The 116914-nt window shown below is 51.0% G+C and overlaps 7 protein-coding genes and 1 long non-coding RNA gene across 19 annotated transcripts; 4 read left to right on the plus strand and 4 right to left on the minus strand.

Annotated features, from left to right (window-relative positions):
- The first annotated feature begins 12263 nt into the window (after positions 1 to 12263).
- LOC135983344 (uncharacterized) lies at positions 12264 to 14292 on the plus strand. Its single transcript, XR_010600931.1, has 3 exons — positions 12264 to 12720; positions 13635 to 13735; positions 14096 to 14292. It is a non-coding gene; the product is annotated as an uncharacterized LOC135983344 (long non-coding RNA).
- Positions 14293 to 14411: 119 nt separating this feature from the next.
- On the plus strand, positions 14412 to 21397 carry LOC122172927 (uncharacterized). Of its 2 annotated transcripts, XM_065594443.1 has the most exons (8): positions 14412 to 14589; positions 15001 to 15106; positions 15314 to 15409; positions 16089 to 16224; positions 16478 to 16572; positions 16720 to 18389; positions 19318 to 19499; positions 20172 to 21397. In XM_065594443.1, exons 2-6 carry the CDS (start codon positions 15005 to 15007, stop codon positions 17008 to 17010), a joined length of 720 nt encoding a protein of 239 aa, XP_065450515.1. In that variant the 5' UTR covers positions 14412 to 14589; positions 15001 to 15004; the 3' UTR covers positions 17011 to 18389; positions 19318 to 19499; positions 20172 to 21397. The 2 variants fall into 2 exon arrangements, with proteins under 2 accessions (XP_065450515.1, XP_065450514.1); XM_065594442.1 differs by having other exon boundaries at positions 16720 to 19499.
- Positions 21398 to 30361: 8964 nt separating this feature from the next.
- Positions 30362 to 41299, minus strand: LOC101946290 (zinc finger protein 397-like). 2 transcript variants are annotated; one of them, XM_024113226.3, is made up of 5 exons: positions 38430 to 41299; positions 37835 to 37956; positions 36575 to 37215; positions 36003 to 36210; positions 30362 to 33608 (listed from the first exon to the last, which is right to left on the minus strand). In XM_024113226.3, the coding sequence occupies exons 3-5, from the start codon at positions 37121 to 37123 to the stop codon at positions 32995 to 32997; spliced, it is 1371 nt and encodes a 456-aa protein (XP_023968994.2). In that variant the 5' UTR covers positions 37124 to 37215; positions 37835 to 37956; positions 38430 to 41299; the 3' UTR covers positions 30362 to 32994. The 2 variants fall into 2 exon arrangements, with proteins under 2 accessions (XP_023968994.2, XP_042702168.2); XM_042846234.2 differs by having other exon boundaries at positions 36575 to 37244.
- Positions 41300 to 43009: 1710 nt separating this feature from the next.
- LOC101945717 (slit homolog 1 protein-like) lies at positions 43010 to 49670 on the minus strand. The gene is given in 4 exon segments (XM_024113223.3): positions 43010 to 45153; positions 45156 to 47913; positions 48655 to 48777; positions 49304 to 49670. Coding segments are annotated over 3 exon segments (3684 nt in total). The 5' UTR covers positions 48667 to 48777; positions 49304 to 49670; the 3' UTR covers positions 43010 to 44239.
- A 6690-nt stretch (positions 49671 to 56360) lies between these two features.
- On the minus strand, positions 56361 to 64786 carry LOC101947376 (platelet glycoprotein Ib alpha chain-like). 3 transcript variants are annotated; one of them, XM_065594321.1, is made up of 3 exons: positions 62681 to 64779; positions 61132 to 61904; positions 56361 to 56572 (listed from the first exon to the last, which is right to left on the minus strand). In XM_065594321.1, exons 2-3 carry the CDS (start codon positions 61899 to 61901, stop codon positions 56557 to 56559), a joined length of 786 nt encoding a protein of 261 aa, XP_065450393.1. In that variant the 5' UTR covers positions 61902 to 61904; positions 62681 to 64779; the 3' UTR covers positions 56361 to 56556. The 3 variants fall into 3 exon arrangements, with proteins under 3 accessions (XP_065450393.1, XP_065450391.1, XP_065450392.1); XM_065594319.1 differs by having other exon boundaries at positions 56361 to 61904; positions 62681 to 64786; XM_065594320.1 differs by lacking the exon at positions 62681 to 64779 and adding an exon at positions 62196 to 62669 and having other exon boundaries at positions 56361 to 61904.
- A 151-nt stretch (positions 64787 to 64937) lies between these two features.
- On the minus strand, positions 64938 to 68601 carry LOC101947654 (platelet glycoprotein Ib alpha chain-like). 2 transcript variants are annotated; one of them, XM_065594322.1, is made up of 2 exons: positions 68411 to 68601; positions 64938 to 67631 (listed from the first exon to the last, which is right to left on the minus strand). In XM_065594322.1, exon 2 carries the CDS (start codon positions 67626 to 67628, stop codon positions 65754 to 65756), a length of 1875 nt encoding a protein of 624 aa, XP_065450394.1. In that variant the 5' UTR covers positions 67629 to 67631; positions 68411 to 68601; the 3' UTR covers positions 64938 to 65753. The 2 variants fall into 2 exon arrangements, with proteins under 2 accessions (XP_065450394.1, XP_065450395.1); XM_065594323.1 differs by having other exon boundaries at positions 67972 to 68601.
- A 15122-nt stretch (positions 68602 to 83723) lies between these two features.
- LOC101946573 (zinc finger and SCAN domain-containing protein 21-like) lies at positions 83724 to 102720 on the plus strand. Of its 4 annotated transcripts, none has more exons than XM_008176774.4 (5): positions 83726 to 83944; positions 84732 to 85796; positions 87471 to 87693; positions 96990 to 97037; positions 100634 to 102720. In XM_008176774.4, the coding sequence occupies exons 2-5, from the start codon at positions 84972 to 84974 to the stop codon at positions 101317 to 101319; spliced, it is 1782 nt and encodes a 593-aa protein (XP_008174996.3). In that variant the 5' UTR covers positions 83726 to 83944; positions 84732 to 84971; the 3' UTR covers positions 101320 to 102720. The 4 variants fall into 4 exon arrangements, with proteins under 4 accessions (XP_065450401.1, XP_065450400.1, XP_008174996.3 ...); XM_065594327.1 differs by having other exon boundaries at positions 84880 to 85796; XM_065594329.1 differs by lacking the exons at positions 96990 to 97037; positions 100634 to 102720 and adding an exon at positions 88678 to 91597 and having other exon boundaries at positions 83724 to 83944.
- On the plus strand, positions 101623 to 116578 carry LOC135983317 (zinc finger protein 420-like). Of its 4 annotated transcripts, none has more exons than XM_065594315.1 (5): positions 101623 to 102908; positions 105356 to 105630; positions 107849 to 107931; positions 111790 to 111893; positions 112636 to 116578. In XM_065594315.1, the coding sequence occupies exons 2-5, from the start codon at positions 105610 to 105612 to the stop codon at positions 114339 to 114341; spliced, it is 1914 nt and encodes a 637-aa protein (XP_065450387.1). In that variant the 5' UTR covers positions 101623 to 102908; positions 105356 to 105609; the 3' UTR covers positions 114342 to 116578. The 4 variants fall into 4 exon arrangements, with proteins under 4 accessions (XP_065450387.1, XP_065450389.1, XP_065450388.1 ...); XM_065594316.1 differs by having other exon boundaries at positions 101632 to 102908; positions 105356 to 105975; XM_065594317.1 differs by lacking the exon at positions 105356 to 105630 and having other exon boundaries at positions 101630 to 102908.
- The last annotated feature ends 336 nt before the right edge of the window (positions 116579 to 116914 follow it).

Here is a 116914-nt window from a genome sequence, read left to right on the forward strand (position 1 = left end):
CCCAAGCACCTGCTTCCTTAGCTGGAGCCTGGAGCTGGCCCTGGTGAAGTGGGGGAATCCCCCTTTGACAGGAAAATGAGCAGTCAGGCCCAGAGCTAACTCTTCCCAGATGATAACTCCCTTAAATCACTGCACAGACTGAGATGGTCCCCAGCATCAGGGATTGGTCAATTGCACTTGCCCATCTCCATATGCAAAACATTCCTTGCACCCAGTGTGATGGACCCCATGAGCCTGAATTTTTTGTACATAAAAATGTCATTAGGACTGTAGTGAGGCAGAGTGGCCTCTCATTAAGCTAGAGGGGGAGGAGCCACCCTCTGATCCTTGGTGAGTGGAGCCTGGCCAGGCCCACTTCTCCTGCCATGCCCTGCCCCTACAGGAGACTGACCCTGGAGAAGAGTTGCCAGAACTGCTGCTCACTGTATACCCCAAGAAGACAAAGGACCCCTGTACTACCCCTTGCTCAGACCATGGTAGGAAGTAGCCCAGGGGAACCAGTCCATGGTCTGGTTTTGCTGTTATACCCCAAGTCAGCGTGTTGCAGAAGGATCCCTGCTGATCCAGTGGCAGAACACTCTGCCACTGTTAGAGTCCTGGGCTGGGACCCAGTGGAGTAGGTTGGGCCTGGGTCCCCCTACCCTCTGCTGCCAACTCCACCTTTTGGTGGCAGGCTCCCCACCTTAGGCCAAGAGGCTTGCATTTGTCTGCCATCTGTCAGGCAATAGACTGTTTATTTGCTCTGCCCTGCCTAAGGACCTGAGGGGCCTAGACCATGTTATTGCTCAGCCCTGTCCAACCATTGAGGTTACAGATTCTCATGCTCGATTGACTAATTCCCCAGTAGTGGGCAGTGCCCCAGTGACGTAGTGAGGTGGAGTGGCCTCCCACTGAACCAGAGAGGGAGGGATGACCATTAATCCACTATAAGGACAAGCTAAGAATACCAGGCCCTGAAGCAGAGTGAGGTGCCTGGAGACAATGTCCCCACTCCCTGCTGCTAAATGTCAGAGCTGAGGCCCTAGAATATCTCAGTGTTAGTGGCATTCAAGTGTTGCTTCCGCTTCCAGGGACAAAGACTTGAGATATTCAGAAAAAGAGCCATTATAACAGGAAGCAGCTCTCTGACCCCTGTAATGTATCAGTCCTTCATCCCTGCCCTTCCCTTTGATCAGTGCAGTGAGGGGCACGGAGGAGGCATCACAGCCTCAGGAGAAGGAAGCTCCTTGTCAGTCTCTTTACCAGAAACTTTCCTCATTTTTCCATTTTGCAAACTGAAAAAACCCCGAGGAAATAAAATAATACATTGCATCTGTGGGGGCTGAGGGGAAGGGGCTGCAGCGAGTGACTGGCCTGGGAGAAACCGGGCAGCTCTCACTCCAGTTGTCTCCTCTGTCCTAGCTACAGCCCATAATGCCCACTCAATGGGATGTTCAGATGGTTCCTGGGTTAATGCTCCATTTTAATGCTCCCAAATCATTTTAACAAACTCCGTGCTGCCTGGTTAAAATGGGGAGGTGGGAGCATTTCAAGGCAGGTTCAGGGTCTAGCTCCTGTCTAAAGGCTTTGGGGAGAAGGATGAGGCGAGAGTTAGCAGAGGTTCCCCCTTATCACATACAAGGGCCAGGTCTCTCTCCCCTGTGCATTCTCTGAACAGATTATTTTTGGGAGCGAAGGCATATTTAAGCCTGACAGAAGCCTGTTGTGGATTTTACAAGCCTGTTCTGATAATGCTTAACAGTATATGCATAAGTAGAACTGTGTATGTGTAAAAAAATGGAGAGTAATCATGTCTGTGAGAATAAGAAAACATAAAGTAATTAAAAAGCTAGAGAAGACCAGTTTTAACTAACACTAAACCTGTACTGATGGGGTATGGGGTGAGGAATTAACATGGAAATGAGATTAATACACATATATATAAGAAAAGATACCAAAAAGTAATTAATAAGTTTGTGTAACAAAGGGACGTTGAAATTGTATTGTCCAGTGCTGGAGGTGATGATGATGAGATCATTCTAATGAACTTCTCACTTGTAAGTAATTGATCAGAGCTTGCTGAGTGCTTTGCCTGTTAGATCCATCTGCTTCATAAATGAATCTCAATACAACATTCTGGTGAGCCAGCCAAGCACTCTGCAGATTGGGCTAACAGCCAATATCCCAGGAACCACAACCTACGGGTATTGATGGGTGTGACAGAATGTATCTCTATGTCTACACCCTATACACTATTCATAGAATCATAGAATCATAGAATATCAGAGTTGGAAGGGACCTCAAGAGGTCATCTAGTCCAACCCCCTGCTCAAAGCAGGACCAATTCCCAGCTAAATCATCCCAGCCAGGGCTTTGTCAAGCCGGGCCTTAAAAACCTCCAAGGAAGGAGACTCCACCACCTCCCTAGGTAACGCATTCCAGTGTTTCACCACCCTCCTAGTGAAATAGTTTTTCCTGATATCCAACCTGGACCTCCCCCACCGCAACTTGAGACCATTGCTCCTTGTTCTGTCATCTGCCACCACTGAGAACAGCCGAGCTCCATCCTCTTTGGAACCCCCCTTCAGGTAGTTGAAGGCTGCTATCAAATCCCCCCTCATTCTTCTCTTCTGGAGACTAAACAATCCCAGTTCTCTCAGCCTCTCCTCATAAGTCATGTGCTCCAGACCCCTAATCATTTTTGTTGCCCTCCGCTGGACTCTTTCCAATTTTTCCACATCCTTCTTGTAGTGTGGGGCCCAAAACTGGACACAGTATTCCAGATGAGGCCTCACCAATGTTGAATAAAGGGGAACGATCACGTTCCTCGATCTGCTGGCAATGCCCCTACTTATACAGCCCAAAATGCCGTTAGCCTTCTTGGCAACAAGAGCACACTGTTGACTCATATCCAGCTTCTCGTCCACTGTGACCCCTAGGTCCTTTTCAGCAGAACTGCTACCTAGCCATTCGGTCCCTAGTCTGTAGCAGTGCATGGGATTCTTCCGTCCTAAGTGCAGGACTCTGCACTTGTCCTTGTTGAACCTCATCAGGTTTTTTTCTGCCCAATCCTCTAATTTGTCTAGGTCCCTCTGTATCCGATCCCTACCCTCTAGTGTATCTACCACGCCTCCTAGTTTAGTGTCATCTGCAAACTTGCTGAGAGTGCAGTCCACACCATCCTCCAGATCATTAATAAAGATATTAAACAAAACCGGCCCCAGGACCGACCCTTGGGGCACTCCACTTGAAACCGGCTGCCAACTAGACATGGAGCCATTGATCACTACCCGTTGAGCCCGACGATCTAGCCAGCTTTCTATCCACCTTACAGTCCATTCATCCAGCCCATACTTCTTTAACTTGGTGGCAAGAATACTGTGGGAGACAGTATCAAAAGCTTTGCTAAAGTCAAGAAATAACACATCCACTGCTTTCCCCTCATCCACAGAGCCAGTTATCTCATCATAGAAGGCAATTAGGTTAGTCAGGCACGACTTCCCCTTCGTGAATCCATGCTGACTGTTCCTGATCACTTTCTTTTCCTCTAAATGTTTCATAATTGATTCCTTGAGGACCTGCTCCATAATTTTTCCAGGGACTGAGGTGAGGCTGACTGGCCTGTAGTTCCCCGGATCCTCCTTCTTCCCTTTTTTAAAGATGGGCACTACATTAGCCTTTTTCCAGTCATCTGGGACCTCCCCCGATCGCCATGAGTTTTCAAAAATAATGGCTAATGGCTCTGCAATCTCACCCGCCAACTCCTTTAGCACCCTCGGATGCAGCGCATCCGGCCCCATGGACTTGTGCACGTCCAGTTTTTCTAAATAGTCCCGAACCACTTCTTTCTCCACAGAGGGCTGGTCACCTTCTCCCCATGCTGTACTGCCCAGTGCAGCAATCTGGGAGCTGACCTTGTGCGTGAAGACAGAGGCAAAAAAATCATTGAGTACATTAGCTTTTTCCACATCCTCGGTTACTAGGTTGCCTCCCTCATTCAGTAAGGGGCCCACACTTTCCTTGATTTTCTTCTTGTTGCTAACATACCTGAAGAAACCCTTCTTGTTACTCTTAACATCTCTTGCTAACTGCAACTCCAAGTGTGATTTGGCCTTCCTGATTTCACTCCTGCACGCCTGAGCAATATTTTTATACTCCTCCCTGGTCATTTGTCCAATCTTCCACTTCTTATAAGCCTCTTTTTTGCGTTTAAGATCAGCAAGGATTTCACTGTTTAGCCAAGCTGGTCGCCTGCCATATTTACTATTCTTTCTACACATCGGGATGGTTTGTTCCTGCAACCTCAATAAGGATTCTTTAAAATACAGCCAGCTCTCCTGGACCCCTTTGCCCTTCATGTTATTCTCCCAGGGGATCCTGCCCATCTGTTCCCTGAGGGAGTCAAAGTCTGCTTTTCTGAAGTCCAGGGTCCATATTCTGCTGCTCTCCTTTCTTCCTTGTGTCAGGATCCTGAACTCGACCATCTCATGGTCACTGCCTCCCAGGTTCCCATCCACTTTTGCTTCCCCTACTAGTTCTTCCCTGTTTGTGAGCAGCAGGTCAAGAAAAGCTTTGCCCCTAGTTGGTTCCTCCAGCACTTGCACCAGGAAATTGTCCCCTACGCTTTCCAAAAATTTCCTGGATTGCCTGTGCACCGCTGTATTGCTCTCCCAGCAGATATCAGGGTGATTAAAGTCTCCCATGAGAACCAGGGCCTGCGATCTAGCAACTTCTGCTAGTTGCCAGAAGAAAGCCTCGTCCACCTCATCCCCCTGGTCTGGTGGTCTATAGCAGACTCCAACCACGACATCACCCTTGTTGCTCCCACTTCTCAACTTTATCCAGAGACTCTCAGGTTTTTCTGCAGTATCATACCGGAGCTCTGAGCAGTCATACTCCTCTCTTACATACAACGCAACTCCCCCACCTTTTCTGCCCTGCCTGTCCTTCCTGAACAGTTTATATCCATCCATGACAGTACTCCAGTCATGTGAGTTATCCCACCAAGTCTCTGTTATTCCAATCACATCATAGTTCCCTGACTGTGCCAGGACTTCCAGTTCTCCCTGCTTGTTTCCCAGGCTTCTTGCATTTGTGTATAGGCACTTAAGATAACTCAATGATCGTCCCTCTTTCTCAGCATGAGACAGGAGTCCTCCCCTCTTGCGCTCTCCTGCTTGTGCTTCCTCCCAGGATCCCATTTCCCCACTTACCTCAGGGCTTTGGTCTCCTTCCCCCGGTGAACCTAGTTTAAAGCCCTCCTCACTAGGTTAGCCAGCCTGCTGGCAAAGATGCTCTTCCCTCTCTTCGTTAGGTGGAGCCCGTCTCTGCCTAGCACTCCTTCTTCTTGGAACACCATCCCATGGTCGAAGAATCCAAAGCCTTCTCTCCGACACCACCTGCGTAGCCATTCGTTGACTTCCACGATTCGACGGTCTCTACCCCGGCCTTTTCCTTGCACAGGGAGGATGGACGAGAACACCACTTGCGCCTCAAACTCCTTTATCCTTCTTCCCAGAGCCACGTAGTCTGCAGTGATCCGCTCAAGGTCATTCTTGGCAGTATCATTGGTGCCCACGTGGAGAAGCAGGAAGGGGTAGCGATCCGAGGGCTTGATGAGTCTCGGCAGTCTCTCCGTCACATCGTGTATCCTAGCTCCTGGCAAGCAGCAGACCTCTCGGTTTTCCCGGTCAGGGCGGCAGATAGATGACTCAGTCCCCCTGAGGAGGGAGTCCCCGACCACCACCACCCTCCTCCTCCTCTTGGGAGTGGTGGTCGTGGAACCCCCATCCCTAGGACAGTGCATCTTTTGCCTTCCAATCGGTGGAGTCTCCTTCTGCTCCCTTCCCTCAGATGGGCCATCTAGTCCACTCTCCGCATTAGCACCTGTAGAGAGAACATGGAAACGATTGCTCACCTGTATCTCCATTGCTGGTGCATGGACGCTCCTCTTTCTTCTTCTGGAGGTCACATGCTGCCAAACCTCCTCACAATCCTTCTGTCCCTGCTGCGCCTGCTCTGAATCTTCAGAACATTGTGGCCGTAGAAGCATCTCCTGACGTCTGTCCAGGAAATCTTCATTTTCCCTTATGCAACGCAGAGTCGATACTTGTTTCTCTAGCCCTCGAACCTTCTCCTCCAATATGGAGACCAGCTTGCACTTTGTACAGACAAAGTCACTTCTGTCCTGCGGAAGAAAGACAAACATGGCACAACCTGTGCAGGTTACAACAGCTGATCGCTCACCTTCCATATCACCGTCCTCTTAGGAGCTTCCTCAAGTGTTGCAGGAACTACTCAGAGAAACCTGCAGATGAAAGCCTCAGTGCGCTCTCCCCACGCGAACTCCCAGGCAAACTCCTGCTGTTCGCCGCTCAGCTGGTTCGCTGCTGACTGCCCTTATATACCAGTCAGGCCCACTCAAGGCCCACCTGGAACAAAGCACTCCCAATTCACACTTTTCAAACAAACAAGCAAGCAATCAAGCACACGGTCAAACTGACCAACTTATTGTAATAAGCTTTGTACAAAGTATGCATTGAGAGGTATCATTTGAAATCTCATAATTTGCTGGTCATTATCCTGATAAAATGTGTGTGGCAAAATTGTAAGTGAAGTTATAAGATTCCACCGTACGGTGTTCTTAACACATATTGCAAACTGAGGTTGGCAAACAGGCCTGTCTCAAACAAAGGAATGGTGCTTGGCTTAATTTACATTTTAAGCAGTAAACAGAGTCATCAAGCAGAAAGGGAAACAAAAGAAGCTCCAACAGGTAAGGAAAAAGCAGCAGGGAGCATCCTTCCCTATAAACTCTCTCTCTCCTAAATCTCATCTGCAAATGTTTTCCAAGAGTGGGACTGACACTATAAAATGAAGGGACAAACACCCAAGGCCCCCCACTCCTCCTTCCTCTCTACATCAATTGATTCACTACACCAGGAGGGAAAAAGGAAGCGGCCATTGAACTGGAGAAGGGGTCCTGACCTAAGAAGTTTGGTCAGCAAGACTGCTAAGAGCATGTGGTGAGAAATCTTTGCTTTAAATTTAGCATAAGTTAGGCATCAGTTGCATTTTATTTTTATTTTTTGTAACCATTTCTGATGTTCATGCCTCATTATTTGGACTCATGTAAAACCTCTTTCTTTGTAGTTATTAAACTTCTCATATTGTTTTATCCAATCCAGTGCATTTAAATTGAAGTGTTTGGGAAACTCCTTTTGGGATAACAAGATATGTGCATATTATTTCTACTGATGAAATGACAGACTTTAGATAAATTTCTATTGTCCAGGAGAGGGCTGGGCAAAACAGGGCATAGATTTCTGGGGGAAATCTGAGATTGGGAGTAAGTTGAAATCACCCTGCAGTATAACCAAGGCTGGTAAGAGCCAAGGAGTGGCTGGCTGGCTGCAGCAAACACAGGCCTAGCTGGGAGTGATATGCATGCTGGAGGCCATTTGTGAGTAGTCCAGACTGGAAGCTACAGCAGCAAAGCAGTGTAAAGGGCACCCTAGGCTAGAGATCAGGGGTGACACAGGTATTCATTAGACTGGACATAGCGCTGACTTCCCCTCTAGCCAGGGGGCGCTTGATCCTATGCTCTGCCCCCTCCAGCCCTTCCCCCAAGCTCACATCCCTACTTGATCCCTTCCCCTAAGCGCCCTCTCCTGCCCAGCCTCTTCCCACCCTGCCTTTTCCCCACCTCTTTCTCCCCCTTCCTCTGAGTGCACCCCCACTCCGCTCCCCGGAGCCTTGTGACTGCCATGAAACAGTGTTTATGGTGGGCAGGAGGCGCTGGGAGGGAGGGGAAGTAGTTGAGGAGCGGGGATGCCAGCAGGCAAGAGGCACAGTGGGGAGGGGGGAGTTGGCTGCCAGTGGGTGCTAAGCACCCACTAATTTTACTCCCTTGGTGCTCCAGCCCCAGAGCGCCCACAGAGTCAGCGCTTATGAATCTGGATTGTACTGTGGGTCTGTCAAAAGGGGTTTAAGGCATTTTTCAGGGACAATGGAGTTGCTGGGGAGATCTGCAGATAAGTATCTAGCCAGACATGGTGGGGGTCCCCCTAAGGAGGAAGACAGCCTCACAAGCCAGAATCCACTTGCACTGGTGACTAATCTGTTGGAAAGCAACTTTTTTTTGGCAACAAAAGGTTGCTAAGAAAAAGACAAAAGCCACAGTTGTTCAGAGTTTGATAGTAGCAGTCAGCTTTTGTGAAACAATGAAGCATTGAAGTGGGAATGTAGAAAATACAAAATGTCTGAACTCAAGGATGTGCAGGAGGGTGGAATGCAAGGTCACAGAGCTAGGGGCACAGAGTGTTACAAGGTCTGAGGCTTTGATTGAGAAGCCCCAGGAATGTGAGTCTGTTGTGGAGCAGAATGACATTCTGCAAACACAGCTAGAAGCAATACAATGGGAGAATACAGAAATGACAGGGCTTTTAATTAGACAGTGAAACATTTGAAAGGAAAAAGCATTAATGTGTAGAGTGTGGTAGTGTCTAAAGAAGTTCCATTCCTTTATAGTCCACTTTATCCTTCCTTGACCCCTCTGGATTCTAAAGCCCCTACAGCACCTGTTCCTGTGAATCCTATAATCATGTCGACAGTCCAAAACAATCAGAGTGGTACATGTGCAGAAGTGAAAGTTAAAAACTTTTTACCAGAGGAGATATCAGCCAAAATGAAAGAAATAGATCCTTGTATCAAAAAGCAGAGGTATGGAGGAAGTATTAAAGTGGTTTATGACAAGTAGGGACCAGGTTGAATTTTGTGATCTGACTAGAGGGAATTTTGAAGAAGGAACTTGGCTCTGGGTTTGGCTGCATTCTCCACAGGGCTATAGAGGTCGGGGACCCTGGCAGTTCTTGTGTTCAGAGATTATCCAAACTTTATTAGGGTCTGACACAGCAATCACCATTGTCAGTACTGTTAAGCAGAAACCTAAGGAGCCCCATGGATAATATGAAGGGCAATTATTTTTGCTTAATCTCTAATAATATTGATATAGGCTACCAAAAACTTGTAGATGGGCTACTTCCATAGATTAACAAGGCAGTTAAAATTATGTTTGATAAGGGTTGTACTAATGTTCAGACTTTGGGTGAAAAAGCAAAATGTGGTTTTTGCCATGCCCCCTTGAGGTAAGCCTAGGGACCCATTGGAGGAGGCTAAAGCATTCAGGGTTGAAAGTGGCCTGCTAGAAACCCAATTCAGAGGGTAGTCCAGAGACCTCTGAATATTGGAGAGGGTACAGCTGAGGGAAAGGCGGTGGCCGTGAGTGTCCATGGCTCACTTTCTATGAAATACAGAGGCATCATGAGTAACTGGAAGAAGATGTGCAGAGGCTTAAGGAGCTGATTTTGGGGTCAAGGAGCTGTGCTCCAACTGGAACTGCTTCCTTCGTCCCCCGCTTATCCAGGATTCTTACCTGCATTCCCTTGGATAAGTGGGGATGCCCTGCTGTGTCATGGGTTATAGAAGGCATTCACAAGCAAGCTTTGCTTGATAGTGGATGTCTGTCTCTTTAACATCTAGAAATCAGATGGGGGACGTCACACAACAAGACAACAGTGTATACTATGACTGGAGTGACAGGGCGAGGAGATACTCACTGGCGTAAACCCTTAGATGTCCCAGTAGGGTGCTTTTCTGTTACTCATGTCTTTCTGGCTGATGCTTCTTGGGAATTTTAGGAGCAGATTGGGGATCGTATTGTTAATCTTTGGCTATGGCATACCTCACAGGTTGAGAACATGTCTATACTAATAGCTTTCAGTGTTTACAATTCATTCTTTATACTGGAGGGAGTATGTAACAGATGCTGAGGTTTTGGAGCTGTGCTTACCATTTGCCCAAGTTTTTGCAAACTCTAAACATGAGTATGAGACCCTGGATGTAAGTATCAGGTTCAGAGAATGGATCCTAGAGAGGCAGTGGACTCAATGCGTGTAGCTTCAGAGAACATTTTTTTTTTTAAATTTTTTTGGAGAGGGGGTGTATGTAAAATATTTCACAAAATCAAGTTTGTTTTAGCAGCTTGATACAGCATATCAGATAGGGAAGAGCTGCCTTTTCTAGGCATTGGGATGCACTGTGCCTTTAAGAAAGAACACAGCTCTGGGACTCCTTCTGCTCTTCCTCCCCCACCCTCCCATTTTTGCAGCCACAGATGGTTTGGCTTGGCCTCTGACACTGTCTGACAGCACCTTAGCCCTGTTCTCAACCCAAGCTCCTACCCCATCCCTGATTTTGCCCCTTCCTTGGCCTATCTCCTTCCTCTGCCTTCAGCTGTTTGACGCTCCTGTGCAATGTGCATCCAGTTTCCGCCCTGCACAGACTGTTCCCCTCCCTCCCCCATGCACCCCAGAGCAGCAGGGAGTCCAGGGAGCATGTTATATGGGCGGAGTAGGGCAGCGGCTTCAGCAGATGTTACTGAGGCTGTTCAGAACCAGCACAGCGGCAAATTCTGATGGGCAGCAGCATTTGTGACAATTAGGTGTCCAGTGGCCCACAGCCCCACGAGCAGCCCCCCCGCCCTGTGTCCAGGAGCTGGGCCCAGGCCCCAGCCTCCACTCCAGAGTGGGGCTGGGGGCAGCGGTGCAAGAGCAGCCTGAGCCTGAGCCCATGGGACGGGCCTGTCTGTACTGAGCACACACGTTTACAGGAAGACTCACAGGTAAAACACAGCCATCTGCAGACAATGGTCCTGGTTAATGGGAGTCATCAAGATTCCAAACCACCATTAATGGCCCACACTTTGCATAATTGCAATAGGCCCTCAGAGTTATATTTCATATTTCTAGTCCCAGATACAAGAGTGGTACATTTATACAAATGGGATGATCACACTCAGTAGATTATAAGCTTTGTAATGATACCTTAGAAGAGACCTTTTGCATGAAGCATATTCCAGTTACATTATATTCACTCATTAGCATATTTTTATAAAACCATATAGACTGCAACGTCACAATCCCCTGGTCCAGACACTACAGCAGAGAACACTCCCTCTCAAAGGCAGGGAGAGCGGACGTGAGGGCCTGGTTGTAATTGCCAGCTGTGGGAGGGAGCGTGCAGCAGTGGTTAGTGAAGGGGCCTGGAAATAAGGACTGCTGGGTCCCATCCATACTTCTGACACTCAGTGTGACCCTGAGCCAGTAGCTTCCCCTCCCCAGGCCTGGTTCTCATCAGTGGAGTTGGAGTCGCAGTCCCGACAGCCCAGGGGGGTTGGGAGGCTCTAGGAAGGTGTGTAAAGTGCTGGGATGTCAGGATCCTGGAGGCACTGTCACCCCCGCACTAGGGCAGTGTCCTGCACCCCCTGCTGCTGGCCGAGTTTCTCCGTCCCTTGGCAATAAGACAGATTCTTGTTTTCACAGCCAGGCGATCGCTTAGTGTCATCACCCTGCTGGCTGGGCAGGGTAACTCCTCAGGTCACCACCACCCTCTCCAGCCTGCCTTGGGCTTAGAGAGTGAGGAGAAGGACAAGGGACGACACTGAACATCCTCCATCCATCGCTCCATCACCTAGAGCAAGTGAGTGCCATTAGGGTTCCTTGGTGCCATTCCCTGTCTGTCTGGGGAGAGGCAGAAAAAGGGGGAGAGAATCTCTCCCAAAGGAGATTGGATTTGCAAACAGCCCCCAGGAGCCCCTCACTCTCAAACCAGGGAGGGGCTTCTCCAGAGCCGTCTCCAGTGTGTTTGGAAAGGTCCCAGTAATGGGGCTCCCAGCCCTTCCCTTGTGGGAGACTGTCCCCAGGCTGAGAGTCTCTGAGCTAGGCCAGACCCTGTGAGCTGCTGAGCATGGAAATCAATGGGGAAATTAGGGGGCCCTGGCCTTACTATGCCTAGGGTCTTTGAAGTGGGGAATGGTTTCCCAGGAGAAACCCGGACTCCTGGGTTCTGTTCCTTCTCTAGCCTGGGCGGGAGGGAGGGGGTGTTGAGTGTGGCCTGGACTGGCAGGAGGGAGCTGCTTGTCCAAAGTGACTGATGGTCTTTGTGACTGACCCCAGTGCTCAAAAAGGACGAGACTCCCCGGTTCTTGCAGCCCCAGGGATGACGAGGGGGAACATTGAGGGGGAGCAGATCATGCAATGAATTCCTGCCAGTGGGGGTAGCTTGCCCTCCCTGTACCCCTGTGGGGGGGAGGAGGAGCTGCTCTGGCTGGGGCAGGGATGGGGAGGGACCAAACAGGCTGGTTAGTGAGAGGCTGCCTTGACCGCAGACTCACGCCTACTCCCCGCTGGGTTCCAGGATGGCCAGGCTCCTGAGGAAGAAGGCTCTGCAGGTGGCCCCAGAGCCTGAGGGAAGCAGCTGCCATCTTCTCCAGGAGCAGAGCAGCCCCTCCATCCCTGCTGGCGGGGAAGGAGCTCCCGGCCGGGCCAGGAGGTGGAAGTGCCGTTCCCAGCGCAGGCACCGAGGTGGGAGAGGCAGTGGCCAGGCCAAAATGGAGCTGGGCCAGGATGTGGCTGGGCAGGCAGGACCAAGCCCAGGAGTGGAACCGGGCAGGGTGGCTCTGGGGCTTGTTGTGTGGGCAACAGCGGTCCCAGGAGCCCAGCCCTGATTTCTAGCAGGAGGCATCGCCCTGCCCGGTCACTGAGGAACTTCCAGCCTTCCCAGGGCAGGAGGTGGAGGATCCCTCTCCCAGCACCAGCAGCACGGCCCGCTCTCCATGGGACAGCAGCAGCGCCTGGGACTCGAGCAGCAGCGTGGCCGATGGACGCTTCTGCTTTGTTCCAGGTGAGGAGCCAGGCTGGGCTCAGGGAGGGTGAGGAGGGGGCTGTGAACACCCTGGGCCCAGGCCCTCGACCAGTGCTATGGGGGCGGGTTGCTATCCCAGGTTTCTGGCCTGAGCCACGTGAACCCCACTGACACTAGATGCTGCCACTTTGGTCCTTGGTGCTCCATTGGGCGGGGGGTGGGGGAGGGAGGCACCTCCCAGGGAGTCCAGGACAGTGTGAGGGGTCTCTTTGCTATGGGCTCCTGAAGGAGTTGGGGGCTGAAGGCATCACTGAGAGGGGGGAGTGTGGGGCCCGATCGGCCCTAGGTCCAGGAGGTGGGAAGGGGGCACATTGCCCCACCATGCCCAGGGCCGGCTTTAGGCCGATTCAGCCGATTCGGCTGAATTGGGCCCCGCGCCAAGAGGGCCTCGCGCTGCAGCTCTCCACCCCGCCCCCAGCTCACTTCCCCCTCCTCCCCTCCCCTGAACGCTCCGCCCCCTCCCCTGCTTCCCACGAATCAGAGATTCGCGGGAAGTCTGAAAAGAAGCAGGGGCGGGCCGGCAGCACAAGGTAAGCTGGGGTGGTGGGGGCGCGAGAAGGGCTCCGGGGAGGCGCGGCCCGTTCCCGCAGGCCCCAGTGGCTCTGGCCCAGCTTGGCTCCAGCTCGGCCCCCGCGGCGTGGCCCGGCCCGGCTCCGGCTCGGCCCCCACGGCGCGACCCGGGTCTGGCCCGGCCCGGCCCCTGCGGCGCGGCCCGGGTTGGCTCCGGCCTGGCCCGGTCCCCGCGGCTCGGGTCGGCTCCGGCCCGGTCCCCGCAGCAAGCCCCGCCCCCAGGAATCGGGCTCCGCTCTTGCTAAAGCCGGCCCTGACCATGCCCCTGTCCTTCCCCTGAGTGGCAGCAGGAGTCACCCTGTCCCCTTCTCTCCCTGGTGCAGGGACTGCCAGGGACTCAGAGGACGAGGAGGAATGGGTAGACGTGGTAACAGAGGAGGCTGCTCTCAAAAACATCTGAGAGCAGCTCCATGGCCGAGAAAAGGTACAAATGTTTCCCAGTTGTGCTGGAACCGAGATTGTCCTGCCCCTTCCCAGCACCCTGACCCCCGGCAGAGGGTCTTGGCCCTCATGAGCCACCACCCCTAATGGGAACCTTTCTCCTCCATGATCTGGGACCCCCAAGATGGGGGTGTTTGTCACACACCAGCCGGGGTCTCCTCTCCACACAGGCACTGTCCCAGTTCCTGACCCTGCTTGTGTAGGAGTTGTGGGTGATTTGGACAATGGGTGGGTCCCCACTATCCCCCATTCAGGCCTAAGTCCTGCAGCTGGTGTGGCTGGGGCAGGGAGGTCCCTGGCTAACTGGCTCTCTCTCCCCTAACTGCACTCCTGGTGGGCGCAGGACGAGGCCCAGCAGCTAGTGTTCCTGCACGCCATCCACCCTGCGTGTCTCGCTGCACAGCAGAGGGGGCAGGACACACTGGAGCCGCACTGCTCCAAGGCAGCTGTGGCGAAGAGGATTGTGATGAGCGAGACATGGCGCCCGGCAGCTGGAGGGTGGACAGAGACATAGGAGGGGCAGGGGTCTCCCTGGACTGGTTGGGGGATGGCTGGTGCTGGAGGGCAGCTGAGGGCAGAGATTGCTGGCGCTGAAGATTGGGGAGAAGACGGGAGAAATAGTGGGCAGGAATCAGAGGAGCGGGAGGCAGGTGGGGGGATCCTGCTGGCTGTGTCGGGTGCTGGCTGTGTAATCTCCTCATTGGGAAGTGTCAGGCCCAAATTTCACACGCTCCTTTGTCTCCTTTGAGTCTCACAGGAGCTCATTGAGGAGCTTCCTCATGACTCTCCACCCGGCGCCGTCCTGGCCAACTCCCTCATTGCTGTGGCCAACCTCAGGTACCGAGACCCTCTTGCCCGGTTCCCCTAACCCCAGTGCTGCTCAGGCCCATGGCTGGGAGTCACTGCCCCTCCCACTCCCAGGGGGGCTCCTCTGGCAGAGGTGGCAGGAAGGTTCACTCCCACTCCTGGCTGCTCTGTTCTTTTCACTCCAGTCACATTGCAATGGCTTTGGGGAGAGGCTGACTCCCAGGATCAGATACAGGAGGGGCAGCAGGGTCCAGGGAACAGGCACCATTCCTGCCCTGCCACTGTCTGTCTGGGAAACCTTGGCCTTATCATTCCCTGGCTCGGTGCCTCAGTTTCCATTCTCGCCAGCCTCTGCCTATTTTCCTGCAGTTTCACGTCCGTGTCAGTGCCAGTCCCAGCCCCACACTGCACAGTCTAATACCGGCTCCTCTCTCTTGCCAGCACCATGACACCTGCCCTGGAACCAGAACTGGAGACCCACCTCCTCCGAGCTGCCCTGCACGCAATCTTCACCCTGGGCACACAGACGGACACCACCCAAGTCCAGGTAGATCAGCTAAATCATGGATTGAAGAGCCAGCTGTCATCCTGCCCGAATCCTTGCTAATTGCCTACAGTGGGATGTGAATGAGAGAGGCCAGGATACGTGTTTGGGGGTCTCACCAGTGCTTCCCAGAGACTCCTCTTCTCATCCTGTGGCAGGTGTAGCCCCAGTTTTCCTAACTCTGACCCATGACTCTCCCTTGCTTTGCAGGATCTGCAGAGGGTCATACCAGACCTTCTGGACGCCATGCTGGGGAACCTGCTGGCAAAGACCCCAGACACTGACAAGCTCCACTACATCTTGGAGGTGAGCCCAATGAGAAGGGTGGGGGCAATTTTACCTTAACTCTTAGATCCCTTGGGGATGGGGAGGGACTCATTAGCACAACACATGCACCCACCCATCAATCCTGAGCTGCCTCCTTTCCCCACAGCACAATAACTACTGGATTGTGTCCAGGGTGTCGCGAGAGAGAGCCAGAGTCATGAGGAGCAGCACGACCCTGCTCACATCCACCATCACCCTCCCTGAGTTCGACGGAAGTGGCCTCTGAGCCCAGCTTCCTGACTCCAGGCGTAGGCGGGCTAGCTCCAACAGCTGTAGGATCTGCTGTGCAGGGGCTGTGGGTTAGGAGTGTTCCTCTTGGGGAGGCAGAGTCAAAGCAGAGAATAAGCCTGGCTTGAGTCAAGTTCTTCTTATCCTGGTTAAGTGGCAACTCTCGCTTTTAAGGGGACCATGCTCCAGATTTCTGCCTTCCTGTCATCCTGCAGCAGCTGGGGAAGCAAATCCTCATGGAGGGCCCTGCCCGCATCCCTGTCTTCCAGGCTCCCTTGCGGGCAGAGATAATTAAGGCTCCAGCTCTAGCTCCTATCCTCTAGCATCTCCTGCAGAGGGGCTGAGGGGAAGGAGAGTCCTGGCCCAGGCGGGGACTGGGAGCTGACAGGAAAATGCTGATGGAGTCCCCTTTCCCTCTCCCTTCCATTAGAACTCAGCCGAATTCCCCAGGATGGGTCACCACGTGGCACAGCTGGCTCTGTTCGTCGGTGACCCAGCCAAGGACATCAGCCGGCAGGACAGGGAGGGGGTTTACTGGCTCTACCAGCTGCTGCTGCACCAGAGGGGTAAGGAACCCAGCTGGGAAATGGCACCCGCTAGACGATTGAGACTGGGACCCCAGCCAATTTCTCTCAGACTGAGCCCAGCTGGAGGATGAGTCTCTCTCTATCTCTTTATGTGTTCTCCACCACCCCCGCAATTCTGTTGGGCCGGGCACACAGCGAGGACTCTGCCCACTGTGCAGCCACCAATGGGATTGGAAGGACACAAGCCCTGCAACCAGAATGACAAATGTGTGTGTGTGTCTCTCTTTCCCAGAGCTGACCATCCACGAAGCCGAAGACCTGTGGGTGTGCGACTGGAACCAGGACAGCAGGCTCCTGGGGTACAAAAACACAGCCAGGGTCGGGGAGGTAAAGACACTCTGCCAGGGCATGGCACAGCTCTGGCAGTGTGGGTGGCTGCCTCCTGGAGCCACTCGACGGAGATGCCGTTCTAGGCCAGGATTTGGAGCCTGGTCCTGGGCAATCTGCTGAAGCCTCACATCCGGTTGGTTTCAGGTCTTTGGCAAATTCTTCTTGGAGGGGCAGAGAAGATTCTTCCTCCGGATAGCAGTGCTCGCCATACACAGCCTCCTTCTACATGTCAGCCAGGCTGGGCTGCTCCTCACCTACTCCCTCCTGGGGCAAGCTCAGCAGCTGATGGGGGACAAGATGAGCAGCTGCATTAGACTCAGGAGATTGGGGCAGGGCCCAGGCCTCCTTCCCATCATATGGCCATTCACTGGCTTGGCAGCAAGGCGACTGGTGGGGAATGAGAGTAAGAGCAGGTGCTCCTGGGAAGGGAGGTGAATTCACCTCCATGAGCAGGCGGGAGCCAGCTTCTCCCCAGAGCAGCTCCAGCCCAGCTCTATAGCAAGGCTAATTAATGACAAGCATTGCCTCATCACGGACTTCTGTTCTTGGGAAGGGCAGCAAAGTCCTCTAAGTGCCCTCTGCGAGCCTCTCCTGTCACCCGAGCCACCACCCAGAGTTGTTCCCATCATTGGCAGCCCGGGAGGCCAAGGACTGACGGGTGATGGCAACTGACCAGGCAGTTCTGAGGCACATGGGCGGGGGAACTTGTCCTGCTGCCGGCAGGCTGGACCCGCTCTAGAGAGAACGGGAGGATTCAGTCAGCAGGGGCTGCTGATCTGCCCCATTCACCAGGGCTGCCATCCTGCGGCTTCAGCATTAGTGGCTGGGATGACTTGGGGAAAGGTCTCAACCTCCCCACATCCCACTTCACTGCTGCCAGAATCCCTCCTGCCTCCCGCCCCCCCCCCCCCCTGCTAGAGCCTCCTCCCTGCCCAACCTGGGTAGGAGTGGAAGAGAGGGATCTGAGAACTTGAGCTGTGGGTTGGTGGTGGAACAGCTGTCGGGGGCACTGAGGGGGAGGTGGCAGGAGCTCACCCTACAAGGAGAGGGGGTTGGCACTGGAGGTCACTAGAAAGGACAACAAGACTCCATTCTGGGGGTCAGGAGGGGGAATCCATCCCCCAGAGGTGGGCAGGTGCTGGGTGGAAATGCTGTTGGTTCCAGGTGCCCTTAATGCCCCCTGATTCCGGGGGGGCGTCTGAGTCTCTGACAGGTCCTCGTTCCTTTGCAGCAGGAGGACGTCACGGCCAACATCATGCAACAACTTCACATTATCCAGCACTTGCGCCAGGTGCCTGAGGCGCTGCAGGGGCTCTGCCTCTGAGGCCACCAGCAACTCCCGCTCCCTGTAAACGAGGAGTGTAGTGAGGCTGAGTGGCCTCCCTCTGAGCAGGAGAGCAAGGGCCCCCCACACGCCCCTTGGAGGGCGGAGCCTATATTGCCCCGCCCCCCTCGCCTGTAGGACTGTTTTTTGCCTGGCAACCAGGGCTTCTAGGAGAGTGTGTTGAGACTGAGTGGCCTCCATCCGAGCGGGAGAGCGAGGGACCCCCTACATGCCCCATTGGAGGGCGGAGCCTATATTGCCCCGCCCCCCTCTCCGTAAGGACCGGGGTGTGGCCGGAAGTATAAAAGGCCAGCCCTGCAGCACAGTTGGGGGAGAACCTGCAATAGAGGAGGACGCTCGGCCTGTTCTCCGAAGGCCCCGAGAGGAACCTGCTCCCGGCTGTTCCCAATCCCCAGGCGTGGACGAGGACTGGCCCAGAGTATCCGCTGCGGTTTACCCCGAGGAGCCAGAAGAGGCCTGGAGGCCGCAGGTACCAAACCCCGGGTAGGCAGGAAGTAGCCCAGGGGCAGTCCCGGAGCAGCTGGCTGCAGAGCCCGGTGTGGCTCAGTCGGTGTGTTGGAGCTGGATCCCTGCCAATGCAGGGGCAGCCAATCCTGCCCCTGCCAGGGCCCTGGGCTGGGACGCAGTGGAGTAGGGTGGGCCCGTGTCCCCCTGCCACCCCATCCCGGGTGGCTGACCCCCTACACGGCGCAAGGAGGCTCTAGCCCAGGACAGGAGCTCCCTTATCACTCACCTGGAGGACTGTTTGTTTGCTGGCTGCCTGAGCCCTACTCAGGCTAGAGCCAGCCCTGTCAAGACTGTTTGTTTGTGGGCTGCTTGGGCCCCACCCAGGCCGGAGCCACTCCTGATAGACTGTATTGAGGGGCTGACCAGTTGAGCGACCCTAGCCCAGGTCGCAGCCTGTTAGCAACAGCTGATCGCCCAGCCCTATTGTGGGCCCCCGGCTACCCTGCAGACTCTAGTCCGGACCAGACTGGGCCAGCCGGAGTGGCCTCCCTCTGAGCGGGAGAGCAAGGGACCCCTACAGGGAGCTAGTGGAAGGGGAAATGGAGCCCTCTGGAACTCACAGAAACTCTCTCTCCCCTCTCTGTGGAGCAGGGTCCTTCCCTCTGCCCCCCAAATTCCTTCATCTGGGGCAGGAGCTCTTTCCCTCACACCCACCCCCCTCCCCCCTTTCCTTGATCTACCCCATCCCATTCCCCTGTGCCCAGGCAGAGCTCTCCCTGCCCCATATGGTGCAGAAAGGCCCTTGTGTCAGGGCCACAGCTCCAGCCCCACTGAAGCTCGGAAAGCTCCACTTTTGAGGAGGTGGGGGTGGGACAGAGGCTCAGGGCTAGCTTCACCTCCTGCCCTTTATTCTCCCCTTGGCCCTTCTATGGGGTCTCTGGGTGTGACAGGAATAGGAGCCTCCTTCCCAGCTGTGTTCCAGGCCCTGGGATCTGGCACAGCTTCCCAGATGGGCGCATCTTGTAACGGAGCCACGTCAGGGAGCAGTGGGGACAGGTCACCTCGTCCCATCCAAGCAAGCAACGCTGGCTCTCAAAGAGGCTTAGATGGAAGACCCCAATCCCTCATGGAGGTAAGAGCCATTTACTCCTTGGGGCCTGTGGGTCTCTTGGGGAAGAAATGGCATCCCTGATGCATAGCCTGGCTGGGAGCTTCCCCTGTCCCTGGCTCCCAGCTCTGGGACAGAGATGTCTCCATCATCGTACTGTTGCCAGCACAGAGTGCCCGAGGACAGCAACAGTGGGGTCTGTTGCCCGGTGTGCGTCACGCCAATAAACACACCAGGGTGGAGAAGCAATCAAAGTTTATTTGAGATCTCAAAGTGGTGCAAGGAGACAGGCATGTCTCAAATCAAGCACACCAACATAAGCAGCCTTTGTCTTTTATACAGTTTGTAACTAAGCCTTTCCCTTCTTCCCCCGTCCTTTCTCACCCCCCTCCTCCATTCCCACCTCTCCCCCTTTCTCCCTCTGGTTACATTACACGACCTTGGCTGTGCAGCTTGTTCTCACTGTTTCTTTCTGCAAGTAATCTTGTCCTTTAGCTAGAAGCATGTAGGTTTCCCTTATCACTATTGCTTCCCAGGTACTGGCCTGTGAGGTTGGTAAAGTTTAACATGCAGGGGCTTTGATTCACTTAGGCCTAGAGCGGGGGGGCTTCATCGACTCTCGGGTCTTCCAACCCCCCGAGTTACCTAGGGTGATGCCTAGTGACACCAACAGTACCACCCTGGTTTTGTTCCTAGGAAGGGGCTCCCCAAAGACGTCCTCGAATCTGGACTCATGAGAGCGTTTCTGGTAGGAGGCTCCAGCCCCTCGGGCATGAAGAGAGCATCAGGTAGTCTCGATCACATGGCATCTCTGGTCTCCAGCTCCACTTCCCGCAGCAGGGCAAACAAACCCATCAGCTCCCAGAATCCCAACTCTTTAACTTCCTTCCGCTCAGCAGTGAGGTTTCTCCAGCCCCCTCACCACACCTGTCAGCCCCTGAATGATGAAGGGCCTGAATGTCAGAGTTACCAGAACAAGCAAACTCCAGTTCCAGGCAATGGGGCCTGTGTATACTCAGCCCCCTGGAAACTGGGTCTGAAATGGGGAGCAAGGACCCCAGGCCAATAACAGCAGGAGTGGGCAGAGCAGGCATGTAACAGGGTGCTTTCCCTTGGGCTGCACAGCCTGGGGCCTAGCCAAGCTGATTATAGAATGAGCCCTAACTGAGAGGCAAAAGGGGTGAGAGGCCTGTGGGTGCAGGCTGTACAAGCATGCAGCCGGTGACAGCGACGAGATGGCGAGGGATGAAGCTTGGACAAGAATAGTACTTGCCCCTCATGTGGGCCAGTTTCTAAGGAGGAGCATATATGACAGGGGGGCTTGGCCTGTGGGCAATAAAGCCTGGAGCTAGGTCAAATGGATTACAGAGTGAGCTCCACCTGAGGGGAAAGCCAGGGAAAACCGCAGCAAAGGTACAGGAGCAGGCCTACCTGTTTGGTACAGGGCCTTGGGGCAGAACCTAGAATCCAGGGTAGGACTGGTTCTCCCATGGTCTCTAAGGAAGGGGACGTACAAGGCCATAGAAAGGGCTACCAAGGTCAGCAAGGGCAGGCCAAGCCAAAGTCAGGCTGAGGAAAATCCCAAAGGGACGGAGGACCTTGTTTCGGTTAAAGACATTTTTGGACTTTTCGTTTGGGATGATCGCGACCCAGGAAGGAGCAGGAAAGCTGTGACACCAGGCCTTGCCAGGAAGGGGCACCTATCGCTTTCACAGACCTTGGGAGGCAGGCCAGTCCTCGCCCACAGACAACCTGCCAACCTTAAGCATATTCTCACCAGCAACCACACACTGCACCATAACAACTCTAACTCAGGAACCAATCCATGCAACAAACCTCGATGCCAACTCTGCCCACATATCCACACCAGCAACACCATCACAGGACCTAACCAGATCAGCTACAACATCACCGGTTCATTCACCTGCACGTCCACCAATGTTATATATGCCATCATGTGCCAGCAATGCTATGTACATTGGCCAAACTGGACAGTCACTACGTAAAAGGATAAATGGACACAAGTCAGATATCAGGAATGGCAATATACAAAAACCTGTAGGAGAATACTTCAACCTCCCTGGCCACACAATAACAGATGTAAAGGTAGCCATCTTACAGCAATAAAACTTCAGGACCAGACTCCAAAGAGAAACTGCTGAGCTTCAGTTCATTTGCAAATTTGACACCATCAGCTCAGGATTAAACAAAGACTGTGAATGGCTATCCAACTACAGAAGCAGTTTCTCCTCCCTTGGTGTTCACACCTCAACTGCTAGCAGAGGACCTCACCCTCCCTGATTGAACTAACCTCGTTATCTCCAGACTGATTCTTGCCTGCATATTTATACCTGCCCCTGGAAATTTCCATTACATGCATCCGACAAAGTGGGCATTCACCCACGAAAGCTTATGCTCCAATACATTTGTTAGTCTTAAAGGTGCCACAGAACTCTCTGTTGCTTTAACAGGGCTCCCATAGCAAATGAGGACATTCTCCCATGAGGACCAACTTCCTGGGATTAGAGAGGAGGGGGATAAGAGACTTCTGAAAGAGTGAGGTGGGATTTCCAGCCCTAAAATCCCCAATGAGGAGAAGATGAACAAACAGCTCCATTCCCAATTCTCATTGATATAATCATGGGTAACAGGTAATTTACATAATGACCAGAAAACTAACTTTGATGGCTATCTATGTATCTATTCTATTTATTTATAATTTGCTCATCCCCAAAGGGAGTGGGAGGCTTGCCAGACACCTGGCAAGACACAACAAAGCAAGCTAAACCATGGTAGGCCAGAATCTCAGCGCAGGAGTTCTGGGATGTTTTTCTGATCTCCAGATCTTCCCATCTCTCTCATGTCTGAGCAGTTCTGAGGAATTCATTATGACTCCTCAGGGGAGGGGCTTTCAGGCCCTGAGCCTTCTCTCAGGGTCCTCCTCATTGTGGTCCCAGAGCTCTGCAAATCAGGTTTGTTCAGGAAGACCTATTTTCCATGAAACCATGGTGACTGTCATTGATTCTACTTCCATCCTTGCTTCATTGTTTATTGAATCCCCTACCAACTTTTATACTATTTTGCTTGGGACTGATATCAGGTTAACCAGCATATAATTTTCCAGGTCATCCCATTTGCAATTTTAAAATATTGGTACATTAGCTCTCTTCCTCTCTGCTGTAATTTCCCCACCATTTCAAGATTTATCAATAATTAACATCAGCGGTTCGGAGAATGCCTCAGACAACTCTTTTAGAACTCTTGGCTGAAAGCTGGTTATTTAAAATGTTTATCACTATAAGATATTGTTTAAGTCCTCCTTAGTTATCATGTGTCCTAAAGATGAACAGTTCCATACCCCATTACTCCCAGCCTGAGACAGCAGTGCCTCCTATTTCCCCTCCCACACCCAGCCCTGGGCACTCCCTTCACAGCTGCCCCTTCAGAATCCCCCATAACTATTCTGTCATATCCTGTAGTCATCATATTACCCATTTCCTGGTGGGGGCCAGGGCTCTTCTTTGGGGACACAGGGCAGCTTGTATTGGGATCTTGGGTCTTCATCCCATCCCATCCCACCTTCTCCTGGGATACCAGGGGAAAGAATTGTGCCCAGGCCTGGAAGGTGTCCAGTCTGAGGAAAAAACTTACTGAAGCATCTCTGATGGTGAGATTATCTGTATTCAGTTCGATTAGACATAGATTTGCACATTTTATTTTATTTTGCTTGGTGACTTACTTTGTTCTGTCTGTTACTACTTGGAACCACTTAAATCCTACTTTCTGTATTTAATAAAATCACTTTTTACTTATGAATTAACTCAGAGTATCTGTTAATACCTGGGTGGGCAAACAACTGTGCATATCTCTCTATCAGTGTTCTAGAGGGCAAACAATTTATGAGTTTACCCTGCATAAGCTTTATACAGGGTAAAACGGATTTATTTGGGTTTAGACCCCATTGGGAGTTGGGCATCTGAGTGCTAAAGACAGGAACACTTCTGTTAGCTGCTTTCAGGTAAACCTGGAGGTTTGGGCAGGAGCGCCGCCAGCTTTTTGCCGCCCTAGACGGCGGAAGGTCCCGCCCCAGAAATGCCGCCCCCGACAGAGGCGGTGGAAGGTCCCACCCCCGAAATACCGCCGACGACTGGGGTGGCAGAAGATCCAGCCGCTGCAGTCACCGCCCCCCAAAGGTTAGTGCCCTAGGCAACCGCCGAGGTCGCCTAATGGGTTGCTCTGGCCCTGGGTTTGGGGCATGTAATTCAGACCCTGGGTCTGTGTTGGAGCAGACGGGAGTGTCTGGCTCAGCAAGACAGAGTGCTGGAGTCCTGAGCTGGCAGGGAAAGCAGAGGGATAGAAGTAATCTTGCCACATCGGGTGGCAGCTCCCAAGGGGGTTTCTGTGATCCAACCCATCCCAGTGGCATAGTTGAGCAGGATCTGTGCACAGTTGATTGCTTTGAGATACTGATCGTGATTTTAAGTGAGTGTTAAGTGTGGTGGCTGGAGAACAGACGAAGTGGTTACTGGGCTGTTATTTTCTGTTTGCTTATTTCGGGTAAGGGAAGTAGGGACAGAAAAGGAAGCAAAATAAGTAAGAAGGAAGATTAGAAGAAACTAAAACTGCACAGGGTGCAAATTGCCCAGAAAGGCTGAACACTGGGCACTGTGAAAGTCTGTGTTAACTAAGAAGCCCCTGAGCAGAGTGCATCCCAGTTTCAGTGAACTGCAGATGGGTGTGGCCCAACCTCTGTGTCTGTGCTGAAGCTGACTGGAGTGTCTAACTTAGCAAGGCAGGAGTGGAGGGGTGCCTGTTCTGGCAGGAGGGGTTCTCTGTGGTATCCCAGCTCATCGAGTGATGGTCTCAAGGGAAGACAAATGGAAATTGATGGGCTATTTGCCTAGGAAAAGGCTGCCCACCAGCAAACCCTGGACTTAAAAGACAAAGCGATTAAGACTCAGAAACATGAACTGGCTGTAATGGAGTGGAAGAGGTGCACAGAGACATGTATCCTGGAGCTGGAAGTTGGGGTCCTGGTGACTGCTGCGGTGGGAACGAACCCCAAGGACTCTAGCTGGAAGCAAACCTAACCTGAGTGAAGGGGGGGGAGGGGGATTTTGCTGGCCAGCAAAAGGTCTGTCATAGCTGGTAGCTGTGAGCCTACAGCTGGATCAGGGTCTTTCCCTTTTGGGGGACACAGGAGTGTCTGCCCCACAGGGGAGCCCAAAAACAAATTTTAGGTATACTGCCTCCGCCATGGTCAGTGTCCAAGTCTCTGGCAGTAAGTGCAGAAAGAGGGTGTGACGTTGTGCAGTCTATATGGTTTTATAAAAATATGGTAATGAGTGAATATAATGTAACTGGAATATGCTTCAGGTAAAAGGTCTCTTGTAAAGTATCATTACAAAGCTTATAATCTACTGAGTGTGACCATCCTATTTGTATAAATGTACCACTCTTGTATCTGGGACTAGAAAGAGGAAATATAATGGAGGGCTTATTGTAATTATGCAAAGTGTGAGCCATTAATGGTGGTTTGGAATCTTAAAGGCTCCCATCAATCAGGACAATTGACTGGGGCTCTGTTTTCAAGCAAGCCTTCCTGTGACTCAGGCTGGGAGGAATGAAGGCTTGGGGGTCTTACAGTGACATGTGATCATGTCACAAGAACTGGAATCCATCTTTAACCTGGTGCTTTTCCAGTGAGGGGGGAGTGGAAACCCAGAGAGAGACAAAGGATTCCCGCCTTATGCAAAAGATATATAAAGGGGTGGAACAGAACAAAAGAGAGAGGAGCCATCATGAAGAATCCCCTAGCTACCACTTGAGCTGGAACAAGAGCTGTACCAGGGGAAACAATTGTGCCCAGGCCTGAAAGGTGTCCAGTCTGAGGAAAAAACTTACTGAAGCATCTCTCAGGGTGAAATTATCTGTATTCAGTTTGGTTAGACATAGATTTGCGCATTTTATTTTATTTTGTTTGATGACTTACTTTGTTCTGTCTGTTACTACTTGGAACCACTTAAATCCTACTTTCTGTATTTAATAAAATCACTTTTTACTTATTAATTAACTCAGTATATATTAATACCTGGGGGAGCAAACAACTGTGCATATCTCTCTATCAGTGTTCTAGAGGGCGAACAATTTATGAGTTTACCCTGCATAAGCTTTATACAGGGTAAAACGGATTTATTTGAGTTTAGACCCCATTGGGAGTTGGGCATCTGAGTGCTAAAGACAGGAACACTTCTGTTAGCTGCTTTCAGGTAAACCTGCAGCTTTGGGGCACGTAATTCAGACCCTGGGTCTGTGTTGGAGCAGACGGGAGTGTCTGACTCACAAGACGGGGTGCTGGAGTCCTGAGCTGGCAGGTAAAGCAGAGGGAGAGAAGTAGTCTTGGCACATCGGGTGGCAGCTCCCAAGGGGGTTTCTGTGATCCAGCCCATCACAACCTCCTCTAATGAGACCTCGCTCTGAGACAGTTCCTCAGATGTGTCACCTAAAAAGAATGGCTCAGGTTTGGGAATCTCCCTCCCATCCTCAGCCATGAAGACAGATGCAAAGAATTCATTTAGTTTCTCCTCAATGGCCTTATCGTCCCTGAGTGCTCCTTTAGCATCTCGATTGTCCAGTGGCCCCACCGGATGTTTAGCTGGCTTCCTGCTTCTGATGTACTTAAAAAAAGTTTTGCTATTACTTTTTGAGTCTGGCTAGCTGTTCTTCATATTCTTTTTTGGCCTTCCTAATTATATTTTTACACTTCATTTACCAGATTTTATGCTCCTTTCTATTTTCCTCAATAGGATTTAACTTCCACTTTTTAAAGGATGCCTTTTTGCCTCTCCCTGCCCAAAAGAAGGAACATCCTGCAGCCCAGCCAGTGAGCCAAGCAGTGATGGTCCCTGAGGCCATGGCAGGACCAGTTTAAATCCCTGTCCAATGAAGCTCCTTAGTTTTTAATTGTGGGGCCTTTAATCATGGGGCCGTTGATCAAGTTGAGTTATTTGCTAATAATGTCCCAGGATGTCTGATGGCTCATGGGGGAAGCAGGGATGGGTGTCGCCATCTGTGACTTTCTGTGACAGAATTGGGGGATAAAGGGGCTTTTCAGCAGTAGCTGGGGGGGACGGGACTGTCCCCTGTTGCCCTTATGAAGGGGGGGTTTCTTCCCCCAGAGCTGCTTCCAGAATCACCCCCATCTGCCCCAATAGAGACAGGACAAACAGACCTAAATAACCCCCACCCTCCCCTACCCCACCAGAGACTGAGGGGAGTAAAGTACTGCCTGGCCAGGGCTGTTCAGCCACCTGCCCCTGGGCCAACTGCCATAACTGCCACTGTGGAAGGACCCATTCTCACTGGTGGAATAGGGGACGGCATGTTTGACACAATTCTCAAATCTGGTGCTTTAGTAAAAATCCCCCCTTCATTAAGAGAGCAGAAAAAAATAAAAGGTTTTCAGTGACCAGGCAACAAAAATGAAACTTCAAATCTGAGCCTGTTGCCCTCTCCCTCCCCAATACTGAAGTGGTTTGTCCCATCAGCTGGGCGTTTTTATGCTTTTTTTTCTGCCACTGGGAGAAACCATTTCCCTGTGTGGGGGTTGTTAAAATATCTGGGGAGCTTGTTTAATTTGGGATTTTTTCCTGTTAGGAATTTTAAAATAAAATCCCTCCCCTCACAACATTAGCTCCTTTTCAATCTGGAGGATAAAAATCCTGAGTCAGATGTATACTGTCCTCCCAGAGCATTCCATCACAGGATCGTGTCTTCCTAATGGAATATGTGTGTCTGATGGAGAATTTATGGCCTATTCATGCCGAGCAAAATTGAAACTTCCCAGATCCACAGATAATTGGCATAGATTGCATTTCTCTGTGGGGGCCTGACACTTTCCCCTAAAAGTTTGCGCCTATGAGCAGCTCAGAGATGGGATTTGTTCCTTAGTGGCCCCTTCCCTCCCTGCCATGGAGCTTTTACTGCCCCAGTGAATTCCCTGTATTTGGGATATTTCCAACCCCTTGCTTTGGTTCCCCTCTAAATGCTCCTGCAGCATCCCCCATAGGGTCCTTGTTCATAGATCACTCAGCACTGCTCTCATGGGGGAGGGCACTTGCTGTGCTTGAGGCAGATGCTGTCCTGCCTTTTGGGGCTGTTTCTGGCCTAGGTGTGTGACTTCTGAATAAAAAAATTTCTGAGATGCAAAAACTGGTTCAGCAGGCTCCAGCCCAGAAGAATCCTATGCAGAAACTAGGATAAAATATAAAACTCCCAGATTAAATTACTGAGGAGTAAATATATCGGTGAGTAAATGTGTGGCAAGGAGTAAGATGATGGAGATGGGCTGGATGCCTCAGCTGGATGGGATACAGAGCCTTTCACCTCTGGGGCATCAGTTCAACTTCAACCCCGGCCTGGTCAGCAGCACCCAATGTAATTTGATTGTGTGTGAGGCTATGAATGACTTGGTGGGGGTCCATCCATTTGCTAATGGGCAGGTATCCCTGTCCCCTCCCAAACCCATCAGCACTAATAGCCCATTGCTGGATTCAGTAGAGAATCCAGGGGGCTGAATGGGCCGCGGAGACTTAACTCTCCCCTCACTCCTCGGGGCCGCGTGATGAGCCCGTCACAGCTGGGGGAGCCCACAAAAGAGCCCATGGCCAAGGGAGAGTTTAGACACCAGCAGGGAGTGAGTCGCTAACAGCCAAGGGGAGGTAACCAGACCTGCCCCTATAAAGACGAGACTGCCCCAGCCACAGGCCAAAGGGAAAGGGCTAAACTGGGGCATGTTTGAGCCCAGCCCTTTGGTGCCAATCTCCAGTGTAGCCCCCTCCTTGGTGTGGCAGCACGAGCGCTCCAGCTAGGGTGACCAGATAGCAAATGTGAAAAAATCGGGACGGGGGTGGGGGGTAATAGGAACCTATATAAGAAAAAGACCCAAATATCAGGACTGTCCCTATAAAATCAGGACATCTGGTCACCCTAGCTCCAGTCCCTGGGATCTGCCCCTTGCTGCACTACTCAGACCCCAGCCCCAAACAGTCTCTCCTTTCCCTAGTGTGTGTGGGGAGGAATTTATGCCCCAGAGCTGCCCAGGCCTGACCCAGAAGGAGCCACTGCAGAGGGCAGGCACAGAGCTGTGTCTACTGCCCCTCCACCTGCCTGCCTGAGGGGAAGAGAAACAACCAACTGCAGTTCTGGGCTTGGAAAAACCATTCTCAAGTGTGTGGGGGGGGGAAATTATCCTCAGACTCAAGATTTTTATCCCCCCGATTGAAAAGGAGCTAATACTGTGAGGGGAGGGGTTGTATTTTAAAATTCCTGACAGGAAAAAATCCCAAATTAAACAAGCTCCCCAGATATTTTAACAACCCCCACACAGGGAAATGGTTTCCCCCAGTGGCGCGGGGGGGGGGGAAGAGGCCCCAAAACACCCAGCTGATGGGACAAACCACTTCAGTATTGGGGAGGGAGGGGGCAACAAAGGTTCAGATTTGAAGTTTCATTTTTGTTGCCTGGTCACTGAAAACCTTTTATTTTTTTCTGCTCTCTTAATGAAGGGGGAATTTTTACTAAAGCACCAGATTTGGGAATTGTGTCAAACATGCCACCCCCTGTTCCACCAGTGACAGTTATGGCAGTTGGCCCAGGGGGAGGTGGCTGAGCAGCCCTGGCCCGGGGGCACTTTACTCCCCTCAGTCTCTGGTGGGGTGGGGGTTATTCAGGTCTGTCTGTCCTGTCTCTGTTGGAGCAGGTGGGGGTGATTCTGGAAGCAGCTCTGGGGGGAGAAACCCCCCCTTCATAAGGGCAACAGGGGGCAGTCCCATCCCCCCCGCTACTGCTGAAAGGCCCCTTTATCCCCCAATTCTGTCACAGATGGCGACACCCATCCCTGCTCCCCCACGAGCTATCAGACACCCAGGGACATTATTAGCAAATAACTCAACTTGATCAATGGCCCCATGATTAACAGGCCCACAATTAAAAACCAAGGAGCTTCATTGAACAGGGATTAAAACTGGTCCAGCCGTGGCCTCAGAGTCCATTGCTGCTCAACTCACTGGCTGGGCTGCAGGACGTTCCTTCTCTTGGACAGGGAGAGGCAAAAAGGCATCCTTTAAAAAGTGGAAGTTAAATCCTATTGAGGAAAATAGAAAGGAGCATAAAATCTGGCAAATGAAGTGTAAAAATATAATTAGGAAGGCCAAAAAAGAATATGAAGAACAGCTAGCCAGACTCAAAAAGTAATAGCAAAACTTTTTTTAAGTACATCAGAAGCAGGAAGCCAGCTAAACATCCGGTGGGGCCACTGGACAATCGAGATGCTAAAGGAGCACTCAGGGACGATAAGGCCATTGAGGAGAAACTAAATGAATTCTTTGCATCTGTCTTCATGGCTGAGGATGGGAGGGAGATTCCCAAACCTGAGCCATTCTTTTTAGGTGACACATCTGAGGAACTGTCTCAGAGCGAGGTCTCATTAGAGGAGGTTGTGATGGGCTGGATCACAGAAACCCCCTTGGGAGCTGCCACCCGATGTGCCAAGACTACTTCTCTCCCTCTGCTTTACCTGCCAGCTCAGGACTCCAGCACCCTGTCTTGCTGAGTCAGACACTCCCGTCTGCTCCAACACAGACCCAGGGTCTGAATTACATGCCCCAAAGCTGCAGGTTTACCTGAAAGCAGCTAACAGAAGTGTTCCTGTCTTTAGCACTCAGATGCCCAACTCCCAATGGGGTCTAAACTCAAATAAATCCGTTTTACCCTGTATAAAGCTTATGCAGGGTAAACTCATAAACTGTTCGCCCTCTAGAACACTGATAGAGAGATATGCACAGTTGTTTGCTCCCCCAGGTATTAATATATACTGAGTTAATTAATAAGTAAAAAGTGATTTTAATAAATACAGAAAGTAGGATTATGTGGTTCCAAGTAGTAACTCACAGAACAAAGTAAGTTACCAAACAAAACAAAACAAAATAAAATGCGCAAATCTATGTCTAATCAAACTGAATACAGATAATTTCACCCTGAGAGATGCTTCAGTAAGTTTTTTCCTCAGACTGGACACCTTTCAGGCCTGGGCACAATTGTTTCTCCTGGTACAGCTCTTGTTCCAGCTCAGGTGGTAGCTAGGGGATTCTTCATGATGGCTCTCTCTCTCTGGTAGTCCCATCTCCAAAAGATATATTGGAATTGGAAAAAGTACAGAAAAGGTCAACATAACGTTTAGGGGTATGAAACAGCTTTCATAGGAGGAGAAGTTAATAAGACTGGGACTTTTCACCCTAGAAAAGAGATGACTGGGGGGGGGGGGGGAATGTGATAGAAGTCTATAAAATCATGACTGGTGTGGAGAAAGTAAATAAGAATGTGTTATTTACTCCTTCTTATAACACAAGAACTAGGGATCACCAAATTAAATTCATACGCAGCAGGTTTCAAACAAAGAAAAAGTCAGTATTTCTCCACACAGCGCACAGTCGACTTGTGAAACTCTTTGCCAGCGGGTGTTGTGAAAGCCGAGACTATAACAGGGTTCAAAAAATAACTTTATAAATTCATGAAGGACAGGTCCATCAATGACTGTTGGCCAGGATGGGTTAGGGATGGTGGCTGTAGCCTGTTTGCCAGAAGCTGGGAAAGGGCTACAGGAAATGATCACTTGATGATTATCTGTCTGTTCATTCCCTCTGAAGCACCTGGCATTAGCCACTGTTGGAAGACAAGATACTGGGGGAGATGAATTTCTGGTCTGACCCAGTTTGGCCATTCTTATGAGCCTTGTTGGCCCCAGGATCGTTGGCTCCAGCTGCCTCCATCCCATAGCCAGTTGCTGTGTCCCTGGCTCTGCCTTGGCTTTTCGTTTCTTTCCTCCACATGATTTGTTGTTGGCCAGTGCAGCTTCCCTATGGGGACCGTGGGCTGCAGCACATCAGGATCTTTGCTCTGGCCCCGTGTGGAGAGTATGACACATTGGCCCTTTGCTCTCAGAGCTTCAGAGTCTCATTTCCCCAAGGCAGCACAACTAGCAATCTCAGCATTTCCCTCTCACTATGCACATATCCCAGACCCATCAACACTTTCATAAGAACCTGGTTACAGCATGGGTCAATGTTCCAGTGCAGAGAAGAGCCATGTCCTTGTGACCTTGGTTGGGCCGAGATTGTAACCCTGTTACATGGATACGATTAGGACTAGGCTACAGTGCAGCGTTTAGCAGTTACCAGGACAAAGCCAAGATGTAATGGGTCCTTGTGACTAAGATCTGATCTACACCTAAAAAATGTGATTGACCTAGATACATCACTGAAGGCCGTGAAAAAAACTGTGCCTTGTGTGATGTAGTTAGATTAATCTAACCTCCAGTGTTAGATCAATTCTTCCATCGCACTAGCTCCTGCCACTCGGAGAGGTGGATAAATATTGATGGAAAAACCCATTCTGTTGATGTAGGAAGTGTCTACTATGTTACTGTGCCACTGCAGTGTAGATATGGCTTGGGAGCTGCAGGGTAGCAGAGTCCCAAGTGAGGATAGAAATGGGGCAGATGCAATGTAAAGCTGTGGGGAGCTCCAGGCTGGGAGCTGGGGAAAAAGCTTTAGAAGAGACAAGGGAGCTCCTACCACAGTTAAAGCAGCATTTGCATTTTCACTGCTCTGGCTGCTCCCTCCCAGCAGCCGAAGCACAAACACCTGCAAGGGAGTGTCTGGAATAGAATGAACCCCTGATTTGGGGCCTTGTTTACAGGGAATTCAGGGTTCCAAGGCAGGTTCCCAGCAGCCAGGCAAAAGGAAAACACATGATACTGCTACCCCTAAAGCCCAAACAAGCAGAAAGGAGCCTGCAGGGCCAAGTGCAAGACATAGAGGAGTTCAGGGCCTGGAAGTCTATATTTACAGCCCAGGGATGTTCCTTTAGATCTAGCTGCTCAGCACCTGCGGGTGAGATGGAGAGAGCTGTGGGGCGTTGAACCCTTCTGCCCTGCTGGGTCCCCAAACCCATGGGGTGCTCAATTAGACATGGACTTCAATTCTCTGTTGATCTCAGGCACTTCTCCTCCCATCTTGAGTCATCACCTCTGTATCAAGCCACCTATTGGCTGCAAATGCATCCCTGTCCTTGAGCCCCTGTTTACTTTTCACTACTTAACAGTGTTTCCACCCAGGGAGCCAAAAGCCTTTTACAAATAGAGGTGTGGGCATGGGGAGAAAACATATCTGTAGCCTCAAAAACAGACCTCAGGATCTCCCAACTGACAGTCCTGCTCCAACTCTAGATGTCACACTTCTCCGGGAGCTGGGAACAGAACCCAGGAGTCCTGATTCCCAGCTTACCCTCACCCCAACCTCTTAGTATGCAAGACCATATCTGCTTTTCACTGTGATCACCCATCACAATCCCTCCTCGCAGCATTCAGTCACCCCAGGAAAGTGCTCCCTAAATTTCTCCCCAACCCTTTCCCATTCTATATCTGTGAGACCAGGGCAGAGGCCCAGATACCTGACACATGCTAGGCCACAAGACCCCCTGCCATGGGGCTGCTCTGGGGCAGTGGCTGCTCAGGACCTGCTGTGCAGCTGTGCCCATGGTTATGAGATGTGTGGGTCCTCTGATGTCTCGTGAGATGTGAGCTCTGGCTGAAGCGTCTCCCGCAGACGGTGCAGATATAGGGTCTCTGGCCCACATGGGTTCTCTGGTGCCGAGTGAGGTTGGAGCTGTCGCTGAAGCGTTGCCCACACTCGGTGCAGATGTAAGGTCTCTCCCCGGTGTGAGTTCTCTGATGCATCATGAGGACCGAGCTCTGGCTGAAGCTCCTACCACAGGCAGTGCAGACAAAAGGTTTCTGGCCGGCGTGCATCCTCCGGTGTTTTGTAAGAGCTGAGCTGTCGCCAAGTCTTTTCCCACACTCATCACAGGTCCAGCGTTTCTTGCTCGCGTGGACTCTTTGTGGTGTAATAAGGGCAGAGCCGACACTGATGCCCTTCCCACTCTTGGTGCGCTTATGAGCTTGTTCTGCCGGGTTGTGTTCCCCAGGGCGATGCTGCCCATTCTTTGTCTTGTGTTTTGGTTGCTCTCCTGAGTGACACGTTTCGCCTTTGTCGTCACCACTGGCCTTGCCATCGGCTGGAATGAGAGAAGAAGGTGGGATTAATTCCCTGAGCAGGAGAAGGAGTTTGGGGCAGGGGAACCACAAAGGGCTCCTCACCTGCTCACCCCATCAACAGGGCTGGGGATCAAGGTTTAGGTCCCCCAAACCCTCCCCCAGGGGGGGCTGGTTCTGTCTCAGTCTCCTCAGGTGAGAAAAAGGGTCATTGGGAATGGGACGGAGCATGAGTAACATGCACCCTGATGGGATGATGCCTGCTGGGGGGTGACACTGAGCCAGGGATGCAGGAAATGGCCCAGGAAATATCTGACCCCCCCCCAAAACCTTCCAGAGACACTTGCCCCCCAGCAAAACTGCCACAAGCTCACCCTCCCTCCCTACCCCTACCCCTCTCATCCTGCCTCTCCCTCAACAAACCAGATGCCCTACCAGAGAGAACACCTTCTGGGAAAGCAGCTGCCCTCTCTGAGTTTCCCCCATCCTCCCCAACGTGCACATGAGTTAATTAACTCCCCACTAGCCCTGGGAGGGGCCTGATACGTCTGGTGGCACCAGGCCTCATTGTGACCCACCCCTCTCACAGGATACATCTAGTCTGACCTCCTGGCTATTACATTTCACCCAGTTACCCCATTCTCAACACAATAACTTGTGTTTGACTAAAGCATCTTCCAGAAAGGGGTCCCTCTGGATTTGCAGACATCGAGAGAGGGAGACTCCATCTCTTCCATTGGGAGTTTGTTCCAATGGTTAATCATCCTCACTGTTAAGAATTTGTGTCTTATTTCTAATTAGAATTTGCCAGGGTTCACCTTCCAGCCATTGGCTCTTGTTCTGCCATTCTCTGCTACATTAAAGAGCTCTTTAGAACCCAGTATTTTCTTCCCAAGAAGGTACTTGCACACTTTAATCAAGTCACCCCTCAATCTTCTTTTATACAGGGAGTCCTCGGACTTACGACACAATTCGTTCCTCAAAACTGCATTGCAAGTCGAAACCGTTTTTCCCATAGGAATCAATGGTATAAAGGGGAGATTGGTTTCTGAACCAAGGCTTGATACACTATTTTCACCACAATAACCCAGATGTTTGTACTAAATGAATTATAGATGACTAATGTTGCAACATCAATGTATTTACTGTACGCTGTATTTTGTAAACAGCATTAAAATAAACATATAAATTCACATATGCTTTGACCCAGAACACCCGCAACACAGGCTCAGAAAGCCAGGGAGATTGGCACACATGCTGAGCCTCAGCCAATCACCAGTGATTGACTGAGCCTGGGGCCAGGAGCCAATCAAAAACAAGCGGCAACCCTGCCAAGCCACAAGCTACCCTGCTGCCTCAAAGCCAATCAGAAGTGACCCCTTCCAGCTCCGCACCAGTACTGTATAACAGCAACCAGGAAGTGATTTCAAGAGAACTTTATGCAACGTAAGGGCGAAACAAGTATTGTAGGGGCGAACCAGGGCAGTCAATTGAAAAGCGGCATAAGTGGCGTCCGACAAAAGTTGGGCACCGTAAGTCCAAGGACTCCCTCTATAAGTTAAACACTGAGCTCTCACGGTCAGGCATTTTGAATAACTTTTCAGAGTGGTAGCCGTGTTAGTCTGTATCAGCAAAAAGAACGTGGAGTACTTGTGGCTTTTTGAATAACTTTTGTGGCTCTTCTCTACACTCTCTCCAATTTGTCAACATTCTTTTTCCAATGTGAACATCAGATCTGGCCGCTGTATACCAGCATCAGTCTCACCATTCCCTGCTTCTACTTGTTACTCCCATTTATACATCCACGGATCATATTAGCCCTCAGGAGGATATGGGAGACACACAGAGCCCCTGGCATCTGGTTGGCAGAGCTTCAAGCCACCCCTGTAACTGTTAATAGTTGAAAGAACCTACAGTCACTAACACTCTGCTCAGCATAAACCCCTCCCCCTCCCCCACCAGTATTCTGCAGAGCAGCCCCCTCAGCTCTGCCCATCCTCCCAGTACAGTTCAAAATGCTGACACCCTGAATGACTTCTTTCCCAGACCAAAAAGAAATAAATAAATAAAGGGAATGGGGGTCTCAGAGAGAAAAGGAAGGAAGATGCAGGAGGCACAGATCCCATGGCATGAGGGGAAGAAGAATCTAGGGGGGCACACAGAGCCCTCAGCATGGGATTGGGGGGTTCAGATGGCCCCAGACATGGGGCTGCAGACAGTCTCTAAAATAGAGGGGGATGGGAGAGCGGCATCCAGGGAGCTTGTTGAGGGGAATGGGGAGGGCTGCAAGGAGCCATTGCTCTCCCCTGAGCGAGCCAGCAACCCCATTCCTCAAACATGCTCTGCCCTGGGCCTTCCCCTTTCTGCCTCCCCATCAGTGACCCACAGCCCACCATGCCCTGGACCCAACTTATTACCTATTTCCTGGAGGGGCTGGTGCTCCTCTTTGGGGATATGAGGCAGCTTGTACAGGGATCCTGAAGCTTCATTCCATCCCCCGTCCTGGGATACACACCCGGGATGGGGCTGTGGCTGCTCTAGTCTGGAGCCAGAAGATTCCCATAGTGCCCCAGGGGACGCCTTTTCTTCTGATGCCACTTCCTCAACCTTTACACGCACCATGACCTGGGTATGAATCAAACATGTAATGAGAGAGCCAGGGCCTGGGGCCTGCTGTGGAGAGTGGGGTCTGAGAGGGGAGACACCAGGGAATGTCCCCCAAGGACACAGCGACAGGGGAGGGGAGCACAGATCCACCCACAAACCCAGGGGTTGACAAGAAGTGCTGCAGGGGCTAATGGGGATGAGTGGCCAATAGTCCTGGCTCTGCTACTGCATGCTTAGCAGCTCCCATGGGGCTGGGCCGGCAACACAGGGGGAACAGGGACCACAGAAGTGAGCCCCATGGTCCTGTCCATACACAATGTAGCATAGTCTGTCTCCCACCCCCCATCCCCTCAGTGGAATAATCAGGGTTAAATGCTCTCACCTGTAGCCCTGGCCCCTCAAACTCTGGCTGCCTCAGCTGGAACCCCTCTGCAAGGGCCACCGCCTGGGCACAGGTTTCAGGGCCACGTTCCCAGACCCAGCTCTGCATTTCCTCCGGCAGGATGGTTAGTAACTGCTCCAGGATCAGCAGCTCCAGGATCTGCTCCTTGGTGCGGCTCTGCGGCTCCAGCCAGCCATGGCAGAGCTCCTGGAGGCGGCTGTAAGCCTCCTGGGGCCCCTTGGCCTCCTGGTAGTGGAACTGCCTGAAGCGCCGACGCCGCGTCTCTATGTGGGTGTCATCCCCACGGAGGGTGGCTGGCTCTTTCTGTGGCTCCTGCTTGACCCATCGTGGTGCTGCCCATCTCAGTAGCCCCCCAATGGTACCAGCCTGGATGACACAAAGGGCTTTTTCTGCCCCTTCCGCTCTCTCCCCTGGCTTGGGGCTGACTGGGTTCTGCTCTTCCATTTTCACTGGGGGCTGCATTCCCTGCTGTAGTGGTGCCTGGAGCTGGAAACCCAAAGCTGCACTTGCACCCAGCTCAGCAGCCATTGTCTGTCCTTGGAACGACTGCAATTCCAACTCAGGAACAAACCCTGTCGCTCACTTGTAGGGCCTGTAGGAACATCGGCTCTCCAGGCAGCCTGCAGCAAAGGATCCAACATGGATTTTTCTGTGTGATGGAAGAATGAGAGCCGACCCATAACCCCAGGTCCCTGCTCTTGCTCAGAACAGACAGGCCCCTCTCTGACCACCCTGGCCCATTCCCCCACATAACCCAAGCTCCCTGGCCCCACTCAGCATGACAGGCCCCTCCCTGAACCTCTTGCAGAGTGGGGTGCATTTAGGTCCCTCCCCAGAGCCAATCCATCAATTTTGTTTTGTGTCTCATCACAGTGATGAGCATGTGAGATCTCAGGGGGATGTTGGGCTGCTTGCCGGGGGTCCTGACAAGGTGGTAGGTCACCCGCTGAATTTATTAGTAAGTCTTATAGGGAGCACCGGGAGGACGCTCCTGAACCATTTGTCTTCCCTGACGGGTATTCCTGCAAGAGGTGACGATTTGGCTCCTTTAGGAAAACCAGGCACTGAACCTTAAATTTAGCCACAGAGGTCAGGCAAAAGGCCTTGTGGTCTTGACCATTTTCACTTCCTCTTTATTCTTCTTTTGTTTACTGTTTACACAGCCCCTAGCACACCATGGTCCTGGTCCATGACTGGGGCTCCTCATAGTGCTACTTCAATACAAATAATAATACTTACAAAAAACACATGAAAAGAACTTTATTTAGGTTCCAAAGTTGAGTACTCAGGGTTAGGAAATGCTGGGTTGTACGAACAGCCTGAACTTCATCCTCTTTGTGTGCCGGATGAGGCAGGGGGTCCTGTGGAATAAATAGCACGTGATCATGTACCATAAATAAGATTGCACCATCACGCTCACAGCTTGGGAACAACCACCCATCATGACCGCCTGGGCTCAGTCTGAGAAGAAACTATGCTCCCAGCTGGGTTTCGCCACGATGAAACGTGGTAATATACACAAGTCAAATAAGGCCTGGAGTTGCAGTGGTTTAACTAGCGGTAAGACTCCCAGCTCAGACACTGCCCCGTCTTCCCCTGGCTGCAGCTGGCAGCAGCCCCTCAGAATCATTTGGTGCTACTTCAGACGCCATGGGGCACAGAGGGGGCAGAGTGCCAACTCACTGCCCCAACTCACAGCCCCCGTGCTCTCTGGCTCTCCAGACCAGGGGTTGGTCTCACCGAGAGAGGAGCAAGGACAGAGCAGGAACTAGCATCTGGGGACTGGGCCCTGCACCCACAGTGCCACACTCAGTCTCCGAGTTCCTCCACCTACCTAACCACAGGGACGTGCCAGGCTCTGCTCCAGGGTGAAAAGTCCCCTAGGGCCTTCGGAGAATCAGAGCCAATCCACAAGGAGCTTTTGCAATGGAGGGCACCCAGTTCTGTTGCTGTGGCAGAAACTGTCTGTCCGCGCAGATTGTAATCAGCAGCTGAATGTGCTCCTCCCCCCTGCAGCCAGCACTGGCGAGGGGAATGTGAAAGTGAAAGAGCAGAGAGAGGCCGGAACAATGGAATGATAACAGGATGTTCCCGGCAGGAAGGGGAAGTCTCGTGTGTCTAGACACGCCTCCGTAGGATTGGTCCCCAATCCCCATCAGCAGCAGTAAACCCCTAGTTTGATAATCTAGCTGGGATCATTCTAGTGTCTCAGAATGATACAATGCAGAAGTAAATCCTCTCCCTGGGATGGTGTCTCTGCTTCTGTCCCACAGAGGCAGGATTTCCCCCCCCTCTATTTCTCGAAATGACTCAAACTGCCCCGTGGCCACTTTTTAGCTAATTGTCCAGAAGGAAAATACTTTAAATTCTGTTATGTTCTTTGTGCTTTGTTTCTGATTAATAGTAGGAAGAAGCTGTTACATAGAGAGATTAAACTGAAACACAATTCCCCCCACGTGGTGCTCAAAACCAGCACCCTTAAGGTGCCTATTCTACCAACTGAACTAGCCATGCTGCTACTTACCAGCCTATCAGCCAAAAGATGACATCTGACAATAGTTTGTGAGCACCACTTTCCCTCTTGCCACATCTCCCAAGATCACTGATTTTTGCATGTCAGACACTTTAGCAAACACAGGTCCAGGGCCGGGTTACTCCCAGACTCTGCTGTGACGAGGTCTTTGCTGGTTTATGCTGTGAGATTGATCTTTGGGGCAATGTGTGTGACTAAAACTGTACTAAAGAGGGCAAAACTCTGGCCAGTTTCCCCAGTGTGGGGGATGTTACCAGCGACAGGCTGGAGTGTAGAGACTGGGACATAGTTTCTGAAACAGGGATGTTTATGTCTCTTGATGCTGTTATTTAGAGGAAACAGTGATTTTTTTAGACACAAAATTAAAAAAAATCACTGAACCTTCTTTGATCAGCCATAAAAATTTACTGTCACCTTATTTTTGCTTCAGTAAGGAAAAAAACCCTGACCTTTTGGCCGGTTTTGTTCTCCCAACTGAAGTAGCAGAGTGAGCTGGAATAGCCGGCAGCTTCAGCTCAGGTTGCAGGGCTGTCAGCAGAGTGGGGTGTGTGGAAGAGCCCAGCATCTGAATGTGTCTGACCCTCCCTGAGATTCACTAACTTGAGACCCGAGGGAGGTGGCCCTAGCTCTGGGCTAAAGCTCAACAGAGCAATGTTTATGTAGAGGGACATTTAGGTCTATTTCATAAAATGCTGAGTCACCACTAGGCATGAGCACAAAGCACTGTCTTGAAGGAAGAAGGGAACATTCCCACATGAATGGAAGGCCAGCTCCTGTGCAGCAGAGAGGTGTGGGACATTTGTGCCCTGATCTCAGGATGTAAAGAAACAATCAGCCCCCAATGACAAGAATCAAAACAAGCATTTTCAGAAGAGGGCAGGGATTGAAACCCAGCAGCTTCTTACAGACAAAACAGGCACGCTGCCACTGAGCTATAGCCCCACATTGCCTGAAGTGCTCAGATCCTTAAAACAAGAGCGAAGCAGCCACCTGTTCACCCTGTGTCAAGCTGGGATTGAAATCACTCCTCCATCAGTATATGATACATACAGTCTGCCATAGCATCATGTACCCGTTCATCGCATCAGCCCTTTTACTAGCAGTGCTGGGCCAGGCACGATGCCCCCTGAAATACTCCCAAGTTCCCTTTCTTCTGCCCTAGAAATGTGTTTACATTTAAGTTTCCCTACTGGAGAAATAAATGAATCTCTCTATGAACAGAGGAGAGTGAGTCCATCCCTTTTCATAATCAATGTACAGACTAGCAGCCTGTTGTTTCCCATTCCTGGTGTTCTGGTGCCGTCATGTAGCTATTTCATGTCACTCCTTTTTTTATTAAAAATGATGTTTGTCACAGAAAACATTATTTTCCTTTTAGAAATACAGATGCAGTTTATTTAATGTACAAAAGTAAAGCAAATTCCCGCTTCTGATGCCACAATTCTGGAGAGAGGCGGGAACACATGCACGGAGTGGCACAACTTTCAGCATTACTGACAGAGCCCAGGGTGGTACATCACTCTCAGAGTGGGCAGTGCTTTCTTTTTTCTCCGAGGCAAAAAGGGGATTTCTCCATCTTTCCCACAAATAATCCCCAGCAAAATAGGTAGGAAACAGCTCTCTGCTATGTGGAATAAAAAAGTTTCCAGTTCCATCCCTTAGTGGGAGTTTGTATCTGCTTAAAAAAATTAAAGAATATCCCAATGGGAACATAGGGGAGCCCTCAAACCAACAAGCCTGAGAGTAAAAGTCTCATGTGCTACCAGCTGCGCTACCCAGGGACTACAGCACATATTACGATAGGAAAACATTGATCTGAAAAAAACCTTTTTAATGCTAAAGGGCTATGGTTCAAACTGGACAGAGGGAATCAGTTCTCCTCAGCATTTTGCCACTTTTCCCCTTCTCAAATTATCCCAGAACACTCTTGAGGTTTTATAAATTAATTTCTTTTTTCAAATTCTGTCACCCTCCAGGCCATTCACAGACGCTTTACTGGGCCACCTGTGTAATTCATCTTCATAGCCCCTGGCTGCTCCTTTTGCTCCCTGCATGCCTGGGGAGAGTCATTATTATCAATGGTTTCAGAGTAGCAGCCGTGTTAGTCTGTATCCTCACAAAGAACAGGTTTCAGAGTAACAGCCGTGTTAGTCTGTAGCCGCAAAAAGAAGAACAGGAGTACTTGTGGCACCTTAGAGACTAACAAATTTATTAGAGCATAAGCTTTCGTGGACTACAGCCCACTTCTTCGGATGCGTTTCTATATGCATCCGAAGAAGTGGGCTGTAGTCCACGAAAGCTTATGCTCTAATAAATTTGTTAGTCTCTAAGGTGCCACAAGTACTCCTGTTCTTCTTTTTACAAAGAACAGGAGTACTTGTGGCACCTTAGAGACTAACAAATTTATTAGAGCATAAGCTTTCATGGGCTACATCCGAAGAAGTGGGTTGTAGCCCACGGAAGCTTATGCTCTAATAAATTTGTTAGTCTCTAAGGTGCCACAAGTCCTCCTGTTCTTTATTATTATCAATGGTTCATTCCAGGAGACAGGAGTGAAATCAGTTCTCAGCCTGGGTGCTGTTCTGAGTCCTTCACCCTCATTCCTTAGGTTATGGTGCCACCAGGTGGTCATTTCATGTCCCTCCTGGATTTTACACAGAAATACAATTTTCCATGCACAGATCAATGGACTGCATATCTCAGATGGCTGCCCTCGGCGCTGGCACAGGGATTTGGTGGGAGGTGACTGTTGTCTCCATGACAGGGACATCTTTGCCCTATCCAGCACCCTCATCCCCCAGGAACCAGCCAAGTCATACACCTTTTGATGGCCATGACGGGGCAGAGTGGTAAAAACCCATCCAAACCCTGGTCCCTTTATAACATGCCCAGAAACGATGGCTTCTAAATCAGCCCTCAGCTCAGTTATCAGCATATGGGAAAGAATGGTCTGAAATTGGTAAGATCTTGTTATTTTTACAACATATTCACTGCATGCTAAGGGGCATTAACACAGCAGGATGGATTTCTCCATGCTACTTCATGGAGGGAAATCTGACAAAATATTGGCTCTACTGAGATTTGAATATTTCAATCTTTCTCTGTTTTTGGAGGGGTGAGGGGGAAGATTAAATGAACGTTAATCTCTCCCAAAGAAGTAACGTTTCTGTGGAAATCACTAACATTTTAAAAGAAAGGAGTGAAACCAAATGGCCACACATTGCATCAGAACCTAAGAAATGAAAAACAACACACATCTTTAATACACCAAACTTGTTGTTATGGAACTCAACTCAACAATGCGCATCATCACAGGAACTCTCCAACCAACTCATCTTCCATGGCTTCCAGTTCTGAGCCACGTCGCCCCCCCATACCTCAGGAGGGAGATTGCAGCTGGCAAGGTGCTTGGGAAGGTATGTGCCAACCCAAGCTTGCCCTTGTTCAACAATCTTTTTAACCCACCTGCCACACGTCTTTCATCACAACAGCCACTGTGGTCGAGGCAGCCATGCCAGGAAGTGACAGAGTCCCTGTGGTGGGAAGAGCAGTGCTTAACACCAACCACCAATCAGTTCCTCATCACAAACCCTACTGCTCGCCTGCTCAGCCTCAACCTGCCATGTCATCACTGGGTCCTTCTAATCAATTCCAGACTGGACAAGGCTTATGTGCAGCCAACCAGCACTGTTGGGGTCTTCAAGACAATCCAAGCTGCAGCTGCGGCACAGATCAAACAACGATACACGTTGTTGAGGAATGCCCACTAACCAAATTCAGCAGTGGGCTCCGAGAGCTCCACTTGGCCACTGAGAATGTTATTGCTTGGCTCGGCGAACACACAAATGCTAAATAAATAAATAACTATTGACTCTGAAAAGTGATTTAACTTGACTCCTTTATATTTAAAGACATATTTATTCCTATGCTAGGCAAACTATAAGGATAAAGCAATTTCAGTTATTGTGACACTAGGTTGAAGGATTATTGAATCTTATACCAATTGTAAAAATGTATTACTAACTTCAGCTTCCTGTTATTAAAGGCCAGGTTTACAAGTTCAGGTCCAAATGTTAGCAGTTTATTCCTTCCAAAGATGGGGGATGTTGGTCATCTGAGAATGTCACTGTGGGAATATGACCCGGAAACATTATCTACAGTCACCTATCAGGATCACTCAGCTTGCAACCGGCCACTATGAAAGCATAAGCAGAGCAAGATGGACTAATGTATTGTCCATCCATTTAGGATAGTCGTGACACTTCCCATCTGTGAATATGATTTTTTATCTTAATGAGCTGGGGAAAAATAAATATTAGACTACATTTAAAACAAGAGCAATTGAAAAAAATAAGGAAAATGTATCATCTCTGCTTTGTTTCAAACCAGGGACCTGTCAGATGTTAGACCAAGATGCTAATCACTACATTAGAGAAACCACCTGTGGGTTTATGTCCCTTGTGCTGCACCAAAATATCAATCATGAAGTCTCATTCTCCCATAGAACTGGAGAAAACAATGTTCTAAAATCTGAATGAAATCTGATTATACAAAATACTTCCTGTCTCCATTTTTATTTCATTCCAGATAAACTTTTGTTGCCAATTCTTTGATTTGATCTCCCCTACTCATATTATGATCTTTCTTTTCCTTCAAAGGAGTTGTGTAGTTAAAGGGATTGGCTTCTAAACTAACCAGATCCCTTCTTGTGTCATTGGGACAGATTTGGCATGTGACCCTACACTATAGCAATGCCCCTTAAAAACCTGGACTGTAATTTGCTCTAGCTCTGAAACTAAAAGACAGGAAAAACAAACAAAAATTGTAGACTCCTCACATCTCCACAAAACCATCTGTGATTTCTCTTCTCTTTCTCTTTCTTTTCTAGTGGGTGCCACTTCGATCTAGCCTCAGGGCAGGGGATTGGTAGGCTGATGGGGGTGGGGAGTTGGACATGGGGCCTTTCCTTTCTAGGGGGCGACAGCTTCGTTCCAGCCCCAGGGTGGGAGATTGGCTGGCTCAGGATGGTGGGAGATGGGGTTGGTGGAGGGGACAGTAGTGGAGGGCACAGGGGTTCCCTCCTCTGTCATTATCCCATTGATATCCAAATCTTAGTCATTGTCTGTGTCCCCTGCTTTGCCACAGGCTTGCTTGAACTCGAGGACAGGGCTCCCGTGGTGTCTGAGGGGCTCATCGCACACGGGGCTGTGGGGATCATTCCCAGTGAGCAGCCCATCTGACCTCTGCTCCTGGATGTAGATGCTGAAGTCGTTGTCCTTGATCCAGCCCAGCAGATAGGCCAGGCCACAGTCACAGCGCCAGGGGTTCCCTGCTAGGTAGACATAGGCTAATATGTGCCCCTCGGGGAAGAAGCCGCTGGGCAGAGTGCGGAGCTGGTTCCCTGACAGCCTCAGTGTCTCCAGCTCCAGCCCAGCCAACAGCCCCCGCGGCAGCTCCTCCAGGACGTTATCAGACAGATCCAGGTCCTTCAACATGGCCAGGCCCTCAAAGGCCTCTTCTGGCAGCGTCCGCAGCTGGTTCCCCCGTAGATTCAGATCCTTCAGCTTCCCCACATCCCGGAAGGCCCCTGGCAGCAGCCCTGAAATGTTGTTGTGAGCCAGGACCAGGCGAGTGAGGGCAGGCAGGCCCTGCAGTGTGGGCAGCACCCCCAGGGCATTGTGGGACAGGACCAGCTCCTGCAGCAAGGGCAGGGGGGGCCCAGTGTGCAGCGCACCCAGTGCGTTGCCTGACAGGTCCAGCTCAGCCAGCTCAGGGAGGTGCTGGAAGGCGGCAGTGGAGACGGACGCCAGGCGGTTGGAGCTGAGCAGCAGGATGCTGGTGTTCCTGGGCAGGGCAAGTGGCACCACGCTGAGCCCCTTTCCGGAGCAGTTCACCTGCAGTCGGTCCTTGATCAGGTTCATCTTGGATGGGCATGGCTCCCCTGTAGTGGAGGGCACAGGGGTGGTTGCGGGCAGGGTGGTGGAAGGGACAGTAGTGGAGGGCACAGGGGGTCCCTCCTCTGTCATTGTCCCATTGATATCCAAGTCTGTGTCCCTGCTTTGCCGCAGGCCTGCTGGAACTCGAGGACAGGGCTCCCGTGGTGTCTGAGGGGCTCATCGCACACGGGGCTGTGGGGATCATTCTCAGTCAGCAGCCCGTCTGGCCTCTGCTCCTGGATGTAGATGCTGAAGTCGTTGTCCTTGATCCAGCCTCGCAAATAGGCCAGGCCACAGTCACAGCGCCAGGGGTTCCCTGCCAGGAAGACGAAGGCAAACATGTGGCCCTCGGGGAAGAAGCCGCCGGGCAGAGTGCGGAGCTGGTTCCCTGACAGCCTCAGTGTCTCCAGCTCCAGCCCAACCAACAGCCCCAGCGGCAGCTCCTCCAGGGCGTTATCAGACAGGTCCAGGTCCTTCAACATGGCCAGGCCCTCAAAGGCCTCTTCTGGCAGCGTCCGCAGCTGGTTCCCCCGTAGATTCAGATCCATCAGGTTCCCCACATCCCGGAAGGCCCCTGGCAGCAGCCCTGAAATGTTGTTGTGAGCCAGGGCCAGGCGGGTGAGGGCAGGCAGCCCCTGCAGTGTGGGCAGCACCCCCAGGGCATTGTGGGACAGGACCAGCTCCTGCAGCAAGGGAAGGGGGGGCCCAGTGTGCAGCGCACCCAGTGCGTTGCCTGACAGGTCCAGCTCAGCCAGCTCAGGGAGGTGCTGGAAGGTGGCAGTGGAGACGGACGCCAGGCGGTTGGAGCTGAGCAGCAGGATGCTGGTGTTCCTGGGCAGGGCAAGTGGCACCACGCTGAGCCCCTTTCCGGAGCAGTTCACCTGCAGTCGGTCCTTGATCAGGTTCATCTTGGATGGGCATGGCTCCCCTGTAGTGGAGGGCACAGGGGTGGTTGCGGGCAGGGTGGTGGAAGGGACAGTAGTGGAGGGCACAGGGGGTCCCTCCTCTGTCATTGTCCCATTGATATCCAAGTCTGTGTCCCCTGCTTTGCCGCAGGCCTGCTGGAACTCGAGGACAGGGCTCCCGTGGTGTCTGAGGGGCTCATCGCACACGGGGCTGTGGGGATCATTCTCAGTCAGCAGCCCGTCTGGCCTCTGCTCCTGGATGTAGATGCTGAAGTCGTTGTCCTTGATCCAGCCTCGCAAATAGGCCAGGCCACAGTCACAGCGCCAGGGGTTCCCTGCCAGGAAGACGAAGGCAAACATGTGGCCCTCGGGGAAGAAGCCGCCGGGCAGAGTGCGGAGCTGGTTCCCTGACAGCCTCAGTGTCTCCAGCTCCAGCCCAACCAACAGCCCCAGCGGCAGCTCCTCCAGGGCGTTATCAGACAGGTCCAGGTCCTTCAACATGGCCAGGCCCTCAAAGGCCTCTTCTGGCAGCGTCCGCAGCTGGTTCCCCCGTAGATTCAGATCCATCAGGTTCCCCACATCCCGGAAGGCCCCTGGCAGCAGCCCTGAAATGTTGTTGTGAGCCAGGGCCAGGCGGGTGAGGGCAGGCAGCCCCTGCAGTGTGGGCAGCACCCCCAGGGCATTGTGGGACAGGACCAGCTCCTGCAGCAAGGGCAGGGGGGGCCCAGTGTGCAGCGCACCCAGTGCGTTGCCTGACAGGTCCAGCTCAGCCAGCTCAGGGAGGTGCTGGAAGGCGGCAGTGGAGACGGACGCCAGGCGGTTGGAGCTGAGCAGCAGGATGCTGGTGTTCCTGGGCAGGGCAAGTGGCACCACGCTGAGCCCCTTTCCGGAGCAGTTCACCTGCAGTCGGTCCTTGATCAGGTTCATCTTGGATGGGCATGGCTCCCCTGTAGTGGAGGGCACAGGGGTGGTTGCGGGCAGGGTGGTGGAAGGGACAGTAGTGGAGGGCACAGGGGGTCCCTCCTCTGTCATTGTCCCATTGATATCCAAGTCTGTGTCCCCTGCTTTGCCGCAGGCCTGCTGGAACTCGAGGACAGGGCTCCCGTGGTGTCTGAGGGGCTCATCGCACACGGGGCTGTGGGGATCATTCTCAGTCAGCAGCCCGTCTGGCCTCTGCTCCTGGATGTAGATGCTGAAGTCGTTGTCCTTGATCCAGCCTCGCAAATAGGCCAGGCCACAGTCACAGCGCCAGGGGTTCCCTGCCAGGAAGACGAAGGCAAACATGTGGCCCTCGGGGAAGAAGCCGCCGGGCAGAGTGCGGAGCTGGTTCCCTGACAGCCTCAGTGTCTCCAGCTCCAGCCCAACCAACAGCCCCAGCGGCAGCTCCTCCAGGGCGTTATCAGACAGGTCCAGGTCCTTCAACATGGCCAGGCCCTCAAAGGCCTCTTCTGGCAGCGTCCGCAGCTGGTTCCCCCGTAGATTCAGATCCATCAGGTTCCCCACATCCCGGAAGGCCCCTGGCAGCAGCCCTGAAATGTTGTTGTGAGCCAGGGCCAGGCGGGTGAGGGCAGGCAGCCCCTGCAGTGCGGGCAGCACCCCCAGGGCATTGTGGGACAGGACCAGCTCCTGCAGCAAGGGAAGGGGGGGCCCAGTGTGCAGCGCACCCAGTGCGTTGCCTGACAGGTCCAGCTCAGCCAGCTCAGGGAGGTGCTGGAAGGCGGCAGTGGAGACGGACGCCAGGCGGTTGGAGCTGAGCAGCAGGATGCTGGTGTTCCTGGGCAGGGCAAGTGGCACCACGCTGAGCCCCTTTCCGGAACAGTTCACCTGCAGTCGGTCCTTGATCAGGTTCATCTCGGACGGGCATGGCTCCCCCAGACCCACAGCGCCAGCCACAGAGAGCAGGGCCAGGAGGGCTAGGTGAGGTGAGGTGGGGCACAGCATGGTCTGCAGGGGAGACAAGAGCATGCTCAGGACACAGACATCACAGGGCATGTCTACACTAACCAGCTCAGACTGCAACTGAGACTTATGACTCCCCAGTCTGGAGTGCTGGGGACAACTCCCGGTGGGATATCCCACAATGGTCCCATCTACACCAACACAGCTGGTGCTGCAACAGAGTTGGGTCCCCTGAGCAGATACTAGCTCTAATAACAAGGGCTCCCTAGCTCCCCAGTGCCCTCTGTCCCATCAGGCACCTGCACCCTGACCATGCTGGGGACCAGCTACACTAACCCTGCTGGTGCTGTAACAGTGTCAGGGAGCTGCCATTAGCACCACGTACAAGGAGTTGACTCCCCCACACCTCCAGGCTGGACTAAACTCAAAAGGTTTGGATCAATCCCTGTAGTTTCCCTTCCTCCCAAACCCAGAACTTCTGCTCCCTTATAGCCACGGCAGCTGGTCCAGCCAGGAACCCCCCCGGTAATTGCCACATCCATTCTCCACCTGCCTGTATCCTCTGGCCTTGCTTCAACCCATGGCTGGGTGATCAATTCATTTTATTCCACAACTGTCTTGAAATCAACGTCTCCATTTCTTGAAACATGTGACTTAGCTTGTGAGGCCTTTGGGGGCAGGGACTGCATTTTTATTTAGTGTTTGTACAGCCCCTATCACAGCAAGGGCCTGGGCCATGCCTGGGGCTTCTCATAGTGCTGCTCCAATATAAATAATAATACTTACAAAAAACCACATTAACAGAACTTTATTTAGGTTCCAAAGTTGAGTTCTCAGGGTTAGGAAATGCTGGGTTGTACGAACAGCCTGAACTTCACCCTCTTTGTGTGCCGGATGAGGCAGGGGGTCCTGTGGAATAAATAGCACGTGATCATGTACCATAAATAAGATTGCACCATCGCGCCCACAGCTTGGGAACAGCCACCCATCATGACTGCCTGGGCTCAGTCTGAGAGGAAAGTGTGCTCCCAGCTGGGTTAGGCCATGATTAAACTTTGTAATATGCACAAGCCAAATGAGGCCTGGGCTACCCACAGAGCTGCAGTAGTTTAACTAATGGTAAGACTCCCAGCTCAGACACTTCTCCAATCTTCCCCTGGAGTGCTGGCAGCAGCCCCTCTGAATCATTTGATGCTACTACTACAGACCACCACCATGGGGCACAGAGGGGACAGAGTCCCTGTTGCAGAGCTGCTGCCCCAACTCCCAGCCCCCATGCTGGGCTGGAGTTGGGGGGTGGGAGGGTTGCTCTGGCTCTCCAGACCAGGGGTTGGTCTCACCCAGAGAGGAGCAAGGATAGACCAGGAACTAGCATCTCGGGACAGGGCCCCTGCACCCACAGTGCCACACTCAGTCTCCGAGCTCCTCCACCTACCTAACCGCAGGGATGTGCCAGGCTCTGCTCCGCGGTGAAAGGCTCCCTAGGACCTCCTGAGAATCAGAGTCAATCCCCAAGGAGCTTTTGCAATGGAGGGCACCCAGTTCTGTTGCTGTGGCAGAAACTGTCTGTCCGGGCAGATTGTAATCAGCAGCTGAATGTGCTCCTCCCCCCTGCAGCCAGCCAGCAATAGGGAGGGGAATGTGGAAGTAAAGAGCAGCCCCCAGAAATGGAATGATAACAGGATGTTCCTGGCAGGAAGGGGAAGTCTAGTGCAGCAGTTCTCACAACAAAATTTTTGGTGGCATCAGAGTGCGGCCACCAGCTCTTGCTGCTGGCCGCACTGACACTTTTCCCTAAAATTATTGATTTTTCCTAAAGTTAATAAAGTAATATGCACATACAGTATATACATCCAAATCATTGTAGTTTATTTATGTAAGGTTTGGGGTTTTTTTGCAGACTCAATAATAAAAATCATGCACAATTATCTCTATTCTTTACTGGACCTAACAGAATAGAAACACAAATAAGGTGCTTTGCATGTTCCTGTCTTTTTTATTATTGTTTCTTTAGCTTTTTTGGTAAAAGTGGTTGTCTGTATAACAATTTTGAAGTAAATTTAAAAATGCTTTGACATAATAGAAGTCCAAATAATAATGAAAAACATGTCTGGGTGGCTTGGGTCTGGGGAGGGGAGCATAGGTACGGTTGCGGCTGCAGCTGGCCCAGGGCTCCTCCGGGCAGGTGTGTGTGTGTGTGTGGCGGGGTGGTCTTGGGGCCTTGGCCAAATGCTCTGGCTGCCGGGGGGGCTGGGGAACGCAGGCAGAAGGGTTCGAGTCGGGGACTAGCCTCCCCAAAGGGGGGCTCCACTAGGGTTACCATCCGTCCGTATTTCCCCGGACATGTCCGGCTTTTGCGTCTCTATATAGCCGTCCGGGAGGAATTGGTAACAAAGTTAAAATGTCCAGGGTTTTTTTCTCCCTCGCCTCCCTCCCTCCCTTCCATGCAGAGTGCGGCTGCTGATTGGGCAGCTGTGTCGATTGAGCCGCTCCCATTGGCCTCCAGCAGCCAGAGCCCTCCCCTGCTCCCCCCTCCCTCTGTCTGCAGCCCTGTGTAACACACAAACCGACCCACCGGGCAGCGTGTTTTGCCTACACATGGAGCCAGAATGGTAAGGGGAGTCCGGGGGAGGGGGCAGTCAGGGAGCGGGGGAGTGTTGGATGGGTCCCCGGCCTCCACCTGCCACCCCCCCTCTGCACGTCGTCCCGCCCGTGGACTCCCCCTCCCTTCCTGCCTCTCCCTTGCCTGCTTGTGCTGCCAGAGCCAGCAGCAACTGCTGTCTGCTGCCCCCGGGTCCTAGCATCCCCCATCCACTAATGGGAAGACAGGCTGCCCTTGCCCTGCCCTTCCACCCTATCCCTGAGCCTCTCCAACGCCCCAAACCCCTCAGCCCCAGCTCTCATCCCCCTGCACCCTAATCCTCTGCCCCAGCCCTGAGCCTCCTCCTGCATCATAAACCCCTCATCCCCAGCCCCAGCCCTCATCCCCCGCACCCTAATCCTCTGCTCCATCCCTGAGCCCCCTCCTGCATCATGAACCCCTCATCCCCAGCCCCAGCCCTCATCCCCCGCACCCTAATCCTCTGCCCCAGCCCTGAGCCTCCTCCTGCATCATAAACCCCTCATCCCCAGCCCTCATCCCCCGCACCCTAATCCTCTGCTCCATCCCTGAGCTCCCTCCTGCATCATGAACCCCTCATCCCCAGCCCCAGCCCTCATCCCCCGCACCCTAATCCTCTGCCCCAGCCCTGAGCCTCCTCCTGCATCATAAACCCCACATCCCCAGCCCCAGCCCTCATCCCCCGCACCCTAATCCTCTGCTCCATCCCTGAGCCCCCTCCTGCATCATGAACCCCTCATCCTCAGCCCCACAGCCCTCACCCCTGCATCCCCTCCTATCCCCAAACTCCCTCCCCCTTCCCACACATCCCCTTCTGCCCACAAACTCCCTCCCAAAGCCTGCACCCCCTCCATTTGCATCGCCTCTCACCCCCAAACTCCATCCCAGAGCCTGCACCCCTCATCCCCTCCTGCACACCCACCCCCTGCCCCAGCCCGGAGCCTGCACCCAGCACCCAAACTCTATCCCAGAGCCTGCACCCTGCACCCCTCCTGCACCCTAATCCCCAGCCCAGGACCTGCGCCCCAGACCTCCTCCCCGCACCCAACCCCCCTCCCAGAGCCTTAGGCAGGTGGGGGGGGGGGTTCTGGGCACCACCAAAATTTCTACAACCCTGCCTCCCATGTGAGTGGATAAGAGTCGGGGCAGTCAGGGGACAAGAAGCAGGGGGGGGGGTTGGGGTTCTGAGGGGGGCAGTCAGGGGGTGGGAAGTGGGAGGGAGTGGATGGGGGGCGGGACTAGGGCGGGGCTTCCCCCCCCAGTGTCCTCTTTTTTGATTGTGGAAATATGGTAACCCTAGGCTCCACCCGCTGCCCGTGCGCCCGCTGCTCACCTTCTCACCCCCGCCCACCGCTCGTCTCCTGCATCCATCCGCAGTCCCCCACCTGCTACTCATCTACTCTCACCCCCCCAACCTGCCGCTCGCCTCCTCACTCCCCTGCCACAGACACCCCCCTGCCTGCCACGAGAACTTCCGCTCGCTGGTGACTCACCGCTCACCTCCGCACTCCCCTGCTCGCAGCCAGACCTCCTCCCGCCTCCTCACCCTGCTGCTGGCTCGCCGCTCACCTCCTTACTCCTCCGCCAGGCTCCCCCTGCCTGCCTCACCACTCACCCCCCCACCCACTGCTCACCTCGCTGCTCGCCTTCTCACCCCCTCCTTGCTGCCTCACCTTGTTCCTTAAGCACTGTATGCCCCACCTATGTGTCCCACTTGTGTCTCCAGAGAAGCAGCGCATGCAGGAGCAACAGAGAGGGAGGGAGGGATGGGAGGGGCTGATGTTTGCACCCACTGCCCAGGAAACTGCTGTGGCTGCAGAGAAACCCCGTGGTGGCCGCATTTGAGAAACGGTGGTCTAGTGTGTCTAGACACGCTTCTGTAGGACTGATCCCCATCAGTAGCAGAAACTCCCCAGTCTGATCATCTAGCTGGGACCATTCTTGTGTCTCAGAATGATATAAGGTGGCAGCAGATCCTCTCCCTGGGATGGTTTGTGTCTCTGCTTCTGTCACACAGAGGGAGGACTTTTTTGTTTCTCCCGTTTCTCGTATTGACTCAAACTGCCTCATGGCCACTTTTTAGCTCATTGTCCAGATGGAAAATGTTCTAAATTCTGATACTTTCTTTGTGCTTTTTTTCTGAGTAATAGTAGGGAGCTATTACATGGAGAGCCTAAATTCAAACACAATTCCCACCATGTGGCGCCAAAAACCACCTCCCTTAAGGTGCTATGCTACCAACTGAGCTAGCCACACTACTCACTTATCAGCCTGTCAGTCAAAGGATGACATCTGACAATGGTTTGTGAGCACTCTCACTTTTGGTCAGTCTCAGGGCTGGGTTACTCCCAGACTCTGCTGTGATGGGGTCTTCGCTAATTCGTGCTGTGAGGTTTATCTTTGGGGCAATGTGTGTGACTCAAACTGCACTAAAGAGGGGAAAACGCTGGCCAGTTTCCCCAGTGTGGGGGATGTTACCAGTGACAGGCTGGGGTGTAGAGAATAGGGGCATAGTTTCTCATTAGGGGCTGAAACAGGGATATTTATTTTTCTTGATGGTGTTATTTAGAGGAAAGAGTGATTTTTTAGAAACAAGGTTAAAAAGATCACTGAACCTTCTTTGATCAGCCATAATAATTTACTGTCACCTTATTTTTGCCTCAGTAAGGAAAAAAAAACTGACTTTTTGGCCGGTTTTGTTCTCCCAACTGAAGTAGCAGAGTGAGCTGGAATAGCCGGCAGCTCCAGCTCAGGTTGCAGGGCTGTCAGCAGAGTGGGGTGTGTGGAAGAGCCCAGCATCTGAATGTGTCTGACCCTCCCTGAGATTCACTAACTTGAGACCCGGGGGAGGTGGCCCTAGCTCTGGGCTAAAGCTCAACAGAGCAATGTTTATATAGAGGGACATTTTAGGTCTATTTCATAAAATGCTGAGTCACCGCTAGGCATGAGCACAAAGTACTGTCTTGGAGGAAGAAGGGAACATTCCCACATGAATGGAAGGCCAGCAGAGAGGTGTGGACCATTTGTGCCCTGATCTCAGGATGTAAAGAAACAACCAGCCCCCAATGACAGGAATCAAAACAAGCATTTTCAGAAGAGGGCAGGGATTGAAACCCAGCAGCTTCTTACAGACAAAACAGGAGTTCTGCCACTGAGCTATATTCCCACATTGCCTGAAGTGCTCAGATCCTTAAAACAAGAGCGAAGCAGCCACCTGTTCACCCTGTGTCAGAGCTGGGATTTTGAAATCACTCCTCCATCCGTAGATGATGCATGAGCAGGCTGCCATAACATTATGTACCCGTTCATCGCATCAGCCCTTTTACTAGCAGTGCTGGGCCAGGCACAATGTCCCCTGAGGGAAATACCCCCTGAATTCCCTTTCAGACGCCCTAGAAATGTGTTTAAATTTAAGTTTGCCTATTGGAGAAATAAATGAGTCTCTCTGTGAACAGAGGAGAGTGAGTCCATCCATTTCCGTAATCAATGTGCAGACTAGCAGCCTCTTCTTTCCAATTCCTGGTGTTCTGGTGTCGTCATGTAGCTATTTCATGTCACTCCTTTTTTTATTAAAAAATGGTGTTTTTCACAGAAAACATTATTTTCCTTTTAGAAACACAGAAGCAGTTTATTTAATCGACAAAGGTAAAGCAAATTCCCGCTTCTGATGCCACAATTCTGGAGAGAGGTGGGAACACATTCACAGAGTGGCACAACTTTCAGCATTACTGACAGAGCCCAGGGGGGTGCATCACTCTCAGAGAGGGCAGTGCTTTCCTTTTTCTCTGAGGCAAAAAGGGGTAGTTTGGGGTTGGGGCAGTTTAAACATAGACAAAGATTTTTTTTAGGGGATTTCTCCATCTTCCCCAAGAATAATCCACAGCAAAATAGATAAGAAACAGCCTTGCGCTATGTGGAATAAAAAAAATTCCAATTCCATTCCTTAGTGGGAGTTCGTAACTGCTTAAAAAAATAAAGGAGAGGCATATCCTAATGGTGGTGGTGTTGGGGGGCGTCAAACTCACAGGCCTGAGAGTAAAAGTCTCATGTGCTACCAGTTGAGCTACAGCACATATCCCAATCGCAAAATATTGATCTGAAAAAACTCATTCTAATGCTAAAGGACTATGGTTCAAACTGGACAGAGGGAATCAGTTCTCCTCAGCATTTGGCCAGTTTTCCCCTTCTCAAATTAGCCCAGAACACTCTTGGAGTTTTATAAATTAATTTGTTTTTCAAATTGTGTCAACTCTTTAGTAAATCTGGTTCAGCCTCCAGGCCATTCACAGACGTTTTACTGGGCCAACTGTGTAATTCATCTTCTTAGCCCCTGGCTGCTCCTTTTGCTCCCTGCATGCCTGGGGAGAGTCACTATTATCAATGGTTCATTCCAGGAGACTGGAGTGAAATCAGTTCTCAGCCTGGATGCTGTTCTGAGTCCTTCACCCTCATTCCTTAGGTTATGGTGCCACCAGGTGGTCATTTCATTTCCCTCCTGGATTTTACACAGAAACACAATTTTCTGTGCACAGATCAATGGACAGCATATTTCAGATGGCTGCCCTCGGAACTGGTGGAGGGATGTTGGTGGGAGGTGAGTTGTGTCTCCATGACAGGGACATCTTTGTCCTTTCCAGCACCCTCATCCCCCTTTACTCTGCAGGCCATGACAGGGGGCAGGGCAGGGCTGTAAAAAACCCATCCAAACCCAGGTCCCTTTATAACATGCCCAGAAACGATGGCTTCTAATCAGCCCTCAGCTCAGTTATCAGCATATGGGAAAGAATGGTCTGAAATTGGTAAGATCTTGTTATTTTTACAATATATTCCTTGCATGCTCTGGAGCATTAACACCGCAGGATTGACTTCTCCATGCTACTTGGGGGGGGGGGGGGGGGGCAGAGATCTGACAAAATATTGGCTCTACTGATATTTGAATATTTAAATCTTTCTCTGTTTTGGAGGGGTGAGGGGTAGATTTAAATGAATGTAGTCTCTCCAAAAGAAGAAATGTTTCTGTGGAAATTACTAAAATTTTAAAGGAAAGGAGTGAAACAAAATGGCCACACATTGCATCAGAACCTAAGAAATGAAAAACAACACACATCTTTATACACCAAACTTGTTGACATGCAACTCAACTCAACAATGCGCATCATCACAGGAACTCTCCAACCAACTCATCTTCCATGGCTTCCAGTTCTCAGCCCTCCTACATCAGGAGGGCGACTGCAGCTGGCAAGCTGCTTGGGAAGGTAAATGCTAACCCAAGCTTGCCCTTGCTCAAAGACCTTTTTGGCTCACCAGCCACATGTCTTTCATCACAACACCCACTGTGGTCAAGGCTGCCATGTAGGGTTGCCAACCTGCCAGAATTGCCCTAGAGTCTCCAGGAATTAAAGATCAATCTTTAATTAAAGATTATATCATGTGCTAAAAACTCCAGAAATATGTCCAACCAATATTGGCAACTCTACTGCCATGCCGGGATGTGACAGTGGAGTCCTTGTGGGGGGAAGAGTAGTGCTTAACACGAATCACCAATCAGTTCCTCATCACAGACCCTACTGCTCGCCTGCCTGGCTTTGACTTGCCACGTCATCATTGGGTCCTTCTTAACCAATTCCGGGCTGGGCAAGGCTTATGTGCAGCCAACCAGCACTGTTGGGGTCTTCGAGACAACCCAAGCTGCAGCTGTGGCGCAGATCAAATAATGATACACGTTGTTGAGGAATGCCCACTTATCAAATTCAGCAGTGAGCTCCGAGAGCTCCACTTGGCCACTGAAAATGTTATTGCTTGGTTTGGAGAACACACAAATGCTAAATAAATAAATAACTGTTGACTCTGCAAAGTGATTTAACTTGACTCCTTTACATTTAAAGACATTTAATTCTATACTAGGCAAACGATAAGAACAAAGCAATTTCAGTTATTGTGACATTGTGAATCTTATACCAATTGTAAAAATGTATTCCAAACTTGAGCTTCCTGTTATTTAAGGCCAGGTTTCCAAGTTCAGGTCCAAATGTTAGCAGTTTATTCCTTTGAAAGATGGGGGATGTTGGTCATCCGAGAATGTCACTGTGGGAACAAGACCGGGAAATATTATCTACAGTCATCCATCAGGATCACTCAGCTTGCTACCAACCACTATAATAGCGTAAACTGAGCAAGATGGACTAATGTATTGTCCATCCATTTAGGAGAGTCGTGACATTTCCCTTATGTGAATATGATTTTTGACCTCAATGAGCTGGGAAACATTAAATACTAGACTACATTTAAAACAAGAGCAATTGAAAAAAATAAGGAAAATGTATCATCTCTGCTTTGTTTCAAACCGGGGACCTGTCAGATGTCAGTCCAAGATGTTAATCACTACATTAGAGAAACCACCTGTGGGTTTATGTCCCTTGTGGTATATAAAATAATCAAGTCTCATTCTCCCATAGAATTGGAGAAAACTATGTTCTAAAATTTGAATGAAATCAGATTATACAATATACTTCCCAGGTCTCCATTTTTATTTCATTCCAGATAAACTTTTGTTGCCAATTCTTTGATTTGATCTCCCCTTCTCATATTACAAGCTCTTTTTTCCTTCAAAGGAGTTGTGTGGTTACTGGGACTGGCTGCTAAACTAACCGGATCCCTTCTTGTGTCATTGGGACAGATTTGGCATGTGACCCTACACTATAGCAATGCCCCTTAAAAACCTGGACTGTCATTTGCTCTAGCTCTGAAACTGAAAGACAGGAAAAACAAACAAAAACTGTAGACTCCTCACATCTCCACAAAACCATCTGTGATTTCTCTTTAAGACTCTCAAGGAGCTCTCCCATATGAAATGGGGGTTTGGATTATATATTGTGTGTGTGTTAGTTACAGAGGAAGTAGAAATTAGAAAGTGCTCTAGCCGCAGTTTAATGAATGAAGTGGGAAATCAGACACTTATATAGGAAATGGAACCAGAACTTGAAGCCATTAAACAATCATACAACTATCCACTCTTCTCTTTCCTATCAGATGCTGCTGCAAATCAGCTGCAAGGTGGGGGAACTGGCCATCTTAGCGTGCTGGGGACTGGGAGATGGGGCATTTCCCCTCTAAGGGGCACTGACCTTGGCTCCCATCTGGCCCCAGGGCAGGAGACTTGCTGGCTCAGGGCAGCGGGGAGTGGGACATGCAGCCTCTCTTTTCTAGTGGGTGCAGCTTTGATCTAGCCTCAGGGTAGGGGATTGGCAGGCTGAGGGGAGTGGGGAGCAGGACATAGGGCCTTTCCTTTCTAGGAGGCGCCAGCTCCAGTCCAGCCCCAGAGTGGGAAATTGGCTGGCTAAGGGCGGTAGGAGATTAGGCATTTCCCCTCTAGAGGGCACTGGCTTATGTAGCCCCAGGGGAGGGGATCTAGCCAGCCCAGAGTGGTGGGGATTGGGATATGGGGTGTTTTCGCTCTAGAGCAGGGGTCTCAAACTCAAATGACCATGAGGGCCACATGAGGACTAGTACATTGGCCAGAGGGCCGCATTACTGACACCTCCCCGCATGCCTCCCTCGGCCCCGCCCCCACTCCACCCCTTCCATGAGGCCCTGCCCCTGCCCCGCCTCTTCCCACCCCTTCCCTGCCCCCATTCCAACCCCTTCCCCCAAATCCCCACCCCAACTCTGTCCCCTCCCTGCCCCCAGGGGGTGCAGGAGGGGTGTGGTGGGAGCTCAGGGCAGGGAGTTGGGGTGTGGGGTGCAGGAGGGGTGAGGGGTACAACAAGGGCTCAGGGTGCAGGGTGCGGCAAGGGGATCAGGGCAGTGGGTTGGGGTGCAAGAGGACTGCGGGGTGCGGCATGGGGCTCAGGGCAGTGGGTTGGGATGCAGGAAGGGTGCGGGGTGAGGCAGGGGGTCGGGGTGCAGGTTACGGCAGGGGGTCAGGGTGCAGGGTGCGGCATGGGGCTCAGGGCAGTGGGTTGGGATGCAGGAGGGGTGCAGGGTGTGGCAGGGGGCTCAGGGCAGGGGGTTCGGCTGCAGGAGGGGTTCGGGGAGCAGGATCTGGCCCAGCGCGTACTGGGGGCAGAGCAGGGTCCCTGCCTGCTGCCTACCTGCCCTGCCCCCGCAAGAGGCTGGAACGTGGGGAAGGGGGGGCGGGTCAGGGTGCGGCAGGGGGATCAGGGCAGTGGGTTGGGGTGCAAGAGGAGTGTGGGCTGCGGCATGGGGCTCAAGGCAGTGGGTTGGGATGAGGCAGGGGGTCGGGGTGCAGGAGGGGTGCAGGGTATGGCAGGGGGTCAGGGTGCAGGGTGCGGCATGGGGCTCAGGGCAGTGGGTTGGGATGCAGGAAGGGTGCGGGGTGAGGCAGGGGGTCGGGGTGCAGGAGGGGTGCAGGGTATGGCAAGGGGTCAGGGTGCAGGGTGCAGCATGGGGCTCAGGTCAGTGGGTTGGGATGCAGGAGGGGTTCGGGGAGCAGGATCTGGCCCAGCGCGTACTGGGGGCAGGGCAAGGTCCCTGCCTGCTGCCTACCTGCCCTGCCCCCGCAAGAGGCTGGAACGTGGGGAAGGGGGGCGGAGGGGCTGTATGTTTCTGTTGCTTGAGGCACCGCCTCCAGCAGCTCCCATTGGCCGCGGCCAATTGGAGCTGCTGGGGGCGCTGCCTGAAGCAACAGCCACACACAGCCGCTCCGCCCCCCCTTCCCCACGTTCCAGCCTTTTCCCGGAGCTGCGGAGGGCAGGGCAGGGCAGGCAGGGAGCATGCCCTGCCCCTGGTGCATGTCCGGCCGGAGCCGCTCTGGTAAATACTGGGGGAGGGCGGGGGGCTCGCGGGCCGCAGAAAATCACCCTGCGGGCCACGTGTTCGAGACCCCTGCTCTAGAGCATGCTGTCTCTGAGCCACCTACAAGGCAGGGGAACTGGCTGGCCCAGACAGGTCAGGGAATAGGATATGGGGCCTTTCCCATCTGGGGGAGCATGCAAAACTGAGCATCATTATTCACCTCCAGCAAAGACCACAAGCAGCCTGGTGTTTTTGAACTGTGACCTAGCTGCATCCAGGGAAGGTCTTTATTCTGTGATTAGCCAATGGAACTACCTGCCACAGGATTCAAAGTAGGATCAACATTTCTGTGGATTATAAGAACAGCCAGAGACCTGATACAGAGAGGAGGAAATATCGACAAGGCTCTGCCAGGGCACAAGCCAGCCCTGAACTGCCTGGTTTTAAGGGGAAACTGCCCCTCTGGACAGTTATTCCAGATCTGGCCTCTGCAGCAGGGGTGTGCATGGGGGAGCTCTACAGGGTTAGAAGAGCCCATTGGTCTGAGGCAGGAGGGGCATCTGGGAGCCAGAATATATGGGTTCTACATATATTAAGGGACCCTCCCAGCTACTGCAGCAGTGGGAGGAATCTTGTCCCCGGTGCACAGTGGGTGAGATCACAGCAACAGAACTGGAATTAGAACCCAGGCGTCCTGGCGAGCAGTACCCCCTGCCTTAGCCCCCAGGACCCTGCTCCCCAGCCCCAACAATAGAACCCAGGTGTCCTGCCCCCCTTAGAGGGTGGTGGTTGCATATTTCACCCTGACAGCCCTGATAGCTGCTTCCCCCCTGTCTAGGCTGTAGGCGGAGGGAGCCCGCCAGGGGCCCAGCCCCCCCACACTCAGCAGCCTCCTGGTAACACGTCGGAAGGAGGGCACAGGGGGGTCGCGGTGGATCCGCAGCTCCTTGGTGGTGCGGAAGGTTGGGGGCTCTATGGGGCTCCTGAAGCTGCTAAGATGCATCATGGGGGGTGCTGCCCCCTCCCCCTTTCTCAGCAGCTGGTACCGCACCAGCCGTGCCCCCGGGGGACTCCTCAGAGCTGGGCGATACCAGCCCAGATATACCCAGCCCATCCAGCCCAGGAGAGCCAGCATGGGCAGCAGCAGCAGCAGCAAGGAGGCCAGGTAAAGCGCCAGGTGCAGCAGGCAGCAATGGGCTAGCACCCAGTGGCCCCACTGTGGGCCCGCCCTGCCCTGCTGATGACCAATGGGCATCGCTGGGGGTGGGGTGGGGCATGTGCAGAGGCGGGGAGCCCCCATCGGAGGGGGTGGCTGGTGGCAGGGGGTGATGTGGAGAGGGCTGGTATGGAAGGGAGGCGAGGGGATAAGGGAGGTGGTGGGAGTCATGGGGGTGCTGGGGAGCCATGGGGGTGCAAGTTCTGGGGCAGTAGTGGGAGGCATGGTGGTGGTTGGGGGCAAGGTGGTGGAGGGAGAAGTAGTGGGAGGCACAGGGGTGGTTGGGTGTAGAGTGGTGGAGGGGGCAGTAGTGGGAGGCACAGGAGTGGTTGGGGGCTGGTTGGTGGAGGGGGCAATAGTGGGGGTCACAGGAGTGGTTGGGGGCTGGGTGGTGGAGGGGGCAATAGTGGGGGGCACAGGAGTGGTTGCGGGCAGGGTGGTGGAGAAGGCAATAGTGGGGGGTACAGGGTTAGTTGGGGGCAAGGTGGTGGAGGGGACAGTAGCAGAAGGCACTGGGGTTCCCTCCTCTGTCATTGTCCCATTGATATCCAAGTATGTGTCCCCTGCTTTGCTGCAGGCCTGCTGGAACTCGAGGACAGGGCTCCCGTGGTGTCTGAGGGGCTCATCGCACACGGGGCTCTGGGGATCATTCTCAGTCAGCAGCTCGTCTGACCTCTGCTCCTGGATGTAGATGCTGAACTCATTCTCCTCAATCCAGCCCCGCAGATAGGCCAGGCCACAGTCACAGCGCCAGGGGTTCCCTGCTAGGTAGACATAGTCTAATGTGTGCCCCTCGGGGAAGAAGCCGCTGGGCAGAGTGCGGAGCTGGTTCCCTGACAGCCTCAGTGTCTCCAGCTTCAGCCCAGCCAACAGCCCCCGCGGCAGCTCCTCCAGGGCGTTATCAGACAGGTCCAGGTCCTTCAACATGGCCACGCCCTCAAAGGCCTCTTCTGGCAGCGTCCGCAGCTGGTTCCCCCGTAGATTCAGCTCCGTCAGGTTCCCCACATCCCGGAAGGCCCCTGGCAGCAGCCCTGAAATGTTGTTGTGAGCCAGGACCAGGCGGGTGAGGGCAGGCAGGCCCTGCAGTGTGGGCAGCACCCCCAGGGCATTGTGGGACAGGACCAGCTCCTGCAGCAAGGGCAGGGGGGGCCCAGTGTGCAGCGCACCCAGTGCATTGCCTGACAGGTCCAGCTCAGCCAGCTCCGGGAGGTGCTGGAAGGCGGCAGTGGAGACGGACGCCAGGCGGTTGGAGCTGAGCAGCAGGATGCTGGTGTTCCTGGGCAGGGCAAGTGGCACCACGCTGAGCCCCTTTCCGGAGCAGTTCACCTGCAGTCGGTCCTTGATCAGGTTCATCTCGGACGGGCATGGCTCCCCTGGACCCACAGCGCCAGCCACAGAGAGCAGGGCCAGGAGGGCTAGGTGAGGTGAGATGGGGCACAGCATGGTCTGCACGGGAGACAAGAGGATGCTCAGGACACAGACATCACAGGGCATGTCTACACTAACCAGCTCAGACTGCAACTGAGACTTGTGACTCCCCAGTCTGGAGTGCTGGGGACAACTCCCGGTGGGATATCCCACAATGGTCCCATCTAGACCAACCCAGCTGGTGCTGCAACAGAGTTGGGTCCCCTGAGCAGATACTAGCTCTAATAACAAGGGCTCCCTAACCCCCCAGTGCCCTCTGTCCCATCAGGCACCTGCACCCTGACCACACTGGGGACCAGCTACACTAACCCTGCTGGTGCTGTAACAGTGTCAGGGAGCTGCCATTAGCACCATGGACAAGGAGTTGACTCCCCCACACCTCCAGGTTGGACTAAACTCAAAAGGTTTGAATCTATCCCTGTAGTTTCCTTTTCACCTAATCCCGTATCTTCTGCTCCCCTTATAGCCACGGCAGCTGGTCCAGCCAGGAGACGCCCCCCCGCCGCCAGGTAATTACCACATCCAGTCCCCACCTGCCTCTATCACCTGCCTTTGCTTCAACCACTTCCCCCAGTGGCATCTGCGTGAGGGGAGCACGATTAAAGCATCTGGCATTTAGTGCCTTCAGCACCAGGTGAGGGATCACTGTGTAAACAGCCTCTGTGCCCCACTCCAGAGGGGGTACATCCCTGGATTAAACAGCTTCCCCGCACCCGGAGTTTCCTGTACAAACAGCTGCCCCACCCCAGAGGTGGCTGCATCTCACTGATGCTTACCCGTCCCTATGGACTCACCTGGGGTCTCTGCAGGGGTTGCTCTCCCACCTGTGTCGCCCTCACTCCCAGCTGTGGATTGAGAGGTTGCTCTGGGGGTAGATTTTCCCACTGTGCTGACTGACTGCATCAGGCATCCTGAGCCCAACCTCATATCAGCCTCTGCAGCTGCTGGGGGGTGGGTATGTGGTTTTCTGTGATATCAAACAGACACTGATCCCGCCTTCCCCATTCCTACCCTCAAGGCATTAAAAGCCCCCATAGAAGTCACATCAGAGTCCAGCCAGATTACAGGTGGGGACTGCTTTCTGATCCACTCCATAAACTATTGCCCCACTCCAGAAACTGTACCACAGAACCGGGCAAGGGATCCCCATACAAATAGCAGGTATACTCCGGAAGAGGACACATCTTAGTGCGAGGCAAATGATGGTTGTACAACCAGCTGTCCCACCCCAGAGGCATCCGCATTACAGCACTGGGCAAGAGCTCCAATTATAAACAGCCTTTGTGCCTTTCCCCAGAGGCGGTTGCATCTAGATTAATAAATTCCAAGGCCAGAAGGGACCACTGTGATCATTTAGTCTGACCTCCTGGCTAACACAGGCCAGACACCTCCTCCCAAATAATCCCTAGAGCAGAGCTTGTAGAAAAACATCCAATCTTGATTTATAAATTGTCAGTGATGGAGAATCCACCTTTGGTAATTGGTTCCAGTGGTTAATTACTCTCCCCATGCAAAATTGAGGCCTTATTTCCAGTCTGAATTTATCTAGCTTCCACTTCTAGCCATTGGATCCTGTTCTACCTTTCTCTGCTAGTTTGAAGAACACATGATCAAAGATTTGTTGCCCATATAGATACTTATAGAGGTAACCAAGTCACCCCTTAACCATCTCTTTGTGTGTATGTTAGTTACAGAGGAAGTAGAAATTAGAAAGTGCTCTAGCCGCAGTTTAATGAATGAAGTGGGAAATCAGACACTTATATAGGAAATGGAAGCAGAACTCGAAGCCATTAAACAATCATACAACTATCCACTCTTCTCTTTCCTATCAGATGCTGCTGCAAATCAGCTGCAAGGTGGGGGAACTGGCCATCTTAGCGTGCTGGGGACTGGGAGATGGGGCATTTCCCCTCTAGAGAGCACTGACCTTGGCTCCCATCTGGCCCCAGGGCAGGAGACTTGCTGGCTCAGGGCAGCGGGGAGTGGGACATGCAGCCTCTCTTTTCTAGTGGGTGCCAGCTTCGATCTAGCCTCAGGGCAGGGGATTGGCAGGCTGAGGGGAGTGGGGAGCAGGACATAGGGCCTTTCCTTTCTAGGAGGCGCCAGCTCCAGTCCAGCCCCAGAGTGGGAAATTGGCTGGCTAAGGGCGGTAGGAGATTAGGCATTTCCCCTCTAGAGGGCACTGGCTTATGTAACCCCAGGGGAGGGGATCTAGCCATCCCAGAGTGGTAGGGATTGGGATATGGGGTGTTTTCGCTCTAGAGCAGGGGTCTCAAACTCAAATGACCATGAGGGCCACATGAGGACTAGTACATTGGCCCAAGGGCCGCATTACTGACACCTCCCCCCCGCCACCCTCAGCCCCGCCCCCACTCCACCCCTTCCATGAGGCCCCGCCCCTGCCCTGCCTCTTCCCACCCCTTCCCTGCCCCCATTCCAACCCCTTCCCCCAAATCCCCACCCCACTCTGCCCCCTCCCTGCCCCCAGGGGGTCCAGGAGGGGTGTGGTGGGGGCTCAGGGCAGGGAGTTGGGGTGTGGGGTGCAGGAGGGGTGAGCAGTACAGCAAGGGGTCAGTGTGCGGCAGGGGGATCAGGGCAGTGGGTTGGGATGCAGGAAGGGTGTGGGGTGAGGCAGGGGGTCGGGGTGCAGTGTATGGCAGGGGGTCAGGGTGCAGGGTGCGGCATGGGGCTCAGGGCAGTGGGTTGGGATGCAGGAGGGGTGCATGGTGTGGCAGGGGGCTCAGGGCAGGGGTTCGGCTGCAGGAGGGGTTCGGGGGGCAGGATCTGGCCCAGCGCGTACCGGGGGCAGGGCAGGGTCCCTGCCTGCCTTCCCTGCCCCCGCGCTGCTCCGGGAAGAGGCTGGAACGTGGGGAAGGGGGGGCGGAGGGGCTGTGTGTTTCTGTTGCTTGAGGCACCGCCTCCAGCAGCTCTCATTGGCCGCAGTTACCCGTTCCCGGCCAATTGGAGCTGCTGGGGGCACTGCCTGAAGCAACAGCCACACACAGCCGCTCCGCCCCCCTTCCCCACGTTCCAGCCTTTTCCTGGAGCTGCGCCGGGCAGGGCAGGCAGGCAGGCAGGGAGCATGCCCTGCCCCCGGTGCATGTCCGGCCGGAGCCGCTCTGGTAAACACTGGGGGGCTCACGGGCTACAGAAAATCACCCTGCAGGCCACGTGTTCGAGACCCCTGCTCTAGAGCATGCTGTCTCTGAGCCACCTACAAGGCAGGGGAACTGGCTGGCCCAGACAGGTCAGGGAATAGGATATGGGGCTTTCCCATCTGGGGGAGCATGCAAAACTGAGCATCATTATTCACCTCCAGCAAAGACCACAAGCAGCCTAGTGTTTTTGAACTGTGACCTAGTTGCATCCAGGGAAGGTCTTTATTCTGTGATTAGCCAATGGAACTACCTGCCACAGGATTCAAAGTAGGATCAACATTTCTGTGGATTATAAGAACAGCCAGAGACCTGATACAGAGAGGAGGAAATATCGACAAGGCTCTGCCAGGGCACAAGCCAGCCCTGAACTGCCTGGTTTTAAGGGGAAACTGCCCCTCTGGACAGTTATTCCAGATCTGGCCTCTGCAGCAGGGGTGTGCATGGGGGAGCTCTACAGGGTTAGAAGAGCCCATTGGTCTGAGGCAGGAGGGGCATCTGGGGGCCAGAATATATGGGTTGTACATATATTAAGGGAGCCTCCCAGCTACTGCAGCAGTGGGAGGAATCTTGTCCCCGGTGCACAGTGGGTGAGATCACAGCAACAGAACTGGAACTAGAACCCAGGCGTCCTGGCGAGCAGCACCCCCTGCCTTAGCCCCCAGGACCCTGCTCCCCAGCCCCAGCAATAGAACCCAGGTGTCCTGCCCCCCTAGAGGGTGGTGGTTGCATATTTCACCCTGACCGCCCCGATAGCTGCTTCCCCCCTGTCTAGGCTGTAGGCGGAGGGAGCCCGCCAGGGGCCCAGCCCCCCCACACTCAGCAGCCTCCTGGTAACACGTCGGAAGGAGGGCACAGGGGGGTCGCGGTGGATCCGCAGCTCCTTGGTGGTGCGGAAGGTTGGGGGCTCTATGGGGCTCCTGAAGCTGCTAAGATGCATCATGGGGGGTGCTGCCCCCTCCCCCTTTCTCAGCAGCTGGTACCGCACCAGCCGTGCCCCCGGGGGACTCCTCAGAGCTGGGCGATACCAGCCCAGATATACCCAGCCCATCCAACCCAGGAGAGCCAGCATGGGCAGCAGCAGCAGCAGCAAGGAGGCCAGGTAAAGCGCCAGGTGCAGCAGGCAGCAATGGGCTAGCACCCAGTGGCCCCACTGTGAGCCCGCCCTGCCCTGCTGACGCCCAGCCACGGGCATCGCTGGGGGTGGGGTGGGGCATGTGCAGAGGCGGGGAGCCCCCATCGGAGGGGGTGGCTGGTGGCAGGGGGTGATGTGGAGAGGGCTGGTATGGAAGGGAGGCGAGGGGATAAGGGAGGTGGTGGGAGTCATGGGGGTGCTGGGGAGCCGTGCGGGTGCTGGGGATGCAGGTTCTGGAGCAGTAGTGGGGGGCAGGGTGGTGGCAGGGACAGTAGTGGGGGGCACGGGAGTAGTTGGGGGCAGGGTGGTGGGGGGCACAGGGGTGGTTGGGGGCAGGGTGGTGGAAGGGGCAGTGGTGGGGAGTTTGGGGCTGGTTGGGGGCAGGGTGGTGCAGGGGGCAGTAGTTGGGGGCACAGGGGTGGTTGGGGGCAGGGTGGTGGAGGGGGCAGTAGTGGGGGGCCCAGGGGTGGTTGGGGGCAGAGTGGTGGAGGGGACAGTAGTGGAGGGCACAGGGGTTCCCTCCTCTGTCATTGTCCCATCGATATCCAAATCTTCATCATTGTCTGTGTCCCCTGCTTTGCCACAGGCCTGCTTGAACTCGAGGACAGGGCTCCCGTGATGTCTGAGGGGCTCATCGCACACGGGGCTCTGGGGATCATTCTCAGTCAGCAGCCCGTCTGGGCTCTGCTCCTGGATGTAGATGCTGAAGTCGTTGTCCTTGATCCAGCCTCGCAAATAGGCCAGGCCACAGTCACAGCGCCAGGGGTTCCCTGCCAGGAAGACGAAGGCAAACATGTGGCCCTCGGGGAAGAAGCCGCCGGGCAGAGTGCGGAGCTGGTTCCCTGACAGCCTCAGTGTCTCCAGCTCCAGCCCAACCAACAGCCCCAGCGGCAGCTCCTCCAGGGCGTTATCAGACAGGTCCAGGTCCTTCAACATGGCCAGGCCCTCAAAGGCCTCTTCTGGCAGCGTCCGCAGCTGGTTCCCCCGTAGATTCAGATCCATCAGGTTCCCCACATCCCGGAAGGCCCCTGGCAGCAGCCCTGAAATGTTGTTGTGAGCCAGGGCCAGGCGGGTGAGGGCAGGCAGGCCCTGCAGTGTGGGCAGCACCCCCAGGGCATTGTGGGACAGGACCAGCTCCTGCAGCAAGGGCAGGGGGGGCCCAGTGTGCAGCACCCCCAGGGCATTGTGGGACAGGTCCAGCTCAGCCAGCTCCGGGAGGTGCTGGAAGGTGGCAGTAGAGACGGACGCCAGGCGGTTGGAGCTGAGCAGCAGGATGCTGGTGTTCCTGGGCAGGGCAAGTGGCACCACGCTGAGCCCCTGTCCGGAGCAGTTCACCTGCAGTCGGTCCTTGATCAGGTTCATCTCGGACGGGCATGGCTCCCCTGGACCCACAGCGCCAGCCACAGAGAGCAGGGCCAGGAGGGCTAGGTGAGGTGAGGTGGGGCACAGCATGGTCTGCAGGGGAGACAAGAGCATGCTCAGGACACAGACATCACAGGGCATGTCTACACTAACCAGCTCAGACTGCAACTGAGACTTGTGACTCCCCAGTCTGGAGTGCTGGGGACAACTCCCGGTGGGATATCCCACAATGGTCCCATCTACACCAACCCAGCTGGTGCTGCAACAGAGTTGGGTCCCCTGAGCAGATACTAGCTCTAATAACAAGGGCTCCCTAGCTCCCCAATGCCCTCTGTCCCATCAGGCATCTGCACCCTGACCACACTGGGGACCAGCTACACTAACCCTGCTGGTGCTGTAACAGTGTCAGGGAGCTGCCATTAGCACCACTTACAAGGAGTTGACTCCCCCACAGCTCCAGGCTGGACTAAACTCAAAAGGTTTGAATCTATCCCTGTAGTTTCCTTTTCACCTAATCCCGTATCTTCTGCTCCCCTTATAGCCACGGCAGCTGGTCCAGCCAGGAGACGCCCCTCCCCCCCCGCCAGGTAATTACCACATCCAGTCCCCACCTCCCTCTATCACCTGCCTTTGCTTCAACCACTTCCCCCAGTGGCATCTGCGTGAGGGGAGCACGATTAAAGCATCTGGCATTTAGTGCCTTCAGCACCGGGTGAATGATCACTGTGTAAACAGCCCCTGCACCCCAATCCAGAGGTGGTACATCCCTGGATTAAATCGCTTCTCCCCACCCGGAGTTCCCTGTACAAACAGCTGCCCCACCCCAGAGGTGGCTGCATCTCACTGATGCTTACCCGTCCCTATGGACTCACCTGGGGTCTCTGCTGGGGTTGCTCTCCCACCTGTGTCGCCCTCACTCCCAGCTGTGGATTGAGAGGTTGCTCTTGGGGTAGCTTTTCCCACTGGGCTGACTGACTGCATCAGGCATCCTGAGCCCAACCTCATATCAGCCTCTGCAGCTGCTGGGGGGTGGGTATGTGGTTTCCTGTGACATCAAACAGAGACACTGATCCCGCCTTCCCCATTGCTACCCTCAAGGCATTAAAAGCCCCCATAGAGGTCACATGAGAGTCCAGCCAGATTACAGGTGGGGACTGCTTTCTGATCCACTCCAGAAACTATTGCCCCACTCCAGAAACTGTATCACAGAACCGGGCAAGGGATCCCCATACAAATAGCAGGTATACTCCGGAAGGGGACGCATCTTAGTGCCAGGCAAATGATGGTTGTACAACCAGCTGTCCCACCCCAGAGGCATCTGCATTACAGCACTGGGCAAGAGCTCCTTTTATAAACAGCCTTTGTGCCCTTCCCCAGAGGCGGTTGCATCTAGATTAATAAATTCCAAGGCCAGAAGGGACCACTGTGATCATTTAGTCTGACCTCCTGGCTAACACAGGCCAGACACCTCCTCCCAAATAATCCCTAGAGCAGAGCTTGTAGAAAAACATCCAATCTTGATTTATAAATTGTCAGTGATGGAGAATCCACCACTACCTTTGGTAAATGGTTCCAGTGGTTAATTACTCTCCCCATGCAAAATTGAGGCCTTATTTCCAGTCTGAATTTGTCTAGCTTCCACTTTTAGCCATTGGATCTTGTTCTACCTTTCTCTGCTAGTTTGAAGAACACATGATCAAAGATTTGTTGCCCATACAGATACATATAGAGGTAACCAAGTGACCCCTTAACCGTCTCTTTGTCTCTTGGTGTGAGGTGAGGGACCCTATGTAAATAGCCCCGGCCACCCACACCAGAGGAAGCTGCATCTCAGTGGTGGGGGACGGATTCCCTTATAAAATAGCCCTCATTCCGCACACCAGATCCAGCTTCCAGGTCCGTGTCAGTGGCAGACAGTGATCCCAGTATAAACAGCCCCCCCCACCCACTGGAGAAGCAGCTCTTTCTCACCGCTGCGTGAGGGATCTCAGCTCTACAGCTTCTCAGCATGGCATGGGTTAACTGCATCAGGAGATTGTGGCGGTTATTATTAACTGCGGAAGGAGTGACTGGGGTCTGGGCAAGGAGATAAATAGGAGCAGGAAGGGATTTTCCTTTGTCATCCTTACCACTCTCGGTTCCTCGAGCAACGTCCCCTGTCCCACAGGGATGTTAGAAGCACACGCAGTCCAGTGGCTACAGTCCTGGGGCCTGTGTGTGATCCCACTGGGGTTAGCTGTCTCCTCCCGCTAGATGTGCTCTCTGGCCTGTCAATGCTTTGATGTTTTGGGAGTTGGTGTTGGAGAGTTGGGGGGGGGGGGTGTATCGGGGTCAGCAGGGACCTCCTGATTCCAACTCACATAAAGGGTTAGTAAGAGGGGTTCAGGCCCTTCCAGAACCGGCTATGTGGGGGGAGTGAACACGGAGGGTCAGGCTCTCATAAATGGGCAAGGGGCCCCAGATCCTGGCACACATACACAGGGGGAGGGAGCAGGACTCAGGTACCCCCAGAGAGGCCAGGCCCCCTATATCCCAACTCACATGTTGGGGCAGGAAAGGGGCTTAGACTCCGTTGCTGGGGCAGAGGGCTCCCAGATCCTGGCAGATCCTGCCATATCCTCCCAGATACCTCACAAAGGTAGGAAGAGGGGCTAGCCCCCCGCTAGGTCTTAGCATACACACAGAAGGGGGGGAATATGGGGCTGACTTGATAGGCACTCCGGCTGCTATTCTCCTCCAGCCCTCCTGCCACTCACCCCATATTCCCTCTTCCCTGTGTCCTTCCTCCTCACCTGAGTCCCCCAACCTTCTCACCACCCCATCCCCATTTATCCCCCTTCCCACAATACCCAGTCCCCTCAGTGCAACCCCAAAACTCTCCCCCTACTCCTCCACCCAATGCACATCAATTTTTTTACAAAAATACGTTGATTACTTTGCCTCCAAATAAAATAATAAAAATCCTAGACAGCGACAGATTTTTTTCTCCAACATTTTTCTAGATTTCTGCCAAGTGTGGGACTTAAATGGACAGGGAGGGGTGGGTCTTGTTTAAAGGCTTACCTACAAGTAGCCTTGTGCTATCCTGCTGCAATTAAATCTATATTCTATAATCACTGTCTGTGCATGCTCAGTGTACTCTATTTGGCATGTGAGCCAAGGCATGGTGACACAACCTAATAGAAGAACCAACTCTTTGGCTGATAAGACTGTAATTTGATTTCCCCCAGAGGGCTGGTGTGTAACATGCATTGGGGTAACTTTCAAATGACTGAGGGCCTGGTGCGATGACTTCAGCAATGTTTTGATCTCTATCCCTGTGCAAAAAATCATTGCCAAAACATGTCAACTTTAGTCTGTTTTGTGTGTGTGTGGAGGGCCAGTATCTTGTGAGCCGCTTGTTCAAATGGCCCTAAATTTGGGTCACTAACCAAACCCCATGCCACCATGAGGAACACAAAATGTCATAGAATCATAGAAGATTAGGGTTGGAAGAGACCTCAGGAGGTCATCTAGTCCAAGCCCCTGCTCAAAGCAGGACCAATTCCCAACTAAATCATCCCAGACAGGGCTCCATCTTCTAGTCCCTATTGCAACAAACTATCTCACCAAACTATCTCACCAAATCTGTTACCTGGGATTATCTGAACCTGAATCTGTAGTAATTTACAATTTTCTCTCAAGGCAATTTCAATCAAGCAGGGAAGGGTGTCACAGTGCCACTGGTTGATAAATGAGTGTTTGTTGCGGTGCGTGCAGGGTTTAAGGGTGGAGGGGCACCACCTACAAGTCCACTCCCCGACTTCTCAGACAACTGGGTCGGGGTCTGAGGCCTGAAACACAAGCGATGTCCCCTGGGGTCAGGGCAGCAGGGCTGGCTTTAGGCCGATTTGCCTGATTCTCAGGAATTGGGCCCCGTGCACTCACCCCGGTGGCGGTCGTCTTCGGGGCCCGCGCTCCCCTGGCCAGAGTGCCGGCCGGGGCATGGTAAGCCCTGTGGCCCTGTGACCCCGGCCGGAGCGCAGCAAGCCCCGCGGCCCCCACGACCCCGGCCGGCAATCGGAAGTGCCGCCCCAGGAATCGGGCCCCGCACTTGCTAAAGCCGGCCCTGCAGGGCAGCGTGGCCTATCGGCCAGAGTCCAATGGAATAGCCCTTGGGGTCAGGGCAGCATGGCCTAGAGGCCAGAATCCCATAGGTGGGGTTCACTCACACAGGAATGTGGTGGCCCCAGTAGGGGGGCCCAGGCCCACCCAACTCCACCAGGCCCCAACCTGGGGCCCTAACAGTGGCCAAGCAATTTGCCACTGGCTCAGCTGAGCATTCTCGAGTGGGAAGTACCACTCCTTCACCCTCCCTCGGTCACTTCCTAGCAGTATCTGCGTGGAGGTCCCCCATGAGGCTTTGGCTCCTCCATGGTCCACTGTGCTGGTCGCCTCCAGAGGCTCCTCCGATCACAGGGGTTCAAGCAGGTCTCGGGAGGCTCTGGTCCCCAACACATACAGGGTCTGTGGCTGGTCCTCCCCAGTAGCTTCCAAGACCGGTCCTTCCCCTGCGGCTGCAAGCCCAGAACGAGCTGGGCTTCCTCCCTTTATACTGCTAGAGCATTTGGAGCATGCCCAATCCCACCTGGGAGGTGGAACTTCTGCTGTCAATAATATGGGCTTAACCCTGTCTGAGCTAGTGCAGGGTAAGCAGACCCCGTCACAGTGGTACAAAAAAGAGTGCTTTCAACCAAAGCTCCTTCTTTATTGGGTTTTATTGCAATAGCAATAGTCTAGAGCACCCCAGATATAGTTACCCAAAGTCTGAGATGGTTTCGAGTGGCAATAGAATATTTCAGGTGATCAGCCTTCCTCCTAGCTGCTGGGGAGTAAGATGTTAGCTCCTTGCTTGTAGAAAAACATCTCTGAACTCATCTACATTACATGCTCTTACTTATCTTTTTATAGATTATTCAAACAAAGCACATAACTTCTAGTTACCCCAAGTGGGCTAACTATTCTCCTAGCATTAGCAAAAACAACTCATCATTTTATTTATCAGCAAAACAACTTTTAGTCATAGCAACAGCATGGAACTCATAATCAGAGCTATTCATGTAGCTGAATTTGCGTATCTTAAATCAACCCCTCCCCCCCCGTAGTGAGGACGTAGCCAAAGGCTTGTCTATGCAGGTACATTTAAAGGCATTATTAATCCAGTCTAATTATACTGGAATAGTTAAACCAGATTAAACCCTTGTGTGGATGAACCTCATTCAGAATAAGGGTACGTATCGACAGGTAGCGATCGATTTATCGGGGATCGATATATCGCGTCTCGTTAAGACACGATATATCGATCCCCGAATGCGCTCTCCGTCAACTCCGGAACTCCACCGGAGTGAGCGGCAGTAGCGGAGTCAACGGGGGAGCCGCGACCGTCAATCCCACGCCGTATGGACCCCAGGTAAATCGATCTAAGATACTTCAACTTCAGCTACGTTATTCACGTAGCTGAAGTTGCGTATCTTAGATCGATCCCCCACCCTAGTGTAGACTAGCCCTAACTGTGGCCTTAATTAGATTGATCTTAATTCACACAGGAGTTTAGTCCAATTCAGATAATCCAGTTTAAATTAATCTCTAGTTAATTTTGATTAATTAATTTTCTTGAGTGTAGACAAAGCCTTCAGAACTTTGGACAATCCCACCCACATGGATGAGAGCAGTGCCACTGTGTTGCTCAGGGCTGGGGGGGCAGGGGCTCTTGCTCTACTTCTATGGGGGGAGGGATAGCTCAGTGAGCATTGAGCATTGGCCTGCTAAACCCAGCATTGTGAGTTCAATCCTTGAGGGGGCCACTTAGGGATCTGGGGCAAAATCAGTACTTAGTCCTGCTAGTGAAGGCAGGGGGCTGGACTTGATGACCTTTCAAGGTCCCTTCCAGTTCTAGGAGATGGGATATCTCCATTAATTTTTTTTTATTTTCATATGGCCCTAGCTATGAACTCAATCCTGGGTATCTGCCAGCCAGAGAGAAGGGTTTCGGCAGCCCCTGAACAGAGGCAGGGAGGTAGCTGGGCGCTCCATGGGGAAGCCAAGAGATGCCACACTCAGAGCATGCTGCCAGAGCCCCAGACATTCACTCTAGGCAACAGGAGCATGGGATTGGAAACACTTCATTCACACAGGCGCTAGCTGCATATAGGAAGCAAGGGGGCTACATACATCACCTTTGTCCTTGTGAAAGTAAACTGCTGAATTAGTTGTTGTGTGTTTAGAGTTGTGGGAAGTAAAACCTGTGGGTGGATGAGACAGTGATGTCACATCTGAGGACTCTGAAGGCCCATGGGGTTGCTAGAAGCCACCATGGGACAAGGACTGGCAGAAGAGAGAGTTGAGGCGCTCTGGCCCTATGGGGTTGTTCTGGGGTCTCAATGAAGGTGCCAGGAATGGACTTTCAAGAGTTGTCCATCAGGGACTGTATGGTTCCAGCTACTTTGTCTCACTGTCTCTTTACCAGTTCGGAGTGTTGCCTGCCCAGACGGGCCTCGAGATGGCAAACAGGGTTCGTTGCCCGATGTGCTTGGCACCAATAAAGACATCGAGGGGAGAAAGCAAGCCAAGTTTATTTCAGAGCTCTGAAATGGCACTAGGAGACCAGTATGTCTCAAATCCAGTGCAACAAATACAAATAAAATTTTCCATTTTATATTCCAAGCTGTTTCTGTGTAAGCCTTTGTTCTGTTACTCCTTCTTACCCCTCCCACCCTTCCCTTCTCGAGCAGTTACAATTAGAAAAATTCCCATTCGTCTGCTTATCTTTTGGCCTTGCAAGGCCTGTTCACAGCAGTCTGAATAAAACAGCAGCTGTATGCTAGAGAAAAGCTGACCCTTACATTTCTACTTCAGCATGTAAGCAGTTAGCATAGAAGTAGGTGAGAGTTCACAAGATGGAGTTTTGTGGTTCAGGTAGGCCCAGAGCAAAGGAGTTTCATCGGCTCTTTTGGCCTTCCACTCTCCCGAGTTACCTGATAGCTATGCCTAGTGACACCAACAGGAACATACAGGACTCAGCAGCTTCTGAGAAGGAAGTTGGGCTGGGATTGGTAGTAAGACTTTCCTGTGCTTGGGAGGGTAAAGGGGCCACCTCTAGTTGAATAGTAACTGAGTTCATTCACCGGTTTACTGGTACGTAAGAGTTTGTCCAGAGGGGAGTTATGGTGACTGGCAGTGGCCTCCAGAAAGCACCTACTATATATATCAGCGAGCCCCCTGCTCATTGGGACAGGGCCCTCAGAATAGGGGAGCTGAGTGAGGGGTGATCTGAGGTAAAATTTACAAATGCAAAACTCAGAGTTGGCAGCAGCTGCCCAAGCCTGGGGCGTAGGAACCCTGGGGCCGTACAAGTTCTCATCACCCCTGCCTGATCCGTTATTCAGGAGGCTGTTGGGTTTGGATACAGCATAAAACTTTCCTCATTACATTTTTTTTTCTAAATTACCAGTTTTGCTGTTTGCATGTAACCACTGCATCTTAAAGCACAAGCCTCTCCAACCTGAGCTAAAAGGCCTCCCTGTTAACCAAGTCTGTAGCCGGTTCATCAGCCGCTGTATGGGCCAGTTACCACTAGAGGGGGCCAGTGTGCTGCACTGAGCAGGCTTCAAGGGGGGGAAGTCACACTTTTTTGAAAACCTAAACATCCCTGAGAGTCTGTCAGTGGAGATGGGGGCATCTCTCTCAAAGCTCCGCTCCAGCTCTGGGTCAGAGGCAGGAATCACTGGGGGAGATTCTCTGGCCTGGATTAGGCAGGAGGCTGGACTGGATGGGCACAACGAGCCCTGCTGGCCTTAAAATTCACAAATCTGTGAAGTGTGGGGTTTTCTTGCACCTTCTTCTGCAGTATCAAGTGCTGGGCATTGTCAGCGAGAAGAGACTGGGCTAGACGGACCACGGTGCTGAGCCAGTCCAGTAATCCCAATGGGCTAATTTATTTGCATCAAACAACTCATTCACCCCCAGTGTTGCCAGCTCTGGTGATTTTTACTACGAGCTTTGTGATACTTAACTATTTTTTCCCTTAAAGCCCCAGCACTTGGGGCCATGTATTTATGGGAGAATCTCAGCTTTTATGTTTGGGGGAAAGAATAGTATGTTTCCAGCCCTAGAGGTTAGGGGGGAAAAAGGTAAGTGCTAAAGATTAAAACAACAGAATTTAAAAAATGTATTTAAAATAATCTCATTTTTAAGCTGCTCTGATATTCATCATTTGTTAACTTTTTGGGATGGCAAAATTATAGGCCAATTTATTTGCAGTCATCAATTTGTTCCTCCCCGTTATTCTCTGTCCCAATCTCTGGAATTTGTTCCTTGTTGTTCCAGCGCCGCAGGCCGTGCGGGAACCCCACCCTGTGAGGTTAGTGCAAAGGGGTTGGTTAGCGCCACCTTGTCCAAGGCACGGAGTTGAAGAGCAGAATCTCTTCAGTCATCTTGGAATTCAGGGCCAGGCCAAAGCAGCCTCCCAGCTCAGGGATCAATGCTCATCATAAGGCACTTGCTGTTAAGTGCTCTGTGGGACAATCTACCCCCTGCCTTCCATCCCGGCTAGACAGACGCCTTCTATTTGCACTGATGGAGTCTACTTAGAAGCAGAGTTAAATTGGTGCAAATCTTGGTGGTTTATGGAAACAACTTGTTCCCCGGTTTACATGGGAGATTTGCACCAGGGCTGGAATTGGGGCTTAATCCCCAATATCGCTAAAGCCTGAGTCACAGAGGAAGGGCTCTAATCTACATGTGTGGGCCCTGATCACGTGATCTGATTCTTATACCTGTTTGGAGTTGATGCTTTGGAATGACTAGGGCCAAGCACAGGGAAGAACATCCATCTATATTGATCCACATGCAGCACTGAGAGTCAATGGGGTCTAATGACTCGCATGCTGGACTGGGACACAGGACACCCGGGTTCATTCCCAGCTCTAAAACTGGCTTGCTGGGTGACCTTAGGCAAGTCACTTCCCCGCTCTGTGCCTAGTTTCTTGTCCTCCCTTTGTCTGTTTTGAGTATAAGCTCTTCCAGGCAGGGGCTGTGTGCAACTATAACGCAAATTACAGGCTGCATTGTATGGTTGTGTAATGGCCTCCACAGCACCCCCTTGAGGCATGACACGGCCCAGAAGCCACAGTTTCTCTTTCCTCAGTAATTTCTCAAAGGCTTTCTCATAACCAGTAACTCCCATATTGGGCTGGCTTGTTATCATAAACGGCTACAAAATAATGCCATCGAAGTCCAAGTCTGAAGCTGATATATTTTAAGGTTTATATATCCATCCTTCCCGACTCTTCATCCAGCCACTCCCAGTCCTGCCACGAGTCTCCCCTACCATGCTGGAGTCTTTTCTCCACTGGTGTCCTGGAGCAGGGGTTCCCAGACTGTGTGCTGTGGCCCAAAGGTGAGCCACAACACAGTCCCAGGGTGCTATCTGGTCCCTAGGGTGACCAGATAGCAAGTGTGAAAAATTGGGGTGGGGGTGGGGGCTAATAGGTGCCTATATAAGAAAAAGCCCCAAATATTGGGACTGTCCCTATAAAATCGGGACATCTGGTCACTCTAGTCCCACGTGGTCTACCATAGGTGGAGTTTGGGGGCAAATGAGGGGGTGTTGCCCCCACCAAAAAAAAACTGTATACGTTGACGGAGTGGTGGCCTAGGGTTGCCAACTTTCCAATGTCCCAAAACTGGACAGTACAGCAGGAGCGCTGGTACCGCCCCCTACCCTCTGCTCTGCCTCTTCCCCCAAAGCCCCACTGTGCATTTACTCCTCATCCCCTCTCCCCCTGTCACTCACTGCTCTCCCCCCTCCCCCTTTCCCATTGAGTGGTTACATCTGTACTGTTCTCAAGGTGGTGGTGGTGGTGGATTTTTTTTAACATAATGGAAATATAATGAGCCAAACAATATGGTTCTATCATGAGAAAAAATTCTACTTGGGAAGAAAAATTAAAATAAAAAAATTGGTTAAATTAGGCATGTAAAAGTACTTTTTTTTTTCTTCAGTCCTTTTTTAAAAAGTGTTTGTTCTGTGATTATTACTGTTCCATGTGACAACACGACTAAGCCCATTATACAAGGCTACACTGTACAATGGACCATGGGGGACACTTTAGGAATAATCTGAACTATCCTGCCATGATTCAGCTCAGATTAGGTTGTCATTTCAAGAAATACAAAATAAGGGAACTATTTTGTCTGTGGAATGAGCTTTACCTATGTATAGAAAACTAGAACAGAGGATGGAATTTGCTGCTACCATCCAGGTGACGCAGCAGCACAGAATGCTGTCCTGGGGAGAGAGCCGGCCAGTGAGGGGGCAGCTCGAGCTGGGGAGGGGGCTGGGAATCCACTCAAAGGGGCAGTTGGGAAAAGCTGTTACAGAAGGAGAAGAATCGAGATGCGGAGCTAGTGGATGAACTGGAGCTTGGGTGGAAGGGAAGGTGATTTTTTAAAACAAGAACAAGAGAATAAAAGTGGGGGACTGGGAAGTGAGAAGAAGGAAAATAGAAAAGGTGTCAGGCCATGAGAAGCAGAAAAAAAATAGACCTGGGTACATGAGCTGGCACTATGAGAGAAGGGAAGTGAAGGGAAAGAAAATCTACAGACTTATTCAGAAAGAGAGGATCAAGGGAAAAACTGGAAGGAGCTGCCACTGAGGGAAAGGGGGATTGATCTGGGTTGGATGCAAAGAGATCCTGAAAAGGGTAAACAAGAAGCCCACCCACAAAGGACTTAAATTACACGAGCAGAGAGAATGGCGGTGTGAATGTCTGTTGATGGAATACAGTTCAAAGGTGCCTAATGGAGAAGTGCAGCCCACTAAGTGAAGAAACCCCGCTTGTGGATAAACTCAGTGCAAAGAGGTACGGCCACAGGAACATCGACTCTATGGAGCACTTCAGGCTGAAGAGAAGGAAAGAACAGGACAGCAAGAGTGGAGCTGGACTTACAGCCAAGGAGAGGAAAAGTTGATTCTTCTCTGAAGTGACGCAGTATATAGGAGAGTCAACTCTTGTTCTTGTTCATAACAATGCATTTGGTACTAACTGCAGAGTGTGTACAAGCTCACAAAGGTTAATGAGCAACAGAGAGTCCTGTGGCACCTTTAAGACTAACAGATGTATTGGAGCGTAAGCTTTCGTGGGTGAATGCCCACTTCGTCGGATGCACGTAATGGAAATTTCCAGGGGCAGGTATAAATATGCAGGCAAGAACCAGTCTGGAGATAACGAGGTTATTTCAATCAGGGAGGGTGAGGTCCTCTGCTAGCAGTTGAGGTGTGAACACCAAGGGAGGAGAAACTGCTTCTGTAGTTGGATAGCCATTCACAGTCTTTGTTTAATCCTGAGCTGATGGTGTCAAATTTGCACATAGTGTATGTTCTTCATTTTCCGAGTGCTCAGCTTTAGAGAGCTGGGTCTGATTTACAGAAGTGCTGAGTACTCACAGCTGCATCTAAGGTCAATGGGAGCTGGGCTTGAATATATAAAGTGCTATAAAAATGCTCAGTGCTCTGAAAAATCTGGCCCTAGGCATCTCCAATTGGGCACCCAACATTTCTGGCACTTTTAACAATTTTGGCTTTCATTTTGGTGTAAAATAGGGGAAAAAATGATTCCTTACACTCACGGACGATTTGTGAAGATATAAATGTATTAATGTCTATAAAGAAGTAAAAGGACAACATCATAAACAAACTAGGTAAATACAACCTAGATGGAGTTATTATAAGGTGGTTGCATAACTGGTTGGATAACCATTCCCAGAGAGTAGTTATCAATGGTTCACAGTCATGCTGGAAGGGCATAATGAGTGGGGTCCCGCAGGGATCAGTTCTGGGTCTGGTTCTTTTCAATGTCTTCATCAATGATTTAGATGATGGCACAGAAAGTACACTTATAAAGTTTGAGGATGATACCAAGCTGGAAAGAGTCACAAGTGTTTTGGAGAATAGGATTAAAATTCATGTCATGTTAAACTGTCTTGGAATAAGAGGGAAGGTCCTCTCATGGATCAGTAATTGGTTAATGGGAAACACTGGTCAGTTTTCAGAATGGAGAGAGAGAACCATGGTGTCCCCTGGGGATCTGTTCTAGGACCAGTACTATTCAACATATTCATAAAAGATCTAGAAAAAGGAGCAAACGATGAGGTGGCAAAATTTGCAGATGATAAAAAAACTACTCAAGATAGGTAAGTCCAAAGCAGGCTGCAAAGTGTTACAAAGGGATCTTACAAAACTAGGTTAGTGAGCAACAAAATAGTAGATGAAATTCAATGTTGATAAATGCAAAGTAATGCATGTTGGAAAACATAATTCCAACTATACATATAAAATGATGAGGTCTAAATTAGCTGTTACCACTCAAGAAAGAGATCTTGGAGTCCTTGTGCATAGTTCTGTGAAAACATCCACTCAATGTGCAGCGACAGTCAAAAAAGCAAACAGAATGTTGGGAATCATTAAGAAAGGGATAGATAATAAGACTTAAATTATCATATTGCCTCTATATAAATCCATGGTACACCCACATCTTGAATACTGTGTGCAGATGTGGTCACCCCATCTCAAAAGAGACATATTTGACTTGGAAAAGATTCAGAAAAGGGCAACAAAAATGATTAGGGGCTGTTGTATGAGGAGAGATTAATAAGACTGGGATTTTTCAGCTTGGAGAAGAGACGACTAAGGGGGGATATGATCGTGACTGGTGTGGAGAAAGTAAAGAAGGAAGTGTTAGTTACTCCTTCTCATAACACAAGAACTAGGGGTCACCAAATGAAATTAATAGGCAGCAAAAGGAAGTATTTCTTTACACAATTCACAGTGCACCCATGGAACTCTTTGCCAGAGGATGTTGTGAAGGCCAAGACAATAACAGGGTTAAAAAAAGAACTAGATAAATTCATGGAGGACAGGACCATTAATGGCTATTAGCCAGGATGGGCAGGGACGGTGTCCCTAGCCTCTGTTTGCCAGAAGCTGAGAATGGACGACAGGGGATGGATCACTTGATGATTCCCTGTTCTGTTCATTCCCTCTGGGGCACTTGGAATTGGCCACTGTCAGAAGACAGGATAATGAGCTAGATGGACCTTTGGTCTGACCCAGTATGGCTGTTCTTATGTTCAAAATGATCAGGAGAAATGGTTGGAAGTAAATACAATGAAATTCAATAAGGACAAAGGCAAGCTTAGGAAGGAACTATCAGTTGCACACACAAAAAATGGGAAATGACTGCCTAGGAACAAGTACTGTGGGAAAGGATCTGGGAATCATAGTGGATCACATGCTAAATATGAATCAACAGTGTAACACTTTTTTTGCAACAATCATTCTGGGATGTATTAGCAGGAGTGTTGTAAGCAAGACAAGAGAAGTAATTTTTCCACTCTACTCCATGCTGATTAGTACTCATCTGGAGTATTGTGTCCAGTTCTGAGCACCACATTTCAGGAAGGATGTGAACAAATTGAAGAGAGTCCAGAGAAGAGCAACAAAAATGATAAAGGTTTAGAAAACGTGACCTATGAGGGAAGATTAAAAAAGATAATAAAAAGCCCAGGAGGATCAATAACTGTGGGAGCAGAGCAGGGGATGGATGGTGTGCAGTAAATCAGGCCTGGGGCCACACACTGAACGATGAGGATATTAGTGACAGAGGTGGCTCCAGTCACCAGTGCTCCAAGCGCGTGTCTGGGGCGGCAAGCTGCGGTGGGTGGCCTGCCGGTCACCATGAGGGCGGCAGTCAGGCTGCCTTCAGCGGCATGCTTGCGGAAGGTCTGCCGGTCCTGCGGCAATTCGGCGGCGGGTATGCCAAAGGCGCAGGACCGGTGGACCTTCTGCAGGCATGCCACCGAAGGCTGCCTCACTGCCGTGCTTGGGGCGGCAAAATACATAGAGCCGCCCCTGATTATTGAGCAGCTACCCATAATTCAGTGAGCACTGTCTATCCTGTGCTCTAAATAAGGCAGGGGTCCTGTGGAAAAAATATTATGTGATTATGTAATTAAAGACTGTAATCATAATGCATACACACAAAGGAACTGAAATAAGAGTGCATCGACAACCTTAGTTCTGGTGTTTCCTAACTTTGGAGTGTTTGACTTTGCAATTTTAACATTCTTTTAACATAGGTTTTTTGGATATAATATAGAAAGACTTAGAACCTGACATACACAGCAGCCAAGATCAGTATCCCATTGTGCCAGGCCATGGGTGGCAGATTTGTAGAAATTTTGGTGGTGCCCAGAACCTGTCCCCCCCAAGTTCCTCCCCCACACCTGCCTAAGGCTCTGGGAGGGAGTTTGGGTGGAGGGAGGAGGTCTGGGCTGCAGGCCCTGGGCTGGGGATTAAGGTGCAGGAGGGGTGCAGGCTCTGGGATGGAGTTTGGGTGGGGGAGGGGGTCGGGGTGCAGGCTCTGGGATGGAGTTTGGGTGCTGGGTGCAGGCTCGGGCCTGGGGCAGGGGGTGGGGGTGTAGGCTCTGGGATGGAGTTTGGGTGTAGGCTCTGGGATGGAGCAAGGGGTGAGAGGTGCAGGAGGGGGTGAGAGGTGCAGGCTCTGGGAGGGGGTGCAGAGGGAGGGGGCTGTGGGGCTGAGGATGAGGGGTTTGGGGTGTGGGAGGGGGCTCAGGGCTAGGGCAGAGGGTTGGGTGAGGGCTGTGGGGCTGAGGATGAGGGGTTCATGATGCAGGAGGGGGCTCAGGGCTGGGGCAGAGGATTAGGATGCGGGGGGATGAGGGCTCTGGATGGGGTTATGGGGTTTGGGGCATTGGAGAGGCTCAGGGCTAGGGCGGAAGGGCAGGGTAAGGGCAGCCTACCCTGCCATTAGTGGATGGGGGCACTAGGACCCTGCGGCAGCAGTTGATGTCCTGGGGGAGGTGAGCGGGGGCAGCAAGTGTGAGCTAGGGGACACTCGGGGTGGAGGCACGTGGGGGCGGCAGACGGGGCTGGGGGAGAGACCTGGCCCCAAACATTGCTGGAGCAGGGCCCCCGGGCCCTGAATATTGCTGGAGCCTGGGCACCACGAGTGTATATAACTCGCGGCCCCTGTGCCAGGCACTGCACAAACACACGGTGATTGAAATTGGTGCCCTGTTGTGCTGGGCATTGCACAGAAACCCAGTGACCGAGATCAGCACCTCCTTGTGCCGGGTGTTGTACAGACATCCTGTGAAAGAATATCCCGTTCCTGAAGAGCAGACACATTAAACAGACCTGATAGATAAAGAATGGGAAGGGAAACAGAGGCACAGAGAGAGGAAATGAGGAACTCGGTTACAGAGCTAGAAACAGAAGCCAGGTGCCCTGGATCTCTGTCTAGCACCGTTACCCACCAAGCCCCTCTGCCCAATTGCCTCTTCTGCTCCTCTTCTTTTTAGAGAAGTCACTCAGTCTCTGTGCCTGAGATCTCCATTACGTGGTTTAGATGATTAGGCAGGTCAGATTAGATAATCCAGTGATCACTCCTGGTTTTAGAATCCACACATCTGTAAAATGGGAGCAATATGTTCTTTCTCCCACCCTTTGCCTCTCTAGTCTATTTAGTTTACAAACACTTCAACACAGGGACTGTCTCTCCCTGAATGTCTGTGCAGCGCCTGCTGGCACAATGATCTCAGTCACTGTGTGTCTGTGCAGCATCCCCCAATTAGCGCAGACCATGCGGATTTGAGGTTAAATGTCTCCGTGCCTGACTGGTACTGTGGCACTACAGTGATGGGCTAGTCTAGTCTAGTCTATTTCTATTCCACAGATTCATAGATTCTAGGACTGGAAGGGACCTCGAGAGGTCATTGAGTCCAGTCCCCTGCCCGCATGGCAGGACCAAATACTGTCTAGACCATCCCTGATAGACATTTATCTAACCTACTCTTAAATATCTCCAGGGCGGTTCTTATAGTATGTTCACCACTGTATTACAGTATCTGTGTGAGGGGATGGTCTGTCAGGCTTCCTCACAAGAGGCTGCAGCTGTTGCCGAGGGGGGGTGGGGGTGTTGGAAGGCTTGAAAACTGAGCTGGGAGTACTGGAAATTCAATAGTCCCTCATGATCCAATCCCAATTAGGGGCTGGCCGTCAAGGCAGGGGAGGGATTCGTCCGGACTGACAGCGAGCCCAGCCAGTCCTGGTTTTGCAGAGGTGGGATTAACCCTTCTCCAGGATCGTTGTCACTTCCTAGGTAGGACCAGCCCCTCAGCATCGGCTAGGGCTCCCCCACTCAGGGACACCCCCTCCCAGTGTCCCAGCGCCCCAGCATAGGGGAAGCCCGGGCACGGGGGAGGGGGATTCAGCAGTTGCTGGATACCCAGAGAGAACAGGGCAGACGGAGGCGCTGGATCGGAAGAACAGGAGCCCCCAGCCCCAGGTATGTCCCCATTGCAGGAGCCACAAGGGAGAAGGGCTGATGCCCCCTGCCCTGCTCCATAGGGACTCCTCCGTCACCCCGATGCTCAGGGGGACATGCCCATTCACGACATATCCCCCAGGTGGGGGCTTTTCTCTTTGCAGCTCCCTCTGGGGGGAGGGGAGGGACCTGTCTGTGCTGATTGGAGGCAGGGGGCGGGGGCATGGGCAAGGGGGTCAGGGAGGGACCTGTCTGTGCTGAGGGGGGCAGTGAGCTGGGGGTACAAGTCGTGGGTCTTGCCCTCACTACATTTACTGTGGGGGGCTCTAGTAGTGGCCCTTCTAGTTAGGTCACCAAACACTTTCCCTCACAAAATAATTCTTGCCACTTTTTCTTTGAGACGCTCCCATTCCCCTGCTCTCTGCAGCAGGCTGGAGAAGCGCCTCGTCTTTGTCCCGTGAAATTCCCTTCAGGTCTGGCTGAGGTATAAACTGCTAAAAATGGCCATTTCCCTTCCCTTGATTTTGTTCTTCAGGAAAACGTCAGCAGTTTGCCGAAATAATAGCTGAACACAAACATTATAAGGCTGGGCTCGCGATGACCCAACAGCAGCTGGTCCTGTACTGGAATGTCTGTATTAAAATAAAAATATTTGGAAATTCCATACGAAAATCTCCGTTAAAAGAACATTATTTAGGTAGCAAAGTCAAGCAGCACTCATAAGTTAGGAAATGACAGATTCACAGTTACCTGCTTTATTCATCTGCATTCATTTAATTAGATAGTTACATACTATTTTTTTCCACAGGACACACTTGGGACACCAGATGGATGCACGAGTGGGCAGTTAATGTTGAGTGGGCAGATCTTGGAATTTCCTAACATTCAAGTGGTTGGCGTTGCAACCTAAATAACGTACTTTTCATGTAGCGTTTCATATGGATCTTTTGCTGCAGGCTGTGCAGGAGGAGGCTGGATGCTCCCGACAGGTCCCATGCATGTTTATTGAGATTGGCATCTGAGAGTGCAGCCGCTCCTGAGACAGACCATGGCCACAGAACTACGTGCAAGTGCAGATTTGGGTCTCCAGTTACAGGTGCCTTTAGAGCAGGGCGTGCAGCCCCCAGTAAAAAGGGAGGAACAAGATCCACCAGGCCCCGAGCCAGGGCAGGGAGTGGAGCAAGGAGAGAACCTTCCCTTTGTTGTCTGTTCTGGGACCATCGGGGAATTACTGAGATGGGCGGCTCCGCAACAGTCCAGGCTTCAGAGGCAGGACGAGCCGCCCCAGCGCTGGGAAGTCCAGTGGCAGGAGGTGCTGCAGGCCCTATGGACCCCTCCTGAAGTTGTGCCGGCCCCGGTGACGCTACAGCTGCCTGAGCTGGCACCAGGGGACGATATTGAGGCCTATCTGGCCAACTTTGAGCATGTGGCTAATGCCTGCCAGTGGCCGAGAGGAGAGTGGGTAACGCGACTCGTGCCGGCACTCAGCGGAAAAGCCCGACAGGCCTACAGCAGCCTGGAGGCTAGAGACAGCAGAGACTATGGGAAGGTGAAAGCTGCCATCCTGCAAGGGGAGGACACCCGCCTGGAGATGCGGCGTCGATGCTTCAGGCAATTCCGCTACCAGGAGGCCGAGGGGCCCCGGGAGGCTTACAGCCGCCTCCAGGAGCTCTGCCATCGCTGGCTGGAGCCGCAGAGCCGCACCAAGGAGCAGATCCTGGAGCTGCTGATCCTGGAGCAGTTCCTGACCATCCTGCCAGAGGAAATGCAGAACTGGGTCTGGGAACGTGGCCCAGAGAACTGCGCCCAAGCGGTGGCCCTGGCAGAGGGGTTCCAACTGGGGCAGACAGAGGCTGGATTATGGGAGCAGCAGGTAAGAATATTTTAACTTGATAATCCCAGTGGAGACTGGGTAGGAAGGGAAGAAGATGCCAAATATATAGACAGGCTCCAGATGGGACTGGATGGTCACAGACTAGATTACTGTGCTGTAAACTCAGCGTCCAGTCCTCCTCCCTAGAGCAAGCAGAGAGCAAAGGCTGTTCCTGTTAGGCGGGGAGTGATGGCTGGATGTAGGAGCCAGTACTGAAGGGAATCAGGGCTGCAAAACTCTCTTTGGTTCACGATCAGAGCTAGAGGAAGAAAGGGATCAGGATACCTTTGAAAGGAGAAGAATAAGAAGGGATATCGTAGAGGCATTGAACTGGGATCTTTTATTCGCCCTGTCTCCTATTACACGAATAAGGGGATGGTAAGCCACTAGGCATAAAGCAAAATGTAAAACTTCAAGTCCGTTTCCACCCAACACCATATGCCATTTCAGGCCTAGGTTGGAGCAGGGTACAATAAATGGATTGGATATATTTAGGGATAGAAAGACTTTCCAGGATTCTACTACAGGTTGTACCTCTTTAATACGGACTTCCCTTGTCCGGTAACATCTGTGGTCCAGCATCCACTGTGACCCCGGGGGTGCTCCGGGGCTGGAGTACTCACGGGGAAAAGCCAGTGGCCCCGGGCTTAGAAACTCCTCCCCTGCCCTCCCAGAGCTTCTGAAGCACCGCAAACAGCTGATTTGCGGCGTTCAAGCTCAAGGAGGGAGGAAGAGGAGCAGGGAAAGGGTGGCGCTCAGGGGACGAAGCGGAGCAGCTGCAGAGCCCCGTGGCCGGGGGCAGGAGCGCAGCCTGGTGGCTGGGGGCTAGGAGCGCTCCTGGCCCCTGGGCTCCATTGCCGGCTGCGGGGCTCCACTCTGGGATCCCGGCCAAAGAGCTCTGCAGCTGCCCCGCTTCTCCCCCCGAGCGCCACCCTGTCTCCACTCCATCAATGCCAGCCCCTCTGCTGCCGCCGGAGCACAGACCCGCAGCCGGCAGCAGTAGAGGGGCCGGCATTGACCTGACCTCCCCTGGTCCGGCAAATTCCCTAGTTCAGGATTGGTCAGGTCCCAAGGGTGCCGGACCAGCAAGATACAACCTGTAGTATATATCCAACTTCATCTACCTCAGTTGACCTCTAGATACTGGAGCTCAGGAGGGATCTTTCCTGGGGAGAAGATTTTCCCATAGTGATGGGGTCCTTACACTTTTTTCTCAAGCGTATGGTGTTGGCTACTGTCAGAGATGAGATACAGGGCTAGATGGACCACTGGTCTGATCCAGTCTGGCAGTTCCTGGGCGCCTAATTGCACAAGTCTCTGACAATCTGTTTGTTTGACCTGGCAGAACCTGGTTGTGTGGGCGTCACTTCATTTAGCTTATTACTATTCTTATTATTAATTGGCTATTTGACATGGTGCCTCGGGCCCTGCACAGAGTGTGTTCAAGGGGCATCCTCTTTCTTATGCTCCTGTGTTACTGTAAGGGTCTCTGTTTTGTTACTTGCCCTCCACAGTACCCGCTGCTGAGCCTGGAAATCTAGCTTGGGTCTGTGGTCCCTTCCACCATTTCTGTGTTTCCTGAGGACGTTCCCTGACGTCTCCCCTCTCAGACTCCATTCTCCCCTGTGGGTTCCAGGGACCAGCTACACTGTGATGTGTTTGGCTCATCCTCAGGTCACGGTGCGCGTGAAGGTTGAGGAAGTGACTTCGGAGAAGATGGCTTCCCCTGAGGCATTATGGGATGCTCCCGGCTCCCAGCTAGAGCAGTTGCAGCCCCATCACGAATGTGTATCCCAGGAGGAGGTGGGACGAGTTGAGACCCCAGGACACCCGTATGAACCACTCTGTGTCCCCAAAGAGGAGCCCCCGATCCTCCAGGAAATGGATAATAAGTCAGGTATGGGGAAGGCTCGGAGGGGGGCTGAGGGGGCAGCAGAGAGGTGAGCACCCAGGGCTGAACATTTTGGGGGACTGGGGAGTACTGGCTTGCTTGGGGGTGGGGAGCGATGGAATATGAAACCCCCCTGCCACTTCCAGTGTTGGAGAGAAATACAGGGGATACTCAAAATACAAACTGAAATTTATAGAAATAAAGTTTTCAAAACAGATTTTTTTCCTTTTTCTGTCCAAATTTTTTAATGAAAAAAATATAAACAAAATATTTCTAATTGAATAATTTCACTGTGATTTTTTTTCTTAAAAAAATGAAGGGGAAAGTGAAAAGTTTTGAATGAAACTGAAACTGTTAATTTTCTTTCCACATTTTCCACATATACCCCTCCCCAGATCTTTGACCAGAAGCATTTCATATGTTGTTAGATACCAGCTGGGGCAAAGATATCTGGAAGTTTTTAAGAACAAGTTAGATAAAGACGTGTCAGGAATCATTTAGGATCCTTAATCCTGTCTCCGTGCATGGGGATGAACTAGATGGCCTCTTGAGGTCCCTTTCAGCCCTATATTTCTGTGATTCTATATGGAGAGTTTTCTCTGACAACTGTGTGGGAATTGGATTATATTCCTGCCTCTACCATGCAGTTCTCTATGATGTTGGGCAAGCCACTTACATCGAACTTTTCACAGGCTTCCCTAACACGGGTCAACTGACTCGAGTCCCTCTCACCTTGGGATTGCATTGCAGTGTAGATGTACTCTGGATGTTCCTCATTTTCTGGGTGCCCAATTGAGAGCCTAGAGTCTGCTTTGCAGAAGTGCTGAGCACCCACAAATGTGACCGAGGTCAAAGGGCGCTGTGCTTTGAACAGATATGGTGCTATGTAATACTAAGTACTCTGAAAAATCAGGTTTTCGGCACCTCGGACTGGGCATGCAAAATTAGAAGACATTTTTGACAATTTTGGCTTCCATCTCTGTGTTTCAGTTCCCCGTGCATAAATGGGATAATAACTCCATATCCCACAGGGTGTTGTGAAGATAAATTCATTAACGCTGGTAAAGAACTAAGATACTACGATGACAGCAGCATTGAAAAGCCCAGGAGGAATCAGTAATTCTGTATTCAGTGCATGGTTTGAATGGTGTGCAGTCAATAACGCATGCGACCACACGCTCAATGTGGAGGATAAAAAGAGTTATTGAATAGCTACCATTCAATGAACACAGTCCATCCTGTGCTCTGAATGAGGAAAAAACAGTTTGTGATCATAGAATTAAAGACTATAAAAATGCATATGCACAAGGAAGCTGAAATAAGATTGCCTGGGCAAGATTAATTCTGGCATTCCCAACCTTTGAGTGTTCATCTTTGCAACCTTAACAGTGTGTTTACATGGGGGTTTTGAATATAATATGGAAGTCCCTGGAAAGTCACACACACATTAATCAAGCTCAGTGCTCCAGTCCTCTGCATCTCATTTGCTCCTGCTTCGCTCCCACTCTCCCGGCTCCTCCTTCATTTTCTCCCTTTCCCAAGCCCATATCCCCTGCCATTCATCTCTGCCCCCTCTCCCCTGTTCCTCACTCCTCTTAAGATTTGTGAGAATAATTGTGATTTTTAAGAAATCCTGGAACACCGAGCTTTTTTCCAGTCCTCTGGAACTCCCCAGTGTCAAACCAGTATTTAAAAGTCTAAACCTGAGTATCTCTAGGTCAGTTAGCCTGACATCAGTACTGGGGAAGATCACAGAGCAGCTGCTACGGGATGCAGTCAATAAAGAATTAAAGAATGGTAGCATAATTAATGCCAGTGAGTCAGTTTGGTTTTGTGGAAAATAGGTCTTGTCAAATAAAGCTGATGTCACTTTTTGATGAGATCACAAGTTTGGTTGATAAAGGTAACTCTCTTGACATGATGTCCTGAGACTTCTGTAAGGCATTTGATTTAGCACCGCACGGCATTCTGATTAAACAATTAGCACCATACAAAATCAGGGCACCCATATTAAATGGAGTGAAAACTGGCTAGTTGTTAGATGTCAGAAAGTAATTGTAAATTAGGATTCCTCATGTGCATGTGGGTGTTTGGTTTTTTTTTGGTGGGATCCTGCAGAGATCTGTTCTTGGCCTAATGCTATTCAGTATTTTTATCAGTGATCTGGAAAGAAATACAAAATCATTGGTAGTAAAATTTGCAGATGACACTAAAATTAGGTGCAGAGGTAAATAACAATGGGGACAAGCCATTTATACAGAGCAATCTGGATTGGCTTATTTGAACACCATGCATGTATATACAGCCAAATACATGATCACACATCTAGGAACGGAAAATGTAGGTTACATTTACTGGATGGGGATAGTATCCTGGAATGCAGCAACACTGAAAAGGACTTAGGGGTCACGATAGGTAAATAAATGAACATGAGCTCCCAGTGCAATAGTGTAGCTAGGAGGGTGAACGTGACCTTCATATGTATAAGCAGGAGAATTTGAAGTAGGATCAGGAAAGGGATGTTGCTTCTGTGTATGGCATTACTGAGACCATTACTGGATACTGTGTGTCAGTTCTGGTGTCCACACTTTATACAGGACTTTGACAAACTGGAAAGGATTCCGAAAAGAACAACAAGAACAAATGTAAGAAAAGGAATACAAGATTGTAAGAATTATTGGAGGTCTGGAAAATGCCTTACAATGGGAGGTTCAAGAAGCTCGATCTGTTTTTTTTATTGCATTGTTGATAAATTGTATAGTCAATTGCTTGACCATACTTTGGCTTGTTACTGTGTTATGAAATATACGCCTGAGACCAAATAATCCATGTCAGACTGGTTTATCAATGTGGTACAGGGAAAAGGTTCTACGTGCTACCAGTTTCTGAAGATCAGTCCCATTCAGCGATGTTCATTAATCTCATGCAGGTGTCCTCCCCAGAGTTACACCCCTAAAGCCATTCTTTTGTACCCTACTTTTTTACCAGTAAAAAGCACCGCATAGGTCATTCGAAACTGGATCTAATTAATCAGCTTTCTACCTTGTTTGGTTTTGATACCAGGTTTACCCCTTTATCTTTTGTTCCGAACCCATGTCTTTCAGGTCATGATGCACCATTATTTTTGTTTTGAGCACGTGCATTCCAAGTACTAAGTGACTTGAAAGCACCTCCTAGGTTTGTGTATAACTCCTTTCCTACGGTCATGAAGATGTAATCATCTGTCTGGATCCTGACAGTTTTTCTATCTACTCAAGCCAAGGTTACTTCAGCTAATGCAAGATCTTAGGGATACTTAACATAAGTGTACAGAATTTTGGTATAGGTCAGTTTAGGCTATATCACTGTTACAATATTTGTGCTTAATGGTTCTTAATACATTATGTATGTATTAATCAACAGTATAAAAAAACTATATTAAAAGAACATTAAAATTACAAAGTCCAGCAGCAAAAGTTAGGAAATACTGAAATTAAGGTTGCCTGTTCAAGGGTGTCAAGGGACTCCACCAATCTGCGGAAGCAGGTAGCTAAGGAGAACTGAGGTAATGACTCAAGGCAACATTTCCCCTCCAAAATAAGGAGAATTTATGGCACTTTAAAAGTGTGGGAAGCCCCCAGATCTGAAGGTGCTTTGCTATTCATATCAAATATGAATATCGGATAATTAAACAGAAAATGGCAGTCTGAGGAGATGTCACATAACTGATTGATATGTAGCGTGAAGGGGCACAATCTGAGGGGACTTTATATTGATATTTAATCATTGGGGGGATCTGAGGGATTTGATGAATGTTTGGTAATTACTTAGAGAAAAGCACATTGGGATTTTCTACCAATATTCGAGAATTAGACAAAAATGGCAAAACCTGAGGAGAAAATTGAGATTTTTCCATCAATATTGGATAATTAGATGGGGGGAGAGAGGGTAAAATCCCAGGGGATTTATATTAATAACTTATTAATTTAAATTAATAGTATATTTCTATTAATGCTTTTCGGCCTTTGTCACATAGTGTGTCTTATATTTAGACCTTGGCAGGCTAAAAGATATGTCAACTAAGGGCAATTGTTTCCTTCTAAAACCAGAAGTTAAAAAGGGGGATATAGAAAAGTGGTAAAATACGAGGAGACTTTACATCATTTTGATAATTAGAGAAAGTGAGGATTTGCTCCCAATCAAACATTTGCACAGGCAGCCAGGAGCACTGGGCAATATGGCTTTGACAGGAGAAGGGTGGGGAGATGGAGCAGGAAAACAGTTGGGAGGGGACAGCAGCATGTAAAGGGCCGTTGTTCGGCAGTTGGGAGATGAGGCCAGAAAGTTCCGTGACAGTTGGGAGAGGGCAGCAATGAGGGAGCAGCAGCAACAACAGTCAAGAGGTTTGTATGCCAATGCAAGAAGCCTGGGTAACAAAATGGAGGAACTAGAGTTACTGGTGCAGGAAGTGAAACCGGATATTATAGGGATAACAGAAACATGATGGACTAGTAGTCATGACTGGAGTACAGGGATTGAAGAGTATGTGCTGTTCAGGAAAGACAGAAATGAAGGCAAAGGTGGTGGAGTAGCATTGTATGCTAACGATGAGGTAGACTGTAAAGAAATTAGAAGTGATGGAATGGATAAGAAAGTTAGTTTGGGCTAAAATCACTTTGGGGAAGAAAGCTACTAGAGGTTCCCCTGAGATCGTACTTGGGGTGTGTTACAGACCCCAGGATCTGATTCAGATATAGAGAGAGACCTCCTTAATGGTTTTAATTAAATAAACACTACTGGGCATTGTGTGATTATGGGAGACTTTAACTTCCCAGAACAAGATTGAAGGATGAGTGCTACTAATAATAGTAGGGCCCAGGTTTTCCTGGTTGTGATAACTGACCATTTTTTTCGCCAAATAATTGCTGAACCCGCAAGAGGTGATGCCATTTTTAATTTGGTATTGGTGAGTACTGAGGACCTCAAAGAAGAACTGGTAGTAGAGGGCAACCTGGGTTTGAGTGATCATGAGCTAATTCAGTTTAAACTAAAAGGAAGGATGAACAAAAATAGAACTGCAAGTAGGGTCCTTGATTTCAAAAGGGCAACCCTTAAAAATTAAGCTAATTAGTTAGGGAAGTGGGCTGGGCTGAAGAACTCAAGGATCTGAATGTGGAGAAGGCTTAGAATTAATTTCTGCAACTTTCACGTAAAGTATCTGAAGCTGGCACCCCAAGCAAGGGGGAAAAATTCATAGGGAAAGGTTGCAGACCAACCTGGATTAGCAAGCATCTCAAGCAGGTGATTAAGAGAAAGCAGAAAGCCTACAAGAAATGGAAGATGGGATTGATCAGCAAAGAAAGCTACCTCTGGGAGGTCAGAAAGTGTAGGGATAAAGTGAGAACTGCTGAAAGCCAATCAGAGCTGGACCTTGCAAATGGAATTAAAACCAATAGTAAAAAGGTTCTATAGCCATAAGAAGAAAAAGGAAACAAGGAAAGAAGATGTGGGGGGGGGGCTGAACACTAAGGATGGGTGGAAATTAAGGATAATCTAGGCATGGCCCAACAACCCAAACAAATGCTTTGCCTCAGGTTTTAATGAGGCTAATGAAGAGCTTGGGGGTAGTGACAGGATTGCTAATGGAATAAGGATATAGAAGTAAAAATTATCACATCCGAGGTGGAAATCAGACTCAAACAGCTTAATGGGACTAAATCAAGGGGCCCGTATAATTGCCATCCAAGAATATTAAAGGAACTGACACATGAAATTACAAGCCCAATAGCAAGGATTTGTAATGAACCTATAAACACGGGGGTGGTACCCTATGACTGGAGAATTGCAAATATAGTATCTATTTTTAAGAAAGGGGAAAAAGGGTGATGCGGGAAACAACAGGCCTGTTAGTTTGACCTCAGTTGTATGCAAGGTCTTGGAACAAATTTTGAAAGAGAAAGTAGTTAAACACATAGAGCTTAAAGGTAGTTGGGATAAACCACAACATGGTTTTCAAAGGGTAGATCATGCCAGTCTGACCCGATCTCTTTCTTTGAGAAGATAACTGATTTTTTTAGACAAAGGAGATGCAATAGATTTAATCTACCTGGATTTCAGTAAGGCGTTGATATAGTTCCACATGGGAAATTATTAGCTAAATTGGAGAAGATGGGGATTACTATGAGAACTGAAAGGTGGATAAGGAATAGGTTAAAGGGGAGACTACAGTGAGTCATACTGAAAGGTGAACTGGGACGCTGGAGGGAGGTTACTAATGGAGTTCCTATGGGATTGGTCTTGGGGGACCAATCTTATTTAACATTTTTATTACTGACCTTGACACAAAAATTGGGAGTGAGCTAATAAAATTTGCAGATGACTTAAAATTGAGAGGTATTACCAATAAGGAGGAGAATCAGAATATCATACAAGAAGATCTGGATGATCTTGAAAATGGGAGTAAAAGAAATGGGATGGAATTTAATAGTACAAAGTCATGCATTTAGGGACTAACAACAAGAATTTTTACTATAAACTGGAAACATATCAGCTGGAAGTGACAGAAGAGGAGAAAGACCTAGTTGTGTTGGTTGATCACATGATGACTATGAGCCACCAATGTGATGTGGCCATGAAAAAGCTAATGAGGTGCTAGAATGCATCAGGCGAGGTATTTGCAATAGACAGGGAAGTACCATCATACAAGGCACTGGTGAGACATTATCTGGAATACTGTGTGCAGTTCTGGTCTCTCATGTTTAAGAAAGATGAATTCAAACTGGAACAGGTGCAGAGAATGGCTACTAGGATGATCCGAGGAATGGAAAATCTATCTTATGAGAGGAGACTCAAAGAGTTTAACCTAACCAAAAGAAGGCTGAGGGGAAATATGATTGCTTTCTATAAATACATAAGAGGGATAAATACCAGGGAGAGAGAGAAGTTACAGTAGATACTCAGGGTTACGAACACCTCGGGAACAGAGGTTGTTCATAACTCTGAAATGTTTGTAACTCTGAACAAAACATTATGGTTGTTTTTTCAAAAGTCTACAACTGAACATTGCCTTATTACAGCTTTGAAAATTTATTATGCAGAAGAAAAATGCTGCCTTAACCATCTTAATTTAAATGAAACAAGCACAGAAAGAGTTTACTTGTCAAATCTTTGTTTTAAACTTTCCCTTTTTTTTTTTTTTTTTTGGTAGTTTACATTTAACACGGTACTGTATTGTACAGTATTAGCTTCTTGTTTGGGTCTCTACTGCTTGATTGCATACTTCCAGTTCCAAATGAACTGAGTGGTTGACTGGTCAGTTCATAACTCTAGTGTTCGTAACTCTGAGGTTCTAGTGTATTTAAATTAAGCACCAGTGTGGACACAAGAACAAATGGATATAAACTAGCCATTGATGAGTTTTGGCTTGAATTTAAGTGAAGCTTTCTAACCATCAGAGGAGTGAAGTTCTGGAACAGCCTTCCAGAGGGAGCAGTGGGGGCAAAAAAATCTAACTGGCTTCAATACGGAGATTGATAAATTGGAGGAGGAATTGGTATGATGAGACTGCCTACAATGACATGTAGGCAATCTGCAACTGCTAGCAGCAAATATCCCCAATGGCCAGAATGGGAGGGCTCTAAGTTACTACGGAGAATTCTTTCCCAGGTGTCTGATGGATCTTACCCACATGCTCAGGGTCTAACTGATCCTCATATTTGGGGTTGGGAAGGAATTTTCCTCCGGATCAGATTGGCAGAGACCCTGGGGTTTTATTTTTGTTTTTTGCCTTCCTCTGCAGCATGGGGCATGGGTCACTTGCTGGTTTAAACTAGTGTAAATGGTGAATTCTCTGTAACTTGAAGTCTTTAAATCCTGATTTGAGGCCTTCAGTAATTCAGCCAGAGGTTAAGGTTCTATTACAGGAGCAGCTGGGGGAGGTTTGTGGCCTACAATGTACAGGAAGTCAGACTAGATGATCACAATGGTCCCTTCTGGCCTTAAAGTCTATGAGGGTTTTTTTTATCAATATTCAAAGATTAGAGAGAAATGGCAAAATCTGAGGGGAAAATAAAGATTTTCCAACAATCATTGATAATTAGAGGAAAAAGGGATGAAATCACTCTCCTCCTGATCTCCCATGTCCCCATGGAGATTTCAATCAATAGCTAGACAGTCCCTGCCCCATCCCCTGCCACCGTGGCTTAGCCCTGTCATTGATATGGGCAACAAGGAGTCCTGTGCTTTGAGAAAGGTTTATTTGGGGAATGCATTGTACAATCATAGAAATGTAGGGCTGGAAGGGACCTTAAAAGTTCCGGAGAATTCTATGGCAGTTGGGAGGGGATATCAGAGGGGGATGGGTGAGTGAATGGCAGGTGGAGGTGGGGAGCTGAGTTGGGTTGTTGGGGTGTGGGGAGCAGCTGGGATGGGTTAAATTGGGGCCAGGCAGACTCATCGGGGCTTCTCTACACTTGAAAGTTAATTGGGATTAAGACCGGGAGTGATTTGAAAGTCTATTCCAGAATAACTCTTTATGTGGACACTGTTATGCCAGAGAAGAGTGCCTCCTTGTTCCTGTTTAGCTTAAGCCATTTGCAAAGATGGATTGGACTATATAGGATCAAGGTACTCTTTTTCTGGAATAAGAGTTTCCACATATGAAAGTATTCTGGAATAACTCCTTGGGTAGCCAATCCCTCCTCAGGGACTCCTGCTTTCCCTTTCTCTTCCTGTGACCCTTAATCGAAGATAAGAGAAAAAGTTGATCCTTAGGGAGTTTAAGCTCCTCTGCCCCCATTTTGGGAGAATTAAATCAGGGAAACAGTTTTCCTCAAAAATGAAGGGGATTTTATCTCTTTCACTAATTAGAGAGGGAAAGCGTGAATTTTGAGATTTTTCTATCAATATTTATTAATTAGACAATGAGGGAAATTTGAGGGGATTTTCGGATCAATATTTCATTATGAGGAAAAAACATCAAAGTCTGGGGCATTTATATCACTATTCAAAAATTAGAAAGGAAAAGTTAATACCCAAGTGAGCAGCAATTGCTCAAGCCAAGCTCCCAGATTACAAGGGGGGCATCCGCAGCATCTAATGTAGGAAGCTAAGCCCCCAACATGCTGACTAGAGATTCACCCGCAGAGATCCAATGCAGGAATCACTGGGTGAAATTCTCTGACCTGGGTTACGCAGGAGGACAGACCAGATAATCATAACAGTCACTCCAAGCCTTAGAATCAATTAACCTATAATTTGTCCTCATGCGTACGCATTATGATACACTCTTTAATTACATTATTGCATATTGGTTTTTTCCACAGGCCCCCGGCCTCATTCAGAGCACATGATGGATGGTGATCACAGGATGGGTAGGTTAATATTTATTTTTATCCTTCTCCTTCAGAGTGGGGCTTCAGTCATTATTAACTGCACACCATCCAAACCCTACATTGAATCCAGAATTATTAATTTCCTCATGGGCTTTTCTATGCTGCTTTCATCATATATCTTAGTTTTTTACAAACATTAATGAATTTCTCTTCATAAACCCCCGTGAGGTGAAATGGTATGATCCCCACTTTACATCTATGGAATGAAGGCCAAAGTTGTCAAAAAGTCTCTTGCAAATTTGGGTTTCCAATTTGAGATTCCCAGGCCCAGATTACGTAGCATTTTTATAGCACTTGCTGTTATCAAAGCACAGCTATTGATCCAAGTTGCAGCTGAATGCTCAGCACATCTGCGGCTCTGACCCCTGGTGACTCAGGTTGGGGACCCAGAAAATGAGGAACACACAATGGCTACCTGTGAAAATTTGGTTTAGTGATTTGCCCGGCATCACATAGGAACTCTATGGCAGAGGCAAGAACAGAATCCATTTCTCTAGGGCAGCATTTAACTGCCTCAACCAAGAGACCTTCCTTTCTCTTCCTTCAATCCCTTGCCTCATTCTCTGTACACCTTCCAACTTCAGCGACAAATGAGCCAACTGTCATACAGCCTCCTTTGTTACAAAACCCTGACTCATGCCCACAGCACAGACCATCCTATGCACTAAAGGAGGCAGGGGTTCCGTGGAAAAAAGTGTATGTGATCGTGTAATTAAAGACTGTATCATAATTAGGCTTCGTATAATTTGATTTTCATTTTTTTTATAATTTGGACTGATAATATCAGTTTGTTTTTAAGCATTTTTTGTTTTTATCGATTTAAATTTTCAAAGTTGCAGGAAATTATGAGAGAGTCAGACAACTTGGGCAGCAGGCAATAATTATTAAATGACAATAGACACAAAGATTCAAAAAGTTAAAGCTTATAACAGTTAAAACACAAATTATCCATACATGTCAAAATATACAAAGTAGGGCTGTCGATTAATCACAGTTAACTCACGCAATTAACTCAAAAAATTAATCACGATTAATTGCAGTTTTAATCACACTGTTAAACAATAGAATACTAATTGAAATTTATTAAATATTTTGGATGTTTTTCTATATTTTAAAATATATTGATTTCAGTTACAACACAGAATACAAAGTGTACAGTGCTCACTTTACATTATTTTTATTACAAAGATTTGCACTGTAAAAATTATAAACAAAATAAATAGTATTTTTCAATTCACCTCATACAAGTACCATAGTGCAATCTCTTTATTGTGAAAGCGCAACTTACAAATGTAGACCTTTTTTTGTTATATAACTGCACTCAAAAACAAAACAACGTAAAACTTTAGAGCCTGCAAGTCCACTGAGTCCTACTTCTTGTTCAGCAAATCGTTCAGACGAGTTTGTTTACATTTACGGGAGATAATGCTGCCTGCTTCTTATTTACGGTGTCACCTGAAAGTGAGAACAGACATTCACATGGCATTGTTGTAGGCAGGGTTGCAAGATATTTATGTGCCAGATGCGCTAAAGATTCATATGTCCCTTCATGTTTCAACCACCATTCCAGAGGACATGTCCATGCTGATGATGGATTTTTCTCGATAACGATAAAGCAGTGCAGACCAACACATGTTCATTTTCATCATCTGAATCAGATGCCACAAGCAGAAGGTTGATTTTCATTTTTGGTGGTTCGGGTTCTGTAGTTTCCGCATTGGAGTGTTACTCTTTTAAGACTTCTGAAAGCATGCTCAAAACCCCATCCCTCTCAGATTTTAGAAGGCTCTTCAGATTCTTAAATCTTGGGTTGAGTGCTGTAGCTGTCTTTAGAAATCTCACATTGGTATCTTCTTTGCGTTTCATCAAATCTGCAGTGAAAGTGTTCTTAAAATAAACAACATGATGTGTCATCATCTGAGACTGCTATAACATGAAATATATGGCATAATGCAGGTAAAACACAGAGCAGAAGACATACAATTCTCCCCCAAGGAGTTCGGTCACAAATCTAATTAATGCATTATTTCTTAACGAGCCTCACCAACATGGAAGCATGTCCTCTGGAATGGTGGCCAAAGCATGAAGGGGCACATGAATGTTTACCATATCTAGTGCGTAAATACCTTGCAATGTCTGGCATATAAGTTATTTGGGAGGTTCACATGCTGTGAGTGTCAGGAATGGGGAATACCTCCTTGCTTCTTCAGATACATTAGGATGGCACTGTCCTATTATAACGATAACACTTCTGGGTTTTGACCTGTAGATGAGGGTATTCACATAGTGGCCTTAAAATTTACAAATAAATTCTTTTTTCATTCTCCGAGCAAACCCTTAGGCTGGGTCTACACTACCAGCCTGAATCGGCGGGTAGAAATCGATCTCTCGGGGATCGATTTATCGCGTCCCGTCGGGACGCGACAATTGATCCCCGAATCGACGCTCTTACTCCACCAGCGGAGGTGGGAGTAAGCGCCGTCGACGGGAAGCCACAGAGGTCGATTTTGCCGCCGTCCCTACAGCGGGGTAAGTCGGCTGCGATACGTCGAATTCAGCTACACTATTCGCGTAGCTGAATTTGCGTATCTTAAATCGACCCCCCCCCCCCCCCCGTAGTGTAGATGTAGCCTTAGACTCCTAGAATCATAGAAAGGTAGGGATGGAAGGGACCTTGAGAATCATCAAGTCCAGTCCCTTGTGCTGAGGCAGAACCAAGTAAACCTACACTATCCCTGACAGGTGTTTGTTCAACTGGTTCTTATAAACCTCCAATGGTGGGGATTCCAAGCCTCCCTCAGAAACTTATTGCAGAACGTAGCTACCTTTCTAGTTATAAAGTTTCCGAATATCTAACCTAAATCTTCCTTCATGCAGATTAAGCCCGTTACTTGTTCTCCATGTCCACTGAAGGTAGGACAAGAATTGATCACAATTCTCTTTATAACAGCCCTTATCATATTTGAAGACTGTTATCAGGTTCCCCTCTCAGTCTTTTTCAAAACTAAACATGACCATTTTTTTAACCTTTCCTTATAGGTCAGGTTTTCTAACCCCTTTGTCATGTTTGTTGCCCTTCTTTGGAAATACTGACTAATGATGGACCCTGAAGGAGTCAGTCGCCCAACCCCCACTGAGTTTTGGAATAGCTGAATTGCTCCCTTCTCTTTGAAAAAGGTTCAGTATGTGTGGTGGGGAGGGGGGGAGTGAGTTTGGCTGTAGATTTCAGATCTGTTAACAGTTGCAGTTCCCTTTACAAATATCGCTAACCCCAAAATCATGTGAGTGGCTTAAAAAACATGATTTTTAAAAAATACTAGTACATTCTGGGTTCTGTTTATTCACTGTCTGGATTTTGAGCTATTAGGGGTTAACATTTTCCAGCTTTTCTCCTCAAATAGTAGGGCTAGAAATTGACTCACTTTAAAAAATGAAGCTTTTCCAATAATCACATGACTCCAGGAACTGGGCGCTTTGAGAGCAAATATCATGAAAGCTGACAACACATCTTCCCCCCCCCCCACCCATACACCCACACACTTACCTCTGGATTCTCTCTCCTCTCATTCCATCAGGTGACGTGGTGCTGAGCGCAAGTCCCCTGCTGGAGGTGCCAAGCGCAAGTCCCCAGCGGGAGGAGACAGAGATGGCAGGGCCACGCAGGGTGTCCCTAGGAAGATACAAAGGGAAGGCATCACGGACTCAGCGCAGGGTGGGGAGGCAGCATGGGAGCCCCATTGGGAAAAGGCAGGTGGAATCAGCCCCTCCCCTACCAGACTTGGGGAAGCCCGAACCCCAGCCCAGGCCTTTCAAATGTGCTGAGTGTGGGAAAACCTTTTGCCGCAGCTCTGACCTGCTGAGACACAAGCGGATCCACCGGGGGGATCGGCCCCACCACTGCACTGAGTGCGGGAAAAGCTTCGTTCGGAACTCCCACCTCCTGATCCACCAGGTGATTCACCGTGGCGAACGCCCCTTCACGTGCAGCGAGTGTGGAAAGAGCTTTAGCCAGAGCTCCACCCTAACAAGACACCAGCAGATCCACACTGGCGAGAAACCCCACCGCTGCCACCAGTGTGGCAAGAGCTTTGGGCGCAACTCCAACCTGACGAGGCACCAGAGGCTCCATGCGGCTGAGCGGGTCTACCGGTGTGCAGGATGCGGGGAGGCCTTCCGCAGCAGGGGTCTGCTCATTTCTCACCAGCGATGCAGCAAGAAGGAGAGGCCAGAGGCTTGCAGAAAGCGCACAGCGCCAGCTTAGTTGGGGACAAGAGGCAGAGTTTGCTATAACAAGGTGTTGTGATGCAGCTGAGGGTTCCCAGTACATGTGAGATGGGGATGGCCCCAGCACCACAACTTAACAGCAGTACCGCAATGCAGAGATGATGGGACTACTGCGTTGTTCTCCTGGATAGAGAAGGAGACAGGTTACCCAGCTCCAAAAACACTGTCTGTCTCACCTTAGCATTGTTCTTCTATCCAACCCCAGACATTCTTTATCTAATCTATCTCTCTAATCATATGTTCCCCCACTCTCTCTCTCTCTCTCTCTCTCTCTCTCTCTCTCTCCCTCCCTCCATCCATCACTCCCTATACACACCATCCCCTTGTCTGTCCATCCGTCCATTCCATAACAACATAACAAGCCCCTCCATCTATTCATCCACCCGTCCCCATAAACACTACACTGTCTGTCTTTCCTTAGCCCTACTCTTCTACCTGTTCATCCCCCTACTGCCCCTCTGTCTTTTTATCACCATATGCACCTATCTATCTAACTGTCTCTCCCCATACATCTTACCCCTCTGCCTGTCCATCCACCCCCTAACACACTCCAGGCATTCACCTGCCCTGAATCTCATTCTGATCATTCTGCCAGATAGATTAAGCGGACTACGAGCTTGGATACGATCCCAGCTGGTTGAGACTCCAGCCCAGTGCACCAACGGGATTGCTATGGGATTTTCAAAACTTTTGTTTCCAGGCTTCTACAGCTGAGTAGGTTGTGGGAGGTTGACTGGTGGCAGACTTAATTTATGATTGCTATTATTTATAGTACAGTAGTGCTTGAAAGGTCCCATGGAGATTGGGGCCCTGTCATGTGAGGTCCTGCACAGACACATCTATCTGAGGGACATATGGCACCCATGGCTGTAGTATCTGAGCGCTTTGCGTGGTGACAGAGATCAGGGTCTGGCCATGCTGGGCAGTGCACAGACACACAACAAGCAGGGGCTGCAAAGCACACGATGAATGATATGTTGGCTCTGTTGCTGCCAAGACGCACTGTGGCCGAGATTAAGGCTTCATTGTTCCTGGTGCTGCATCGACACACGGTGACTGAGGTTGGAGTCCCCTGGCTGCACAGACACAAAGTGAGATACAGTCCCCGCTCAAAAGAGCTCACTGTCTGAATAAACAAAGAGTGGGTCACCGAGGGGACTTGTCCAAGGTTATATAGCACTTCAGTGATAGAGCCAAGAACAGAACTCAGGTCTCCTATATCCTGCTCAGTGCCTGGCCTTTCACTTTGGGTGATATCAGCGGGTTGGTTTGAAAAAAGCTGGTAGGGTGTGTAGAGTCCCAGCTGTAAGGGAGGGACAAGGAAAACAATGTTAATACATTGGAAACAAAATAAATGTACTAGTTGGGAATACACAAAGATGCGCCTCCTTGGAAATCCCACCTGTCTGATGGTTTGGTCTCTGCCCCCAACACTCCCGACCTGTCTGCATAACAATTGGGACAATCTGTAACAGCAAAGACATTAACAAACCCAAAGACAGACTTCGAGGAGGAAGGCTGAGCTTTCTACAGCTGCATCTTCACCGCCTCTGCAAGGAAAGCAAGGTTAGTACAAACCCTAGAGGTATCCTTCCCCATATGCACTATGTTAGAGCACCTGCTCCATAGGATTCATAAAGTGATGGGCTCAAAGCTGCCTTGTTTTTCTTACTCAGCATATCCAGCAGTTACTGAGATCTGTGGTAAACACAAATGTAATAATCTGTAGGCAGAGCACTTTACAAGGAGTATCATTGTCCCGGTTCTATAGAAAGGGAAACTGAGGCACGGAGCGGGGACATGACTTGCACAAGGTCACAGGCAAGAGCTAGGACTCCCAGTTCCTACTTCTCTAACCTACAGGACCACACTGCCTATCCCAAGAGAGGGATAGAATCCAACAATCCTGAGTCCCAGTCCAGTGCGCTAACAACTAGAATTCACCTCTTTTTAGAGCTGGGAGCTCAGGCATCCTGACTTGCACCCTACCCCTCTGCTCTCACCCACTAGATTTCACTCCCCTCCTTGAGCCACAAATAGAACCCAGGAGTCCTGATTACCTTAGACAAGGAAAAGAATCACTATTAGGACCACACACATCAAAGTAAATAACATTCTGCTGACACATAGATATTTATTTCAAAGCCTGGATTCAAATTCCACTGGAGATGTTGGGGTCATTACTACCCCACATATTGGAATTTCTGGGTAGTTTTGTGTCATTTTTCTAAAAAAATCTGGGAAACTATATCCCCCAGCTACATTGCAAAACTGTATTAAATGGATTTTCTTAAAGTTACAAAGTCAAGCATTCAAAAATTAAGAAATATCAGAATTAAGGTTGTCTGTGCAACCTTACCTCTGCCCCAATTGGGGGGAAAGTATATGATGCATTAATATGTTATTAATATAATGAATATTAAAGTTGATTAACAACTAGGACTGATAAAAATCCATTTTAAGGAAAGATGTCAATTTTTTGTTTCAAAATATTTGAAACTGATATAAATTTAATTTGTATTTTTTGCAATTTACAGATGCTCCCTGGGTTACGCAAACCTGACTTACGCAAATCCGGACTTACGGGAAAAGTTCCGTAAACTTTTATTTTTTTGTGTGTGTGTGCGTAATTGTCAGGTATATGTTCCCGACTTACGCAAAATTCGATTTACGCAAGGTGTTCCGGAACGGAACGCTTGCGTAAGTTGGGGAGCGTCTGTATTACAAATTCTTTACAATTTATTTTTTTTTAATCAAAAATATTACTGAATTTTTTTGTTTACCAAATACCTAGTTTTTGGAAAACAAAATCAGTGTTTTTGATAAAAATGTTGAAATAATTTTTAAGAATTTTTAAAATAAATAAAAATTAAAAGGAAAGAGTATTTTTTCACCAAAAAAATCAACATTTTTGACAGTGTCAATTTTTCACAACATATATATATTTCTAAAGGCAGTTTCTAACAAAAATGCTTTTTGCTTGAAAAAATTCAACTATTGCTATTGTTTTTATTTAACATTTATATTGCGGTAATTCCTAAAGGTCTCAATCACATTGGGCCCCATTACAATTATTATTTATTAGTTGCATTTGCACCAGGTGCTGTACAGACAGATGATAAGTGGCAGGCCATGTCACAGGAAGTATAAATGCTGAGAGAGCACCTTGGAGAGATTGCACTTTAATGCATGTGCACAAAGGGGCAGAGTTAATGTTCAGGTAACCTTAACTCTGGCATTTCCTAATTGTTGTGTATCTGACTTTGCAATCTTAAGAACATAGTTTTCATGTCTATCTATCTCAGATACTTTACAGGGGCTGCCTTCACCATAGTAACTAAGTAAATCTTTAATGTATTTATCTTCACAACACTCTTTTGGGGTAGGGAGATATTCCTATTTTTACAGATGGAGAATTGAGGCACAGAGAAACTGAGGGCGAGTATACAGTAGAAACTTTTGCTGGCATAGTAACACCAGTTAGGGGTGCAATTAAAAAAAACATTTTCTATACAGGCAAAAGCCCTAGTCTAGACACAGTTATAGTGGCATAAAAATGCTTTTGTCAATTAAGCTTATTTCATTTGTGGAACCAGTACAAGCTATGCCAGCAAAAGCACCTATTTGTCAGAATAAATTGTGTCTGCTATTACAGCTATATCAGCAAACAATTTCTAGCACAGACTTGGTCTAAGTGACTTGCACAAGGTCGCACAGGGAGTCTGTAATGCAGGCGAGATTTGAACCGAAGTCTCCCTGGGTCCTAGGCTAGTGGTTAACCATTGCACATGCATCTAGAAACCAGAAAGAGGCAGCTCACTATCTTGGTTAACGACCAGACACACGACAATATTTTGGAGTAGACTAACTCTGCATCTGTAGCTCAGAGCAGTGGATTGGAGGCGGAACGTAGTAATTTTGTGGCTTTGCCTAGACTACACTTTAAAGGTGCTATGACACATGGAATTAGGGAGCTCAATCTAATTAACTCCAGGTTTGCTTTGTTTTGGCAGGCGTTAATTAAATTCAGCCAGACAGCAAGTGCTAACAAACAGCCTGTAAGGGCTGGTGGAGAAGCCACTGGAGTGATTCAGCCTGGGGACTGTGTGCAGAAGGCACTGGCTGGTTGTATTGCGGAAGTGAAGTGCCTAGAGGCTCTAGGCCCTGGGGTGCTAGACAATCCCTGCCCTGAAGAGTTTACGCTGTACATAGACCAGACAGACAAAGGAGTGGGAGGGGAACTGGAGGCACAAAGAGGGGAAGTGACATGTCCAAGGTCACACAGCAGGTCGGTGGCGGAGCTGGAAATGGGCGTCCCCACCCAGTACCCCAGTTGGTGACTGGGAGGGGACAGCGTCTCACACGGGCGCTGGGGACTCACTGATCTCCCAAAAACGTGGGGGGGGGCACGGGAAGAGGCCAGGGCAATAGGGGCATTGGAGCAGACACGCTACGCAGGCAAATCAATCGCTCTGCCTGCCCCGATGGGGCCGGGAGATCTGCCAATGGCATGAGCGGGGAGGAGGAGCCTCTTCCCTCCCCCCCCCAGCCCCCTTCCTCCCAGTCCCAGCATTGTCTGTGGATTTTAACCCCTCGCAGGCCCTGGCGCTGAGCACGGGGGGCTATGGAGACGGTGAGTCCCATGCACTCAGCACCCAGGTTCAGGGCCCCGGGGAAGGGGGGGAGCGGGGCGAGATGCCACGATCTCAGCACCTGGGTTCAGGGCTCCGGGGAGGGGCCCATGTGCGGGGGGAGACAGACGGGAGGACTCGGACACCCCGATTGGAGTGCGCGGGGCCCCATGCGCAGCGGGATCGGGGTGCGGGGCTGTAGCGGGGAAGCTGCGGAGACCCCCGGACTCGGTGCACCAAGGGCTCGGCCCGGGTGGGGGCTAGGCCAGGCCACCCCCGCTGTTCTCCTCTAGCCAGGTTCGTGCCCCGGGCCAGGCTCCGCGGCGGGGCGGGGAACGCCCCGGGCTCGGGGGCGCGGTGGGGAGGCCGCGGGGCGAGGCGAGAGCGGCGGCGGGGCAGGCGCGGATGGACAAAGGGGCCGGGTGCTGGCTTGGCCCTGCGGCCTGCTGGAGCCTGTCGCGCTGCCCGGGGCCGGGGCCTGTGGAAGGGGCGGGGGAGGGGGGATAGGACCCGCCTGCCCCCTGCGTGCCACCCGCCCCACACCAGGCTGTGTGTGCGCGCGAGAGAGAGATTTGCCTCCAGGACCCCTGTGTGTGTGTCTGTGCTGTGCCCCCAGGACCCGTGTGTGTGTGTGTGTGTGTGTGTGTGTCTGTGCTGTGCCCCCAGGACCCGTGTGTGTGTGTGTGTGTGTGTCTGTGCTGTGCCCCCAGGACCCCTGTGTGTGTGTGTCTGTGCTGTGCCCCCAGGACCCCTGTGTGTGTGTGTGTGTGTGTGTGTGTGTGTCTGTGCTGTGCCCCCAGGACCCGTGTGTGTGTGTGTGTGTGTGTGTGTCTGTGCTGTGCCCCCAGGACCCCTGTGTGTGTGTGTCTGTGCTGTGCCCCCAGGACCCCTGTGTGTGTGTGTGTGTGTGTGTGTGTGTCCGTGCTGTGCCCCCAGGACCCCTGTGTGTGTGTGTCTGTGCTGTGCCCCCAGGACCCCTGTGTGTGTGTGTGTGTGTGTGTGTGTGTGTGTCTGTGCTGTGCCCCCAGGACCCCTGTGTGTGTGTGTCTGTGCTGTGCCCCCAGGACCCCTGTGTGTGTGTGTGTGTGTGTGTGTGTGTGTGTGTGTCTGTGCTGTGCCCCCAGGACCCCTGTGTGTGTGTGTCTATGCTGTGCCCCCAGGACCCGTGTGTGAGAGAGAGATGCAGTGTGTGTCTGTGATAGACCCCTGGGATGTGTGTGCTCCTGCAGCTGTGTGATTTACCCCAGATAGACCCTGTGATTTACCCCAGCTGTGTGATACCCTGTGATAGACCCCCTAGTGTGTGTGCGTGCACGCATGCATGATTTCCCCTGGGACTCCCGTGTGTGTGTGTGTGTGTGATTTACCCCTGGGATGCATGTGTGCACACACCTGTGTGATTTACTCCTGGGACCACAGTGTGTCTGCACACATGCCTGTGTTGTTTACCCCCAGAACTCCAGTGTGTGTGATTTACCCTGGGACCTGTGTGTGTGCACATCCATGCATATGCATGTGTGATGTATTCCAGATGCCAGTGTGTGTCTCTCTGCAGATGTGTGTGATTTGCCCCAGACCCCACTGTGTGTAACTTATCCCAGGATGCTTGTATATGTGGTCCTTCCACATTGGAGGAAGGGTCTGTGTGTATGTGCATGTGATTGTGATATTTACCCTGGACCCTGTGTGTGCGCTTTCCCTGTGGGGCAGGGGCCCGTGGTGTGTGTGGGCCTTTCCAGCACAGAGGTTCTTGGTGCTGGGAGCGACCCCTTCCTCTCTCTGAGGAGCTGGCTCAGTGGGACATCTCAGCTGGGCCGCCCCGTCCCACCAGGCCAGTGTAAATCCCTCCACACTCCCTTGTCTCTCCTGTCTTAGGTGGAGTCTGTGACATATCCTGACTTTCTGGTTGATACTGAGAGCAATGGCCCCTTTCCACTGGAGGATCCCAGCGAGGAGAGGTAATGGCCCAAGCCCGTTTGCCCTTTATAGGACCGAGAACATGATGGTCTTACTGCTCTGCCAGGGTGGCCTTGGGGTTAAGGTCTAGGCCTGGGACTGTGGAGACCTGGGTTTGGTTCCTGCTGCCGCATGCTTTCTGGGTGACCTCAGACAAATCATGGACTCTGCCTGGGCCTGAGTTTCTCCAACAGTAAAGTGAGGAGAATGGTTTTGGCTGGTTACACAGGGAGCCCTTATTGGACTAGCGATTCCAGGTCTGTGCAGCGCTAGCAGTGACAGGACCCTGATCTCAGTTATGGTCTCTTGGTGCTATTATATCAATAGTAAATATGAGTCATCTGTCAGGCCCCTGCATACCTTTCAGATGCAAGAGCCAATCTTTTTGTTGTTATATGTTTGCATTACAGCATAGTCTAAATCTCCGCTGAGATTGGGCCCTGTCATACACAGGCACACAGTGACCACATATGGAGCCCAGTCTTGCTGGGAGCTGCACAGACACGCCGTGGCCGAGAGCAGGGCCCTGTTATGCCAGGCACGTCGCGGGCTGACACAGTGACCGAGTATGAGACCCAGTCGTGCTGGGCGCTGCACGGACATGCAGTGAGAGTCCCTGCCCTGAAGCACCTACAGTCTAACTAGACACACCAGGCACACAATAAAGTACAGATGACGTACCAGCAAAATGCTAGGGCCCAGGGGACTCTGTGTTAACTGTTCTCAGTGGGAGCTGCTGCGTGCTTAGTGCTCTAGGAAATTTAACCACTGACTTAAGTGCCTGGAAAACCCGCCTTCAATTGTGGGTGCGGGACAGGCACCCGCAGTATAATAATAATACAGGCATCTTTACGCAATCTGCTTGTGCTCTCCATTATTACCAAGGAGTGGAGGCGTCTGTCCCTGTCTCCTCTAACTGAAACTCTAATTGCAACATGAATCATAAAGAAAATATAAAAATCACTGCTGACAAAATGTGTAGACGACACAAGGGTAGGTGGGAGTGGTAGATAGTGGTGGGGACACAGAAAGACCCAGGTTCCTTGGTAAGCTGGGCTCATTTGAACAATGTGTGTTGGAACCCAGCCAAATGCCTGGTCACACATGGTCACATGGGAGCGAAGAATATGGGTCATACATCCAGGATGGGAACCTGTATCCTGGAAAGCAGAGACTCTAGAAAGGACGGGTGAAAACATCTGGCATAGGAGATCCCAGTGCAATGCTGTACTGAAAACATCTGGCATAGGAGATCCCAGTGCAATGCTGTACTGAAAAGGCAAACTTGATCTTTGGCTATGTAAGCAGGGAAATATCGAGTACCTCTTTCTATGGCATTGCTGAGACCACTCCTGGATACTGGGCCCACGCTTCAGAAGGGATGCTGAGAAATTGTTAAGGTTCAGAAAAGAGCTACAAGAATGATTCACGGTCTGGAAAACCCGTCGTCCATGAAGAGACTAACGGCGCTCCATGTATTCGGGTTACTCAGAGAAGGTTAAGAGCTGACGTGCTTCTGGTCTTTAAGCACCAACACGGGGAGGGGATTTCGGAGGGCAGAGGGCTCTTTAACCTCCAGGCAAAGGTAGAGGTCCAATAGCAGGGAGCTGAAGGGAGACTAATTCAGGGTAAGACTAAGGAGCCAGTGTTTACCAGGGAGGAGAATTAATGGTTGGAACAGCTCCATTAGGGACGGGGTGGATTTTCCATGTCAGTGGAGATGGGGCGTCTCTCTCAACGCTCCGCTCTAGCTCAGCCAGGAGTTACTGGGCCAGAGGCAGGAATCACTGGGGGAGATTCTCTGGCCTGGGTCAGGCAGGAGGCTGGACTGGGTGGGCACGATGGGCTCTGCTGGCCTTAAAATTTATGAATCTATAAACGGTGGAGTTTCTTGCACCTTCTTCTGCAGTATCGAGTCCTGGGCATTGTCAGAGAGGAGAGACTGGGCTAGACACACCATGGTGCTGAGCCTGTCCAGTAATCCCCATGTGCTGTAGCTGGGCCAATTTATTTGCATCAAATAACTCGTTCACCCCGTGTTGCCAGCTCTGGCGATTTTTTTATTTTTTATTTTTTACTACGAGCTTTGTGATATTTAACTGTTCCCCCCCCCCCCCCCCCCTTAAAGCCCCAGCAACTGGGTCCATGTATTTATGGGAGAATCTCAGCTTTTATGTTGGGGGGGAGAGTATATTTCCAGCCCTTGTAGTTTGGGGGGGGGGAAGGGGGGTTCTAAAGGTTCAAAAAGCAGAATGAAAAAAATGTAGTGATATAAAAATAATCCCATTTTTAAGATGCGCTGATATTTTGGGGGCCTGACTGGTCATTTTTTTAACTCTTTGGGTTGGCAAAATTGTGGGCTAACTTATTTACAGCCAACAATTTGTTCTTCCCCATTTTTTCCTGTCCCGGTCTCTGCAATTTGTTCCTTGTTCCAGCCGCCGCAAGCTGCGCGGGAACCATGCAGAGGGGCTGGTCAGTGCTACCTTGTGCAGGGCGTGGATTTGAAGCACCATAATCTCTTCAGTCATCTTTAACCTTAGGGCCAGGCCAAAGCAGCCTCCAGCTCAGGGATCAAATGCTCATTGTAAGGCACTTGTTGTTAAGCGCACGATGATCTGCCCCCCGCCCCTCATCCCGTGTAGACAGAGACCCTCTATTTGCACTGATGGAGCCTGCTCAGAAGCAGAGTTAAACTGATACAAATCTTGGTGGTTTATGGAAACAACTTGTTCCCCGGTTTCCATGGGAGACTTGCACCAGGGCTGGAATTGGGGCTTAACCCCCAATGTAGCTAAAGCCTGAGTCACAGAGGAAAGGTTCTAACTACAGGTGTGGGTCCTGATCATGTGATCTGACCCTTACACCTGTGTGGACCCCCGCTTTGAAATAACTGGGGCCCAGTGCAGGGTGGAGCATCCCTCTGTATTAATCCATGTGCAGCACTGACAGTCAATGGGATCTAATGGACTGGGACACAGGACGCCCGGGTTCATTCCCAGCTCTAAAACGGGCTTGCTGAGTGACCTTAGGCAAGTCACTTCCCTGCTCTGTGCCTAGTGTCTTGTCCTCCCTTTGTCTGTTTTGACTGTAAGCTCTTCTGGGCAGGAGCTGTGTGCGACTATAACGCAAATTACAATAATAATAAAGGATCAGGCTGCGTTGTAGGGGGGTGTAATGGTCTCTGCCGCCACAGCTCCCCCTTGAGGCGTGGGGTGGCCCTGCAGCCATAGTTTCTCTTTCCTCAGGAATTTCTCAGAGGCTTTCTCGTAACCAGTAACTCCCATATTGGGCTGGCTTATTATCATAAACGGCTACAAAATAAAGCCCTAAGAGTCTAAGTCGGAAGCTGATATATTTTGAGGTTTATATATCCATCCTTCCCGACTTTTCATGCATCCTTCCCGACTCTTCATCCAGCCACTCCCAGGCCTTCTGCCTGGAGTCCCCCTTACCGAGCTGGAGTCTTTTCTCTACTGGTGTCCCCTGCAGCAGCCTTCTCACTGCTTGCAGCCCCGCCAATCCCCCTCCCACGCCTTCCTGCCTTGACTCTCCCAGGCTTCTTCCTTATCTGCCCTAGAGGCCTGATTGGGTCACATGGCCTTTTCCATTCCTGCTCCCCCACCCTCCTGGAACAGTTGGGTGGGGCCGAGACCCATCTCCCTTTAAAGAGGCAGCCTCCCTGTGACGGTTGTTTCAAGGCCTGAGCTGGCACGGATTTATGGCGCACAATAAAAATGTGTCAACTTTGTCAGCTCCCCCCTGGGTGCCGGGTCTCCTGCGGGGACCAGCCTTGATCTGGGGTCCAGTGTCTCACCCATGCTAATGGCCGTCTCCTGTCTTCTTTTCCCATGCCCAAGCTTCCCGATGGCGCACTCGGCCGAGTTCTCGTGGATGGAGCGAGGGGAGGAGCTATGTGACGCCGACTCAGATGAGCGGGAGGAGCTGAGAGTTGTCCTGACAGGTGAGGAATTCTGGAAGAGAAACTGAAGTGGGAGCAGAACCGTAGGGAGTCGCCAGACTGGATCAGCACCCAGGTCTGTCCAGCCCAGTCTCCCGTCACCGACAGCGGCCTGCACCAGATGCTGCAGGGGAAGGTGGGAGAACCTGCAGTTGCAGATTGGGGATAATCTGCCGCCATGTTAGATCCTATCGTGGTCTGTAATAGAGATCGGCACAAGCCGTTAGCATTAAGTAGCTCGGTATGTTCCTGTTATCCTCACAGACAGCCAGTCCTGCTCGGAGTCTTGCTAAGCTTTCGGCCTCCACTACATCTGGTAGCAATGAGTTCCATCGGCTATTTATACACCGTGGGAAAAAGGTTTAGAATTTGCTGCCTTTCACTTTCATTGCATGACCCCTTTTTATTATTTACTCTTTGTACTGCAGTAGCTGCCAGCTCCTCCAGGGAGCCTACAAGCCCTGGGAGCCCTGGGTCTGCACCTTTAAAATTCCCGACCAACCCTAGAGCTTCCTCCAAGCTCGGCTCCAGCTCAGCCAGGAGTTACTGGGCTGGCGGCAGGAATGGTTGGGGGAGATGCTTTGGTCTGGATTAGGCTGGAGGCCTGGCTCGATGGGCACAGTGGACTGTTCTGGCCTTGACACCTATGACTCTCAGTGCAGTGCCCTCCCTCCCCATTAGATACTTCCTCCCCTGGGCGTGACTGACTTGTGTCTGGATTCCCTCTCTCTTTTCCTTCTGCCAGATGACGGGGCCCTGAGTGAGGACGAGGAGGCTGACGATGTGCAGGAGCCGGACGACGATGATGGGGAGCCAGAAGGGCCGTTCTCAGCCCGCTCCGAAGGGGACGATTCCTGCGGGAGTTCTGAGAGGCCACAGGGTAGATGGCGTGATGCAGGTGCGGGTGAGCAGGCCTGCGATGCAGAGGATAAGCCGTTCCGGTGCTCCGAGTGTGGCAAGGGGTTTGCGCAGAGCTCCAACCTGATCAAACACCAGCGGGTCCACACCGGGGAGCGGCCCTACCGCTGCCACCAGTGCGGCAAGGCCTTCACCTGGAGCTCATCGCTGCTGGAGCACCAGAAATCTCATGCTGGCGAAAAGCCCCACAGTTGTCCGGAGTGCGGGAAGAAGTTCAGCCGTGGCTCCACCCTGCTGGAGCACCAGCGCATCCACACTGGCGAGAAACCTTTCCGCTGCCACCAGTGCGGCGCCCGCTTCAGCCAGAGCTCCACACTGGTGCACCACCAGCGCACCCACACCGGGGAGCGGCCCTACCGCTGCGACGAGTGCGGGCGCAGCTTCGGCCGCAAGTCCACGCTGGTGACCCACCGCCGCACCCACACCGGCGAGAAGCCGTACCACTGCCTGGAGTGTGGACGCAGCTTCGTGGTCAGCTCGGACCTGGCCAAACACCAGCGCACCCACACCGGCGGCCAAGGCCCCTACCGCTGTGGGGAGTGCGGGGAGGGCTTTGGCTGGAGCGCTGCCCTGGCTGCCCATCGGGCCAGCCAGCACGGTGCCGAGAAGCCCTACCGATGCTCCGAGTGCGGGGAGGCTTTCCACCAAAGCGCCACGCTGCTGGTGCACCAGCGCACCCACGCCGGCGACGAGGCCTTCACCTGCTCCGACTGTGGGGAGTGCTTCCTGGAGAGCGCCAAGCTGGCCCGGCACCGGCGCATGCGGCACAGCGCCGACGGGGAGGAGAAGCCTTTCAAGTGCTCTGAGTGCGGCAAGGGCTATGCCCAGAGCGCCGGCCTGCGACACCACCAGCGAGAGCAACCCTTCCGCTGCCCGCAGTGCGGCCTGAGTTTCCTGTGGAGCTGCCGGCTGGCTGAGCACCGCCGCAGTTGCCGCATGGCGGAGAAGCCCTACAAGTGCCCTGAGTGCGGCAAGAGTTTCGGCCAGAGCTCCAAGCTGCTGCGGCACCAGGTGACTCACACCGGCGAAAAGCCCTACAAGTGTCCGGAGTGCGGCAAGATCTTCAGCCAGAGCTCCAATCTGGCGGAGCACCGGCGCACGCACGCCGGCCAGAAGCTCCACCGCTGCGGCATCTGCGGCAAGAGCTTCGCCCTGGGCTCCTATCTGGCCAAGCACCAGATCACCCACACCGGGGAGCGGCCCTACCGCTGCACCGAGTGTGGCAAAGGCTTCCGGCAGAGCTCCAACTTGATCCAGCACCAGCGCACCCACACCGGCGAGCGCCCATACACCTGCCCCCAGTGTGGCAAAAGCTTCTGCCAGAACTCCCACCTCATCAAACACCGGCGCACCCACACTGGTGAGCGCCCCTACCGCTGCCCCCAGTGCGGCAAGAGCTTCCGCCAGAGCGCCAACCTGCTGGAGCACCAGAACACCCACACCGGCGAGCGCCCCTACCAGTGTGGCCAATGCGGCAAGAGCTTTTGCTGGAGCTCAGCCTTCAGCAAACACCAGAGGACGCATCTCAGCTAGGGGAGCTGTGCTGGGACCTACCTGAGCCGGGGGCCCTGTATTGGGACTCTGCAGGCCCACCTGAGCTGGGGTGCCCCCCATATGGGGATCACCAAGCCCCATCTCCAGTTATCCCCAGGAGCCAGGGCAACACTGGGATCCCTCCCTGCTTCCCCCCTCTCCCCTCCGAGCTAGGGGACCCAATATGGAGACCACCAGGACACCCCATGGACGTGCTGGAGATCCCAGCTTATCTTGCATCAGGGTGGCCCTGGTTGATCTCTTCCATCAGGGAAGCAGGATCCAGCCATGGCACATGGAGGCAAACCAAGATCAGGCTCTATCATGCCAGGTGCTGCACAGACACGCAGTGATCGAGATCAGGCCCCGTCATGCTGGGCACCGCCCAGACACGCAGTGATCGAGATCAGGCCCCGTCATGCTGGACGCTGCACAGACACAAAGTGATCGAGATCAGGGGCCAGTTGTGCCGGGCGCTGCACAGACACGCAGTGATCGAGATCAGGCCCCGTCATGCTGGGCACTGCACAGACACAAAGTGATCGAGATCAGGGGCCAGTTGTGCCGGGCGCTGCACAGACACACAGTGACTGAGATCAGGGCCCTGTCGCACCCGGTGCTGCACAGACACAGTCAACGACAGTCTCTGGTTTACATCACTTACATGTACTGCTTTCCATTGCCTCCCCATCCAATGCAGGACTGACCGAACGGTGTATTGGCCCAGCCTTGTTCTGCATATCCCAAGTGGCTGAGATTTCACTCTCTCTGTTAGGTGACCGTTGTACAGCTCTCATCTTTAGCAAATCTTTGACACTGAAACGAAACTCATTTTGCGGACTCCTCTGGAGTTCCTTCATTAAGGAGGAGGGGAAATGAGAGATTGTGCTTTGGGGTGTAATGACTAAGAAGACTGCTAAGTGATTTTGTTAACCACAGAGTGAAAGGTGAGGTGCTGTTGTGAATCAGAAAGGAGCTAAGAGACAGGCAAGTAATTGTGGGAAGAAATGGACAGTTTCCACAAGCTTCAAACCCACGATTGGCTCAAGAAGTCAGCAAAGCCCTAATCACCAGGCTGCCAAAGACTGAGAGCCTCTTCCTGTATTCAAAGAGCTATAGAGGGAAACTAGAGACTTTAAAGCTCATCGAATTCCTGATCTTTGTGTCTAGCCTCCTTTTCTAGCTGGTCCCTCACCTTTTTTTGCCACCTGCATGTCCATCTTTGTCCTTTTGCAAAGCTGGGTTCCAGCCCTCCACCAATTCCTCAGGACTCTTCCACACAGGAGTGTGGAACTCCCTGCCACAGGATGCTGCTGTAGCTGAGAACGTAGCCAGATTCAAAGAGGGACTGGATGTTTATGTGCCTAACAAGACGTGTAGGATAGTAAATGATAAAGAAGTGAGTTTAGAAGGGATATTAAACCTCAAGTTCCAGGGTTTAAGGTGATCTCTAGCTATTGTGTTTTAGGATGAGACATTCATGTGGGTAGATGATCCCGAATATGGATTCCTCTCACTTTCTTCTGCAGCATCTGGTGCTAGCCCAGTGTCAGAGATAAGCCACGGGGCTAGAGGAATCCCAGGTTCGATACAGTCTAGCAGTCCCAGTTTTAAAAGCGCTCCCGTCACTAATGTGCAGTTATAATGAGAGCACCTAGGCTAGACAAAATATTGTGGAGCAGACCCAGGCAGGGAATGATATTTGTTCCTTCTGCTGTCAGACAGATACGCAGACAACCTCACTGTAAGCATGAACTGCTTTCTGGGAAAAGCTTTTATTTTCTAACACGATAATCTAGGCAGCATCTTTGTGATTAGGCCAGGAGCCTGGCAGCCCGGACTCCTGAGTTCTCTCGGCAGCCCTTCCACTGACTTCCCCTCTCCATGTCCATCTGGGCTAGTGAGGATTCATCTATGAGTAAGGAGCTTTTGAGTTCCTCGACTAGAAATCCCTACATCAATGCAGAGTATGGTGGTGAAAGACTCTTTTTTATGTATGTCTTTTGCAAGTGATTTTACCAAAGCTGTTGGGGAGATCTCGGGAATTACAGACCAGTGAGCCCTACCTCTCTGTATCTGTTAAATCTGGTTGAAACAATAAACAAAAATAGAGTTACCAAACATCTAGAAGATAGTGATATATGCTAGTGTCTAACCAGCACGGCCTCCCCATAGGGAAACCATGCCTCACTAACCTGTTAGAATTCTTTGAGTGTGTCAATAAAATAGTGACTAAAGGAGAAGTAGTGGACATCATTTCTTTCAACTTTTAACAAGGCTTTGGCCCAGGTACTTCACGAGAGGCTCTGAAGGAGCCATGGGATGAATGGCAAAGTGCTGTCGTGGAGCAGCAACAAAAAGGAGGGAAAATGGTCCATTTTTAATGCTGCAAAAAGGCCAACAGTAGATGTCACAAGGTTCTGGGGTTTATTGGGTAGAAAGGGGGTTAGAGGCCAGAGAATCTCCCTCACTGATTTCTACTTCCAGCCGCAAAACTCCTGGCTGAGCTGGAGTGGAGCATTGAGAAAGAGATGCCCCATCTCCACTGACAGATACTGCCCCACCCCCATGTT

Source organism: Chrysemys picta, chromosome 4, assembly GCF_011386835.1.
Source record: "Chrysemys picta bellii isolate R12L10 chromosome 4, ASM1138683v2, whole genome shotgun sequence".
In the NCBI taxonomy this organism is placed as follows: domain Eukaryota; kingdom Metazoa; phylum Chordata; order Testudines; family Emydidae; genus Chrysemys; species Chrysemys picta.

What these genes read in the sequence shown, in the direction of transcription:
- LOC122172927 (XM_065594442.1), top strand. Translation starts at nt 15,005, where the DNA reads ATGACACCTGCCCTGGAACCAGAACTGGAGACCCACCTCCTCCGAGCT. An exon ending in CGGACACCACCCAAGTCCAG is followed by an intron (nt 15,107 to 15,313) that starts GTAGATCAGCTA and finishes CTTGCTTTGCAG; the next exon opens with GATCTGCAGAGGGTCATACC. An exon ending in GCTGCTGCTGCACCAGAGGG is followed by an intron (nt 16,225 to 16,477) that starts GTAAGGAACCCA and finishes TCTCTTTCCCAG; the next exon opens with AGCTGACCATCCACGAAGCC.
- LOC101946290 (XM_024113226.3), bottom strand. Translation starts at nt 37,123, where the DNA reads ATGGCTGCTGAGCTGGGTGCAAGTGCAGCTTTGGGTTTCCAGCTCCAG. An exon ending in TTGAGGGGCCAGGGCTACAG is followed by an intron (nt 36,211 to 36,574) that starts GTGAGAGCATTT and finishes ATTCATACCCAG; the next exon opens with GTCATGGTGCGTGTAAAGGT. An exon ending in CCAGCCCCTCCAGGAAATAG is followed by an intron (nt 33,609 to 36,002) that starts GTAATAAGTTGG and finishes CTCTCATTCCAG; the next exon opens with CCGATGGCAAGGCCAGTGGT.
- LOC101947376 (XM_065594319.1), bottom strand. Translation starts at nt 61,901, where the DNA reads ATGCTGTGCCCCATCTCACCTCACCTAGCCCTCCTGGCCCTGCTCTCT.
- LOC101947654 (XM_065594322.1), bottom strand. Translation starts at nt 67,628, where the DNA reads ATGCTGTGCCCCACCTCACCTCACCTAGCCCTCCTGGCCCTGCTCTCT.
- LOC101946573 (XM_008176774.4), top strand. Translation starts at nt 84,972, where the DNA reads ATGGCCACAGAACTACGTGCAAGTGCAGATTTGGGTCTCCAGTTACAG. An exon ending in GGAAATGGATAATAAGTCAG is followed by an intron (nt 87,694 to 96,989) that starts GTATGGGGAAGG and finishes TTTTTTCCACAG; the next exon opens with GCCCCCGGCCTCATTCAGAG. An exon ending in GGATGGTGATCACAGGATGG is followed by an intron (nt 97,038 to 100,633) that starts GTAGGTTAATAT and finishes TCATTCCATCAG; the next exon opens with GTGACGTGGTGCTGAGCGCA.
- LOC135983317 (XM_065594315.1), top strand. Translation starts at nt 105,610, where the DNA reads ATGTCCAAGGTCACACAGCAG. An exon ending in TGTCCAAGGTCACACAGCAG is followed by an intron (nt 105,631 to 107,848) that starts GTCGGTGGCGGA and finishes CTCCTGTCTTAG; the next exon opens with GTGGAGTCTGTGACATATCC. An exon ending in GCTGAGAGTTGTCCTGACAG is followed by an intron (nt 111,894 to 112,635) that starts GTGAGGAATTCT and finishes TCCTTCTGCCAG; the next exon opens with ATGACGGGGCCCTGAGTGAG.